The following is a 123158-nucleotide window of genomic DNA, read 5'->3' on the forward strand; positions in this document are numbered from 1 at the left end:
TTGATAGAGACAAATATGGAGACTTATTTTATAATATTCATTACATACTTACAATGTTTAGATTATATTACATATCATAATATTATCTTACACTAGCTGTGCCACGCGGTTTTCCCCACGTTTCTCCGCTCCTGTTGGTATTAGCGTGATGATATCTAGCCTACAGCCTTACTCGATAAATGTGCTATCTAACACCGAAATAATTTTTCAAAATTGGACCAGTAGTTCTTGAGATTATCGTGTTCAAACAAACAAACTCTTCAGCTTTATAATATTAGTATAGATTTAAGCAAGCAATATTTAAAATAACTGTAAATAGCAATAACTACTTAAATAATAATAGTATTGTACTCAACAAAACCTTTTTACTTCATAATTTGATAGTTTTCATGAAATCAATAATAAGAATAAGGCAATTTAATACATTTTCTTTAACACACAACCTTAAACTATTCCTATAATAGACAAAACCTCATCCAATTCGAAACATACATAAAACTACACAATTTATCGTGAAAACCATCGATATCACACCCCCGTCACATCACTATCGGAAAATAAGGAATCTTTAGTACCAGGGGTTGCTCTACCTAGAACGGACGTTGCTGAAAATGTATAGGACTGTACAAAAAAGACATTTTTCCATACTAATGCAATAAAAACTATGTACTTCGAGTGATTATAGTGATAATTGTGACTGTATAGTGTAATAAATGCGATATTAACAGTGTAAAGATATATGGTAAGTTATATAATTACTGTAAAATAATGCGGATTTTCAGTAACGAATTATTTGCATAATCTACTAGCAAACCGGGCGAACTCCGTTTCGCCACCAGAGACACCTTTTCTTTGCTATAAACCTCACGGAGCCCGAGACCTTTCCAACGAATGCGAAACCGTGGAAATCGGTTCGTGCATTCTGGAGTTATAGCGTCAGGAAGGAAAACCCGACTTATTTTTATAATATAGTAGAAGATATTAAGAATGATGATCTTTTTAATATTCTTACTAACTTTCCGCCCGCGGCTTCGCCCGCTTTGTCTGAAAAATAATAAATTATATACTAAAACCTTCCTCTTGAATCACTCTATCTATTAAAAAAAACAGCATCAAAATCCGTTGCGTAGTTTTAAAGATTTAAGCATACATAGGGACAGAGAAAGCGACTTTGTTTTATACTATGTAGTGATAATGCTTTGTGTAATAAAAATTGTATGTATTGTATGACATATGAATGTACCCATTTTGGATGTATGTATGTACCTATGTGTGTATGGTTAATTGAACCAAAAAGTACATTTAGCATACAAATAAATTATAATACATTTTCTATACCATAATTTTTGTAATATTGGTAGAGATTGTTTCAAAAGATGAAAATATAGTTCGTAGGACGATGTGCGTAGTCGTAGTACTATAGTTATTTTGTATGTATGTATGGGTGGAACCTCGATGGATGGATCTTTATAGAGTCAATAATACAGGACAATCTTGTAGGAATACCTACATTCAATATATTTTATAGGTTGTTTTAGAGATTGTATATAAAAAACGCGTAGTTCTAAATTGTTGTTTTTAGCAAATATTCTCTCCTGGAGCCGTATTATGACCTCTTATTCCCAGACAGTTTACGCCGTGAATTGAACTGACTGGCAAACAAACAAACTGTATGCATTCTATATTATATTATATTGTAATCTATTATACAGGGTGTCCCACTGTTAATATACTAAGCTCAAAGGAGATTATAGTTTTGCATACACTGAGTACGTAAAAACAACTTATAAAATTCCAGATGCATTTTTTTTCAAATAGATGAATTCTTAAAACTCTATGCGTATACCCATAACAAGCAACCCGCCTAACTTTGCCACCCGCACGCGAGCTATCGTTTATGATTATGTTTTCATAGACAAAATGCTCACATTAGCGAAGCAGTATATGCCGGCTGCGCGAAGCGAGAGAAGAGAACATGGATTTTCAGGAAAAATCCATGTTCTCTTTTTTTTACAGAAATACGTCGAATCACGCGTGGTAGGGATAAGAAAAAGATGGCGCGTAACGAAAAAATGTTACACTAAATTTTTTTCCAACCCCAATGAAGAAGTTTCACTTCAAAAGTTTCACTTCAAAAATCTATAGACAGAATTTTTTTCGTTTAAAAAAATCAACAATGGGCAGAAATTACAGACGATCCCAATTTCCAATACGATTTCTCCTTGGCGATTTGTTTTCAACAAAATCTTGTTTAATGTTTTAAATAAGATTTTAATTTTGATTTTTTTGATCTTTTTGATTTTCAGGAAAAATTTAGCAAACATTTTTTGACGTAATTATGTTGTTTAATTATTTTTTACGTTATCAGTGTATGCAAAACTACAAGTCCCTTCGCGCTTAGTATACCAATAGTGGGACACCCTGTATACCTACTAGAAATACGAAACATTGGTTGTTTGTTACTATTTTGCATAAAACTTAGCATATCCATAGGTACATAGATAGAGGTAGAGCTTTCGTTCGCGTTATCAAAGAAAACCCGCACGTTCACATTCCCGTGGAATTTCCGGGATTAAACCTATCCTATTTACTTTCTTAGGTCTCAAACTATCTCTGTTCCAAATATCATTCGAAGTCATGTGAAGAAGAGACAGACAGACTTACTTTTTTAAAATATTAGAAGGAATATCTATATAAGTAGATAGTATACTTTTTCCTTAACTACCACGCAATCACTGACAGCTATAATGCATTTAGGTATGTATGTTTGTAGGGGCAATCGATATTTTCGTAGACTGTGTGTTTTTGGGATGCTAGTTAGAAAGTAAACCCTGAAAGTAGACAAGTATAAACATATTTTAACACGCAGACATAATACTATGTTGATATTTTATACTTATAGTTGTTGTGTGAAAAAGAATTACGATTATTATACCTATGATACGATGCACAAGATATTTTTGGAAGTAAAAAAAATATCGATGTCATGAAAAAAATGTTACAAATCTATGAATTGACTGCTAAATATTGAAGTCAGAAATACATACAAATAGTAATCTGTATTCATCTCCGTTCTTACCTACTTTTATGTTAAAATTATACCGCAGTTCAACCGTTTAGGTGTGGAAACGAAACATCACAAATATAATAATCGATAGCTACTAACTATACTATAGTTTCTAGATATAAATAATGAATATTAAGACAAATATCTATACTAAGTAATATTATAAAGCTGACGAGTTTGTTTGAACGTGCTAATCTCGGGAACTACTGGTCCGATTTGAAAAATTCTTTCAGTGTTAGGTAGCTCATTAATTATCGAGGAAGGCTATAGGCTAGTATATAATATCATCACGCTAAGACCAATAGGAGCGGAGCAATGTGGGTAAAACCGCGGGGCGCAGCTAGTAACAAAATGCAGAGTATTTTTCAGTCTACTAGTTGAAAAATGCTCTACGTTTTCCGTTTAAAGTGATTCAAAATCGGCTCTAAAGGGGTCAGTTGCATACAAATATACAGGTGAAGCTAATATTAGCGTGTTAAGAGGTGTTAGGCGGTCAGCGAAAATTCAGCTATTCGGGCCTGAGGTAAGCGGTGAGCGGGTCCGCGTTTAGTATGGAATCAACGTGCTCGAATGAAAATATTTTGTATTTTCTAAATCTAAAACAGTCACGAAATCGAGAAGGTACCTATGTATTTGTGATTTTATACGAATTATTATCGTAAAATACGATTGTAATGAGCATTTATATGATATTTTAGAGGTAACTTCAGGATTTTTTTTATCGAGCAAAATTTTTCCAATTGTGTTTTGGAAACAGTCATCCCATCACACATACGTTCTGTAATACATATTTGAAATTTCAGTGCGAAAAAACTTCAATATATTCAATTATAGCTCATAGAAAACAGTCCATTTTGCCATTTTCACCTACTAAGGGCCCTTAAAGGAAAAGCCAGCGTAAGTAGTTAGTTTAAAAGAATGCTAACGACACAAAAGTATTTTTAATTAAAAGAGACAGCATTTCAAGGTTTATATTTAGAGAATTTTTCATTTTATTAACTCGATACTAGATGTGACTCCCGGTGTTACTTGTAGTGAATCTATACTACATTATAAAGCTGAAGAGTTTGTTTGTTTGTTTGAACGCGCTAATCTAGGTACTCTAGGAACTAAAATAACTAAATCTAGGAACTACTGGTCCGATTTGAATAATTCTTTCGGTGTTAGATAGCCTGCATGAAAACTGAAAATAGTTTTTTTTTTTAAAGCTGTGCTTTTTAAATTGAGCTATCATGTAATGAACGACTCATCAAAATCAGCCCAATCGTTTTTGACCTTGTTTTTAATTACGCTCGAATATTATGCTGCTGTATTTGACATGAGCTATCTACTGTTTAAAGACTCATCAAAATTGGTACGATTCGAGAAATCCGAACTTGTCTAGTATAGATATTTTAGTATGCCTCTCTTTTCTACATGAGCTATCTTTTAATGATAGATACATCTAAATCGGTTTACTCTTTTCCTAATTTGTTATAAATGAAGCAGCTATTTTAGCTATCTGCTCTTTTTAATAAGAGCTATCTTATCCTTAAAGTCGCATCAAAATCGGTCCATCCGTTTCAGAGCTTCAATGCCACAGACATAGCACTCCCTGTTTTTACATTATGGGACATTAATAATGAAAACAAGTTAACAAGGGTATTAAAAAGAAAATGGCGTCTGATAAATAAGTTCGCGTGAGTAGGATAAGTTAAACAAGGTGATATTTTGAATATAAATTTAGACTTGATGGGATCTAGACGTGAGACCTAGAAATAAATACTTGAGGGGTGAAATAAGCTTGTTATTTTTAAGCTTGTATGATTTTTTTAATCTTTTTTTTATATAATAAATAAATATTTAAGACAATTTACACACACGGCACGATCTGATCTCATACTAAGCTTTCGCTTGTGTTACGGAAACCAGATGGCTGATAAACATACATAATATATATTTTTAAATAAATACTAATTATATAAACTAGCTTTCCGCCCGCGGCTTCGCCCGCGTTTTCAAAGAAAAACCCGTTCCCGTAGGATTTCCGGGATAAAACCTAACCTATGTCCTTTCTCTGGTATCAAAATATATCTATACCAAATTTCATGCAAATTGGTTCAGTAGTTCAGGCGTGATTGAGTAACAGACAGACAGACAGAGTTACAACTTTCTACTTTAAATGTCACAGTATATCAACAATGAAGTTGCCCTTTTTAATATTTTAACCGATTTAGATTTTATCAAGGTAGCGCCTTTTTTTTAATCAGTACCTATGAGTTCGTTAGATAATTAAAAAAAATATATTTTTATGATCTTACTAATATTATAAATGCGAAAGTTTGTGAGGATGTGTAGGTACGTGTGTGTTTGTTACTCTTTCACGCAAATACTACTGAACCGATAACAATGAAATTTAGAACACGGGCGAAGCCGCGGGCGGAATGCTAGTATTTTAATAAATCTGAAATCAAAATAACACATGAGCTTTAAAAATACTTGATTTTGCGCGCGTTAAAAATTTTCTACTCTATGTCACCTGCCACAAATAAATAGTTTTATTTATATAATATAATATTTTTTATTATCTTTAAACAGGTGAAGCCGGGTCGAAAAGCTAGTAATAGTTAAAAACCATTATATATTCACTTATGATTCAATTCCCGAAGGAGTCATCCCTCTACCAGCCCTCCAAATAATAATTTTTACCCCAAAATTGAATTTAGGTAATGGTCCCTAGGCAGTATTTTGGTTTTGGATGGGTCACGTGGTTTCAATTATTATAAATAGATATATACTAGCTTCCCGCCCGCGGTTTCTCCCGCGTTTTCAAAGAAAAACCCGCATAGTTCCCGTCCCCGTGGGATTTCCGGGATAAAACCTATCCTACGTGTTAATCCAAGTTACCCTCTATATGTGTGCTAAATTTCATTACATAATCGGTTCAGTAGTATTTGCGTGAAAGAGCAACATACACACACATACACATCCTCACAAACTTTCGCATTAGAAGGAAATAGGCATAGATATAATATAATAATTATAACTAAGTACTTATATTTTTATAATTACTGGAAGCTTTTTCATCATGATTTGTATTTGTTTTATCAAAAGTTCATTTTAGAATGTAATCAAGAGGAAATTCTTTACTGAATTTTTTCTCTTATAATTTTCATTATTTTAAGTAACTAATGAGTATATTTTTTGGTAAAACTACATATTATTATAACATTCATGAGGTATTTTCTTTTATTTTTAATTTCACACGCACCTAACAGTAGGCTAGAAATTTAAAGTTAAAAAGGTTTTGAATTTTGACAGAATGTTTTAAAATTTAGTCACGCAAGTAAAATAAATATATTATTTTAACAACACAATTTGAAAATTATGCAATAAATAAAATAATGAAATGACATTACCATATGGTAGTATTTTAGATAAAAAATATTTTTAACATCATAATTAGTATAAAATTGTATCTACTAAATTCTAATGGCATCATGGCGGCCATTTTGAAACGTTCCCGCCAATTTAGCCGGTGCATTCACCCGTTACTATTATAGTTGCAATTCAAATCACGATCTGTGATTGATATTATTTCAAATTGCAGTTCAATTTAAAGGATTACATAATTTAAATATGTAATATTTTATTCTTTATATTATGGGAATCAATAAAATTAGTTTTCTTTTAGAATTAGAATTTATTCGCAGTAAAAATTAAACACATAAAAAATACACAAGAAAAATAACAGTTTACTTACTACGAAAAGGCTATGGACTCAGCATCTGGTGGAAACAATGACCAAAAGGCCAGTGCTTTCACCTCTGTTTTTGGACAAAACTTATGTAATAATTTAATTCTAGGAACTAAGCTTATATATTAGGAAAAACGGACTTGAAAATCAATTTCCAAAGTATTTTCTTATATATTATGTATCGCAGATAAGTTATAGATAGTAATAATTACTAATCGCAGTTATTTATTAAAATAATATATTTTATATTTCAGTATGAGTTTTTGTCTAAGGTAGAAAGAGCTGCTTATTATAGACTACAGGCCCATGTTGAAAAAATTATGGGTCATTTGAACCATCAGGTGACCTATCTAGAACGATATAAGAGGCATCTGTGTCATACTATTTCAATAGGTACTGCTTTTAATCCATTATTCCGCAACGCCGTACAAAAATCATGGAGATAAGGGGAAAAAATCTCAATCTGTACTTTCGAATTCTCATCTGCACTCAGATGGACAGCTTACAAGTGACGACATAGTGCTGAATCTTATTATTTTATGCTCTTATATCGTTCTAGATAGGTCACCTGGCGGTTCAAATGATCCATAATTTTTTCAACATGGGCCTGTAGTCTCTTATTTTTATCTAAATATCTAACAGGTTAATATGAAAAAGAAATATAATTAAAATAACATCATGAATAGGCTTTATTTTCCAATAAATATTTAGTCAAACAAATCACTACATAGTATAAAACAAAGTCGCTATTCTCTGTCCCTATGTATGCTTAAATCTTTAAAACTACGCAATGGAATTTTATGCGTTTTTTTTTAATAGATAGAGTGAATCAAGAAGAAGGTTTTTCTATAATTTATTAGGTTTTAGACGAAGCGGGCGAAGCCGTGGACGGTAGCTAGTATAATATAAGGTTTGAAACGTAAAAACATATTAAAAAATAACGTGTAATGGTGTACGTTGACAGAACAATTTCCATATTTAGTATACCTAAGTTCATGCAAGCCTGGTCTATAATTTTCTTTCAATAAACGCGACTCTGCAGGCCATAAATTATATTGTGAAGTAGACTTGCAGGGTATATTTTTATAATATTTATATTTAAAAGATTAAACCGACTTTAAAAGACGTGTAAAAAATTAAAAGGTTATGAATTAGGTATGAACGTAGGCTTCCTTTTTTTAATTATTGTACCTAGTTATATTCGGATTTTTGTTTCTCATTTATTTATAGAATCTTCAAAAACGGTTCCGTAGTTTATACATTTAAAAATTTCTTCTTTTTTTATAATATATTTTTTACGCATAAAGAATAATGAGCAAATTTGGTAGTTACCGCTTGTTAGTTTAGTTTTAAAAAGGTTCTCCTTTTTTAAATCCAATAAAACATACTAGTCCTATCCTATCCTTCCTACTATAATATTTTTAATGCGAAAGTTTGTGAGGATGGATGTATGTGTAGGTATGTTTGTATGTTTGTTACTCTTTCACGCAAGTACTACTAAGCCGATTACAATGAAAGCACACATATAGAGGATAACTTGGATTAACCCTTAATTTGGTATAGTCCGGTGTGACGGACACTTGTTTAAAATAAATCCTGCCAAGTTTTTATTTCATGTTCATCGATTTCTAATCGATTAAATGTTTATTTATACCATAAACAAATAGTAAAAAATTAAGTAATGATTGTGACAACATTGCATATGTCAGTTGGGACGTAAAATGTCTGCGAAAATGCAGCCACCTGTTTAGCTCAAGGTATTTATACCTATTTTTCTTATTTTTTGTGGAAAAATGAATTGAATTATATATTTATTTATTAGATAATAAACATTTCAATCATTATTTACAAAAACATACACACTTTATTACATTTTTATGGTGTTTATTTGTAACCAAAATGTTTTGTCCGTCACAGCGGACGTTGCTAATTGTATAGAAAAGTACCACTTTATTACTATGTCCGCTGCGGCGGACACCGCCAAAATGTAGGTGCTTCTGCTTGTTTGGTTATGGTTCTGAGTTTGGATTTTTTTTCTTTGCCAACAGCCTAACCGCGCAAGTAAAATTATTGCTTTAGTGCCGAATGAACATGCACCTTCCGATGCTAGCGAAATATCCGATTCGGAAACTGAATTGCATGATGCAAGTACTAATTCTTCCACCCCTTGTTTTCTCCTGCACCATATTCCCTTGCTAACGTAACGATAGATACATCCGACGATGAAGAATTACACTCCGAAGATTCTGATAGACCTGCTGATGACCAGAGTCTTTCGTGCGTAAATTGGCGAGTCTTTTTTTGAAAATGTTCTATCTCTATCTGCTATTCCTAGATTGCCTGCAACGCCTATAACAACATTAGCTTCTTGATTAGCACCCCGAAAAATAAGTACTAAGAAACCACCCACAGTCAAAGCCAAAAGACCAAAAAAAAAACAACTTTCAGCTGACTTACAATTATTGGAAAGTAACTCAATTCCGTCACCAAGCGACAATAGAAGAAGGTGAGGAGGATGATTACATAGACATGCCAGAAGATGATTCACCTTTGAGTTTCTTTCACCTTTTTTTCTCAAGATATTTTTACTAGTTTCGTAGAGCAGACAAACTTATATTCAGTTCAAAAAACCGGCAAGTCAATTCAACTAACAGAAGAAGAATTTAGACTTATTTTTTAATTTTCATACAAAATAAACATGAATTGTTTTTTTTTTAAATTTCCATATAAAATAAACTGTACTTCGGTATCAAATAGTTCTAAAATGTTCATTTCTGTATTTTTCTTTAGTAAAAAAAATAAAATTAACTGTGGTTTTTATTTTCCGTAATTTGGCAGTGTCCGCTGTGACGGACACCAGTTTTCCCAGCAGTGGGCAATGGTAGATTTTTTTTTTCATTTTTCGAGAACTTTATGACATACTCCTGAAACCACAAAATTGTCAAATTCATATATTTTGAATATTTTTATCCGTGCCAAATTAAGGGTTAACACATAGGATAGGTTTTATCCCGGAAATCCCACGGGAACGGGAACTATGCGGGTTTTTTATTTGAAAACGCGGGCGAAGATGCAGGCGGAAAACTAGTAGGTATACGATAATTTAGTCTGATAAAAGCATTGAGTTACTATGTACTACCTACTAGAGAGGGCATCGCTACTACACTATTTGTAACACGAGTTAGAGCCAAGCGTTTCAAACATCGCATATATCTATGACTAACTAGCCGCCCCACGCGGGCCCCGCAGCGCCGCGATTGTCGCACAGATTTTGTTCGTGGTGTCCTTTCTATACGTAGTAATAATACCTCAATGGATAATAGCGATTGCATATTTAATGTGAATAGCTTTCATGTCAGAATATAATTGAACATAACAGTATAATGGGCTGAATTCACTTGTTTGCCTGTTATCTTGATCTAGAATAGTAAATGCACACAGCTAGATAATTTTACCACAGACTAATAAAATTTGGAAAATCCAAAAGTGCACGCCTCATAATTTTTTTTAATAAATATTTATTAATTATTATTTTTGTTTATTTAATAACAATTAAACCACACGGACGTCCAAGACAGAACTTTTTTAAACTGTTTTTACTAAATAACAAAAATGACATCAAAAATATCATGAACGTTAAAAATAGTGTTTTTTCTTAATATGTGTGTGTATGTATTATCTTACAAGTGCAATGTATGATACATAAAGACATTTTAAGTTTGAAAAATCAGATGTTTTGCGCGAAGTGACAGTAGTACCCACCTCAACGCTTCGCTTATGAGGCGTGCAATAACTACGAATCACAGACTAATAATAACTACGTATACAAATTTTACTAATAGTCGACGAGATCCTTCGCGGGTTGTAAGGTGGGAACGGCATAGAGCATATTGCGCGCTCCCTCGCACTTACGGGCCTTATGGGCAAGAGTGATATAGTTAGTAGAGCATTAATTTATTATTTTTATTATTAAAGTCGATTGATCGATTTGTGATTGACAAAGGTAAAAAGGGTTCTTTTTATTGTATAATAATAGCTGTAGCTGTAGCGAACATTTTTAAGGATGCCAGCACCCCTAGACAAGTGGCTTTCTATTAGCGTAAACTTCAATAGAATAGATTATGAATGTATGAGATTGACGTAATCAATCGTCGTCGTCGTCGTAATCAAACGTCAATCTCATACATTCATAATCTATTCTATTGAACTTTACGCTAATAGAAAGCCACTTGTCTAGGGGGGGCTGTTTGTAACTTTCACGCGAAAACAGTTGAACGGATTTTTATGATACTTTGCAGTGATGTAGGTAGCTTATGTACCAGTTAACCTTATTATAAACTAGTAGCTTTTTTTAGCCCTATATGTGTGCTGAATTTCATTGTAATCGGTTCAGTAGTATTTGCGTGAAGGAGTAACAAACATACAAACATATATACACATACATCCCACAAACGCACGCATTTATAATATTAGTTAGAATAGGAAGGATAGGATAGAAATACTTATTGCACGCCTCATAAGCGAAGCGTTGAGGTGGGTACTACTGTCACTTCGCGCAAAACATCTGATTTTTCAAACTTAAAATGTCTTTATGTATCATACATTGCACTTGTAAGATAATACATACACACACATATTAAGAAAAAACACTATTTTTAACGTTCATGATATTTTTGATGTCATTTTTGTTATTTAAACTAGTTAAAAAACAGTTTAAAAAAGTTCTGTCTTGGACGTCCGTGTGTCTGTATGTGCGGATCCTTTTTCTTGTTAACACGATAGCGACCGAAATACTTTACTAATCGAGTCTTTTTTTTCTCTTACGCTTGAGTATGCTCAGGAATAGAACCCTTTCATTTTTCAGGGTCTGATTCGATGTGGTTTAATTGTTATTAAATAAACAAAAATAATAATTAATAAATATTTATTAAAAAAAAATTAACTATGAGGCGTGCACTTTTGGATTTTCCAAATTATTTTTGTCTGCAGTTTATTTATAAAACTTTCACCTCGTGTGTTTCGATCCTAAACGTTTGCAAAATTGCATGTAACCTACCTAAATATAGGTTTATAGTTAAGTATTAACAAGCCTTGATTAAATGCACTTTGCTTTCGAAATAATAAAATTACCATAATCAATTTGTTTTTAATCAGGCTAATAATATTATTACCCTTTATAACATGTTGTTAGGAAATAAAAACTTATTATGCCTGGTTTTATTATGTTACTAGCTTTCCGCCCGCGGCTTCGCCCGCTTTGTCTAAAACCTAATAAATTATATACTAAAACCTTCTTTTTGAACTCTATCTATTAAAAAAAACTAATCACTAATCATCAAAATCGGATGCATAGTTTTAAAGATTTAAGCATACATAGGGAGAGAAAGCGACTTGTTTTAAATACTATGTAGTGATTAGGCTATATTTTAATCTATTTATATGAATATTATAAAATATTCTAAAGCTGAAGAGTTTGTTTGTTTGAACGCGCTGATCTCAGGAACTACAGATCCGATTTGAAAAATTCTTTCGGTGTTAGATAGCCCATTTATCGAGGAAGGTTATAGGCTATATATCATCACGCTACGACCAACAGGAGTGGAGCCACGGGGGTGAAACCGCGGGGTACAGCTAGTATAAAATACATAGCTTAACCATTGAGCTTAACATGTAAAAAAGGGAAAAATAAAACAACCACTACAATAATTAATGACTATATTGACATTCACAACCACTTTGCATACATCCACAATTACAATAATTAGGCCATAGAACATAATAAGGACTTCTGAGGGACCCAGGATTGTAAATAACACCATACGGCTTATAGGACGAGAACGTTCCTTTTACAACAATTGGGTCACCATAAAATCTTCTAATAACATCCTTAGCCACATTCTGTATTTCTTCTCTGCCTAGATCTAACGGTTGCTTTATGATTGGCATAAAATTAACAGCAGATACATCTTTGACATTGAAAACTAATTTCGCATTTAGCATTTTGACCTTTGACCTCCAAGCTACCAAGTCAATATTAGGGTTGTCAGTTTTTAATAATATTTTGTCTTTAGGTTCATATTTTGCGACTGCAACGTCGCCTAAGTCGATCGACTTCAAATCACGTTTATTTATGTCAGGATCGTTGAAATTATCATCGTAATATTTATTAGGTAGTATCTTAGGTACTAAGTAATCGATTCGATCCTTGAATAACTCCTTAATATAAATTGATGGGTTATTTAATTCATATTCTGGTGATTGTCCGATTTCTGGTTTAATTGAATTTATGTTGGGGTTTGATGCGGGTTCAAAATGTTGATCGATTTCAGTTGAATACGTTCTGTAATATGATGGAATTGGTAACCATGGATACGGTGATTCTTGGCTTGGTGTTTTTGGTTTAAAAATTGATTCTGGACTTAATAGAGCTCCAGAATTAGGTTTATATGTAGCTGGCATTGTTTTTACATCATACGTTAGGGGAATATTATGAGAATATACTTTATTAGGTACAGGAGTAATACTTAATTTAGGAATATAAGAATTTATTAAGTCGTTGTAGGATTTTGATGGGGAATATCCCTGGTTTGGTTTTATTTGATTTATGTAGGATTTATAATATGAAGGTGTTGGTTTGGATTGCAAAGAAGGTATATTATATTGATTTAATGGTAATTTTGGTATTGAAAGGTCAGGATTCTGTTTGTTTGTAAAAGGCTTGCTGTTAGTTAATGGAGGATTTTGTAAATTGTTTGTTGGTGAAGGGATAGCGTTTATTGTAGAAAAATAAGGGTTTTTCGAGTTAATATAGGGTCTTGAAGAGATTTCCTTATTTGGATATATTTGATTTAAATAAGGTCTGTAATATGAAGTTGGTTTAGATTCTAAATTGAAAGACATGTAATCATTTGATGGTATTTTGGGAGTTGACATATTTTCTGGGGATAGTTGGTTTTCCTTATATGGTTGGTATGTTGGTTTGGTGGGTTTTGTATTAAGGTCACCAGTTACAGGAATATTTTGTTTTTCACTATTAGGTGTAGAAATAATAATCGGTTGTGTATTAACTGAACCTATTTTTGGAAGTTGAGAATAAGTTAATTCTGGTTTGAAGTATGTCGAATCTTCTGTTGGTTTTGTATCAATATCAGCTTTTATTACAAAATTGTTAATTAATGGTGTGTTTATATTGTTTACTGATTGAAATGGTCTAGATATTATTTTATATTCTGGGCTGTAATTCTTTATATCACTGGCTATATTCATATTATTAAAGGAAGGATTTGGATGGTCTTTTACTTCGTTCGTGTATGGTTTTAAATTGAAATATATAGGTCGATCTTTGTATTCTGGTTCTTTACCATTAGGTAATATTATATTGAGTTCCTTTTGAGGACTTTGTGGTTGATTGGGCGAAGACCAAATGAATGGTAATTTAGGTATTTTTCCTTCTGTTGTAGTGAATTTTGAATCAGGAGTATAGAAAGTGGAACTAGGTGTTTTTATTGTAGGTACAGGGGATACTGTTATTAACGGTGAAAGTAAACTATTTTGAGGTGTGTTTAAAGATGGTTGAATAAACATATCTGGTTGATATGACGTCGATTTAGATGGACCCATTTCTATATCTAATGTAGATTTATCTAATGATTGAGAATGCGGTGTTTGTGATGGTGAAACAAAAGCTGATTGATAAGGATTTGTTTCTGAACCTGGTCTTGTATCTATATTTGGAATGATAACATTTTCAATCGGTCTTGGGAATTGCTGTGTAATTATTTCTGGTTTATACAATGTTGATTGCGAATTTGGTTTCATTTCTACGCCTGAAACAGGTATTCTTTCAAACGGTTGCCACCAGGGAGTACCTGAAGGCATGATAAATTGTTTAGGTTGATTTAATGTTGTTTCTTGGTTTGGATTCACTTCTATAATTGGAACATTTTCAACAGGTATTGAATAAGATTTGTGTGTTGGTTGTAGCAATACTGCTGGTCGGTACATTTTTGAATCTTGATTTGGATTAACTTCTACATTCAATACAGGTATATTTGACGGTTTGTTCCAAGGTGTTTGCAATGATTGGCTTATAGGTTGAGACCACGTATATTTAGAGTTTGGTTTAGGATCTGATAAAGGTATATTTTCAATTGGTTTTGAAGGTATTTGTGAAGGTGATAGTTCAGGATTATACACTGATGATTCGGAAGTTGGACTTACATATACTATCGGTATATTATTATATGGCTTATAGGAAGGACCTTGAGAAGGCTGCAAGGATATTTGAGGTCTATAAGACGATCCAGTACTTGGCAAAACTTGTACATTCGAAGTGTATCTATTGTCTACTAGATTTGACGAAGGAGGTTGTGACGGTAAAATCAATTGTTTAGGTGGATATTGACTTGATTCATGATTTGGGTTTATTTCTGTATCTAAAATAGGTATATTTCCGATTGATTGTAACCGCGGAGCTTGTGATAGTTGAACATTAGGTGTGTACATTGTTGCTTGCGGATTTTTACTGACTTCCACATTTATATTTGGTGAAAGCTCATTGTCAAATGTTTTTGTCGGCATTTGCGATGGTTTGACAACCATTTCTGGGCGATATATTGTTCCTTCTGCATTGGGATTAACTTCTACATTTAATGAAGGGATTTTAGTAATCGGTTTGGACCAAAAATCTTGTGGCTGCGGTTTATAAGTTGTTTCAGTACTTGTATTTATCTTCATATTCATTATAGGTATTTTTCCAAACGATTTATGCCAAGGCGATTGAACATATATGTCCGGTTGATATAATACTGACTGACTATTTTGGTTAGGTTCTACGTCGTATGTAGGCGATATTTCAAATGGATTTGTATGAGGCAATTGAGATGGTTGTATAAACACTTTATGTGGATAAACTGTAGATGCTGAAGAAGGTCTTATTGCCATATTTGATATTGGCGAATTTTCAACTGGTTTTGACCAAGAAGTTTGTTGCGGTTCAATCAGAGGTTGGTAAAGTACTATTTTGGGATTTTGCATAGCTTCTATATTCGATACAGGAAGATATTTATTTTCATTGTCTTTCGACAAAGGTACTTGTACTGGTTGATAGGGTTTTGATTGAAGACTTGAGCTTACATGTATTAAAGGTATTTGTCCAATCGACTTTGGCCAATGATCTTGCGAGGGTAGCATAATTGTTTCTGGCTGATATAATGTTGATTCTGCATTGGGTTGAATTTCAACATGAAATATAGGTTTGTTAGAAATTGTTTCTTTTATTTGCGATGGTTTAAGTAACAATTCTTGTTGATACGATTCGTAATTAACTGTCTTTGTTACAAATGTAGGTATTTTTCTAAGCGGTCTTGACCAAGGAGTTTGTGATGTCTGAAGAACCAATTCTGGTCGATATAACGCTGATCCTGCGTTTGGTTTAACATTTATATTATAAGTAGGTATATTCTGAATTTGTTTTGGCCAAGGACTTATAGATGGTTGAACTGTAGGTAAATATAATGATCCTTCTGGATATGAGTCTATTTCTTTATTTGATACAGGTTTATATTCATATTGTTTTGCACGAGAATTTTGAGACGGCTGCATGAAAATATCTGGCTTTGTTGATTCTGCGTTTGGTTTCACTTCTAAATTCAGTAAATGTATATTGTTAAACGGTTTAGACCAAGGATTTGGCAATTGTTTATTAAACACTTCAGGTTGAGTTGAATCTAAAGTTGGTCTTTCTTCTATATTTGGTAAAGGTAGATTTCTATGCGGATTTGTCCAATAATTTTGTGATGGTTGAGTTATAATGTTAGGTTTGTGCATTTCTGTTTCACTATTTGGACTAACTTCTTCATTCAATATTGGTATATTTCTATACGGTTTAGTCCATATATTTTGCATTGGGTCGATTAATACGTTCGGTTTGTATATTTCTTTTTCTGTATTTGGACTAACTTCTATATCAATTACTGGAATATTATTATTCGGCTTTGTCAAATAACTTTGTGCTGGCTGTACGTATATTGTAGGTTGGTACATCGTAGATTCAGAATTTGGACTTATTTCTACGTTTGTTAATGGTATTTTTTGTGTTAGTTTTGGCCATACTGTTTGCGATTGATAAACCTTTGGATCATATACTGGTAAATGTAAATTAGGTTTGAAATCTACATTGGGTGGTATATTTTCAGTTGTTTTTGGGTAGGGAGTTTGCCATGGATGTACATATGCTTGCGGTTGATATGATATAGATTCTGACGTAGGATTTACATATGTATTTGATGCAGGAAAATCAGCAGCAGGCTTTGAATATGTAGTTTGTATAGGTTGCTCAAATTCGTTAGTTTGGTATACATCTGAATCTATATTTGGACCTTCTGGACTTGATATTGGTTCGTTTTCATAAGGTTTTGTACCAGGCGTTTGTCGTTGAACTACAGGTTGGTAGTTGGATTCAGATTTAGGTCCTAATACTATAATAGGCATTTTAGGTTTTGCCAAATAAGGCTGTGATGGATAAAGAAGTATTGTTGGTTGATAAGTTGTTGATGTAGGTCGTCCAAGCGGAGTTTCTATATTTGATAAGGGTATCTTTTGAACAGGGTATGATGATGACGTTGGTGATTTTTCAATTTCTGGTATATAAGATTGTGATTCTGAATTTGGTTGTAGCACCAATGAAGGTATTTGTCCAAATGATTTTGAATAAGGGATTTTCGACGGTTGAACAACAATATCTGGTTGGGAGGATGTTATTCCCGAATTGGGATTCATTTCAATGTTTAGTTTGGGTTTATTTCTCATGGGAATTGACCGAACCGTTTGGGGTAAATACGCGTTAATGTAATATGGATTTGCGACATTTTCCTTCGGTTTTTCTATTATAAATGTTACAGGTTTTGGTTTATATTCACCTTGTACATTAGAAGGTAAGATGTATGCATTGTTTTTGCTTTCTGGTGATCCATATACGTTACTGTCATAAATTGGCTTTTCTACTTCTATTGAATCATGTTCTGGATGTATTGATCCATCTGGCATGTAAACATATTGAGGTACAGCCTTATTTCTTTCATTATTAGTGTTCGAGCTGATTATATTATTTGGATAGACCTTGTTCATATCATTAGGTGTTGATACATAAATTTCGGGACTATTAGGTTGATTTGTATGAGTTTTAAGAGGCGATGTGTGAATGGAATAAGGATATAGATTTGTTACACCGGGTTTTATTATGTATGGAATATGCGTTATAGGAAGATTTTGATTAGAATAGTTAGGTTTATAACGAATCTTATTGAGAAGTGAATTTAACCAAGGTTGATTTGTTAGCTGTGGCAATAAAATTTCTTTTGGTGTCACAGGGTGCTGATGGATATTTCTCGAACTTTCGCGATTTGATCCGCAAGGGATTTGATAGTTATTAACAGGTAATTCTTGAATAGATGAACAAGGAACTTGATTATTATTTTCAAAAAGTAATGTTTGTGGAGTTTTATAGGTATTATCAAAAGGCAATTTTCGAGAAGACGTGCATGGAGTTTGATAGTCACTTTGAACAGGTAGGTTTTGTTCAGGCGTGCATGGTATTTTATATGGATTTTTATGAGGGAAATTTTGTATAGGAATCTGATAATTATCCTGAGAATTCTGAATAGGTTCATTAGGGATTTCATACGGATATTCGATAGGTTGCTTAGATGCGTACCAGATTTTATTTCGAGGGAAATTTTCTGAACAAGGTGAAATATTCGAACTGGTCCCTAAGGAATTATCGGGAGTGCTTACAAAGTTTTGTGTAACAAATTTATTTTGCGGTGCTATATAACTTTTAGGTAAATAATTCTGTTGTGTAGAAACTTGTATAAATGGTGAACCTATATTTCGCGGGTTATATTGTAATTTTCCGTTATTATTGATATAATATGGTTGGTACGGAGAATATATACCAGTATCATATATGGTACTTGTTGTTCTTGGATTTTTATATACAGGCTCATTGTTTATATTGAAAACGTCTTCGGGATATATTTTTGACGGAATATCGATAAGTTCCTTTGTATCTTTGTAATTTTCGGGTTCGAGAAGGATTTTTGTATATTCTTTTGCTTTGTTTTTGTAAGCACAAGGTCGTGTATCAAGTTCAATTTGATTATTTTCTTTTGAACCCGTATTTTGTGATTCTACGATGTACGGGTTTTGAGTTTTATACATATTGTTTGTATGAATTGTAGAACCTTTTGTATATATGGAATTGGCTGGTTGTAATCGAATAGTAGGATTTATAATTTGATTGTAAGACTTTAATTCATAGTTAGGTGTTTGATATGGAATTTCTGGGCAAATATTGTCAGTAGAGATGTATTTTATTGGAGGATACGAAAATAAGTGTTGCGAAATCTTTGATGGGAGTTTTTCTTGTGGGTATGTCGTTGGAGATTCACTTGCAAGATTATTTAAAGGATGAACATGAATTGGTTTAAAATTTAAATAGTTTGGTTGTTTAATTTCATGACTACTTACATATGGTTCATATGATGTTGAATATTTTTCTTGTATTAGATTATTGTTAATAGTTATTGGTTGTATGTTACTCGGATTATCGTATTTTTGATTTGGATAGTTTAAATTATCTCGTATAAGATGCGTCTGAGGAATATCGGTAGATTCAGTATGTGGACTTTGTGAAGGTTTATACATATTTATGAACAATGGTTTTTCTTGTACATAATTAGTTTTATCGATTGTAATATCCGGTTGGGTAGTAATTGGAGTGCTATAAACATAAGGATTTTGTGAAAATGATGCAGGATTGCTATATTGTTTAGGTTCTGACTTAAAAACTCCAGGAATTTCACGTACTGGGCCAACAAATGGTTGTTGTTTCGGACCTATAATTAAAATGTTATCTCTCATTGATACATAAGATTGATACGGTATAAAGGGATTAATTTTCGTAGAATAGTAAGCGGAATAAGGATATCTATTATTAAAAGATGTTTCAATATCTTTAGATCTATAGTTAGAGTACATATGTGGAATCCAAAACGTTTTATGATCAAGATATGGTGGGCGATAGTTAACTCTATCTCCTTGACAATAACAAGGTTTTTCGTATGTTGCCTCATTGTTGTTATATTCTTCATCGTTATCGCTTTCCATTTTAAGAATTTCTGATGCACTATAACAGGGTATTACATCAATGTTTTGTTTCTTATTTTCAACTACACATGGGTCAGGTATTTGACTATTTGTTGTTAGTACTGGTTTATTGCCAAGGACATTTTGATCTTGATTTGCCACATTTATCAGAAGATCATTTGCAATAATTTTGTATTGTTTCAGAGGAGCAGTTTCTTGTAATTTTAATTGATATGGTATATAAGATCCAGGTTTCTGTTGAATGTTTAGTAGTACTTGCTTTTCTTTTGGCTTAAACAGGTTCTCTTTTAGATTAGCGTAAATATTTGATCCAGCGTAATTTATTCCTGGGTAATTGAATTCGTTATTAGCATTTTCTGTAAGAGGTATAACAATATTACCATTTCCAACAGTCTGAGGTAAGTTTAGAATGCTGTCAATTTTTTGTGGATTATTTGTACAACAACAAGGAACATCTGTTGAATCATAATTTGTATTAGCTGAAGCGATGTTTATATCATTTTCACAATTTTTTGGAGCTGTTGATACCGTATTATCATAGGCTGTATCTAAGTTTCTACATGGAATATTAATATTACTTCCCGCATAATTGATTGAGTGACTATTTATGTTGGTTGGATTATAACATCTGTAATCATATGGACTGTTGATTCTATACGGGTTTAAAGTATATATTGAATCATGCGGTTTTCTTACCGATCTACATAAAATAGTATTGTCATCATTTTGTTGGCAAAGCTCTATGTTTTGCTTGGGAGGACATTTATTTTCCTTCTGTAATTGTCTATTTAATAAATCAATTGTAATATCTTTAGCTTTGTAAGATCTTCCATCGGGCATGAAAAACTGGTAATATTTTGGTTTGGCATAAGGCACTTGATTTGAAATATCTCGATAAACTTTATGTATGTAATTAAAATTTAATGGACCTTCATTGTTTTCTATATCTTCATTTGCCCCATTGAAATCATCATTACTTTGAAGACAATTAGGTATTCTATCTGGACATGCAAACTCTTCAGTTTGTCCGTTATCAACACCATAATTTTTAACAGAAGTAGCATCTGAAGCTGTTACATAAGCAAATTTTATTTCATTATTTTTATCTTGACTTACACACGTGTTCCCTCTTTTCAAAATTTGTTTTAAGTCTTCATACCTTTGCAAAATATCTATATTAATATCTCTTCCTTTGTAATTACTGTCACCAGGTATAATGAATTGATAACATGTGTTTTGATTAGCATTTACATTACCTCCTGTAATTTTATAGTCATTTAAATTATTAAGTTCAATGTCATTTGCTTCATCATCGACATCAACAAAATTAGATACACCTTGACCAGTAAAAACATCCCGATTTCGCCTTCTTGGTACCATAACTAGATTATTCACATACCATCGTACATTTGAAGGTTCATTTGTATTGTGATTGATATAAAAATAATGTGAATATTTAGTCAGAACGTAATTTAGAATCTCAAAATTTGTGTTCAAGCTCGTTATGTATGTAAACCTTCTTTTTCTGTAGAAGTAGAAGTATATTACTAAATCGTTGTCTTTATTTTTAGATGTGTGGTATATTTCGCTCATTATTTTATATAGATTATCATCTGAGCCAGCTAAAAATACTTTATGTTTACATTCTTCATCTTTGTCTTGTATCGTGACTTGTATGTTTCCATTATTTCTTTCGAAGTCACTATTTACTGTTACATCACAGTTATTTGTTATATAATCGTTATTATTATTATTCGTCTGTAAGAGGTTATGAACATTTAAATTTATTTTATTGATATTAGTGGTTAAAACGTGATTAGTATAATATTAAAGGTTAAATTTGGAACTGCTTGAGCGTTAAAATTATGATAATTTTATCGCAGTAAATACAATCTATCAGTATGTTCAACGTTATCAAAATTGTTTCAGCTCTATAGAATTGGCAATGAAACATTATATTGTATTTACTGGTAGAAAATAATATTAAAAGGTTAATTTAATAATAAAAAATTACCTGAAAATATTGAGAAATTTGATCTTCGGTACAGCCTCCTTGAGAAAACGCATTCTGACAAATTAATAAAACTGAAACAGAAAAACAAATATTACTCCCTCTCTCTAATCAGTTGGTTAACCTACGTATGCAAAAATATATGTGTATACAGGGTGTAATCGTTAAGTGTGCACAGGCGATTATTCCGTAACTATAACAGATATCAAATAACTTTAAACTGATATCAAAAGTACTTAACCCAATGAGTAAAATGGCCATAATACATTTTTAAAAATAAAAAAATATTCTGGTAGCATGTTTTTCAATAACGTAGATAGTTTCAACTATAAAAACACTAAAAGCCATCTAAGTACAATTTGCACGTACAACTAAATAAAATTATAAAATCCATTACCACTCCAAACAGTTTGAAATTAAATAAAAACTACTCTATTTATTAAAATATTCACAGGCATGCAAATACAAATCGATTGTCGCCATTTTACATTCGTAAAGAGCGGGAAACGAAAACAAAATGGCCGTTCAAAGGCAGAATGACGTTTGCAATTGTAATGCGACGCTTTTGAGAAGTTTTAATCTCCCCTTTTAAATGTGGAATTATTGAGTGACCCGTATCTGGGTTTTAAATTCATTATTTTATTATTTTACGGTGCATTTTTATCAAACGAGCGAATGCTCATTCTAACCCCACTATGTCTTTTAGTGTAAAAAGACTTAGAGCATTATTTCGTTGTTCTTATTGCGTTCTAAAAGATTCTATGCAATGTTCTAATACTGAACAACACTGAATACGAGATTTCGTTTACACTTTTTAGTGTAAACGAAACTTTTAGTCTTTTGATCACGAAAGAATGCTCTTGCTCTAGCTCTATGTTCGTTAATCGTTTGATGTAAATGTACCTTAACAATTTAACATCGAATATCAGTCGTAACAGTTGTTCTATATTTGTCACATTTTTTTAATTCATTATTAGTAAAGATTTGTGATGTTACTATAGTCCTTTTCATTTAGGATGATTCCTGTGACACTTCATCGTGTTCCGAATTACGTATTTTATGTTTAAAAAGTCAAAATAATTTTAGTGCATAATATTTTTATTTTATGGCGGCATTATTACCAAAAATATAAAAATGAAACATCTTAAGCTTATAAATCAAAAACAGTAGGTATTGTTTAGTTTAATATAATGAAAAATAAAATAAAATAACACAAAAATATAATACCTACGCAATTCGTGTACATGAAATGGATCGTTGAAAAATCATAGAGTTGGAAAATCATATAATCGGCGCCCATCTTGTGATCGTTTGTCAATCGAGTCAATCGTCTGTACGAGTACGTCAGCCTTGTATACAAGTTGCATTTTTATATTGATACTTTACGTGGTATTCTGTTATTTTTACTAATTGTTATTGTTGACTTTTTGTTGCTGTTGTTTGCTAAGCTTCCTTAGTTAATTGTTGGCGAAATGCCGAAAAAACTAATTTTGGTACTTTATTCAAATCGATTTCATTTCCATATAGAATTTTATCGATTATCGGAAACAATTGATACGATTTCAGTAACCGACATCTCTACACGTGTCAAAAATCGATGTGTATAAATATACCTTAAAATTAGCCTTATTCAATTCTGCTAAGAGATTCCGTAATTACAAGGAAGTGGCTTGTTTCCCTTCACCGCTCATTTCGTCACGTTAATATTTAATTTACCTAATTATGTTGTCTAAATATTATACAACAATGATTAATATTATATTCAATAGGAAAGGAATATTTAACTAGCTCTGCCCCACGTATTATGTATTTTTTTGCAAACAATATTATTTATAAAATCAATTGAGTATTTGACGTATCTACCATTTTTAATATCTACATATTTTTAAGTATACAGGGTGTCCCACTATTGGTATACTAAGCGCGAAGGAACTTTTAGTCTTGTAAAAAATTGAAAAAACAACAAAATTACGTCAAAAAATTTTTGGCTAAATTTTTCTTTAAAATCCATGTTATCTTCTCTAACTTCGGCATATACCGCTTGTGAGCATTTTGTCTATGAAAACATAATTTAAAATAAAAGTTCACTTGCGGGTGGCAAAGTTAGGCGTGTTGCTTGTTAGGGGTGTACACATAGAGTTTTAAGATTTCATCTATTTGAAAAAAAAATGCGTCTGGAATTTTTTAAGTATTTTTTACGTAGTTACTCAGCGTATGCAAAACTATAACCTCCTTTGAGCTTAGTATACCAAGTACCAACGGTGAGACACCCTGTATAATAGTTAGGTATAGAATAATTTTAAATTATAAAGATAGGTACATAATAGGAAAGATTAATTGATATTTTTGTTATCGTTCGTCTCAAAAACTGCTCTACCATTTTTGAAAATTCGATCACCTTTAGGAATATTTATTTCACCTTATACTTACATATATTATATACTTACCAAATAATACAGTTAGTCTGTGGTTCTGTTTTTTCATAGCGGGCTGAGCATAGAGGCACCATTGAGGATTTCAGTCTATTCTGAAAACAAATAATTTACTCTACATAAATATGTATTATACTAGCTTTCCACCCGCGGCTTCGCCCGCGTTTTCAAAGAAAAACCCGCATAGTTCCCGTTCCTGTGGGATTTCCAGGATAAAACCTATCCTATGTGTTAATCCAAGTTACCGTCTATATGTTTGCTAAATTTCATTGTAATCTATTCAGTAGTATTTGCGTGAAAGAGTAACAAACACACACACATCCTCACAAACTTTCGCATTTATAATATTAGTAGGACTAGCGGTCCTCCCCGGTTTCGCCCATGGTACATGTTTAGGTTTTCTCTCCATCAGAACCATCCTCGTACTTCAAGGAATATTATAAAAATTTGACGAAATCGGTTCAGCCATTCTCGAGTTATGCCCAAACGAAATACAAACGAAACAGCAAACGAATTTTAGATTTACAACCGACTTTACTACGGATAACCGCGGGCGGGTCGCTAGTATAATAATATAATTGACTAGCTGTGCCCCGCGATTTAACCCGCAGTGCTTCGCTCCTGTTAGTCTTAGCGTGATGATATAGCCTATATATAGCCTACTAGCTTTCCGCCCGCGGCTTCGCCCGCGTTTTCAGAGAAAAACCCGTTCCCGTAGGATTTCCAGGATAAAACCTATCCTATGTCCTTTCACGGGTATAAAAATATATCTATACCAAATGTCATGCAAATTGGTTCAGTAGTTCAGGCGTGATTGAGTAACAGACAGACAGACAGAGTTACTTTCGCATTTATAATATTAGTATGGATAGCCTTCCTCGATAAATGGGCTATCTAACACCGAAATAATTTTTCAAATCGGACCAGTAGTTCCTGAGATAAGCGCGTTCAAACAATCTCTTTACCTTATAATATAGATGATGATGATGAAATAAATGATGAAATACTTACATGAATGCATTACCTTCTTCGAGCACAAAATGAAGACATTAAAACAATGTAAAATAATGGTTGAATATTATTTTTACACGGTTTTACAGATTCGACACGAGGGGAACAATTAAAAAATAATTCTTGTAATCGATTCGCCATGTTTTAATTTGTAGAATTAATAATTACAAGCGAAACTGTATACAGTTGTATAAAAAACGTATTATTGTATTTTATAGGGCCATTTTCTTTTATAGGGATCTTTGGTAAATTATGTTATTTTTTCAGAAAAATACGTGATGATTTTGAAAAAATATACTCATACCAAAACCATTCAACTGACAGACATCACCGGTCAACTGTTTACTATATAATACTAGCTTTCCGCCCGCGGCTTCGCCCCCGTTTTCAGAGAAAAACCCGTTCCCGAAGGATTTCCGGGATAAAACCTATCTTATTTCCTTTCTCGGGTATCAAAATATATCTATACCAAATTTCATGCAAATTGGTTCAGTAGTTCAGGCGTGATTGAGTAACAGACAGACAGACAGAGTTACTTTCGCATTTATAATATTATTAGTATATTAGTATTAGTATGGATTTGAATGGCATAAAACCAAAAATATCAAATTCAACCTGATAAATTGTATATTAAAACCTTCCTCTTGAACACTATCTATTTAAAAAAACCGCATCAAAAACCACTGCGTAGTTTTAAATATACATAGGGACATAGGGACAGAAAAGCGACTTTGTTTTATACTATGTAGTGATACTTTTACTAATATTATCAATGCGAAAGTGTTTGTTTGCATGTCTTTATTTTACGTCGCAACGCAGCGATTTTATGGTATGTTTTTACACAGGAGGCTAGAAAGTGGCATAGGCTACTTATTACCATGTTGTAACATCTCTTTCCCATGGGATTTTCATCTGACCACGCAGGCGAAGCCGCGGGTAAAGCGTTCAAAATTATCTGGCATTTCCCTCAAGGTTCCCTGCAAACAAATAAAGTCTTCAAGTTCATTGTTTGCAACGAACCTATCGGAAAATACCCGATAATTTTGAAGCTCTTGTGGTATTATAAGTGATTAACACATAGGATAGGTTTTAACTATGCGGGTTTTTCTTTGAAACGCGGACGAAGACGCGGGCGGAAAGCTAGTCTAGAAAAAAATATTCGTAGTGAACCGAAAGAATTCATACAATTTCTTGCCATGGCAACTACAATAATTCTTAGAAATGTCAATTTAATTTTCATATCTTTATTACTCAACATCAAACCAACATAGAGCTAGAGCAAGAGCATTCTTTCGTGATCTTTCAGTGTAAACGAAAACTCGTATTCAGTGTTTGATCAGTATTAGAACATTGCATATTATAATATAATTTTTTCGAACGCACTAAGAACAACGAAAGAATGCTCTACGCCTGTTTACACTAAAATTATTTGACATAGTGGGGTTACAATGATTATTTTTCCGACCCAAATATCGACCAATAGAATTGCACCATTCGACGTCACGTGGTACAACCTACATGGTATTATACTGATAATTTTTTGAAAATTTTCTCTGGTCGTTGACGTCAAACTGACAGGTTCAATTCAATTGTGAAATTATTGGCCGACATTTGGGACGGAAAAATAATCTCCCGAATACCACACGAGCTTCAAAATGATCTGGCATTTCCCTCAAGGTTCCCTGCAAACAAATAAAGTCGTCAAGTTTTTCAGGAAAAATCTCTCGCGCTTCGCGCTCGTGGTTTTTTAACCTTGACTAAAAACTTGACTCCTTCATTTGTTTGCAACGAACCTATCGGAAAATACCCGATAATTTTGAAGCTCTTGTGGTATTAGTGAGCATTCGCTCGTTTGATGTAAATGCAACGATAGATACAGCGGTAATTATTATCCTTGCAAGTAAATGAATATCATTTTAAAATCACGCTTTAATAAAATACAGAACCTTTATTTTCACCAATCCTATCTTTTTTTTTTACCAATCCTATCCTATCCTACTTACTAATATTATAAATGCGAAAGTTTGCGAAAATGGATGTATGGTATGTGTATGTATGTTTGTTACTCTTTCACACAAATACTACTGAACCGATTACAATGAAATTTAGCACACATATAGAGGGGTAACTTGGATTAACAATGATACATTTCGGTTTTTGACTATATTTTTGTATCAAATGTGAATACGGGCAAAACCCAGACATCTAGTTTTCTTCGTAAGGTAAATAAATAAAACAATAAGTCAATTTATTAATTTTTTATTTAATATCACTCCGAAGTATCGCCAAGAACAGTGTCTGCTACTGCTTCTGGAAGACTGAGTAGACTCTTCAGTAGACCGTTGGATACTTTCTTCTTTGTTGATGTCAGCACAGACTCTATAGTGTTTCCAGCTGTAAAAATAACAAATTTTTATATAATCTATTTTATATATCACAGACTAATAATAATATACTACGTATAAAACTAATATTATAAAGCTGAAGAGTTTGTTTATTTGAACGTGCTAATCTCAGGAACTACTGGTCCGATTTGAAAAATTATTTCGGTATTAGATAGCCCATTTATCGAGGAAGGCTATACACAGGAGCGGAGCCACGCGAGTGAAACCGCGAAGCGCAGCTAGTAGGTAAATTAGATATTAAAACCTTCCTCTTGAATCACTCTATCTATTAAAAACACCACAGCAAAACCGAGCGTGTGATCCGTTAAAATCTTTAATTTCTAAATGTATAATAGTCGCGAAAACAAACAATAGAAAATAATACATTTTACATCATAATTTCACCATTTTCAATATCAATCCATTTGACTCCTAACCAACTAAAATTATTAATTGTTCAATCTTACCTCTGGGAACATCTTCTGCCTTCGGGCTGGTTTTATCCTGGTCCAACTTGATCACAATATTGGGGTATGGGGTATTCATTCTGTATGGACATTGTGTGTAGTATAGCTGGTTGACCCCTGTGGGGCAAGGGGCTATGTTCGGATGGGACAAGGCAAGCAGTAGCTCTGTAAGAAAAATATTTAGACGTCATATTTTGCGTTAAAATTATTATTTCTTTAATAATATTATAAAGTTGAAAAGTTTTTAAGCTATTGCATAGCTTCTATCGCGGGCCTTGAGCGGGGCGACCGAATGTAAAAATTCCCTAACGAAAAAACCCCCCCCACTCAAACCAGCACAGCGATGCTATGCAATAGCTTTACCACGGCAGTCCTCGAGTGCCACACGTATTTTTTTATTTACCAAGTAACTTAGTAGGTAGGTAATAGATAAGCTTTTTTTAATCTACTAATTTAGAAAGCCAAAAACAAAAACCCGCATAGTTCCCGTTCCCGTGGGATTTCCGGGATAAAACCTATCCTATGTCCAAGTTACCCTCTAATTGTGTGCTAAATTTCATTGTAATCGGTTCACATAGGATAAGTTTTATCCCGGAAATCCCACGGGAACGGGAACTATGCTAGTTTTTCTTTGAAAACGCGGGCGAAGCCGCGGGCGGAAATCTAGTTATGTATTACTAAATAGTTACTATGCATTCTGGGAAAAGCGACCTCTAGTGAATAAAATAAAAAAACTTACGTGTCAAAAGAACACCCAAGTGAAGATACATTTTTGATTCAGCTACTCTACAGAAATGAATCAAATGCGTAATTTTTTATTGAAGTAAGATTCCATGGACCCTTACGAATTAATTGGATTTGCTGTTGTAAATCAAAAAATTGTTTTTTAAACAATTCAGTGTTAATTTCTACTCATTACTCATATGAATACGTAAAAGTTTATTTTGATGACTTAATACAGGACAGACTTGACAATCTATACAAATATATTTTAAGGATGCTATTTACTTAGGACTTCTTCTAATTTTTACTTATTTTTAAAAGATTGAACAGGAAATAGTACCTATATCTTAACTCAAAAATTGGTTATCTGTAAAGTCGGTTTACTGACGATAGTTGAACGTGACAACGTCCGATTGTGCTTCAAGCCTTACATGGAACGCCTCAGAGCGAGGTAACGCCGCATGAGTCATGTTTTTTCGTGCGAGCAGCGGGCTCTATCGAATTAGACGTTGTCACGTCAAAAGTGAAGTCCCGTGTCCCCTAGTGGGGTAAGGGGTAGATGCATCACTACATAGTATAAAACAAAGTCGCTTTCTCTGTCCCTATTTCCCTATGTCCCTTTGTATGCTTAAGGGCTGATTTTTCAATGCTTGGATAAAACTTATCCGTCCAATAAAGTATTACACGATAATTTTAAAATGTCACGTAAACTGTCAAATACGGGCAATTAGAATACGTTTTTAAAATGGTAGTTTTATACATTATTCGACGAATAAGTTTTATCCAAGCATTGAAAAATCGGCCCTTATATTATATTTTAAACTAAATAAATTATCAAACATATATTTGTAATACTCATGAATATACTTAAAACTAGCTTTCCTTTTGTTTAATTGCTAAGAGTTTGTTTGTTTGAACGCCCTAATCTCAGGAACTACAGGTCCGATTTGAAAAATTCTTTCGGTGTTAGATAGCCCATTTATCGAGGAAGGCTATAGGCTATATAATAATTTTATCATCACGCTAAGACCAACTGCAACAGGAGCAGAGCAATGCGGGTAAAACCGCGGGCACAGCTAGTGAATAGTGATACATAAGTAGTCCATATAGGTGTAATATTTTAACAAGATTATGAATGACATTGTAAAGATTTATTGGCTTACTTACCTATTTATACGCTAATATTATAAAAATACAATAAAAACTAGCGGTCCGCCCCGGCTTCGCCCGTGGTACATATGAAAAATAGATGTTGGCCGATTCTCAGACTTACCCGATATGCACAGAAAATTTCATGAGAATCGGTCCACCCGTTTCGGAGGAGTATGCAGACTAACATTGTGACACGAGAATTTTATATAGGTATAAGAAGATGAATCGCAAAATGTGTTGATAAGCGCATAACTCGTGAACGGCTGATCCGATTTCGATAATTCTTTTTTTATTATATTCCTTGAAGTACGAGGATGGTTCTTATGTAGAGAAAACGTAAATATTATGTACCACGGGCGAAGCCGGGGCGGACCGCTAGTATTTTATAATAACGATTCTTTTTTATTACAGGTAAGAAAACTACCACATGTGCAGATGGTATGCTTTGTAGTTTATGATGTATTATGATGGTATACGAATAAGGCAACTATGGAGTTTCTTGCCGGTTCTTCTCCATAGATACTGCTTTCCGAATCGGTGGTAAATGTTAAAAGTAGGTATGTAATGACGATTCAAAAGTGCTTCTAGAAGATGTCTAATTGAATAAATAAATGTTTGAATTTGAGTTTTGATTTATACTATGTGCTGAATAAGTACTATAGAAATTAGAATATAGATTAGTAGAGGTCCGCCCCGGCTTCGCCCGTGGTACATATTTCGCAATAAAAGGTAGCCTATGTCCTTTCTCGGGTACCTATCAAAATATCTCCATACCAAATTTCATGCAAATTGGTTCAGTAGTTTAGGCGTGATTGAGTAACAGACAGACAGACAGAGTTACTTTCGCATTTATAATATTAGCACAGACTAATAATAATATACTACGTATACAAATATTAGTATGGATTATATTATGTACCACGTGAGAGAAGCCACGGCATCAACATAGCAATTTAACCAACCTGCCTAATAATCAAGATATGAACTAATTAAAGACCAGGATGTTTTCAAAAAACATTTTCTAATTAAATTCCATTTGCGTAATGCTATGAACCATAAAATGGGTATATAATGTGGTATGAGTGGTGCAATACCACATAGAAGTGGGACAATGGCGAAGCAAATATTGGTATTCATCGGTAAGTATATTTTCTTATTATTTAGATCTGTATAATATTGTAGTTTGACCTCCTTGGTTCAGTGGTTGACGCGTGAGCGTAGAACCATGGGATCCTGGGTTCGATTCCCGGTGGGGATGAAGAAAAAAAAATCTCGGTCTGGCAGGACACAGAAGGCTGGTCACCTACTTGTCCCTAAAGATAATCAATCAGTGAAACATCTGCCCCTTACCCCACTAGGGGACATGGGTCTTCAATTTTAATATTGTAGAGATTTTGCTTTGTTTGTTACTATTTTACTTTAAAACTACTTGACCGATATCAATAGTATGCTATGTTATTTATGAGTATATAGCCTATATTTTAATATTATTTTATATATTTATTATGATTTAACACAAAAACTACGAGACAGACATTTTTAACTTGTACAAAGCTACGTCATTTCTAAGTGATGAAGTTTAAATAATGCTTTTATAAATATAATAATTGATGTTTTATTATTGATCTATTACGAGTTTAATAATATTAAAAACTAGCGGTCCGCCCCGGCTTCGCCCGTGGTACATGTTTACGTTTTCTCTACATATGAACAATCCTCGTACTTCAAGGAATATAATAAAAAAAGAATTATCGAAATCGGTTCAGCCGTTCTCGAGTTATGCGCTTACCAACACATTTTGCGATTCATTTTTATATATAAGATCAGACATGTAGTCTGAAACAACAAAAGGAAGAGGTTCTAAATTCGCCCGGTTTATTTTATTATTATACGATTAATATACGCTCTTTAATATTTAAGTAAGAATATTTCCAGTGTATACGTATTTAATATAATTCTACATTAAAAGTCTACATTAAAAATATCACATTACAGCTTGCCTCAGCCTAGCAGCCAGCAACCCGCTGGGACAAACGATATGCGAGCATACCATGCTGCCCAGTATTCTACCAAAAACTCCCATCTACGACCAGGGAATTATATCGCTTCTATCCTATTTGGCATCTCTGAGCATCCCTGCACAATTACCGTATGGAAACGTCGGAATTTCCACTACAGTGTACGATCCTACAGCTAATTTGGGGAATTTAGGCGCTCTGGGCACTTTAGGTAACCCTCTAGGCGCTTTAGGAAACCCTCTAGGGGCTTTAGGTAACCCTCTAGGCGCTTTAGGAAACTTAGGTAGTTTGGGCACTTTAGGAAACTTGGGTAGTTTGGGCACTTTAGGTAATTTAGGTTCGAATTTAGGTGCCGGATATCCTGGTATATCTTACCTACCATATAATAATATATTATCACAACTACAGTTACAAGCCAGTCAGCAACCTACAACAACAATATGTGAAACTACTACGAGTAATTTAGGCATGCCAGGCAATATATTTGAAACTTCACCCATCATGCCATGCCCTGGCATCTCTAATATGCCCATGCCATGCCCTATACACGCTACTATAAGCGAAAGCATGCCAACCACAACTGTATGCGAAACATCACCAATAGTATCTATTCCTAATTGGCTTATAAACTATCTCTTGCAAATGCAAGTACCTCAACCCACCCCTGTACAAACTACAGTGTGTGAAACAGCTATGCCTTCAAACATACCCATAAACATTCCTATGTCAAACCTACCTGTAACTGGAATGCCCATGGCAACTTTGCCCATGACAATGCCAAACTTACCTATGTCAAATATGCAAATACCTATGCCATTACAGGGACTGCCAGTGACAATTCAAATAGTTTAAAAAAAGTAAAGAATAGATTACAGAATGTTGCATAAAATAAAAAAAAAGAAGAAAGAAGTTTGGTCTTTAATTAACAAAAAATATGCTTGTGTCTATGGTTTAAATTTTCGTTCGTAAATTCTTTCCAACATGGCGGATATTTTACGGATAGATTTATCAAAATTAAGTATTGTTTTATGCAACATTACCGAGCTTAATGGCAGAAAAACCGCGAGAATTATGGATTCCGTATTCTACTTAATAATGCGCTCATAATTTTAAAACGAGGCGGCCATTTTTGCTAATTGTCTGTTTATTTTTGCAATTGCAAGTGACTTATAATCAATTTTTCAGCTGATGTTTTATTTTGTTTCTAAAAGTTTTAGTATCTGTGTTATTATCTTAAAAATATATTGCAATGTAAACTGTTACAGATTATTGTGGAATTAATACTGTTTGCATTTTTTTAAAAGAATAGAAAAAAACCCATCACGACGATTAGATATCTAAAAGCATTTTTAATGTCTTTAAACTTAAAATAAAGATGAAATATGTTTTTGGTATTAATAACTACTCAATAAATTATGTTATTTTAACAAAATTAATTGAATCGGTAATAAATAGGTCGCCTCACCAAAAATATAAATTAAATATTTTATCTACTTGCTTGTATTTTATATGTATAATCTCAAATAAATGTATGTATCGATTTTTTGGTTTTTATAAATAAAAAAGGGTGAAATAAATTTCACCCTGTTTGACATCCATTGCAGAGAACTTTTTTTACCTTTATAAACAATCCACTTTCGTTATATGTATTTTAAGATTTTATAAATAATACTTTATGCATGCTAATTTTACAACGGATTATTTTATTTTTATTTTTCGGACCTGCTTAGCCGACTTTATTTTAGTACTATTAAGCTAAATTATTCGTAGCGTATACATTTTTGAACCTATTGAACATCAAATTTACACCACATTCGAGTTTTCCAGTTTAATTTAATTTGCTCTATAAAAATGACAATTTAACTTAACAGGGTCAAAAATAAAACAACAATATGCTTGAGAAAATACCCGTTATATATTTCAAATCACAACACGTTTACAAACATAGCTTCACATATACATATTACATTATATTATTTACCCCTTACATACAAGGGGGAATTACCCCTGGCATAGACAAGGGGGCAGTGGGGGGCAGGGGGGTGGACAGGGAGGGGGTGGACAGGGGCAGGGGTTGTATATACTAATACGGGCACAACCGCACGCGCGGATGGGGGTTGTCGGGTTCGGTCGGAAGCAGATTACTGGGGGTTGGGGGATGATCAGTTTCGGGGGTTGCACGACTAAGGCCGCTGGTGGGGGTGGGAACACCTTTTGGGGTTGTACCTGTAAAGAAGTTTTGAATTTTTAGTTATGTGGTATACAATGCTTTGTAATTAAATTGTGTAGTTGATGAATGCTTTATAAATATAATTAATAATATTGTTTGCAAGTAAATAATTAACATATCTTTATTAAGTTCACAAATTCAAATTATTAATTAAACTTAAATATTAATTATTATTTGTAATTATAATATTATATGTAACCCACGCAACTATGTCTGAAATATGTATTTTTCATATTTTTTAAATGTTATCATTACGTTCCGATTGGCTGTATTATAGATACGGTACATAATTATATAATATTTCAGCTTATGGTTTCGACTGGGATTGCAATTTTTTTAAATAAATAAGTACTTAATACTACTATACGATTATAAAACTAAATTTCTCAACGGCAAAGCTGAATTTACATCACCCAAACATCGTTGATTTTATAACATTATTTTTAAGCTCATTGAATATCTTACCCTGATTGGTGGAATCTTAGGCGGCACAACAGGCGCTGGTCGCACAACTATCGGCCGTGGTTGAGGAGGGTACACCAGTGCTGGTTGGACCTGTATCGGAGCAGGGGTCGGGGGTTGTACGGGCGGGGGTTTCACGTATATAGGTGCAGGGGTCGGGGGTTGGACGGGCCCGGGTTTGACGTAGATCACTGGGGGGCTGGGAGGGGTTACCGTGCCCGGACGGACCACGATGGGCGCGGGGCGTGGGAAGCGGATTTGTCCTGGTTTTACGAGGACGGATCCTGGAAATAAATAAATATGAAATACAGTACAGATTAAAAAACAAATATCTTATTTGATTCGTGTTTATCATACTAATTTCCTTCTTTTTAAAAATAACAATTGAAATAACAAGCTGAGTTATACATATAGAAAACTCTGTTCACACGATTTAAATATAAATAAACACAAATAATAATACTATTACAAATTCAACTTATTGGCGTTAGCTACTATTAAGTATTCTGTGCGCTAACATAATAATTTTTCATAAAACGTTATAATCACAAAGAAATATGACCCTTATTAATTAGAATATCTAAACGAGTTACAAATATTCTAAGATTCTTTGAGTTTTTTATAAAACTTATAACCAAATACTAAAAACTCTTACCATAAGGCGCTTGCCCATAGATATAATTGACATCCGGTTCATTAGGATTGCAAGGTCGTATTTCCACCACGTCATGGCCACAGGGGTCCGGTATCGGTTCCGGGCATGGTTCTGGGCAAGGGTTCGGTTCTGGGCATGGTTCTGGGCAGGGGTTCGGTGGTGGACATGGTTCTGGGCAGGGGTCGCACGGATATTGGGGGTCCGGTACTGGCTGTGCGAACGCCGCGCCCAGAAGGAGAACTGTGGTAGTTTAAAATACATTTTATAGTGATACAATATGATTTATATTCACAGTTTTTTGGTCATGGAATAACTGCATATAATCAAAACAAATATTATAATTAAAAATAAGGTACTGTTAAAACTAAATATGTATTTAGTTTCATTCCCTTGTTATATTACCACAATAACTATATTATTATCATCATCATCACTACATAGTATAAAACAAAGTCGATTTCCCTGTCCCTATGTCCTTATGTCCCTTTGTACGCTTAAATCTTTGAAACTACGCAACGGATTTTGATGCGGTTTTTTTTAATAGATAGAATGATTCAAGAGGAAGGTTTATATGTATAATAACATCCATTAAATAGTGGAGAAGTACTGTTATTTTTGAGGTTTCTAAAGTGATGTCGTAAAAAATTACATTTTTTCCGCTTACATTGCAAACGCAGGCTGAACCCTACGAGTTTTATCAAAATAATGTACTAAGTATTATACACATTGAAAAGGTCTATAGAAAAGTCCGCGATGGTATATGTCTATCTCTTATGGATAACCCACAATAACATTTTTTTGTCATTTACTTTTTACGAAAAATAATGGCTAATTTTCGATGCGATTTTAACCAATACAGCATTAATCCTTAACCAATTAAATACCTTGAATACATTGTTCGTTTAATATAGATCTATATGGCCCTTTACACCGTATGATTTAAGTGAATATTTTCGAAGATATTACAGATTTAAAAATTGCGGGACGTAGCGTTTGCGGCGGTACCGGCCGGCCGCCAGGCTATCTATACGAAGTCGGAGCGGGCCGCTATGTTTTTATATACAACGTTCACAGTTTTTCTGTAGTGTATTTAGTATCAGCATTGCACCCGTGCGAAGCCGGGGCGGGTCGCTAGTTAGGTATATAAAGTAATTAGTGTGTGTTTTCAGGCGGTTTTAAATATAAAATATATTTTACTAGCGGTCCGCCCCGGCTTCGCCCGTGGTACATATTTCGCAATAAAAGGTAGCCTATGTTCTTTCTTAGGGTCAAAAGATTGTCTGTGACAAATTTCATAAAAATCGGTCGAGAGGTTTATGCGTGAAACCATACATACATACATAATTACTAACTTTTCCTCTTTATAATATTAGTATAGACTTACGAACAAACTTATAACCCACAAACTCATAAAAGCATAACAGCTTAGACACTCGTGGCACATACGATTATTTGGAATTATTCCAAGCAATAGAAACAATATTTTTGGCAAGACACAATCATAGGACTTTGTTGTTGTTTAATTTACAATTTTGTGTGAATAAAGTTTATTGTTCTATACATATTTAAAAGTTGCTGGGCCTTTAGACAAGTGGCAGAGACGCCAAGGAATAGAAACTTCTATCGCTAATAGAGCAGGCATCCAAGGAGATGTTCGTTTGCAAAAATAGCGGACCTAAATCTGACTTCTGATATATATTGTATAAATCCCAGACATCCTGTAGTTAGATGTCGCCAACCAGTTTTGTGGTCCCCCTGCCCGCACGCGGGTATATAAATATGGCATACAAAGAAAAAAAATAAAAATTTCCAAAACATGCCGCGTGGGGTATCAAATGAAAGAGCTTATTGAGTAGATCACGAATATATAGCATACTATATACATTTCTTACACTTTCTCTAAGATTTTTTAGAAAATTTACGAAAATGCTCCATTTTTGAGTTAACTTTAAACCACTATAGATTGAAAACTCATGAATATATTTTTTAAATTATTATTTTAAATAATTAAAAATAGTCCATTGTTAACGATTAATTTCCAATCCATTGTTTAATTTTTAAATCGGACCAGTAGTTCCTGAGATTAGCGCGTTCAAACAAACAAACAAACTCTTCAGCTTTATAATATTAGTATAGATTTTTTACGATATTATTATACTTGGCATTAAGTCATTGACAGTTTTCAACTGTGCCTTCAACGAGCATCGAACCTGCAACCCATTATATGTTAAGCTAGTAAGTGTGCTGTCCATTTGGAAGCTTGCCAACTTGAATTTGGCACTAAACAGTCATAGCGTTTGAAAGTATAGCTTAAGTGATGGAATTTAGGTTAATAGATAGGTTAGATTATAATATTATCACTACCTACATTTCCCTACATAGTATAAACTAAGGTCTACTTTAAAACTATACACAACGAATTTTGATGCAGTTTTTTTAATAGGTAGTTAACTAGATGATTAGAGTGATTCAAGAGGAAGGTTTTAATATATAATTTAATAGGTTTAAGACAAAGGAGACAAAGCCGCGGGCGGACAACTAGTTAATAGTATAAATATTGTACATACCTACTATGTTTTTGAAGAAATAACGTAAAAGACTGAATATTACTCGTACAATCGGATAAAAAAGTTAATTTAACCCATTGACCACCGTAAGCCCCGATCGGGGCGCGACACAATAGATTTTCTATTGTGTCTGTGATTCCGAGGACTGATGGATTAAACAAAATGTATCTAATAATACGCCAGCCAAAATTGTAATTAAACATTTTTTGTCAATAAAAAAATCACCAATCGTGCAATAAAAAAATATTGTCAAAAAATGAGTCAAGTACTTAGTTAACTTACATAACCAAAAAATTGACCGCCAATGTAAGTAATTTCTACAAAAATTTGGATTTTTTTTTTGCAAAAAAGCAAAAAAAAATGTTGTGTGGTTTTATGAAACCACGGTAAAAGTGAAACTGTTCGAACGTTTCCGAACACTGCTTTGTGTAGCGCATGTCGCGTGTCGGTCGGCTGCCGAGTAGGTATACCTACTCGGCAGCCGCGATACACGCGACATGCGCTACACAGACCAAAAAGTTTGAGACGATGTAATAAAAGTTTCACTTTAAATAATAAAATAATTTCTCTTACCAGATAACCACTTCAACGCACCCCTAGCCATGATCGTCTGATGAAAATGTCAAATATCACACATTTTTATATATTTAATTAAATAAATATTATTAAAATAAAATCAACCAGTGTGACCGCACAATTTTATATGCTTTAAATTCGTAAACTATTTCATTTAGTTACGGTCATGGAAGGATGGACTTTTTTATAATATTTTGAATTTTTTATTACGTAATTTTAAGCTATTGTATAGCTTTTATCTCCATCTTTGAGCGCGGCGACCGAATGTAAATTCCGTAACGAAAAAACCTAACGCCCCCCACTCCAACCGGCACAGCGATGCGATGCTATGCAATAGCTTTACCGCGGCAGTCCTCGAGTGACACACGTATTTTTTTATGTAGTAGTGGTTTTGTATAAGTGTAGGGGGTTCAATTGATAAATAAAAAAAAATCCTACTAATCCTATTTTAGTTCATCAATTAATTAATATTATAAATGCGAAAGTTTGTGAGGATGGATGTATGTGTATGTATACGTATGTTTGTTACGCAAATATTACTGAACCGATTCTGCACACATATAGAGGATAACTTGGATTAACACATAGAATAGGTTTTATCCCGGAAATTCCACGGGAACGGGAAATATGCGGGTTTTTCTTTGAAAACGCAAGCAAAGCCGCGGGTAGAAAGCTAGTACCTACCTATAAAATATAAACGATGGTTAACAATCGGTTAGTAGCTACTGACAAAATATTAAAGTAATGATTGTATTTTTCTTGCAATAATATGTCTGTAGCATGCAAGTAGGTATGTTTCATGCAAAATTTTTGTCTAAGTGTATAATATGTTGCCGTCAGACTGTAAAAACTGATAAATTACAAACTAGCTGGCAGATTGAAAACATTCCAAAATTGGGATCTGTCACATTCGGTTGCAATTCAAAAAAAATGTGATTTTTCGATGCGAAAATATCGCACTAATTATGTATCACTAGCTGTGTCCGCAAATTATAGATTTCTATACACTAGCAACACTGAAGTGTTGTAGCTTTTTACTTCTATTCAGTTAACGATTATAATTAATCTCTAATGAGGAATATTGTATTTGTACGAAGGAGAAATGTGGAAATTCAGAGAAATAAAATTAACTATAGTCCTTTCCACCTGATGATTTCTGTGACACATCGATTTTTGACACGTCTAGAGATGTCCTTTACTGAAATCGTATCAATTGTTTCCGATAATCGATTTTATTTTTCATTATATTAAACTAAACAATACTGTTTTTGATTTATAAGCTTAAGATGTTTCATTTTTATATTTTTGGTAATAATGCCGCCATAAAATAAAAATATTATGCACTAAAATTATTTTGGCGTTTTAAACATAAATACGTAATTCGGAACACGATGAAGTGTCACAGGAATCATCATATGCGAAAAGTGAAAAGCACTATAAATATTACAGTATGTAATTAAATATCAGAAAGGCAATTATACAGGGTGTCCCACTGTTGGTATACTAAGCTCAAAGGAGGTTATAGTTTTGCATACGCTGAGTACGTAAAAAATACTTATAAAATTCCATACGCAGTTTTTTTTCAAATAGATGAATTCCTAAAACTCTATGTATACACCCATAACAAGCAACCCGCCCAGCTTTGCACGTGAGCAATCGTTTAAAATTATGTTTTCATAGACAAAATGCGCCCAATAGCGACGCGGTATATGCCGGCAGCCGGCTGCGCGAAGCTAGAGAAGAAAACATGGATTTTCAGGCAATTTTTTTGATGTAATTTTGTTGTTTAAGTATTTTTTACGTGATCAGTGTATGCAAAACAACAAGTCCCTTCGTTCTTAGTATACCATTAGTGGGACACCCTGTATAATTTAAATTGTTTTTTTGTTGCAGTCACTAAATTTACAAGTATGTAATCACAACGTTTTATTTCTTTAATAATTTCGCAGCTAATTTGCATGGCATTATTTATAACTAATATCAAAATCGTTAATAAAGTCTATTTTTCAATAATCATTTAGTTTTTGAAGTCAAACTATGTACTTTAGACGCGTTGCGAGTAAAATTTCAACGTTGCGTCATGGCAATACCATCACGTCATGGAGTTAGGCGACGATTTTGATATCTTTGAATCTTGCCAAAGAAGTTTACTTTTCCTTTTCTCACAAAAGCCTCACAAAGGTAACTTTGTGAGTGCTCATGGGCGGTGGTGATCACCTCACTAGGTGACCCACCTGCCCCCCTAGTCAAGTGGCTTTCTGTTAGCGTAGCGTTCAATAGAATAGACTACGAATGTATGAGATTGACGTAGGCTGTAGATAAACGTATCTACAGGTTACGTCAATCTCATACATTCGTAGTCTATTCTATTGAACGCTACGCTAACAGAAAGCCACTTGACTAGGGAGGCTGCTCCGTTACCCGCTCTATTATAAAAAAAGAAGTTTCAGTTCTGATACGTGTGCTCGGCACACATGCTCTATGGTAAAAACCCTGTATATTATTTGCATTCTTAACTTTCATGTCACGTTGTACATAGTTCGTTAGTTTGTTTGCTTTTCTGTTTGACATAGTTACCGCTAAAATCAAGAGAAAAGGAAAAAAATATTACAGAGACAATACAAATATTGAGTGCACATATTTCTTTTATTTAATACTAGCTACGCTCCGCGGTTTCACCCGCTTCTGTAAGTCAGCGTGATGATATATAGCCTATAGCCTTCCTCGATGAATGGGTTATCTAACGCTGAAAGAATTTTTCAAATCGGACGAGTAGTTCCTGAGATTAGCGCGTTCAAACAAACAGACAAACTCTTCAGCTTTATAATATTAGTATGTATAGATTTTTAATTATCGAAAGTTATTTCACTAATATTTAATAATTATGTCCTATTATTATCTATTCTTATAATAAATCTGTAGAGAGGCCAATTCTGTACATGAAATATATTTTAAAAAAAACTATGAAAAGGTGATAAGGGATCGCTACTGATGCCAAAAATGCAATCATTAAAATTTTTGTCTGTCTGTCTGTCTGTCTGTCTGTATATTCGTTAAAGAAACAAAAACTACTCGACGCATTTTAACGAAATTTGATTTCTTGGTGCACAATAAAGAATTTTTGTTCGTTTGTTTGTTTTTTAAAGACTTTTGCTTTTCAATAGTTCCATCATAGTTCCACACACAGGTTCCACAGCTTAAAAATCTTTATAAATTGGACAAAGAAGGTTAATAAAAACAAGGTTTTATTCTGCACAGTTTATTGTATACACATATAAATAAAGTAAAGCTATATTTGCAAACATTCACACAATCGAAACAAATAACGGGCATTTAAATTAGTATAATTCAATAATCCATTTACTTCGCCATGTTTTTTTTTTGAGATCTGTCACCGCGTTTGACTTTGACAGATAAAAAGGCGGGAAATATTTTTCTGTAAACTTCTACTACTACATATTTATAACTATACTATACTATAATTTAGTAATTTGTAAAATAGATGTTTATTAGGTTGTTAAAATATATTTTACGTAGTTAGTCTGAAGTATACCGAGGTTCCTCAGATTATAAAATTTTATCTGTCAAGTTTTGGCGGCATTTAACATTCGCATGGACACGGGCACGGGCATGGGCAAGGAGGAGGACATGGTGGGGGGCATGGAGGGGGACAGGGAGGGGGGCATGGGTCGTAACAAGGATCATAGCATGGGGGTGGACACGGATTGCAGGGGTCGCATGGATTGTATAGATTGTACCCATTACCTCCGTTGTAGTTGTAGCTGGAGCTTGAAGCTGAACTACTGGACGCACTGGATCCAGCACTGGAGCCAGAACTGGAGCCAGTGTGTCCTGAACTACCGCCTCCAATCAAGGATGTTCTAAAGATAATTGTAGGAGGTTGGATTGTAGAAGGTGCTGGCGGGCGCACTACAATCGGTGATGGCGTGATTGGTGGTAAAGCAGGTTGGCGAATGGTGATTGGCGGTGGCTGTATTGGCCCAGGACGTGGCGGTCTAACAACTATAGTTGGCGGTTGAATTGGCGCTAATGGTGGAGGTCTGACGCAAATAGATGGCGGCTTGATTGGCGCTAGACATGGTGGCCTGACAACTATGGGAGGTGGCGTGATTGGGGCCAATTGCTGTGGTTGGACGGTAATCGCGGGTGGGGTTATGGGTTTCAAAGGCTGTGGTCGCACGAGGATCGGTGGTGGTGTCACCACGAGATCTGGGGATGAACGCACGTAGAACGTACCACCGGGAACGGGGACTACTTGGAAGCCTAAACTACGCAGCCGTTCGGATATACCGTTCGGTTTGACTTCTACCCTTACTGGGCCGTCACCGCAGGGCGCTGAAAGAAAATGACAAATGTTTATTTAAATTAAGATAACATTACATAACGTGGCTTAATCGGCTGATCCAGAACATAACAATATTGAAGTATTCTACGTTGAAACTGCTTAAAAGTGTAGTAACTGTCTTATTACTATTGATATTAAAGAAAGAAAGAAACTTTTAGTCTATCAAATCGAATGCACACACAAACATACAATGATAACATTATAAATTAATAAATTATAAAAAGAAATAAAACACAATGAATGGTTGGTTGCTTACGCCAAAAATAATAGTAACTAATTAGTAAATGAAATAAGTTATCACATCAATCCTACATATTATGTAATAACTATACGATTCAAGAAATTTGAAAGAAGTATAATTGAATAAAAAGTGCAAACGATCTTTATCAGCATCCTTCATGATTTTTTATTCTTCGTTGTTATAATAAATTTAAAACTTACTTGGCTGCACACATGGTGGGATAGGCTCGGGACATGGCTCCGGCTGTGGGCAGGGTGGGATTGGTTCAGGGCATGGTGGGATCGGTTCCGGACATGGGCAAGGTGGAATCGGTTCAGGGCAGGGGCAGGGTGGGATGGGTTCAGGGCATGGTGGAGGGAGGAAGCATGGTGGTAGGTTCAGACACAGCTGTGGTGCTGGCGCGGCTAGGGTTGATGCGATTAAGCCTGGAATGATAGATTTTTTAATATTATTTTTTTTAAAACATATAGATTATCATTAGTTATGTTAAAAGGTGAATATAAGGTTGTAGAAGGAGCTATTAACTGATAAAATTAGTAGGTTTAACAAAATTATCATCAAAATAAAAATAAGATTGTATATTTGGATGGAAAAACATATTGTTACTAAATTAACGATGTTAGAGATGAGAACAATTTTTTAAGGAAGTCCGTAACAAACAAAAAATTAAATCTATGTATTTTCTTTGTGAAAATACTTTTCCTGTGTCTCGTGTAAAAATCTGATAAAATCACAAAGATCAAAGCAAAATCTATTCTTTTTGAATTTATATAAATCTGATATCAATTTCTTTAGGATTTTCGAATTAATTTTGATTCGGTTTTTTTATAGATAAAGTGGTCAAGGTTTTAGTATATTCAATTTGATAAGCCATAGACACAGAATAGATATACATATTATGATTAGTTTAATATTAAGTTTTATTATGTATTTTTTTATTATATTATGTTAATACTTACCTAATATTCCTAAAGCCGTTAGACGCCCCATTTCCAAAGACCTACTGTTAAAACTAAAAAGTCTGAATATATATACTAAAAAATTGTTATTATTATATTATATGCTAATCATTGCCACAAAAACTTACATGAACCGTTTTTATACATTTAAATTGGCGTAGCAAATATCCATTAGTATTGATTTTCGACTTAAAAAAAGTTGAGGGTTCAAAACCAGACGAAAAAAAAATCAACTTCAAACTCGAACATTTATTTATTCTATTAGACTTATTCAAAAAGCATAAATCGTCATAATACAATTTTACCAATGACCACCAGTTCGGAAAGCACTTTTTATGGAAACGAGTCAGCCAAAAACAAAAGAAAAAAAATGTTGTGTGGTTTTATGAAACCACGGTAAAAGTGAAACTGTTCGAACGGTTCCGAACACTGCTTTGTGTAGCGCATGTCGCGTGTCGGTCGGCTGCCGAGTAGGTATACCTACTCGGCAGCCGCGATATACGCGACATGCGCTACACAGACCAAAAAGTTTGAGACGATATAATAAAAGTTTCACTTTAAAATGTTTTTCTAGCGTAATCAAACGGGCAAGCACGAAAACTATTATACAGGGTGTCCCGCTATTGGTATACTAAGCGCGAAGTAACTTGTAGTTTTGCATACACTGATCACGTAAAAAATACATAAACAACAAAATTACGTTAAAATTTTTTTGATAATTTTTTCCTGAAAATCCATGTTTTCTTCTCTAGCTTCGCGCAGCCGTCATATACCGCTTCTCTAATGTGAGCATTTTGTCTATGAAAACATAATCTTAAACGATAGCTCACGTGCTAGTGGCAAAAATGGGCGGGTTGCTTGTTATGGGTGTACACATAGAGTTTTAAGAATTCATCTATTTGAAAAAAAAATGCGTCTGGATTTTTTTAAGTATTTTTTACGTACTCAGCGTATGCAAAACTATAACCTCCTTTGAGCTTCGTATACCAACAGTGGGACACCCTGTATACTAAGTATATTATTATTAGTCTGTGCTATTATCAAAATATTCAGTATCGTCATATACCGGTGTAACATGATGATTTATTTCTATTGGAATTTGAAAGCGCCCCTGCCGTGCGTAAAGGGAACTAATCCATACTATGTATAAATGCGAAAGTAACTCTGTCTGTCTGTCTGTTACTCAATCACGCCTAAACTACTGAACCAATTTGCATGAAATTTGGTACGGAGATATTTTGATACCCGAGAAAGGACATAGGCTACTTTTTATTGCGAAATATGTACCACGGGCAAAGCCGGGGCGGACCTCTAGTTTTTTTATATGTAATAAATAATAATGTATACGTAGTACATTTAGTACATAATATATTATTACTAGCGGTCCGCCCCGGCTTCGCCCGTGGTACATATGAAAAATAGATGTTGCCCGATTCTCAGACTTACCCGATATGCACAGAAAATTTCATGAGAATCGGTCCACCCGTTTCGGAGGAGTATGCAGACTAACATTGAGACACGAGAATTTTATATATAAGATTAGTCTGGGGTAATAATGACATGCTTTGAGGATAGTTTTCGTGGTCGCCCGGGATTTCAACTGGCAGAGAGATTATTTTATATTTGTCTATTTTCTAACGAACATGTTGGAAAAGAGATTGTACACATATCTACACTAATCTATACTAATATTATAAAGCTGAAGAGTTTGTTTGTTTGAACGCGCTTATCTCTAACTGACTAACTACTGGTCCGATTTGAAAAATTCTTTCGGTGTTAGATAGCCCATTTATGGAGGAAGGTTATAGGCTATATATCATCACGCTACGACCAACAGGGGTGGAGCCACGGGGGTGAAACCGCGCGGAGCAGCTAGTTAATACTAAGATGAAATATTTATTTTTTGTAAGTTTGTAAAGGAAATACTCGAAAACTTTTGAACTTCTTTCGAAAATTCTTTCACGTAAATTTTCAGGTAAAACACATATTCGTGAGTGACATTATTTGTTTTGAATTTTTCACCTAGGTAACTAATAAATAATAATATAATTATTTTTTCTAACTTAACTCAAACTTGTTTAAACTACGCTTAAGTTACTATATACTTGATGAAGCGTGTAATAAACTATATTCATTTCGGTTTTGTATATAAGAGTGAATTTTTTTCAATAATTTATTCGTCGACATGGGCATTTACGGACTGGTGTTCTTGGGTAAGTAAAATAACTAGGAAATAATAACTTCACTACATAGTATAAAACAAAGTCGCTGTCTCTGTCCCTATGTATGCTTAAATATTAAAAAATAGTTTTAGATGCGGTTTTTTTTAATAGATAGAATGATTTAAGAGGTATTAGTTCTCTTGCAAGCAGAATAATAAATTCAAAAATCAATAAGTGGGGTTTGGGGCAGATACTATATCATGCATCTGCCTCCATACCCCACTAGAATGAAAAGCACCAAACTATATATTTATTAGATGATATAAAGTATAACAATTGAACTTAATAATAAAAATAATTAATCCCATACCAGTGATATTAAAAATAAAAAGTTGTAGATAGGATATTATAGCGCTCCGGGAGAGGCATATTTAAATGTGGCTAATTAGCTACATTTTACATCGGTTGTCTCTTTCGCACACGATAGTCAAATCATGCCATCTCACTTTGACATCTAATCGTGTACGCACACACGATGTGCCGTTTGAAGATCGAATGTTGTGATTGTAAACTACATATCTACACCTTTTTACTTATAATATTACTATAGCTTTCCGCCCGCGGCTTCGCCCGCTTTTTCTAAAACCTAATAAATTATATACTAAAACCTTCCTCTTGAATTCTATCTATTAAAAATAACCGCATCAAAATCCGTTGCGTAGGTTTCAAGATTTAAGCATACACAGGGACATAGGGCCAGAGAAAGCGACTTTGTTTTATACTATGTAGTGATAGTGATTGTCCCATCCCTATTTGGGACATCTTAGTCCCCATAGTGTCCATGCTAAGCGTAACTTAGAACTCAATGTATTTAACGGATAACTTGAGACCGCAACTTAAACTTGGTTTAACTAAACTCTGTTTATTGGTTAACTTTGTAAACCTCAGTTATTTCTGACTTCGCAAATGTTATGGGAACATTGAATGTGTATTTTGGTCGATGTGATGAACTGATGAAAAGATTTTGATAAAATTAAATTAGACTAGAGTAGATAATTTTTGAAACAAAAAAAAATCGCAGTCGGATGAAACCCATTAGAAAAGGAGGGGAATATGATGAAAATTAAAGGAAAAATAAATTACGGTCAATCCGAGTTCGGGAAAAGGGAGGGGGGAGCTTTTAAGAGAAAAAAAAGGTTTCTCTTGATTTCCGACAAAACTACAAGTCCTACGGAAAAAAGTTCAATGGCAAAGTTGTAGATAATAAAAAGATCTACAACTTTTGTATTGACAATTTTTTCACATAACCTCAAAATTTAGGTGAAAAATTCGAAAAACCAAGTTTTTGGTTTTTTATTTTTATCTACTTCAAAATTTATGTTTTTTCTACGAAATTTGGTGGAAACTTGCTTTATTATGTCCCAAATACACTGTAATTTATTTGACTGAAAATATTTATTTTTTCGCCTTATTTTGAATTAATACCAAAAAAACAACCTAATTTTCAATCGAAAAGTCACCCGTCAAAATATCAGCTTTTTTCAAAAACTTGGGGAGCCTTTTATTCATTGAAATCTCTACTTTCATATGGTGTAAAAAAAAATAAACATCACCATAGTAAATGTTCTCAGAAAATGCATACAAACAGTGTGAAAATGAGCTTTTACTAAATCAGGCACACTTCTCAAACTACCTGAAATGTTTTTATCGACATCATTTTGCTTTTGAATATGCTGTAAAATATTATACTTAGAACAGATAATTTTTTTTCTTTTGAAATATTACCGAAAAGCCGATACAAGAGAAGATATAGAGTTCGAGAAGTGTGCCTGATTTAGTAAAAGCTAATTATGACACTGTTTGTAAGCTTTTCCTGAGAACATTTACTATGGTAAGGTTTGTTTTTTTTACACCATATGAAAGTAGAGATTTTGATGAATAAAAGGCTCCCAAAGTTTTTGAAAAAAGCTGATATTTTGACGGGTGACTTTTCGATTGAAAATTAGGTTGTTTTTTTGGTATTAATTCAAAATAAGGCGAAAAAATAAATATTTTCAGTCAAATAAATTACAGTGTATTTGGGACATAATAAAGCAAGTTTCCACCAAATTTCGTAGAAAAAACATAAATTTTGAAGTAGATAAAAATAAAAAACCAAAAACTTGGTTTTTTGAATTTTTCACCTAAATTTTGAGGTTATGTGAAAAAATTGTCAATACAAAAGTTGTAGATCTTTTTATTATCTACAACTTTGCCATTGAACTTTTTTCCGTAGGACTTGTAGTTTTGTCGGAAATCAAGAGAAACCATTTTTTTCTCTTAAAAGCTCCCCCCTCCCTTTTCCCGAACTCGGATTGACCGTAATTTATTTTTCCTTTAATTTTCATCATATTCCCCTCCTTTTCTAATGGGTTTCATCCGACTGCGATTTTTTTTAACTTTTTATTATTTTTAAAGGGATCTACCCCAGTGTATAAATAATAGGAACAGAATAAACCTTGTTACAATTTATTTATTTATCTTGTTTATATTGATCCTGTCATATAAATAAGGCATTTTTGATGTAAGAAGATATTCATGCTATTATTGAACTCGTGTTTGAGATGAATCTAAAAAGGTTTACAAAAAATATACTCATAATTTGACTAATATTTTTAAGATTATTAAGAAGAGAGAAGGGACAATAGGAAATAAATAATTTGATTATTTTTATTATATTAGATGATATATTTTAAAACCGAAATAATAATAGATTCGAATTCGACGACTTCATTACATTTTTTTTTACATTTTTTTTAAATTTCAAATGTGTCTATTTTGCCCTTTATATCCCCAGCACTCATCGCTACAACAACCGCTGCCCCGTGGCGTTGCTACCGGACCAACGATGGGGGCACCGTCTGCTTGGGGGATCTGGGGCAGCCCTGTATTGCCCCACCCTCCATCAATATAGGCAGAACTTGCCCGCCATGCACCGGCCCGGCGACTATATACACACCCCCCGCTTGTCCACCCCCCTGTCCTCCCCCCTGTCCACCCCCCTGTCCACCACCGTGTCCATGTTATTAATTTCGACGCAACAAAACCTTGACTGTTTCGATTCAACTTTTGGCTAATTTCGATTAAGCGCATTTTGAATTGTCGTTTCGGGCATTTTTGCAAATTTTTGTTTGCGCATGTTTTGGCAATTTTAAATTCATGTTCGGTTTGTGTAATAAAGATACTGGGTAACGAATTTGTTTTTTATTTTTAAAGTGAAACTTTTATTACATCGTCTCAAACTTTTTGGTCTGTGTAGCGCATGTCGCGTGTATCGCGGCTGCCGAGTAGGTATACCTACCTACTCGGCAGCCGACCGTCTCACGCGACATGCGCTACACAAAGCAGTGTTCGAAACCGTTCGAACAGTTTCACTTTTACCGTGGTTTCATAAAACCACACAACATTTTTTTTATTACTTGTTTATACTTTCTTTAACATTTTAATAGCTTAATACCTCTACTATGTTCCAAAGCCTAACTACAGTATACTTTTTTTCATTATTTTCATAATCTACTAGCGGTCCGCCCCGGCTTCGCCCGTGGTACATGTTTACGTTTTCTCTACATAAGAACCATCCTCGTACTTCAAGGAATATAATAAAAAAATAATTATCGAAATCGGTTCAGCCGTTCTCGAATTATGCGCTTACCAACACATTTTGCGATTCATTTTTATATATAAGATTACCATAGAAACATAACTATACTAATATCACACTAATATTATAAACCTGAAGAGTTTGTTTGTTTGTTTGAAAGCGCTTATCTCGGGAACTACTGGTCCGATTTGAAAAATTATTTCGGTGTTAGATAGCTCATTTATCGAGGAAGGCTATGGGCTATATACCATCACGCTACGACCAACAGGAGAGGAGCCACGGGGGTGAAACCGCGCGGAGCGGCTAGTACATATACATATTATGTATTCAAAAAAATTAAGGAAAATTGATTAACTAACTACTTCTATCCTAACTATGCGTTTTGTAACAAACGTGTTGTTTGTTTATTCTTTTTTTGTAACTGTGAATCTGTGTATCTTAATTTGGTAGGTAACTACAGAACTCTGGATTAGCTCTTATGCTACTTTTTAACCTACTTCTTAGGTTAAAACTTATCCGTCCAATAAAATATTACACGATAATATTAAAATGTAACGTAAACTGTCAAATACGGGCAATTAGAATACGTTTTTAAAATGGTAGTTTTATATATTATTCGACGAATAAGTTTTAACCAAAAATTCAGCTCATAAGCTATAAGGTACCACATAGGCTAGTAGAGCCAGTAATAGAACTTTTAGTAACACAGAAATTCAACATTTAAACACTGAAACTTGCTACGGCTTAGTTGAAGTCTATACCTATATCTAAATTGGATCTAACTTGTTCTTTGGCAGTTCCTAGATATCTTAGACTTGCTTGTGTCTAGGCTAAAGTTAGATTCGATTGCACTTACTAGAAGTTTTATTTTATAATATGTTGGAGGCTTGGATTGCCTTGGATTTGCGCGGGTTTTAATTATTTTTGAAGTGAAATTAAGTGATAAGTTTTAGTGTAAAATATAAAAAACAAAAATAACGTCACCAACCTGAGGTTTGTTAAGCTTTTTGGGAAACATGTAGAGGGAAGCTGCGAGATCCAGCTAGTTTAATTATTATGTAATAACTATGTAGATAAAACATTTAGGGCTGATTTTTCAATCCTTGGTTAAAACTTATTCATCGAATAACGTATTAAACTACCATTTCAAAAATGTATTCTAATTGTCCGTATTTGACAGTTTACAGGTGACATTTTAAAATGTTCGTGTAATACTTTATTGGACGGATAAATTTTAACCAAAGATTGAAAAATTGGCCCTAAGGACCAAAAGGTCCAATAAAGTATTACACGAACATTTTAAAATGTCACCTGTAAACTGTCAAATACGGACAATTAGAATACATTTTTGAAATGGTAGTTTAATACGTTATTCGATGAATAAGTTTTAACCAAGGATTGAAAAATCAGCCCTAAACGTTTTATCTACATAGTTATTACATATCTAATAATTAACTGTAACAACGTACTTTTCCTATTTAGAACCATTGTCAACTAGTTTTTACTATAACGTACAAAGAAAAAATGTGTTTTATATAGGTATTATGTATACTGTAAGGCTGCCTGTCCACCGGAGCGGAGCGAGGCAGCGGAGCGGAGAAACGGAGAAATATTAACCAATAGGACTGCACAAAATCTCCGCACCTCAGAGGTGCGGAGATTTTGTGCAGTCCTATTGGTTAATATTTCTCCGTTTCTCCGCTCCGCTGCCTCGCTCCGCTCCGGTGGACAGGCAGCCTTACACATATGTTTGGACACACACATAGTCCTCTTTTTCACCATTAGTAAAAAAAATGTGTGCGTGTACTAGTGTACACACGTAAGAAGTGAAACTTCTATATGACCTTATTTTTCAAAAAATAATTTACTGTATGCAACTTTACACGTCGAATCACGCGTGGTAGGGATAAGACAAAGATGGCGCGTAACGAAAAAATGTTACACTAAATTTTTTTCCAACCTCGATAAAGAAGTTTCACTTCAAAAACTAACATTTTATTAAATTATCCTATTCTATCACTAAATATTAAATTTAAATTTCAACAGTTCTAACTCGTCGTGCAAATCCGGATTTTCCTAAATTCACACTAGACCAGTGTTTGCTCAAATCTTTTGACTAATTTAAATTATATTTGCTTGAAATAATTTCGTATCTGTCTGTAATCTGTATGCACAAGGAATTTTATTATTTACTAGCTGTGCCTTGCGGTTTCACCCGCATTGCTCCGCTCCTGTTGGTCTTAGTGTGGTGATATATATAGCCTATAGCCTTCCTCGATAAATGGGCTATCTAACACCGAAAGAATTTTTCAAATCGGACCAGTATTTCCTGAGATTAGCGCGTTCAAACAAACAAACTTTTCAACTCTTATAATATTATATGAGCATACTTTAAATCATAACCAACAAACAAGCAACGTTGGTTATGTTTTTAAAAGCAACTTAAATTCTTATGTATAACCACCGCTACCCCCTAAACGGCTAAACTTTAAATGGGAAGTTACGGAGTTACTTATTAGCAATTTAAAAGACTTTTCGATTCACATTTTGTTCATACATAAAGAATGAGTAATTTTTAATCTGTTTCGAAAAGTTTAAAAGATACAACGCTTTTTAATAGACACTGTATAGTGTATAAGCTTGCAAATTTAAAGAGATTTTTCATTTTATGAGTGCACTAGCTGCTCCGCGCGGTTTCACCCGCGTGGCTCCACTCCTGTCGGTCGTAGCGTGATGATTATAGCCTTCCTCGATAAATGAGCTATCTAACACCGAAATAATTTCGCAAATCGGACCAGTAGTTCCCGAGATTAGAGCGTTCAAACAAACAAACTCTTCAGCTTTATAATATTAGTATAGATAACTAAGACTTTTATATTATGTAGTTATTAATTTTTTTTTAAGTTTAAACTTTAAATGAATCTCCGAAAATCTAAAAGGCTGCAAAATTTTGAACGGGTAAGTCTGAGAATCGGCCAACATCTATTTTTCATATGTACCACGGGCGAAGCCGGGGCGGGCCGCTAGTAATTTTATAAAATTATATTTTTATTGTTTCAGATAATACAAGAAAGTTTATGAAAACTATCAGCTGATGAAAAGAGGTATAATTTAATATTTACATTTTACTCAACCTTTCCACAAAGTGGGATCTAACACACACATACATCACTACATAGTATAAAACAAAGTCGCTTTCTCTGTCCCTATGTCCCTTTGTATGCTTAAATCTTTAAAACTACGCAACGGATATGGATGCGGTTTTATAATAGATATATAGTGATTCAAGAGGAAGGTTTTAACTTTTAATATATTATTTATTATGTGTTAGAAAAAGCGAGCGAAACCGCGGGCGGTAACCTAGTTTTTTTATATAATACTAGCTTTCTGCCTGCGGCTTCGCCCGCGTTTTCAAAGAAAAACCCGCATAGTTCCCGTTCCCGTGGGATTTCCGGGATAAAACCTAGCCTATATGTTACTCGTGGATAATGTAGCTTTCGAATGGTGAAAGAATTTTTAAAATCGGTTCAGTAGTTTATGAGCCTATTCATTACAATCAAACAAACAAACAAACAAACAAAGTTTTCCTCTTTATAATATTAGTGTAGATGACCTAACTATATCGTTTACGCATGTGACGTCACATACCCTTCAAACTCCATCGATAGTTGATAAGTTGACAGTGATATATGGATCTACCCTTAAATAAATCATTGATAACAATTTATATATAACTAGCCTTCCGCCCGCGGCTTCGCTTGCGTTATAATAGGTACTTAAGCATATAAAACATAACAAATAAGGTATATACATATACTAAAACCTTCCTCTTGAACCACTCTATGTATTAAAAAGAGCGTGTGTGCCGAGCACACGTGTCTGAAGTGAAACTTCTTTGGCAAAATTCAAAGATAATAAAATCGTTGCCTTGCTCCATGACGCGACCTTGAAATTTTACTCTCAACGCGCCAGTTTCTCTTCAAAAGAACGCTTCAAAATCCGTTGCGTAGTTTTAAAGATTTAAACAAACACAGGTACGGACAGACAGTGACTAGCAAAATCAAGTACATTACATATATTTAAAATGCATATATTAGTATTATAGATAGTATGTAATCTCTAGTCTCCATTCTACTAACATTATAAATGGGAAAGTTTGTTTGCTCATTACTCTTTTTACGCAAAAACTGCTGAACCGATTTTCAGAGGGTAACTTGGATTAACACATAGGATAGTTTTTATGCCGAAAATCCCAAGGGAGCAAGAACTATGCGGGTTTTTCTTTACCTACGCGGGCGAAGATGCGGACGAAAAGATAGTAATTACCTAAGTACCTATAATTATATTTTACTAGCGGTCCGCCCCGGCTTTGCCCGTGGTAAATATTTACGTTTTCTCTACATAAGAACCATCCTCGTACTTCAAAGAATATAATAAAAAAAGAATTATCGAAATCGGTTTAGCCGTTCTCAAGTTATGCGCTTACCAACACATTTTGCGATTCATTTTTATATATAAGAAGAAGACTAGCGGTCCGCCTCGGCTTCGCCCGTGGTAAATATTTACGTTTTCTCTACATAAGAACCATCCTCGTACTTCAAGGAATATAATAAAAAAATAATTATCGAAATCGGTTCAGCCGTTCTCGAGTTATGCGCTTACCAACACATTTTGCGATTCATTTTTATATATAACTAGCGACCCGCCCCGGCTTCGCACGGATGCAATGCTGATACTAAAATATACACTACAGAAAAACTGTGAACGTTGTAGGTATATAAAAACATAGCGGCCCCGCGGCCGGCCGGTACCGCCGCAAACGCTACGTCCCGCAATTTTTAAATCTGTAATATCTTCGAAAATATTCACTTAAATCATACGGTGTAAAGGGCCATATAGATCTATATTAAATGAACAATGTATTCAAGGTATTTAATTGGTTAAGGATTAATGCTGTATTGGTGAAAATCGCTTCGAAAATTAGCTATTATTTGTCGTAAAAAGTAAATGACAAAAAAATGTTATTGTGGGTTATCCATAAGAGATAGACATATACCATCGCGGACTTTTCTGTAGACCTTTTCAATGTGTGTAATACTTAGTACATTATTTTGTTAAAACTCGTAGGGCTCAGCCTGCGTTTGCAATATAAGTGCAGGTCCACACTGCGAGCCTAGCGCGGTTGCGACGGCGGGCGCGAAATATCAAACGTATGAAACGCGCCTTTGCGTCCACATTGAAATGACTATGGCGGAAGCCTAGTGCGACGGTAATGAGCGAGCCAGCGCGCGTAGTTTTCAAACTCTCCTATCCGCGCGTTCTGGCCACACTACGGGCCTAGTCAGCAAGCGACCCAATGCGCGGACGGCGGGGGTATCAAACCAGTTCGGTCTTGTCGCTCGACTTCTTATATTATATCCTTTATTGTTTTTCGTAAAATAGCGGTAAATACTTAATTGTTGAAGTGAAACTTCTTTATTTATAAGTGCGATTCAATCTAAAACACTTATATACACCACAGTAATTTTGTAGGGTATAATCTCAATTCTTCATATAAGATTCACCCGTTATTCCTCTGTTTTATTTATTTCGTGTACAACTTCTATAATGATCTCATCTCAAAATCGGACTGTCCAGTAAAAATAGCAAATCGTCCAAAGTTTGCAACACCCGAAAAACGTCGAACCGCTACTTGAGCTCGCGCGTCGGTGTGGCCACCGCGAGCGCCCGCTCGTCGCGCCCGCCTTAGGCCTCCGCCACCGCGCATTCAGTGTGGACGCACACTAAGCGGAAACAATGTAATTTTTTACGACATCACATTAGAAACCTCAAAAATAACAGTACTTCTCCACTATTTAATGGATGTTATTATACATATAAACCTTCCTCTTGAATCACTCTATCTATTAAAAAAAACCGCATCAAAATACGTTGCGTAGTTTCAAAGATTTAAGCGTACAAAGGGACATAGGGACATAGGGACAGGGAAAGCGACTTTGTTTTATACTATGTAGTGAAGAAGAAGATATGTATATGTTATAGTCAAAGTCCGATACACAGTCTCTTCGCGGAAGGACTGGTTTATCCTAGGTTTGGCCAAAGCCATCAGGCAATCCCCGAAATACATTTCAATTTCGCCCTCTGCCTGAAGTATTTTTAGTCAAACCCAGGAGCTCCTAACTTTTCAGTCAAACGTCGAAAGTAAATTATTCTGTTTCGGTTTTGGCCTAGTCAATCCTAGAAGCGACTGCAATTCTCGGTCAAACGTTGATCTGAACATGTTTAAATTATGCAAATGTAAAAGGTCTAATGTATTGTGCAATTCTAAATGTCATAATGCCTCACCATGCCAGAATAAAGATTAATTTTTCATTTTAATTACCTAAGAAATTATTAAAACAATTAACATTAATGCCTCACCATGTCAGAAAAATGATTAATTTGTCACTTTAATTACCTAAGAAATTATTAAAACAATTAACATTAAAGTTAATGCCTCACCATGTCAGAAAAATGATTAATTTTTCATTTTAATTAGGTACTTAAGAAATTATTAAAACAATAAACATCAAAATTTTAAAAATGTTATTTTTTTATACTTAATCTTATACAAACTAACCTCCGTATATTCCAAAGCATTTATTTATTTATTTTATACTTTATTGCACATCGTACAAAAGGCGGGCCTAATGCCACACGGCATTCTCTCAAAGCATCTCAAATATAAAAGTGAAAATCACGTAAGCTGACCAATCAGGTGTCAGAACTGGCAGAGTTAAGCGGTTCTTAAGACTTGAAAGCTGCTTAAATGATAAAATGCTTCCAAATATACGAAGATAAGACACTTCATACTTATATCGGAGTTTGACTCGTCAAACCCCGATTTAATAAAATTGTGTTTTGACGTTTGCCTCACCAAATTAGTCTCTCCCAGGTTTGACGAAAATTGTTTAGTCAAAGGCCGAAAATTTACATTTGTTTGGGCTTTGACTAAGTCATTCAGTCTGACCTGAGGATTGACCAGTCCAACCTAGGAGCGCCGGAGCTTCGGAGTTTGCCTATAACATATATAGATATCAATAGTTTAACAAAGAATTTTCCATTTGAAACTTCAAATGTAAAATCAATAACAACTTGAAGCTAAAAGGCAATTTGCAGGTCAATATCCACCCTTATTTGCTTAGCCATTCGTGACAACCCCTATAATTTGAGGAATATACACGGAAGTTTTATATTCAGTATTGTAGAATACAAATTTTAGACTATGCTATAAATATTATTATACCTATGTATATTTTGTTTTGTTGTTGATTTTAACGTGGTACGAATAAAAATTGTTTTTTGAAGTAAAACTTCTTTAGGCGCGACTAGGGAGTAACTCAGATTTATTTTCTGACGGAAGTAACGCTTACTATAGTCTGCGTAGTTTCCGCCATTTAAAAATAATAATTCTGATTGGTTGTAAGTATATGTCATATACTACACGCTTCTTGACTTATACGCCAGCTAGTGGCAAATATCATAATCAATTAGGATTATTTATTTTCAAATTTTCAAACGGATCAATTGTGAATAGCAAAGTGAATGAGAAATTCAACAGTTTTAAAAACATTATTTTAAATTGCAAAATTTTTTGAAAATCTCTTAATATACTTGTTTATTTATTACTTTTAAAATAAGTAAATTAAAAATAAAAATAAACATGTTGCGGATTATAATCAATCTATTTTAAATATTGCTGAAGACAAAGTAGTATCCATAGCAACAGATATGTATATAGGTTGTCATTCAGTTGAACAAGAAGCATATGTACGCCAACAATTTCATAAAATGTCAGTTATTGATACAGGAGGATCGCCTTATGAAATCATATTAGTTCTTAACAAATTTTACATTATTACAACCAATATTGATGTATCTGATGGCTTAGCCAACGGTTGTGTTGGAAAGTTAGTGTATATTGAACGTGATGACAGTGATAACATCATACGCTTATGGCTTGAGTTTCCTGGTAAGATAGGAGAGAAAATTAGGAAAAAAGCTGCCCATCATATTCAAACTCTAAACATTAGTAGAACAGCAGTCCCAATTTTACGAAGATCGTCATCTGTACCAATGAATAGAAATAAGACAATATTTGCAAAGAGAAATCACTTTCCATTAGTATCTGCTTGTGCGCTTACAATACATAAGTCTCAAGGTGGTACTTTTGATCAAATCGTTTATGAATACAATAAAAGTCACAGTCAGCAGCTGTTATATGTAGCATTATCACGAGTAACTGATATAAATGGATTGTTCATTGTCTCAAACACCGATGACAACAAATTTTATCATGGAAGAAAGCGTCCAGGGGGAATAGTTGATTTACAGTGTGAATTTGAAAGACTTTCAAATTCTCGCCTAATAACACAACAGGAAGAATTATATAACCTTGTAAATGAGAGTAACATTACACTATTTTCCTTCAACTGCCAAAGTTTACGTGCTCATGTTTCTGATCTGAATGATAAAGTATTAAAAAGGTCCACATTGCTGTTATTTTCCGAAACTTGGATGAAAAATGACGAACAAATTCTTATTGAAAATTTTTATTGCGTTACCCAATACTATACAATAATAACTAAACAATAATATAAAAACAGCTGAATCGATTTATACATTTAAAAAGCGCCTAGCTGATCACATACTTAATGACCTATCACTTCTGGAATAAAACACCTACCTTTGGAATAGCTGTGCCCGGACGACTGTTAGATTATTTATTTACTTTGTTATGTTATTCTCATGTAATTAGCTTTAAGTCTTTAAATGAGAATAAATGATTCTTTAAACCTAATACAAACGACCCAACTCAACTGCTGGTGGAGTAGCTGTATATCATTCATCTACAGATACACTGAACAATGTAACACCAATTCAAAATATTTCACCAACTATATTATCACAAATTTCCGATGAGGTTTCACAAATTGGTGACATCGCCTTGGTTCGATGTGTTAATACGAATGACCAACCTGTGATTATCGTTGTTATTTATATTTCTACAAATACTAGCCTGACAAATATCATAAAATTTATTCATCAGCAATTACTTCACTTCACAATTGAAGGTTCTCGACTTTTAAATAGTAATTATCATGAATTACCGATGATTCTAACTGGAGATTTTAATGTTAATTTTCGCTCTCAGGAATCTCAGCCGTTAATTGATTTTTTAGAAGAAAAATTTGATTTATCTATGAATACTTCTCGACTTCATTCAACAACGCGTTTCGGTACAACGATAGATGCTGTATTTTCAAGAAAAGTAGCAAATTTAGAGAGTAAAATTTATGTTTCACATTATAGTTATAGTTACCTATAATTTCGTACGTAAGAAATTATTATGACATTCAATTACCTGTTTCGAATGAATAATATTAATATAACATTTAAATAATCTTTGTAAAGCACATGAATAATAAATATAATTAAATTATAATATAATATTTATTTATTTAAGTTAATATTTAATCATTTCAGTGATATATGTCGTCAACGCCAAAGAAGTTTTACTTCAATCGCGCGTAAAGGTTACACGCACACACTTTTTTTTTTGTTTTTAAGTTCTATTGGCTATAGGCTAGGGATGTAACGATACCGATACAGATACCGATATATCGGCCGATATATCGGCAAGCCGATATATCGGTATCGCCGATAATAAATCAACCGATACCGATATTTTTTTATTAAATTATTTCTTTTCTTTTATGTTTTTGCATTGTATTTATTCATATTGTTTTATTTCTGTTTCTGTAATAGTGTTAAGGAAGAGCGGAACCTCCTGACACAAGCATTTTATTTGCTTACTAGGAGTGTTCCAATCACAAATTTGTTTATGTAAAGGAAAGAAATAAATAATTTTGAATTTTTTTAATTTTTAACGTGATAACGTTTTTAAAATCGTTTTAGTCGGGTGACATGTTCATAAACTTGTGTCACACCAAAACCTCACGAGCGCGATCGCAGGTATAACGAGAGAGAGACGGACCGATCTCCCGTTTCATCTCGAGCGCTGCCACTGCATTATGTTATCACGTAAACACCTCGATCGTAAACCTACTTTACAAACAACCAATTTTTTTGATATCAAATAATTCAAAAATCCGCGCCCAATGAACGATGCGGGAGGCCGCCCGCGCGTGCGCACTTTGTTTTCTGAAAAAACTCTACCAATTATAGCATTGAGATAAAATTAATATGGAGACGACACCGCCTACATCACTTATGTTCCACTCAACATACGCCAAGTGGCGTATGTTGAGCGGTTTTTTTTAATGGTTTTAAAGTGAAACGCATCAAATATGCCTTCGTGTGTGTTACGATATTGCACAAATAATACAAATAATACGGAAAAGTGCAAAGGAATAACTTTCATCGGTAAGTACCTAACTAGATAATAATTTTTAAAACTTAGTTAGAGCAAAAAAATGGCGCACAGATTTTGTTCGTGGTGTCTCCTCCATACGTAGTAATATTATCTCAATGCAGAATAGTAAACTTTTATTAGGTACTGATTGTATGTGTATTACTTAAAGTTTAACTGACTTCGTAAAATAATAATACTAAAATAAATGGTTTTGTTGTTTTTTGATTTGGCATTTTTATTTAAAAGAATACGATTAACAGTTGTCTCTGTTAAATGTTGGTAACTTTTTATGCATAATTCACTATTTATTTTTCTACCAAGCCATCGATATCGGTATCGGTATCGGTATCGGTATCGCCGATACATTACTACAAATATCGGTATCGGTATCGTATCGGCAAAATCATGTATCGTTACATCCCTACTATAGGCTATATTATATCATCACGCTAAGACCAAGGAGAGGAGCCACGCGGGTGAAACCACGAAGCGCAGCTAGTAAACAAATAAATAAAGGATCAATCGTATATCAAACCACGAATTTCACATAAAAAAAAGTTATCCCAAAAATTCCCACAGCATAGTCACCCCGTCCCCAGGGGCCATGATTTATGGTGCCACCATGCCACGTGGCCGGAAGGTGTACCAACTACCAGGGGTATATCTTGCACAATTAGTTTTGGCCCGTTTGGGGTCAATATGAGAATAGTCGATTGTTTATTTATTTATTTAAATCCTACTAATATTATAAATGCGAAAGTTTGGGAGGATGGATGTTTGATACTCTTTCACGCAAATACTACTGAACCGATTATTATAAAATTTGGTATGTAGGTAGCTGAAGATCCAGAATAATACATAGGCTACTTTTTATCCCGTAAAGTCCACAGGAACGGGAACTATGCAGCTTTTTAGTTTATTATAAAGCGGACGAAGCCGCGGACGGAAAGCTAGTATCGCTATATTTTTTCACACTGATTCAACACGGACGAAGCCGGAAAAGCAGCTACATACTACATAATATGTTAATAGATAGGTACATATTTTTTCAGGTCTTATTACTATTACACCTAATTCGAAAAAAAAAACACGGAGTTTCCTGCCGGCTCTCTTATAAAAACAGTCTACTTGAAAATAAAAAAGTGTGTGCGTGTAACCTTTACGCGCGATTGAAGTAAAACTTCTTTGGCGTTGACGACATATATCACTGAAATGATTAAATATTAACTTAAATAAATAAATATTATATTATAATTTAATTATATTTATTATTCATGTGCTTTACAAAGATTATTTAAATGTTATATTAATATTATTCATTCGAAACAGGTAATTGAATGTCATAATAATTTCTTACGTACGAAATTATAGGTAACTATAACTATAATGTGAAACATAAATTTTACTCTCTAAATTTGCTACTTTTCTTGAAAATACAGCATCTATCGTTGTACCGAAACGCGTTGTTGAATGAAGTCGAGAAGTATTCATAGATAAATCAAATTTTTCTTCTAAAAAATCAATTAACGGCTGAGATTCCTGAGAGCGAAAATTAACATTAAAATCTCCAGTTAGAATCATCGGTAATTCATGATAATTACTATTTAAAAGTCGAGAACCTTCAATTGTGAAGTGAAGTAATTGCTGATGAATAAATTTTATGATATTTGTCAGGCTAGTATTTGTAGAAATATAAATAACAACGATAATCACAGGTTGGTCATTCGTATTAACACATCGAACCAAGGCGATGTCACCAATTTGTGAAACCTCATCGGAAATTTGTGATAATATAGTTGGTGAAATATTTTGAATTGGTGTTACATTGTTCAGTGTATCTGTAGATGAATGATATACAGCTACTCCACCAGCAGTTGAGTTGGGTCGTTTGTATTAGGTTTAAAGAATCATTTATTCTCATTTAAAGACTTAAAGCTAATTACATGAGAATAACATAACAAAGTAAATAAATAATCTAACAGTCGTCCGGGCACAGCTATTCCAAAGGTAGGTGTTTTATTCCAGAAGTGATAGGTCATTAAGTATGTGATCAGCTAGGCGCTTTTTAAATGTATAAATCGATTCAGCTGTTTTTATATTATTGTTTAGTTATTATTGTATAGTATTGGGTAACGCAATAAAAATTTTCAATAAGAATTTGTTCGTCATTTTTCATCCAAGTTTCGGAAAATAACAGCAATGTGGACCTTTTTAATACTTTATCATTCAGATCAGAAACATGAGCACGTAAACTTTGGCAGTTGAAGGAAAATAGTGTAATGTTACTCTCATTTACAAGGTTATATAATTCTTCCTGTTGTGTTATTAGGCGAGAATTTGAAAGTCTTTCAAATTCACACTGTAAATCAACTATTCCCCCTGGACGCTTTCTTCCATGATAAAATTTGTTGTCATCGGTGTTTGAGACAATGAACAATCCATTTATATCAGTTACTCGTGATAATGCTACATATAACAGCTGCTGACTGTGACTTTTATTGTATTCATAAACGATTTGATCAAAAGTACCACCTTGAGACTTATGTATTGTAAGCGCACAAGCAGATACTAATGGAAAGTGATTTCTCTTTGCAAATATTGTCTTATTTCTATTCATTGGTACAGATGACAATCTTCGTAAAATTGGGACTGCTGTTCTACTAATGTTTAGAGTTTGAATATGATGGGCAGCTTTTTTCCTAATTTTCTCTCCTATCTTACCAGGAAACTCAAGCCATAAGCGTATGATGTTATCACTGTCATCACGTTCAATATACACTAACTTTCCAACACAACCGTTGGCTAAGCCATCAGATACATCAATATTGGTTGTAATAATGTAAAATTTGTTAAGAACTAATATGATTTCATAAGGCGATCCTCCTGTATCAATAACTGACATTTTATGAAATTGTTGGCGTACATATGCTTCTTGTTCAACTGAATGACAACCTATATACATATCTGTTGCTATGGATACTACTTTGTCTTCAGCAATATTTAAAATAGATTGATTATAATCCGCAACATGTTTATTTTTATTTTTAATTTACTTATTTTAAAAGTAATAAATAAACAAGTATATTAAGAGATTTTCAAAAAATTTTGCAATTTAAAATAATGTTTTTAAAACTGTTGAATTTCTCATTCACTTTGCTATTCACAATTGATCCGTTTGAAAATTTGAAAATAAATAATCCTAATTGATTATGATATTTGCCACTAGCTGGCGTATAAGTCAAGAAGCGTGTAGTATATGACATATACTTACAACCAATCAGAATTATTATTTTTAAATGGCGGAAACTACGCAGACTATAGTAAGCGTTACTTCCGTCAGAAAATAAATCTGAGTTACTCCCTAGTCGCGCCTAAAGAAGTTTTACTTCAAAAGCTTGATTTCAATTTTATATATAAAATTCTCGTTTCACAATGTTAGTCTGAATACTCCTCCGAAACGGGTGGACCGATTCTCATGAAATTTTCTGTGCATATCGGGTAAGTCTGAGAATCGGCCAACATCATATTTTTCATATGTACCACGGGCGAAGCCGGGGCGGACCACTAGTTTTATTATAAACGTTTAACATAACATATAGACAAATACATATATTTTTTCCATATATTATCCTGCATTCCATATTTAAAATATTAGAGAAACTGCGTCCTATACTAGGTTAAGACAACCCAAAAAACTTCCAAAGAATTCCAATATACATGAAAGTCATTTCATTAACTTTGATATTTTAACGTTCATAAATCACCCTCAAGCATTGGTGATAATTCTTAAGTAACAACCCTTCAGTAAAGTATTTTGTGAACTTTGATGAGTTTCTGCACGGTCTAACGGGCTACACGTTTAGAAATTATGTGTTTTTGATTTGAGAATTTTTTCGGGAAAAAAGTAATTTTGTATTCACTTTGTATTAGTGAACATATTACCTTTATAATCAAAGCATATTACCTAAGTTATTGGTATAAATGTTAAGTTAAAAAAGTATGTACTTAAGTAGGTTTCTTTCATTCGTTTCAAATAAACATTTTGGATTTTTATCAAATTATGTCTTAGAATTTATCCAACTGATTACGGCAAAAATTATCTATTTTAAATCATTTTAGATCTACGTTATAGAAATTACGATTTAAAAATAAATAGGCATGCACACTACAGACAAAACCTTCTAAATGATAAATTTAAACATATACATACCTAGCTCATTTAAATTACGCGCCATGTAATATTTCAGTTCATATATTATTATCCACAACTTCACTTTCGAATATTGTTTTATTCTTATTATTAATTACCTACACATTAATTAAAACAGAACACATTAAAAATAACATTGACTTTTAAATTCGAAATAAATTTAAATATCGAAACTGTAACATTATTTTTGAGAAATTAAACTTTTTTTTCTGATCACGTTCACAAACTGTTTAATAATACTTAAAAAAATTTGTTAAACACTTCTAGCTAAATTAAAATATAAACCGTATTTTTATATAATCGTTTTTACACTTTTAATAAAAAGCAATTATTACTAATTTTTAAATATGTACAAGAAAAAATATAAGATTCGAATTTTGATTACAGCGCCATCTAGTTTTACTTTCAGTAAACACGTATCGTTAAAAAATATGGTAAATGTTATTATAGCTATATAACACAACCACACAGTTCAAGGGTCGAAATGATACTATGGGGCTTGAACGGTGAAGTGTGAACCCCAATTCATAGGGGTCCCTAATGAATCTTTTATGAGAAATGTTTTGTATCTGTGCGAGGAAAATATCTTGCGTCTTTCCCGCGCTTTTTTTGACGGCTGATAAAAAAATATAATTGTTTGACATTTGTATGTTTTTTTTTGTGATGATTAAAAATGTTGTGTTATTCTTTTATGAAATAACTTATGTATCTGTTTTTATGTATTCGGAAGAAGTGCGAACTTAGATTTTAACGATTTATTGTATTGATGTTGATTTATTAAAATAAGTGTTTTGTTTCTTGAAAGAAGAAGAATATGACGTAAGTAATTAATTTTATGTTTGTATTTTACGTTGTTGCTTGTTGTTAGAACTGCCATTTTAAAATAAAGATTATAATAGATGAGTGTCAATGTATAGTTCTTACTTTCTTTAACTTAGAAAATAATTCCACAAATGTGATAAAAAAAAAGTGTGTGCGTGTAACCTTTACGCGCGATTGAAGTAAAACTTCTTTGGCGTTGACGACATATATCACTGAAATGATTAAATATTAACTTAAATAAATAAATATTATATTATAATTTAATTATATTTATTATTCATGTGCTTTACAAAGATTATTTAAATGTTATATTAATATTATTCATTCGAAACAGGTAATTGAATGTCATAATAATTTCTTACGTACGAAATTATAGGTAACTATAACTATAATGTGAAACATAAATTTTACTCTCTAAATTTGCTACTTTTCTTGAAAATACAGCATCTATCGTTGTACCGAAACGCGTTGTTGAATGAAGTCGAGAAGTATTCATAGATAAATCAAATTTTTCTTCTAAAAAATCAATTAACGGCTGAGATTCCTGAGAGCGAAAATTAACATTAAAATCTCCAGTTAGAATCATCGGTAATTCATGATAATTACTATTTAAAAGTCGAGAACCTTCAATTGTGAAGTGAAGTAATTGCTGATGAATAAATTTTATGATATTTGTCAGGCTAGTATTTGTAGAAATATAAATAACAACGATAATCACAGGTTGGTCATTCGTATTAACACATCGAACCAAGGCGATGTCACCAATTTGTGAAACCTCATCGGAAATTTGTGATAATATAGTTGGTGAAATATTTTGAATTGGTGTTACATTGTTCAGTGTATCTGTAGATGAATGATATACAGCTACTCCACCAGCAGTTGAGTTGGGTCGTTTGTATTAGGTTTAAAGAATCATTTATTCTCATTTAAAGACTTAAAGCTAATTACATGAGAATAACATAACAAAGTAAATAAATAATCTAACAGTCGTCCGGGCACAGCTATTCCAAAGGTAGGTGTTTTATTCCAGAAGTGATAGGTCATTAAGTATGTGATCAGCTAGGCGCTTTTTAAATGTATAAATCGATTCAGCTGTTTTTATATTATTGTTTAGTTATTATTGTATAGTATTGGGTAACGCAATAAAAATTTTCAATAAGAATTTGTTCGTCATTTTTCATCCAAGTTTCGGAAAATAACAGCAATGTGGACCTTTTTAATACTTTATCATTCAGATCAGAAACATGAGCACGTAAACTTTGGCAGTTGAAGGAAAATAGTGTAATGTTACTCTCATTTACAAGGTTATATAATTCTTCCTGTTGTGTTATTAGGCGAGAATTTGAAAGTCTTTCAAATTCACACTGTAAATCAACTATTCCCCCTGGACGCTTTCTTCCATGATAAAATTTGTTGTCATCGGTGTTTGAGACAATGAACAATCCATTTATATCAGTTACTCGTGATAATGCTACATATAACAGCTGCTGACTGTGACTTTTATTGTATTCATAAACGATTTGATCAAAAGTACCACCTTGAGACTTATGTATTGTAAGCGCACAAGCAGATACTAATGGAAAGTGATTTCTCTTTGCAAATATTGTCTTATTTCTATTCATTGGTACAGATGACAATCTTCGTAAAATTGGGACTGCTGTTCTACTAATGTTTAGAGTTTGAATATGATGGGCAGCTTTTTTCCTAATTTTCTCTCCTATCTTACCAGGAAACTCAAGCCATAAGCGTATGATGTTATCACTGTCATCACGTTCAATATACACTAACTTTCCAACACAACCGTTGGCTAAGCCATCAGATACATCAATATTGGTTGTAATAATGTAAAATTTGTTAAGAACTAATATGATTTCATAAGGCGATCCTCCTGTATCAATAACTGACATTTTATGAAATTGTTGGCGTACATATGCTTCTTGTTCAACTGAATGACAACCTATATACATATCTGTTGCTATGGATACTACTTTGTCTTCAGCAATATTTAAAATAGATTGATTATAATCCGCAACATGTTTATTTTTATTTTTAATTTACTTATTTTAAAAGTAATAAATAAACAAGTATATTAAGAGATTTTCAAAAAATTTTGCAATTTAAAATAATGTTTTTAAAACTGTTGAATTTCTCATTCACTTTGCTATTCACAATTGATCCGTTTGAAAATTTGAAAATAAATAATCCTAATTGATTATGATATTTGCCACTAGCTGGCGTATAAGTCAAGAAGCGTGTAGTATATGACATATACTTACAACCAATCAGAATTATTATTTTTAAATGGCGGAAACTACGCAGACTATAGTAAGCGTTACTTCCGTCAGAAAATAAATCTGAGTTACTCCCTAGTCGCGCCTAAAGAAGTTTTACTTCAATTAAAAAAGCAATGAGTAAATTGTAATGTTCAAACCTTTTAACAAGCTATTAAATTAATCCACAAATCAAATAAACCCACTACACCCTACATACTTAACGTTTGATAGATGCACACGCGTGTGTGACGTCATGGCACGTGACGTCACGCGACGTCACGAGACGGCCAATTATTTATATCTATAGGGGTGTTTGGAATTTGTAGATTTGATTCTGTATTGTGTAAAAAGGGTAGTTTTATAAAGGCTATGTACTTTTAAAAGCTAAAAAGATGTTATGTAATTATGTCAGTAGGTACATATTTTTGAAGTGAAACCTCTTTAGTCGCGTTGATAGTAAAATTTCAAGGTCATGTCACGGCTATACCGTCACGTCATGGAGTAAGGCGACGATTTTTTTTTATCTTGCCAAAGAAGTTTCACTTCTGACACAATATGTGCTCATTACATACGCTCTTTTTTCGCATTAATCTAATTATTTATTAAAAATCATAAACTTGTCCATAATATCATCACTGAAACTCAACAAACAGTTATTGAACTCGAAAAATATGAAAAACAAACATTTTAATTCAATAACACTGTAAATTGATTGCTGACATGTTACGTAAAACATACGCACAGAAACTATGTTAGAAAACGCAGTAACGCATGCGTGCGTTGCGTTTTTATTTGTTGTATATTTTAACCAACTAGCGGTCCGGTCATATATGGCCAATTTATAGCACTTAGAAATCGCGTACTACGTACTTATTCAAGGGTGAAATTAATTATGAAATGTTTTCGAGTATTGTAGTTGTAGTTCGAGTGATTAGCGCGTTATAAATTAATATAAGTAAACTCAAAGCTTTATATGTATTATTACTAGCTGTGCCCTGCGGCTTTACCTGCATTGCTCTGCTCCTGTTGGTCTTAACGTGATGATATTATATAGCCTACTAGTGGTCCGCCCCGGCTTCGCCCGTGGTACATATTTCGCAATAAAAAGTAGCTACTAATATTATAAATGTGAAAGTAACTCTGTCTGTCTGTTACTGAATCACGCCTAAACTACTGAACCAATTTGCATGAAATTTGGTATGGAGATATTTTGATACCTGAGAAAGGACATAGGATTGGTTTTATCCCGGAAATCCCACGGGAACGGGTTTTTCTTTGAAAACGCGGGCGAAGCCGCGGGCGGAAAGCTAGTAATATTATAAAGTATTTTTATTAATACGTAATATTTTTATACATACAGTTTGATTATTATTTTTTCTGCCACTATATTAAGCCTTAGAAACGGGCGTGGTTTTTTTCTTACATGCCATATTTATGTAGATAACTAGATTTTATTATTAGGGTTAGAATAATAAATAAAATATACATAATAAATATTATAGGACATTATTACACAAATCGACCTAGTCCCACAGTAAGCTCAATTAAGGCTTGTGTTGTGGGTACTAGGCGACGATAAATATAATATTTAATTTAATAAATACATATATAGATAATAACACCCAGAGCCAAAAACAAATAATTGAGTTCATCACACAAATATTTGCCCTGACCGGGGATCGAACCCGGGACCGTCGGCTCAGTAGGCAGTTACTTGACCACTGCGCCAACCGCGTCGTCAATTAGAAAATTGCGAAATAGAAAACGCGAGGCAAAGGCAAAGTAAATTACAGTACATTTGATCATTACAAACTCAAACTTATTCAATTCAATTAGACTTCTTCTAGAAGCACTTTTGAAACGTCATTACATATTTTTAACATTTACCACCGATTCGGAAAGCAGTATCACTGAAGAAGAACCGGCAAGAAACTCCATAGTTGCCCTTTTAAATTAATCAAGCATTATTGTAAACACAGTAGTCAAATTATAAATATTTATCACAAAACAATACAGGTTAATTGTGTTACATGGTCGCTCGTTCGTTGCTATTGAATTATTGGAAAAACACGGGTGAATATTGTGTCTGCGTAACGCAGGGAAAATTTAATTAAATATAAAATAGACTCGTGATGGCAGCGTTGCTTCTGAATTCTGGTGAAGTTTTTGTTGCAAAATAAATGTATTATATGAACACACGGACGGATATAGTGTACTAGCTGTGCTCCGCGGTTTTACCCACAGTGCTTCGCTCCTGTTGGTCTTAGCGTAATGATATATAGCCTACAGCCTTCCTCTATAAATGGGCTATCTAACACCGAAATAATTTTTCAAATCGGACCAGTAGTTCCTGAGATTAGCGCTTTCAAACAAACAAACTCTTCACCTTTATAATATTAGTATAGATGAATTATGAAAACAAACTGTAAAAATTGTATGTGCGTAATGCAAGGGAAATTATTATAATTAAATAAAAACTTATAAAATAAACAACCTATGGCCTAGAACGTTGAATTGATTATTGATTATTGGAAAAAACAGAGACATTGTGTTACAGAGAAAATTGAATTAAACATAAAATAGATTACTAATGGCACGCGGCGTTACTTTGGTGAAGTTTTTAGTTGACAAGCGATCATTGAAAAAATAAATGAATTATTGGAAACACACGGGTGGGTATTGTGTCCGGGCAATGCATTGATGCAATTTTTAAATAGATTTGTTATGGCTGGTTGTGAATATATTTTAAACAGAACTTGTGTTGTAAAGGGCTTTATGAATAAACTAGCGGTCCGCCCCGGCTTCGCCCGTGGTACATATTAAGCCTATGTTCTTTCTCAGGGTCTAAAGATTATCTGTGCCAAATTTCATGAAAATCGTTCCAGTAGTTTATGCGTGAAAACCATACATACATACATACAAACCTTTCCTCTTTATAATATTAGTATAGAAGTAAAGATTAAGTAGGTACGTAATGCAGGGTTCATTAGTGAAATAGACAAACAAAAAATTTTCTCTTTTATATGCACACGCTGGAAATTAGTGTCTTATTAATTTAAGGGCTGATTTTTCAATGCTTAGATAAAACTTATTCGTCGAAACTCGAATAATGTATAAAACTACCATTTTAAAAACGTATTCTAATTGCCCGTATTTGACAGTTTACGTGTCATTTTGATATTATCGTGTAATACTTTATTGGACGGATAAGTTTTATCCAAGCATTGAAAAATCGGCCCTAAATAAAGTAGCCTATATTTTTATCAAAACGCATCTTAATCGATACAGCTGTTAGCGCGTGATAACGTTACAAAAAATATTCTAATTGAATGTTCAAAATCCTTCCAGTCAGAGGATATTTGCGACATTATTTATCACATTACAAAATTACATCAAAATCTCAAAAGCCGTTTAGCAGCATTTCAAGCATACTAAACGTCACAATAAACGTTTTTAAAGTCGGTTAAATGCAATATTCACCCCTTATATAAATATCATCCCCTATCAAACAACCTTGTTCTCATATTAGCGATCTTGTTTGTCATTATACAATAGTTTAACCCGGCTTCGCTCGTTGATCGGGATAAAAAATCAATTTCCCAAAAAAGTAATTATTGTATGGCAAAAGAATTTTGTGAATCGGCCGAGTATTTTTCTATTTTTAACATTATGAAGGAGCTTAAAATATAATAACTGTATTCAGAACATTAAATTCAAATATACTAAATTCGTCGTCTTACTCTATGACGTGACGGTATTGCCATGACGCGACCTTGAAATTTTACTCTCAACGCGCATATAGAAGTTTCACGTTAAAAACCGCTTCAAAATCCGTTGCGTAGTTTTAAATATTTAAGCATACAGACACACAGACAGCGGAAAGCGACTTTGTTGATATGGAAAACAATTTTCACCAAAATAATTAGTTTTTGAAGTGATACTTCTTTAGGCGTGTTGAGAGAGAAAATTTCAAGCTCGCGTCATGGCAATACCGTCACGTGACACGTCATAGAATTTAGTATCTTTGATTCTTTGCAAAGAAGTTTCACTTCTGACACGTGTGCTCGGCACGCTATTTTTTATAAATTAATCGCATATCTTTGAATAATTTAATCCACTTTGAATTCTTTTAAAACATATATCAACCAAAAACATAATATACAAAGGAATTTATATCTACTGACACATAAAATCGTATTATTATCGGTTCAATCGTTTCGTGCGTTGAATATTCTTTTAAATAAAATTATAGGCCCGTAAATAATTTATAACATATTGAAAATGTATTTCCTTCCTTCTTCCTACTAATATCAATACTCAAATCTTTACCAATATACAAGGTATGTAATGTTTGTTTGAACGCGCTAATCTCAAGAACCACTAGTCCGATTTGAAAAATTATTTCGGTGTTAGATAGCCCATTTATCAAGGAAGGCTATACGTATATCATCACGCTAAGACCAACAGGAGCGGAGCAATGCGGGAGAAACCGCGGGGCACAACTAGTTTCCTTTTAAATTATATTTAATATATCCTTAAATCCTGATTTTTATGTTCCAAAGCTACGAAATGACTAAACCAATTTCGATAATAATACCATTAATAGATAAATGATAATACCAGTGGACTCCCATATACTCTCACGGAGATTAAATTTAATTCCAACTACAAATAGGGGTCAAAATGCATTTAAATTTTATTGGGGCGTTTCTGGGACCATAGGGGCAAGGGTCAAATAATAAATTATTCGAATGGATAAGATTTACAAATTAAAATTCACTTTTTAGGGTTCCGTAGCCAAAATGGCAAAAACGGAACCCTTATAGTTTCGTCATGTCCGTCTGTCCGTCTGTCCGTCTGTCCGTCTGTCACAGCCGATTTACTCGGAAACTATAAGTACTACAGTGATGAAATTTGATGGGAATATGTGTTGTATGAACCGCTACAAAAATATGACACTAAATAGTAAAAAAAAGAATTGGGGGTGGGGCCCCCCATACATGTAACTGAGGGATGAAATTTTTTTTTTCGATGTACATACCCGTGTGGGGTATCAATGGAAAGGTCTTTTAAAATGATATAAAGTTTTCTAAAAAACATTTTTCTTAAAGTGAACGGTTTTTGAGATATCAGCTCTCAAAGTCGTAAAAAGTATGTCCCCCCCCCTCTATTTTTATAACTACGGGGTATAAAATTCTAAAAAAAATAGAGGTGATGCATGCTAATTAACTCTTTCAACGATTTTTGGTTTGATCAAAGTATCTCTTATAGTTTTTGAGATAGGTTGATTTAACTGTAATTTATTATATTTGCTGCTACGGAACCCTTTGTGCGCGAGCCCGACTCGCACTTGGCCGGTTTTTTATATTTTGTTATACGTAATACCTTTTTTTATCTCACAAAAATTAATCTTTTGATTGTTTGTTTGTTACGATTTAATTAAAAAACTATGTCGATTTAAATCAGTTTCTTTTTTTCGGCGTAGAAAAAAGGCTAAAAAATATTAAATACGTGAATAACCAACGGGCGGAAACATAGATGATATCAAATCTTTATTAATAATACGAAATATCAATACGAACTTCTAATGCTTTTTAAATATCAATAATGCAATGTTTGCAATCTAAATTACCTAGGTATATTCTTCATAGAGATATTTCTATAAAAAACGTACAAAGCCACGGGCTAAAACTAGTTTAGATTTCGTTCAAAAACTTCCACTAATGACAGCAAATTGACTTTTAATTACACTTTTTAGTTCGGAAACTTGAAAGAACATTAGAGAAAAAAACTTCAAAGAAACACTTGTTTGAAGATAATTTGTTTTTTATCTTATTAGCTACATAAATGCTAATTAAAATATGGTCTACTAGCTTTTAGCCGCGGTTTTGTCTGAGTGGTCAACGGAAATTATAACTATTGGAATTTATAAAATTTGTAATGATTTAAATACGCATTATTTTCACATAGTTATAGTTCATACCTATAGAGGAAAATTTTAAGGCTTTCCGCCCGCGGCTACACCCGCGTTTTCTAAGAAAAACCCGCATAGTTCCCGTTCCCGTGGGATTTCCGGCATAAAACCTATCCTATGTGTTAATCCAAGTTACCCTCTATATGTGTGCTTAATTTCATTGTAATCGGTTCAGTAGTTTTTGCGTGAAAGAGTAACAAACACACATACACATCCTCACAAACTTTCACATTTATAATATTAGTAGGATAGGATGAATATTTATGAAATTAGTATTGGTACAAAGTTTGAATTTAATTAATATGTCAATTTAAAATAATAATAAAAATGGAGTCTAAAGAAGTTGGTTACATACAAACATACAGGTGAATCTAATAAAAGCGTGTTAAACATTAAATCTATAAAAATACACACACTACCATACATTTGACACACACACGTACACACTCTTTTGAAGTACAAAACTTCTAAGGCGCGTTGAAAGTAAAATTTCAAGGTCGCGTCATGGCAATACCGTCATGTCGTAAGGCGACGATTGGTATCTTTGAATCTTGCCAAAGAAGTTTCACTTCTAACACGTGTGCTCGGGACACACGCTATTTTTATGGTTATAGTCTGACCACCTACAAATAAAACACAACCCTCTTTCACGCAGTCGGTTAGCAAGTTATAACATGCTATGAAGCAACTATTAAGGCACCCTAAGGAATGCTATTGCAAGGGAAGACCACCCCTATAGGAATCAATCAAACTTGAATTATAGTGAAAATGTTAGGTGATATTAAATTTTTCATTTATTTTGTGGTATTAGTTTAAGGGTTGCCAATTTTAGTTGTTATGCATAAAAGTTTAACCTTTAAATTTTATACAGGTTACATTATTTGTAACTACTACGAAATTATTATAAATATTATTTAATAGTTGACTTTTTATTTTAATTAAATTCATTCGATTAAGATTTTTTATTTTCATTTTGTAACTGCTTATCTCCTAGTGATCGTAACTCGTAGTATAATTTTATAGTTATAGCCTTCCACTATTTCTGAACTATCTAGACAAAAAACAATAATTTGAACCGTCATTTCCGAGATTGTTTCGTACACAAACTCTTCGGGTAGTAGTTATATAACACAGTTATATAACACAGTTATATCGCACAGAATACATAATAGTAGCTAAACGCTACAGAACGGACACTCTCCGCCTCCCGCCAAAATGAAACATTTACCTCCCCCGCACGATCAGTCTAAAAATGGTCCATATTTTTCTACAGGGACGAGACGCAACGAAGATTGACAATATTAATTAAATTGACTTAAAGTAATTTTATTATTTTGGATTTGTGATTATCGTTTTTCGTAGAAAATGGTTAGATATTGTGCTGTTTATGTGTATTTCACCAGAAAAACGCGATTTTTTTTTACGCTAGTCAAAAATGTGCCAACCATAAAGCGTTAACACACACATTTGCAGTCTCTACAGTGTGACTGTCAAAACGATAATTTTGTATGGAGTGTCCGGGGTGCGGTATATAAGTAACCGAAATCGTGAGCGTTTTCATTAGAGCCAGAACTCAAGTTTCGCGTTGTGGTTCTTTTTCTGTGACTATATACTCAAACTCAAACATTTATTTATTCAATTAGACTTCATAGAAGAGCACTTTTAAATCGTCATTACATATTTTTAACATTTACGTCCGATTCGGAAAGCAGTATCTATGGAGAAGAACCATTAAGAAACTCCATAGTTGCTCTTTTAAAATTACTAATATGTATTTCAAAGCTAAAGAGTTTGTTTGATTGCTTGCTTGAACATGCTAAACTCAGATACGGATTAGTAAAATTATTTCACGGTTAGATAGTGTAATTTGATTCACGGATTTGTATCGAGGAAAAATAATCGCTCGAACTCATAACCATCACGCCACGCCTGTTAAAACCAGATTTGTCAGATTTTTTGCAGTCAATAGCGGTGTTTACCAGCTATACGTTTTGACTATAACATACTGTAAACACTTAGATACCTACAATTTAATAGTTGAAAAGACTCACTATATTCATCTCTTTTTATCGTTCCAGATGAGGCAGTGTGCGACAAAGACGAGTAGATGCTGAGACATGGCGTCGTGGCTACTACTGGCAGCCATCTTTGGGGCTGCCCATGCGCAGAGTAATAGAAGTAAGTTGATGTAATAATTATTATAATTAGGTATGATATTAAAAAACTGCGAATTTTTCTAAATTGACGATGCCATGCATTTGCCTGCGACATTTATAAATTATGCTTACCTATAGCTTTTCCGCGGCTTCGCCCGCTTTGTCTGAAACTTAATAAATTATAGGTATACTAAAACCTTCCTCTTGAATCACTCTATCTATTAAAAAACGCATCAAAATCAGTTGCGTAGTTTTAAAGATTTAAGCATACAAAGGGACATAGGGACAGAGAAAGCGACTTTGTTTTATACTATGTAAACCTATTTGATTTTTCGACAAAAACATCATTTGGTTTCAAAATCGAATATTTAAACTGTTAAAATATATCAATAGGTACCTCCAATGAGCGTGGTCATAGGCGGAAAAAAAAATTTGTAAAATACCTCCATTTATTTCTACGTCATATCGATTATCGATTCACGATCAATAGAAAATGTTCGAAACGGAATATAAAAAAAAATATAAAATATATACAAGTGTAAAATATTTATTACTAAATTACTCTACGCGTATTAAAGTTAAACCACTGAAAGTTAAAGAACGAAAAAAATATCATAACTTAAGACGTTAGTATACCATTTACAAAAGCGTCTTGGAAAATTTTTCCAACTTTAAATATATCGAAAAACTACGGGTATTAATTCGTTGCAACTGACAGACGGCACCATTATTTATATAGGAGTTTCGAAGTTTTTAAACACTCGAACGGAAAACAAAAGATTTCGCTATATATCATTTTTGTTTGAGAAATAAATCTTAACGTTTTTGAAGTTAGCAGGGTTATATCACAGTTGACAGATATATACTACGTACATACAGTTAGGAAACTAAGCCCCCCCCCATGAAATTATGACGTATAGCTATAGGGCTGTTACTTTTTGATATTTAACCGACTTGAAAAATAAAGGAGAAGGTTATCAATTCGGCCTGTATATTTCTGTTTGCTTTTTTTCACAGTTGATTTTGTGGTAATTTGGAGATTAAAACCCGTTAAAATACAAAAATGGTGTAGCCTAAATATGAATTTACAAGAAGAAACAATCCGAATTAATACAGCTTGTAAACGTAAATACGTTTTTATCAGTGCTATATTTCGAAATCTAGTTTTGTTATGGACGCCGAAGGCTATTTAATGTACCTAAATTATTTATAATGCTTGATATTTGTATTATACATATATTCAATAATTATTTTAAACCAGAATTTACAATACTTGTATGTAGGTATACCTACTAAATTATTTTTAAAACGATAAATTAAATTAAATTAAAAAACACAAAATATGCAAAAATAAATTAAAATTATTACTATACGAGCATAGAACCTCTACCTTTTTGTTTTAGGAAGAAAAAGAAAATAGTTTGACAGGCTTAGTGCTTGACAAAGTGGAGACGCCACGTATCGATAAAAATACAATAATTATAATATCTATCTTTTTCTTCCCTAATATTTACGTAATTATGCACATAAATTTAAACAAGATTTTTTTAAGGTTTCCATTTTTTTAGATTTTTGTGCTCTTCTAGATTGCGTAAAAATAGATGCGATCTTTAAACAGAATGGACTCCTAATAGGTACTATTTGTAGCTATCATTTTGATAGAAAATATGTCAACATAATATAAAACTCATACTGCCATATCTATAGAAATTAAAAGCCAATTCGCCTCATAAGCGAAGCGTTGAGGTGGGTACTACTGTCACTTCGCGCAAAACATCTGATTTTTCAAACTTAAAATGTCTTTATGTATCATACATTGCACTTGTAAGATAATACATACACACACATATTAAGAAAAAACACTATTTTTAACATTCATGATATTTTTGATGTCATTTTTGTTATTTAAACTAGTTAAAAAACAGTTTAAAAAAGTTCTGTCTTGGACGTCCGTGTGTCTGTATGTGCGGAGGATTTTCTTGTTAACACGATAGCGACCGAAATACTTTACTAATCGAGTCTTTTTTTAGGGTTCCGTAGCCAAAATGGCAAAAACGGAACCCTTATAGTTTCGTCATGTCCGTCTGTCCGTCTGTCCGTCTGTCCGTCTGTCACAGCCGATTTACTCGGAAACTATAAGTACTACAGTGATGAAATTTGATGGGAATATGTGTTGTATGAACCGCTACAAAAATATGACACTAAATAGTAAAAAAAAGAATTGGGGGTGGGGCCCCCCATACATGTAACTGAGGGATGAAATTTTTTTTTTCGATGTACATACCCGTGTGGGGTATCAATGGAAAGGTCTTTTAAAATGATATAAAGTTTTCTAAAAAACATTTTTCTTAAAGTGAACGGTTTTTGAGATATCAGCTCTCAAAGTCGTAAAAAGTATGTCCCCCCCCCTCTATTTTTATAACTACGGGGTATAAAATTCTAAAAAAAATAGAGGTGATGCATGCTAATTAACTCTTTCAACGATTTTTGGTTTGATCAAAGTATCTCTTATAGTTTTTGAGATAGGTTGATTTAACTGTAATTTATTATATTTGCTGCTACGGAACCCTTTGTGCGCGAGCCCGACTCGCACTTGGCCGGTTTTTTTCTCTTACGCTTGAGTATGCTCAGGAATAGAACCCTTTCATTTTTCAGGGTCTGATTCGATGTGGTTTAATTGTTATTAAATAAACAAAAATAATAATTAATAAATAATTATTAAAAAAAAATTATGAGGCGTGCATTTTTGGATTTTCCAAATTATTTATTTTTATTACAATGTATTACTTAAAAATGTAAAATGCATATGAAAGAATAACAAACACACACACACACACACATCCTTACAAACTTTCGCATTTACAATATTAGTAGAATGGATAGGATAGGATGTGTGTTTACATGTAGTTGTCATTCTTTATTCGAACCGCTAGGGACTGCAGGAACATGGCTTCCTGAATCTGTGTTCCCCGATGAGTACAATATGGGGGTCTTCAAGAGGAGAGTGAACAGGTAAAGCGCGCTCCATCTTAGGCCACATCTCAGCTTACCATCGCGCGAGATAGTGGCCAAGCGCTCTCCTATTGCAGCATAAATAATAATAGTTGAAAAAAACTAAAAAAACACGCTTTTAGTTGGGTTTTCTATAAAACGCGAGTTTTTTATATTTTTTTTTAACTATTATTTATTTTATCAAATTAGTGTATTTTCATCGGTCCTAAATAAATCTACAAAGTTTGAACGAAATCTGGCCGTTTAAAGTGGGTCAAAATCGCGCCCAAAGAAGTCGGTTACAAATATATACAAACATACAGGTGAAGCTAATATAAAGCGTGTAAAAAAGACAATATTTTAAATTTTCTTATTTATTTGAATGCGGATGAGGTCATGGACATAGTTTATTTACGACTATATAATATGATTTAGTTATTATCAATATGTTTTTATAGCCCAAGTCTCATTGGTGGCATTAAAATAAATATTGTTAAGACAAGAGAGGCCATAGATCAAAGTAACAAATACCTGATTATGTTTTTGTTTATTTTTGCCAGTAGATCTCCAGTTGTACTTAATTATAGTTTTAAGTAGGTATACTATACTTAATATTATAAAGCTGAAGAGTTTGTTTGTTTGAACACGCTAATCTCGGGAACTACTGGTCCGATTTGAAAAATTCTTTCTGTGTTAGATAGCTATTTATCGAAGAAGGCTATATAATATCATCTCGCTAAGACCAACAGGAGCGGTGCAATGCGGGTAAAACCGCGGAGCACTACTAGTAATAGAATAAAGATAATCTGAGTTTATCTGTTTCTTATTAACACAATTTTAATAGATTTACCTGTATTTTTGTACATAACCAAATTTAGATACGATTTTGACTTTAAAATGGACAGATTTAATTCTTTGTACACTTATAAATGATCGGTGACAATATAATATGTTCATGAGTTGAAGCATTCATTAGTTACTCATAGTTAGTATTATTGTTTATTATTAATTATACACTAGCTTTCCGCCCGCGGCTTCGCCCATGTTTTCAAAGAAAAACCCGCATAGTTCCCGTTCCCGTGCGATTTCCGGGATAAAACCTATCCTATGTGTTAATCCAAGTTACCCTCTACATGTGTGCTAAACATTGTAATCTGTTCAATAGTACATAATATTTGCGTGTGAGTAACAACTAACAAACATACCTTCACCTACACATACCTACATCCATCCTCACAAACTTTCGCATTTATTATATTAGTAGGATAGAATAAACTCAAAACTCAAACTCAAACATTTATTTATTCAAATAGACTTCTTATAAAAGCACTTTTGAATCGTCATAACATTTTTCAACGTTCATCATAAAGGTATATGTATAGATAGGATAGGACATTTTGATATTTGATAATAATTATCCTAAGCAAGTTTGTCTGGCCAAAATAAAATATAATCTATATCAGTATTCTTTCTTTCTTTCTCACGTCTCCACCAAAATTAACCACTTTTCCTCATAAATAAAGAAACCCCAATAACAGCGCTTCCGACGGCCATCGTAAACTTAACGCAAAATGGCGGGCGGATGTTTGTGGAAATGTGACGTCATTTCCTGTCTCGTTTAGTGCCTGCGTTTTATTGGATTACGGTGTTTTGGCAATATTTTGGCGGGAAATAATAAATGGTTGTGCATTGTGCAATTATATATTTATATTTTAGACTATTCTATCTATACTATAACTATCTTTACTTAATATTATAAAGCTGAGGAGTTTGTTTGTTTGTTTGAACGCGCTAATCTCAGGAACTATGTTTTTTCGTGCGTACAGCCGGCGCTATCGAATTATAAGACGTTGTCACATCAAAAACCTCAAACATATTTTATTCACTTGGCTTTTTTCTAGAGGCTTTTTTTGTATCTGTCTGTCTGTCCCTATGTATGCGTAGATCTTAAAAACTATGCAACGGATTCATACAACGGATAACATGGCATCAGCCGTGTTTTTTAATCAACTTTTTATAGTAGATTATAGATATACAATAGCAAATTTTGTTAGGTTTTAACAAGCTAGTTATTAGTAGATTAAAAATTATAAATTGCCATAGTAAGCAGTTAGTCATAATATGATTACATATTCTTAGGGCGTATTCAGAAAGAAAGCTTGAAACTTATAAGCGCTTATAAGCGCTTATCGGCGCTTATAAGCGCTGGTAACCCGCGCAGGAAAATATATGAACATGCGCTTATAAACGCTGATAGGCGCCGACAAGTTTCAACAAGTTTCAACAAACTTGTCGGCGCCGATCAGCGCTTATAAGCGCATGTTCATATATTTTCCTGCGCGGGTTACCAGCGCTTATAAGCGCCGATAAGCGCTTATAAGCGCTTATAAGTTTCAAGCTTTCTTTCTGAATACGCCCTTAGAAAATACATAATATATGGAAGATGAAAATCCATGGAGGATTGTCGCGAAAGAACCACAGGACAGTTCTTTGGCATATTATGATTTATGTAGTTACATATTATTATGTGAAAGTTAATTCTAATATTGACATGATTTTAAAAGAGCAACTAACTATTGAGTTACATGCCGGTTCTTCTCCATAGATGCTTTCCGAATCGGTGGTATAAATAAATGTTTGAGTTTGAGTTTGAACCCAGCTCAAACCTAGCCTAGATCTAAAAAGCGAAACAATCAGCCATGTTTAAAAGCAATCCCCGACCGGAAGTGCGATAACGGACCCACCAACTTCCGGTACACTGTTGTATATGACTTCCTTCTATTTTGATTATTTATAAATTAACTTGTTAAGCTCATTTGATACTGGCCTTTACTTATAAATAAGTAGCTTTCCGCCCGCAGCTTTTCTCTCGTAGTCAAAGAAAATTGTAATTTAAAAATTAAATGATTTTAAACGCGTTTTATTGAAGACATCTTTAGGCGCGTTGAGAGTAAAATTTCAAGGTCGCGTCATGGCAATACCATCACGTCATTGAGTAAGGCGACGATTTTGGTATCTTTGAATCTTGCCAAAGAAGTTTCACTTATGACACGTGTGCTCGCTCGGCACACACGTTATTTTTTCATTATAATATTATTTAAGACGACGCGGACGTTTCAAACACGGGTATTTAAAATTTCTAAAAAGATAATACATACATATTACCTATGTATGCACTAGCTATCCTCCGCGGTTTTACCCGCAGTGCTCCGCTCCTGTTGGTCTTAGCGAGATGATATATTTATAGCCTATAGCCTTCCTCGATAAATGGGCTATCTAACACCGAAAGAATTTTTCAAATCGGACCAGCAGTTTCCGAGATTAGCTCGTTCAAACAAACAAACTCTTCAGCTTTATAATATTAGTATAGATAGATATAGTAGATTTTGAATAAATTTTCAATTTTTTTATTTTTCAGATGATGGTCCAAGGTTCGTATCCCGGGGCCATTCTTTCAGGACAGTGGTGGGAGACACGTTACTGTTGCCATGCCAAGTGCAGAACTTAGGTAAGTTATAGTAAAGTTATGATAAAGTCATGTAAAAGTTACAGTTATTCAAATTCTTTGCTTTCATTTTATTTGTACACATCAAAAATAGCACAACTCTACTGTACTTACAAGATTGAATGTACAGTTCCAAGTGCACATCATAGTCAATAACAACATTCATCTTTATCGAAATTTTACTAAAGGTCATAGTAATTATAATAATAAGGACTAAGGGAAATGTGTCTGTGATATTTTATGTGAAGATTTTGTTCAGTTGAACTACCATAATATATGTATAAAAACTATTTAAAAAAAACAATTTTCAGATCCTTAAAAAAATTGATAAAAATTATTAAAATGAGTACAATTTTTTTTAAGAATAGAGAAACTGTCCCGCCTCATGATCGATTTTTTTCATTGAGTTATTATGTACTACGTACTAGAGAGGGCATCGCTACTACACTATTTGTAATACGAGTTAGAGCCAAGCGTTTCAAACATCGCTTATATCTATGACTAACTAGCCGCCCCACGCGCGCCCCGCAGCGCCGCGATTGTCGCACAGATTTTGTTCGTGGTGTGAGGTGTCCTCTCTATACGTAGTAATAATACCTCAATGATTTTTTTCAGTAATCCCTTTCCCTGAGGTGATACAGATATAATATTATTACGTCTTCATGTAATGTTATACCTACGTTTTTTTAAGTTATAAGTGTTATCTGAATTTTAATGTACTGTATCATCTTTTTGGGAATCAATGTATTTCTATTATTTTCTGTTCATTCTATTCTTTCAATTTTTTCTATACAAAGTTTTCACATATTAAAACAAACTATTAGTTAGTTTATTTTAGAAGTTTTCACATACATATGATTTCTCTATCCCATTATTCCAGGATCTCTAGTATTGCTATGGCGACGAGGTCCAGCCGTTCTTACCGCAGCCAGTCTCATGGTGACCAGAGATGAAAGATTTCGATTGGTCGATGGATATAACCTGCAGATAACTGATGTTGGACCGCAGGTGAATATTGTGTAGTTAAATAAATAAATATAATTAATATTTCAGGACATTTTTCACGGCACGATCTGATCACGACTTTCGCTTGTGTTATGGAAACCAGATGGCTGATAAACATATATATGTATATGTCGGCGCAACGACGTAATACGACTACCCTCAAACTACTAAATTATTATAACTAGCTAAAATTTACTTTGATCTTTTTAAATAAGTGGTTGATTAATGTAATGAAATAATTAAAATCACAAAATAATTAATGTTTGTTAAAAATGATAAAAATTCATTGTAAAAATTCGAGTGGCAACACTCAAACTAATTCTTGTGAGTCATGGTTTGCTTTAAATGCGAGCGTCCGACGGCACAGAGCACATTCACTCTCCGTGCGATTAGAGCTTTTTGTGAAAATTAAGCTCTCCATGCGATTAGAGCTTTTTTGTGAAAATTAAGCTTTCCGTGCGAAAAGAGCTTTTTTGTGAAAATTAAGCTCTCCGTGCGATTAGAGCTTTTTGTGAAAATTTAGCATTCCGTGCGATTAGAGATTTTTGTGAAAATTAAGCTCTCCATGCGATTAGAGCTTTTTGTGAAAGTTAAGCTCTCCGTGCGATTAGAGCTTTTTGTGAAAATTAAGCTTTCCGTGCGATTAAAGCTTTTTGTGAAAATTAAGCCTCCGTGCGATTAGAGCTTTTTGTGAAAATTAAGCTCTCCATGCGATTAGAGCTTTTTTGTGAAAATTAAGCTTTCCGTGCGAATAGAGCTTTTTGTGAATATAAAGCTTTCCGTGCGATTAGAGCTTTTTATGAAAATTAAGCTCTCCATGCGATTAGAGCTTTTTTGTGAAAATTAAGCTCTCCGTGCGATTAGAGCTTTTGTGAAAATTAAACTCTCCGTGCGATTAGAGCTTTTTGTGAAAATTTAGCATTCCGTGCGATTAGAGATTTTTGTGAAAATTAAGCTCTCCATGCGATTAGAGCTTTTTGTGAAAGTTAAGCTCTCCGTGCGATTAGAGCTTTTTGTGAAAATTAAGCTCTCCATGCGATTAGAGCTTTTTTGTGAAAATTAAGCTTTCCGTGCGAATAGAGCTTTTTGTGAATATAAAGCTTTCCGTGCGATTAGAGCTTTTTATGAAAATTAAGCTCTCCATGCGATTAGAGCTTTTTTGTGAAAATTAAGCTCTCCGTGCGATTAGAGCTTTTTGTGAAAATTAAGCTTTCCGTGCGATGAGAGCTTTTTGCGAAAATTAAGTTCTCCGTGCGATTAGAGCTTTTTGTGAAAATTAAGCTTTCCGTGCGATTAAAGCTTTTTGTGAAAATTAAGCTCTCCGTGCGATGAGAGTTTTTTGTGAAAATTAAGCTCTCCATGCGATTAGAGCTGTTTTGTGAAAATTAATCTTTCCGTGCGAATAGAGCTTTTTATGAAAATTAAGCTCTCCATGCGATTAGAGCTTTTTTTGTGAAAATTAAGCTCTCCGTGCGATTAGAGCTTTTTGTGAAAATTAAGCTTTCCGTGCGATGAGAGCTTTTTGCGAAAATTAAGTTCTCCGTGCGATTAGAGCTTTTTGTGAAAATTAAGCTCTCCATGCGATTAGAGCTTTTTGTGAAAATTAAGCTCTCCGTGCGATTAGAGCTTTTGTGAAAATTAAACTCTCCGTGCGATTAGAGCTTTTTGTGAAAATTTAGCATTCCGTGCGATTAGAGATTTTTGTGAAAATTAAGCTCTCCATGCGATTAGAGCTTTTTGTGAAAGTTAAGCTCTCCGTGCGATTAGAGCTTTTTGTGAAAATTAAGCTTTCCGTGCGATTAAAGCTTTTTGTGAAAATTAAACTCTCCGTGCGATGAGAGTTTTTTGTGAAAATTAAGCTCTCCATGCGATTAGAGCTTTTTTGTGAAAATTAAGCTTTCCGTGCGAAAAGAGCTTTTTTGTGAAAATTAAGCTCTCCGTGTGATTAGAGCTTTTTGTGAAAATTAAGCTCTCCGTGGATTATAGCTTTTTTGAAAATTAAGCCTCCGTGCGATTAGAGCTTTTTGTGAAAATTAAGCTCTCCATGCGATTAGAGCTTTTTGTGAAAATTAAGCTCTCCGTGCGATTAGAGCTTTTGTGAAAATTAAACTCTCCGTGCGATTAGAGCTTTTTGTGAAAATTTAGCATTCCGTGCGATTAGAGATTTTTGTGAAAATTAAGCTCTCCATGCGATTAGAGCTTTTTGTGAAAGTTAAGCTCTCCGTGCGATTAGAGCTTTTTGTGAAAATTAAGCTCTCCATGCGATTAGAGCTTTTTTGTGAAAATTAAGCTTTCCGTGCGAATAGAGCTTTTTGTGAATATAAAGCTTTCCGTGCGATTAGAGCTTTTTATGAAAATTAAGCTCTCCATGCGATTAGAGCTTTTTTGTGAAAATTAAGCTCTCCGTGCGATTAGAGCTTTTGTGAAAATTAAACTCTCCGTGCGATTAGAGCTTTTTGTGAAAATTTAGCATTCCGTGCGATTAGAGATTTTTGTGAAAATTAAGCTCTCCATGCGATTAGAGCTTTTTGTGAAAGTTAAGCTCTCCGTGCGATTAGAGCTTTTTGTGAAAATTAAGCTCTCCATGCGATTAGAGCTTTTTTGTGAAAATTAAGCTTTCCGTGCGAATAGAGCTTTTTGTGAATATAAAGCTTTCCGTGCGATTAGAGCTTTTTATGAAAATTAAGCTCTCCATGCGATTAGAGCTTTTTTGTGAAAATTAAGCTCTCCGTGCGATTAGAGCTTTTTGTGAAAATTAAGCTTTCCGTGCGATGAGAGCTTTTTGCGAAAATTAAGTTCTCCGTGCGATTAGAGCTTTTTGTGAAAATTAAGCTTTCCGTGCGATTAAAGCTTTTTGTGAAAATTAAGCTCTCCGTGCGATGAGAGTTTTTTGTGAAAATTAAGCTCTCCATGCGATTAGAGCTGTTTTGTGAAAATTAAGCTTTCCGTGCGAATAGAGCTTTTTATGAAAATTAAGCTCTCCATGCGATTAGAGCTTTTTTTGTGAAAATTAAGCTCTCCGTGCGATTAGAGCTTTTTGTGAAAATTAAGCTTTCCGTGCGATGAGAGCTTTTTGCGAAAATTAAGTTCTCCGTGCGATTAGAGCTTTTGTGAAAATTAAGCTTTCCGTGCGATTAAAGCTTTTTGTGAAAATTAAGCTCTCCGTGCGATGAGAGTTTTTTGTGAAAATTAAGCTCTTCATGCGATTAGAGCTTTTTGTGAAAATTAAGCTTTCCGTGTGAATAGAGCTTTTTATGAAAATTAAGCTCTCCATGCGATTAGAGCTTTTTTTGTGAAAATTAAGCTCTCCGTGCGATTAGAGCTTTTTGTGAAAATTAAGCTTTCCGTGCGATTAGAGCTTTTTGCGAAAATTAAGCTCTCCGTGCGATTAGAGCTTTTTGTGAAAATTAAGCTTTCCGTGCGATTAAAGCTTTTTGTGAAAATTAAGCTCTCCGTGCGATGAGAGTTTTTTGTGAAAATTAAGCTCTCCGTGCGATTAGAGCTTTTTTGTGAAAATTTAGCTTTCCGTGCGATTAGAGCCTTTAATGAAAATTAAGCTCTCCATGCGATTTTATGCGGTTATCAATTCGGCCGGTATATTTTTTTTTTATGTATGTACACCGTACACCGTATGTTTTTTCGGATAGGCCCAGTAGTTTTTATTTTATGAGCATTTTTGTCTGTACTCGATGACTAAGTTGATATGTAGCAAGTAACTTTGATTCATATATATTATATGGATTAGATAAATAGAAAAAAATTAGCTTTAATTTGATATGTGATTCATAAATGTGCGTTATGAACGTAAAAATGAATCGAAATCATACCTGTTTGCACCAGGCTGCCAAGATGTTGCGGCCAGGTGAAAAGCGGCAACCGTGATTTTTTAGAATTTTTATATCATTTGACGTGATGTAGATTGTAGACTACGTTTTATTCAAAAAACAAGTGAACGAATTTTTTTCCCACAAATCGATTAGAAAAATTTTAATTAAACATGTTACATGCTTGCGGCCAAATTTTGACTGGCAACCTAGTCGATATATATTCTCCTAATTATAAATATACATAAAAATTCGGTTTTCAGCAAAAAACCGATGAACGCACTGATCCTGCAGCCGGATCTCGTGCTATTATATGTATACTAACGGTCTTACTAATAAAATGTTACCCATTCGCTATGCAATGGATTAGTTATTGCAATAACCTGTCATGTTTTTATGATTGACGTTTCATGTGAGAAAGAGCAGGACACAGCTATGGTAGAAAATGGTAGAAATTTATCCATTGTTTAACTTTTTATTAGTAAGGCACTAATATTATTAAGCTAAAAAGTTTGTTTGAACGCGCTAATATCAGAAACTACTGGTCCGATTTGAAAAATTCTTTCGGTGTTAGATAGCCCATTCATCGAGGAAGGCTAGAGGCTATAATCATCACCCTACGACCAACAGGAGCGGAGCAATGCGGGAGAAACTGCGGACACAGCTAGTATTATAATTTGCACATAGGCTTTATCCAAGTAAATCCACAGAACTACATATTACATTTTCTTCAAGTCCCTCTGAATACCATTATCCTCCCTTTTATTCCATAAAAAACACCATCCAATTTTCTCTAACACATAACGTGAGTTGCCACACACAAAATTGTTCCAGAATATGATAATTGCCATATAAAACAACATTATGGGGCTTCGTTATTTTTTATTGTGGCAACACGAATCGCGATGTCATTTTTAATGTTGGTAACAATGCTTAATTTTTCCCACATTTTTTCCCTTTTTAGAGCGCTTTAAGAATGTCGTTTAACATTTTATGTACCAAGATATGTAAATAAGTTTATGACGCAAATATTACATGCTAGCTGTGCCCCGCGGTTTCAGCCACTTTTCAAATTTTGAGTCAATTGTTTGAAAATATTACAAAATTCATCAAAATCGGTTCAGTCATATCGGTTTGAAAACAGGCTAAGTATTTAGTTTAAAAACTTGCACGTGCATTTCTCCAGTCTACATATAGTTATGTGTCACAATCAGAGGCGGCTCGTGACAAAATTTTATGGGTGTTCACTTGAAATAAAACACTGAAAATACATGGTGTAAAGCAGTACAATTTATCAAAAAAATTACTTAACTATAAAGAAAATGCATACGTGATCGACGACGAACGAGTCTTTCTTTTTGGTGTGCAAAAATATCTATAACCTAAAGCGACAAGACCGATAGACGCCAATTGCAGTTCATTCAACAAAATATGGTACCGAGATTGTGAATGTTTTTTCATCTTGATTGAAAGATGAGCTAAGTCGTCAACGCCCGTTTCAGTCCAAGCACTCTCACCTCCGCCGGCCGCGCCCGCTTTAAATAAAAGACACGGAAAACAAAATAGTTTGTTGCTTTCATCACAACCACACAACCACGGTGTTTTCACATATTGTTCAGATTTAAACACACGCGTATATGTTTTCGTTTTTGTCGTACATTTTTGCGTAAGATCAAGTTCAGGCCGTGGCGGTCCATTAGCTTTACATTCAAGCCGAATTTGTAACGTTTTATCACACTTTTTAATGAACGCCACATTATAATTATTGTTCATTTTAACACTCACAAGTAATACTGATAACTACAGGCTATTTCAACACGTATTTTATAATTTTAATTAGAAAATTGCATGAATCGCGCGCGTGCATTGAAGTTGACTCGAGTGTTTGTTTATATTAATAGAAGTGGTAACTGGCAACGTCGCGCCGCGCCGCGCGCGCTATCGCTGTCCTGCCGGGCGGTAAAAACGAACCGGCAACGTTTGCGGGTGCGCCGCTCCGAATTTTGCTACTTTTCCATAGAAAATCTTTTGTTTCACGCGCAGGGCTTTGGCAAAACCCTCTCTTTCACTCCTATTGGATTTCGTATTAGGAAATGTACTAAATCTTTTTTCATTGGATCGCAATCGTGAGCGCACCGCTTCGCGCGTTACATTAATACAGTAGGTATTATACAGGTGTATGGGATGATGGAATGATGGATATATTCATTGGTATTAACAGTAGTTTTAAAGATTACGATTGATTTTAAATAGTAATAATTAATGGTAATAATTAAATTAAGGACTATGATTTTATTATAATTATTTATGGGAGTTCACTGCACCAGCGCTCCTTAGGGCGAGCCGCCTCTGGTCACAATTCATCAAAATCGGTTCAGCCATATTGCTCTGAAAACTGACAAAACCATATAAAACTATCTGACAGTTTAAAAACTTCAATTAAAACTACATTACACTACTTTTTTTACCTACTTTGTAAAAATTCTAACTTTCATTCACCAAATTACGACTCCTTAATTCTTAATCAAGTCATTTAAAAACGAATAATTTCAAATCAACAGGACATTAACAAATCAATATTAGACAAAGTAGCTTATAACTTGAAAGCTTTCAAGTTATCACTTAATGAAATCTAAGTAAATTGAACGTCGATCGGTCCGTCCGTACATTACTTAGTTATGACTTATTATTCAATTTTATCAAATAGATATTCGCATTTGGACTAATGAAAAATAATAGGTTTTCTGCTTTAAATAGAAGTACTCTTTAGGTATAGTAATTGGAGTTGACAAGACTTACAATTAAGAAATAAAATTTAGCAATCGTTTGAAATAGAGCAATAGTTGCTGAATACATACATACATTGTTGCGCATAGTTCCCGTACCTGTGGGATTGCCAAGATAAAAATTATTTATGCGTTAATCCAAGTTACCCTCTATATGTGTCCCAAATTCCATGAAAATCGGTTCAGCAGTTTTTGCGTGAAAGAGTAACAAACATACATACACATACATCCATTCTCACAAACTTTCACATTTATAATATTAGTAGGATAGTAGAGGATAGGATAGGAAGTAGGATTAGTCATTTTATTTCTCATGTGATTATTTAAGGCGTTTTACTGAATGACAGTAATAGTAGAAAATGTTAAAAATATCATAAGACGATTCAAATGTGCTTCTAGAAGAAGTCTAATTGAATAAAAAATTGGTTATTTGTAAAGTAGGTTTACGATCGAGATGTTTACGTGATAACGTCTTATTGGCAGCGCTCGAGATGAGACGGGAGATCGGTCCGTCTCTCTCTCGTTATACCTGCGATCGCGCTCGTGAGGTTTTGGTGTGACACAAGTTTCTGAACATGTCACCCGACTAAAACGACGTTAACGTTATCACGTTAATAAATATTTGTTTGACATATAACTCCAAAATTGCAGGACGCAGGCGACTACGTCTGTCAGATATCAGACCGAGTCGCTCGTGACCAAGTCCACACTGTGGAGGTACTCGTCCCTCCCAGTGTGCGCGCCTCGCCCGAGTCGCGGCACGCGGCCGCGCGGCGAGGCGGTGCTGCTGTGCTCGAGTGTCGAGCTTCCGGGAATCCTGTGCCCAGTGTGACGTGGCATAAGTTGGTAAGTGTGATAAATAGGGTAAGTATGGTAGGATTTGGCAGAAAATTGGTAGCATTTTTAAAAAAATGGTAGGTTACTAGGAAGTAGTTGGTTTTGGTACAAAATGGTACATTCATGACAGCAAAATAAATCAAGTGACAACTTATTCATTCTACAGTGCCACAAACTTAACTGACCCGGTGGCAAAAACTGAGACTACGTTCCGCCATTTTGAAATGTCACATTTTCACAGACTTTTCATACGAAATATTTTGTTTAAATATAAAGAAATCGACATCAGTGACACCGTCACCGGGTCAGATAAGTTTGTGGCACTATACTATTCGTATTGTCTAAAATTAGTTGCGTCTACAAATAGCCAAAACAAACTGTCCAACTACCATTTTATTGCATATCAACACAACTGTATTATAGAGCATGAAATCAAAATTAAAATAGCTTAATCCATTTCAGAACGAAACCAGCACGCGTCTCGGTGAAGGTCCCCAGTTACAATTATCAAGGTTAGAGAGACAGCACAGTGGGAAGTACGCGTGTACTGTTGACAATGGTGTTGGACCTCCAATAGTTACTGAGTTTCAACTGCAAGTCCTGTGTGAGTATACATTATACTCACGGCTCGCAATCACGTACAAATGCATAAACAAACAGACTCACACACACAAATTTATAAATAACTAGCGGTCCGCCCCGGCTTCGCCCGTGGTACATATTTACGTTTTCTCTACATAAAAACCATCCTCGTACTTCAAGGAATATAATAAAAAAAGAATTATCGAAATCGGTTCAGCCGTTCTCGAGTTATGCGCTTACCAACACATTTTGCGATTCATTTTTATATATAAGAGAAGATAAGAAGATTAATTTGACAATCACACAAAAATGCAACGTATTTTACATATATTACCAACTAGACTTTACAATAACACACAAATGCATAAACAACACTCACAATCATGTTCATACAATGATGTACAATTAGACTGACAGTCAATACTATTTAAATTTCAGTTCCACCAGAAATAACAGTGGAACGGTCGTGGGTTCACACGGGGGAAGGGTTTCGCGCTGAACTGCTGTGCACAGTATTAGCTGACCCGCCGGCTGAGGTATGTACTCAAACTCACACTCACACTTAAGCTAATACACAAACTCATACTAAAACTTAAGCTACAACACAAACTGATACTAATATTTAAACTCGATCACATAAGACTTGAAATTAAAATTATTCGTTCTTTCCTCATTCAAAAATTGAGACATTACATACTGTAATTAATAATTATGGTCGTGACATATAATGCTATATATTTTAGCAGTCAGGTTTTTGAAGTGAAACTTCTTTAAAGTAAAATTGCAAGGTCGCTGCATGGCATTACCATCACGTCATGGAGTAAGGTGACATTTTAACTATCTTTGAAACTTGCCAAAGAAGTTTCACTTCTGACACGTGTGCTCGGCATACACGCTCTTTTTTATGTTGATAATATGATTATTATTATTTCAGGTACTATGGTACCAAAACTCGTTTCCTATAAGTGCAACGGACAGAGTGACTATGTCGGTACGGGGGAACAACCACACATTACTTATTGCTAATGTGCAGCCGGAGGACTTCGGGAATTACACGTAAGTTACTGTAATAATAATAGTTTAAAAAAAACTAAAAAACATGCTTTTTATAGAAAACCGAACTAAAAAATAGAAAATTTTATCAAATTAGTGTATTGTCATCGGTCCTCAATAAATCTACAAAGTTTGAACGAAATCTGGCCGTTTAAAGTGGGTCAAAATCGCGCCCAAAGAAGTCGGTTACAAACATACATACAGGTGAAGCTAATATAAAGCGTGTAATAAGGAATTATTTGGTATTAAGAAATTGTAATAAATGTATTTCGCTCACGATAGTAAAATTTAATTAATCCTGTGTTGGTAAACTATAGACTACACTTTTCATCTGATTTCAAATGAGGTCTTTCTGGTTTTATAAAACTGTATTTAGTTTGTAATAAACAGTTTTTCATTCAATCATAGAAGATCGAATGTTGTATTGGTTACCAATCTACATCTTTTTACTAATATAAGTAATTGTGTCTTATAATATTTGTAATAATAACAGCTATATCTGTACTAAATTTTTGCAAATAAATATACTTCTAATAATTTGAAAATTGAATTTTGAATTTTAATTTCAATTTTGCATTTAAATTTTGAATTTTTCAATTTCGCATTTGATTTTTTTTTAACTTGAATTCTTCGTTCGAATTCTTCATTCGAATTCTACATTTGAATTTTGAATTTGAATTGTGCATTTGAATTTGTCCACAGTTGCGTAGCAGACAACAGTCTAGGCCGCGCACGACAACACGTCGAAGTCTCCGGTCGTCCCGGACCTGCTCGATTCACTTCCCCCCCTCTAGCGAGAACCGCACATTCATATACATTGTCTTTTGCTGTGGACAGTTACCCACCATTGGATGAACTGAGATTGCTGTACCGGCAGTTGGCTGTAAGTTTATTATACACATATGAACACTCACACTTATACTTACACCGACGAAAATACTCAGATTTACAATATAACTAAAACTCACAATCACACTTACAGCCACATTCATATTTAAACTCATACTTACACTAAATTATACTGCCACTAACACATACTCACACTCGCAATAACACACACTCATACTTACACTAACACTTACACTTTAACATGTTCATGTACAAATACTCATAAATCATTTTTATCTTCATCTTAATCACTTATCTTATTAAGCTATTGTATAGCTTCTATCGCGAGCCTTGAGCGCGGGGACCGAATCCAGAAATTGAATTGTTATTTCAACTTTAATGTAGACTGATTGAATTTGATTTGACAAAGTTCGACATTTTAAAGGATTCAATATGATTATTGTGCACAAATGACACATAATATGTAGTATTATTTATTTATTTATTTATTTATACTTTATTGCTCTTAGAATCATTACAATAATACTTAATCTAAGGATACATTACAACAATTGGCGGTCTTATCGCTATTCAGCGATTTCTTCCAGACAACCGGACGTACGGAGAGAAATTAAATTAGAGGAAAGGTGAAGGTGATTATTATAATATAATCAGAAATTTTTGGTTTGGATAAGGGGGTGGGTTAGGTTAGGTCCGTATTTTTTAAAACTACACAGAAAATTAATATTAGCCCCACGAGGTGGGGCTCCGTCGACTCGCGACCGTCTTTTTGTAGAATTTTGGAAAAAAACGAATTTCTGTATATTGTATAATATTATCTATAATAAATAATTATTTTCCCTCTCTTCCAGATAAACGAATCATTCCAACAGCCCGGGCGGTGGCATGACGTAGTGATCCCCGCCCCCGAGCCGACCGGCTCGCTCACCCACCGCGTCACGCACGAGCTGCGCGCGCTCGAGCCCGCCGCCGTGTATGAGGCCATCGTGCAGGCGAAGAACAGATACGGGTGGAACGAGGTGGGTATGGGGAGAGGGGGAGGGGGGCTAGTGTCTCAAGGGGAGGGGGGCTAGTGTCTTAAGGGGAGGGGGGCTAGTGTCTTGGGGAGGGGGGCTAGTGTCTTAAGGGGAGGGGGGCTAGTGTCTTAAGGGGAGGGGGGCTAGTGTCTTAAGGGGAGGGGGGGCTAGTGTCTTAAGGGGAGGGGGCTAGTGTCTCAAGGGGAGGGGGGAAAGTGTCTTAAGGGGAGGGGGGCTAGTGTCTTAAGGGGAGGGGGGCTAGTGTCTTAAGGGGAGGGGGGCTAGTGTCTTGGGGAGGGGGGGCTAGTGTCTTAAGGGGAGGGGGGCTAGTGTCTTAAGGGGAGGGGGGGCTAGTGTCTCAAGGGGAGGGGGGCTAGTGTCTCAAGGGGAGGGGGGCTAGTGTCTCAAGGGGAGGGGGGCTAAAGTCTCAAGGGGAGGGGGGCTAGTGTCTCAAGGGGAGGGGGGCTAGTGTCTCAAGGGGAGGGGGGCTAGTGTCTCAAGGGGAGGGGGGCTAGTGTCTCAAGGCGAGGGGGGCTAGTGTCTCAAGGGGAGGGGGGCTAGTGTCTCAAGGGGAGGGGGGCTAGTGTCTCAAGGGGAGGGGGGCTAGTGTTCAAGGGGAGGGGGGCTAGTGTCTCAAGGGGAGGGGGAGCTAGTGTCTTAAGGGGAGGGGGGCTAGTGTCTTAAGGGGAGGGGGGCTAGTGTCTTAAGGGGAGGGGGGCTAGTGTCTCAAGGGGAGGGGGGCTAGTGTCTTAATTGGGGGGGGGGGGATTTAGATCTATAAAAAGTAGGTAAGTATAATTGGGGGGTATTTTTGGCAAAAAAAATTAAAAAAAAATAGTGGAAAAAAATGTTAGTAAAATTATTAGGGGGGGGGGGATTTTGATCTATAAAAATGTGGGTATAATTGGGGGGGGGGGGGTATTTGTGACAAAAAAAAATTGTCCATAAATTTTTTGTTACAAAAAAGGTGCGTAAAATAAATGGGGGGGAGGATTCGTGTGTCATAATTTGTTGGTAATGGTAACTTTTATAGGTTATTGACGAAAGTATTTGCTAAAATGACTCGAGTCAGTAAGTATGTGGTTGTTATGATGTGATCCCCGCCCCCGAGCCGACCGGCTCGCTGACCCACCGCGTCACGCACGAGCTGCGCGCGCTCGAGCCCGCCGCCGTGTATGAGGCGATCGTACAGGCGAAGAACAGATACGGGTGGAACGAGGTGGGTATGGGGGGAGGGGGGGGGAAAGTGTCGTAAGGGGGGGGGCTAGCAATTAAGAAATTGGGGGGGGAGATTTGTGGAAAAAAATGTTAGTAAAATTATTAGGGGGGGGGGGGTTTTGATCTATAAAAATGTGGGGGGGGGGGGAATTGTCCATAAAATTTTTTGTTATAAAAAATAGTGCGTAAAATAAATGGGGGGGAGGACTCGTGTGTCATAATTTGTTGGTAACCTTGTTATTGACGAAAGTACTTGCTAAAATGACTCGACTTGTCTTAAGGGGGGGGGGGGCTAGTGTCTTAATTGGGGGGGGGATTGTGGAAAAAAATGTTAGTAAAATTATTGGGAGGGGGATTTTGATCTATAAAAATGTAGGTATAATTGGAGGGGGGGTATTTGTGGCAAAAAAAATTGTCCATAAAATTGGGGGGGGGGGGTATGTTATAAAAAATGTGGGTAAACTTGTTAGTGACGAAATTAGTCGCAAAAATGACTCGGGGGTACAGAAGTAAGTGTAAGTGCAGATACGGGTGGAACGAGGTGGGGGGTTCTGGAAAATATTGTATGTTGTGAGTAAAGAAATTGTAGGTGCGACAACAGGGCAACAAATCAAAAATAAAACGCATAAATCTGTCTGAAATATTCTTTATTTTTAAATGAATACACATCTCATAATCTAACTAATCTTGACTGTTTGAAGTGCAAGTGATACAAGTGAATAAAATAAACTATTATAATTTCGGTATGTAAACGCGAATAGTTTATTTTTATCCAAAAAAATATTTATTTTCAGGTCAGCGACATATTCCAATTCCACACGCTCGGTGGAACACACACAGCTCACGCGGATGAACTAACACCAATGTTCTCGTCAACGTCTAAACAACGACTGACGCAATACTTACTATTTACCGCCATTTTCTTTCTCTTTGGATGACTATAGACAATGCGTTCCAAATTTGACAGTTTTTTTTTCGTTAACGGTGCATTATCAAACGAACATAGAGCTAGAGCAAGGGCATTCTTTCGTGATCTTTTAGTGAAAACGAATACTCGTATTCAGTGTTGTTCAGTATTAGAACATTGCATATACAGGGTGTCCCGCTATTGGTATACTAAGCGCGAAGGAACTTGTAGTTTTGCATACACTGATCACGTAAAAAATACTTTTAAAAAAAATTACGTCCAAAATTTTTTGCTAAATTTTTCCTGAAAATCCATGTTTTCTTCTCTAGCTTCGCGCAGCCGGCATATACCGCTTCTCTAATATGAGCATTTTATCTATGAAAACATAATCTTAAACGATAGCTCACGTGCTGGTGGCAAAGTTGGGCGGCTCGCTTGTTATGGGTGTACACATAGAGTTTTAAGAATTCATCTATTTGAAAAAAAAATGCGTCTGGAATTTTTTAATTATTTTTTACGTACTCAGCGTATGCAAAACTATAACCTCCTTTGAGCTTAGTATACCAACAGTGGGACACCCTGTATAATCTTTTCGAACGCACTAAGAACACATGAATGCTCTACGCCTGTTTACACTAAAACAATTTGACATAGTGGGATTAGAATACGCATTCGCTCGTTTGATGTAAATGCACCGTAACTTTTATACATGAATTTCGATGGTTTTGTAATTTCGCGGTAATTGTACATTTTGTTTGTAAGAATATTCTAGTGATAACTTCGGTTAGATGGATATAGTAAAACGTCATTAAATAAAAAAATGTGAGCGTGTACTAGTGTACACACGTAAGAAGTGAAACTTCTTTATGACCTTATTTTTCAAAAAATAATTTACTATATGCAGCTTTACAGGAATACGTTGAATCACGCGTGGTAGGGATAAGAAAAATATGGCGCGTAACAGAAAAATGTCACGCGTAATGAAAAAATGTTACACTCATTTTTTTCCAACCCCGATAAAGAAGTTTCACTTCAATAAACTTCTAGGTATGAACAATTACTTGAATAATTGAATTTTTAATGATATTTTTCATTTTCTTCCTTGAAATCTACAATTTATAAGCCATACATTAACCATAAATAAATAACTAAATACCTACATATATATTATAATATTTAGTCTAATTTTGTATATTTTTAGCACTAACTATAATTTAAACATAATGTGGCCTATGTTTTATCACTGACATCAAAATAATGTCATTTCACACGTTACAAAAGCTACAGTATCAAAATTCATGTGTGAAAATGCTCTAAGACCACTATATCCATTTAACATAAACTAGAATTATATCGTTAAACGATAATTACTATAACACCAAAAAATATTTAGGTAGGTTTTTCTATGTGTGTCATGTTTATTTTTTTATATAAAAACACAAACGTATGATTTTTATTATAAAGAACAAGCTTCTCGTACGAGAAAAATAAATAAAACATGACATACATCAATTATTATTTTTCTAAGTGTTGTGACTTGGATTCAGTTTTTTACTAGAACAAAGCGTGTACGTACGTATTTATCTGTTATTTATATTTAATTAGCTATAAAATTGCGATTTAAACATAATTTAGTATCGCTAATATACTTTATTTTAGTATAAGTTGATAGCGTCAACGTTATATAAAAGGAATAGCAACGGTCCCAGAATAGATCCTAGAACGACCCCCTAAGAATTTTCATATGTTTGTACCTAATTTGTAGCATTTAAAACTTCTAAAGCTAAGTAATAATAAGAATCCTTTTTTCTAATGACGTCGCATCCATATAAATGAATTTATAATATCTAGATATAATTAATATAAGCAATAAACAGTGTTAGTGATAATGCTATTTAGATTTTAATCTTTTGCAACATCTTTTTGTAAATATTATGAATCTTTCGAATTTTTCAACGGATAGAATGCACGAGCGAAATACAACTATAATTTTGATGTTTTACATGAAAATGAAATTTTAAAATATCGGTCATGTAAACGATTTTAAAATGTTTAAAAAGAACTCTAAGCAAACAAGATTTAAATTACTAAAGAAATAACATGAAAAAAATTTGTGCGTGTACTAGTGTACACACGTAAGAAGTGAAACTTCTTTATGACCTTATTTTTCAAAAAATAATTTACTACATAATATATGCAACTTAACAGAAATACGTAGAATCACGCGTGGTAGGGATAAGAAAAAGATGGCGCGTAACGAAAAAATGTTACACTAAATTTTTTTCCAACCCCGATAAAGAAGTTTCACTTCAAAAATTAAGTATTAACATATTATGTATTACATTTTCAGCTTAACATAAAGACAATTTTACGTCTTCTCGCTGAAAAATAAACACAACAAAATAAACTCAAGTTGACTGATTTAATATATAAAATATAAATTTGTAACAAAAAGAATATTGACATTTATTTTGGAATAATTTTTCATTTTCTCTATTTTAACTATTACTAGCGGTCCGCCCCGGCTTCGCCCGTGGTACATATTTACGTTTTCTCTACATAAAAACCATCCTCGTACTTCAAGGAATATAATAAAAAAAGAATTATCGAAATCGGTTCAGCCGTTCTCGAGTTATGCGCTTACCAACACATTTTGCGATTCATTTTTATATATAAGATTATATTCGCTCGTGTAAACTAATCATAACAATATGTCTACACGTTAGGTTATAATATTATTATTTTTATTGCAACATTTGAGTGAAAATCATGTAAGAGTGAGATAACAGTACCTCACAGCTTAAAAATTAAAATAAGTGCAATATTATTTTAAGTCCAACAAATAAAAGCAATATTCGGACACATCATTTATTTATAAGGTAATAAATAATAATAATAAAACATTGTTTTTTTACGGAAAAATTGCGTATGAGTTGGCTGTTCTTATGTCATCGTTAGTTTTGGCGGGATAATTTAGCGCCAAATTTAAACTTTTTTTTTTTAATAGCAAAAATAAAACAATTAAATTGTACTTGGTACATATTCAATTTTGAACGATTATTTGTCGTTGTATATTTGGAATTTTAAATTATAAAGTTAGGGAAAACGAGCAGAAATATCAATATGATACAGTACTTTATAAAGGGCAAAAATACCTAAAGTTAGGCTAAATTGAATTTAATACATTGATATTATTCAACTCCAATTCGAACCGAAAACTATATTATTCATACAAACTTTTTACAAGTAATTAAGTATGAATTTACATTTTTTTTGATCATTTTGCAAAATTAAAAAAAAAATGTATGCGTGTACTAGAGTACACACGTAAGAAGTGAAACTTCTTTATGACCTTAAAAATGTCACGAGTATTGCGTAACGCAAAAATGCCACGCGTACGGCGTAACGCAAAAATGTCACGCGTACGGTGTAACGCAAAAATGTCACGCGTACGGCGTAACGCAAAAATGTCACGCGTACGGCGTAACGCAAAAATGTTACACTAAATTTTTGTCCAACCCCGATAAAGAAGTTTCACTTCAAAAAAAACGATGACATAAGAATTTTCCCGCCATTTTTTGACACTGCCATGTAAGCTTGACATGAGCCGTAATTCGTAGACGTAAATTTAGAATTGTGTAAGATTGTAAAAATTGATAGTTGGCAGAATTGTACATTTTTGTTTCATTTACCACCGACCTGTAGGTAATAAACGTGTAACTTTATTAAAACTGTGTTTTATTTTATTCGCCCTAAGTATTTACCCGCCTTTTTAAGAACTAATGAAGGGTGAAGATTCGCCTAACGGTAAGGCAAATGACGCAGGTTCGAATCCCGCCAACTGATCTTACAATTGCCAATATTTTACATCCTATAAATCTTTTTATTTAAATTGAATCAGCTTCATGTTATCGCCCAAAGAACATACTATACAAAAATTATTTATTAGCATCCCCTGCAACGCTTTGAAGTTTAGATTTTTGAGACGGAAAGTCTATGTGATTTCGCAGCACAAACTATATATACCACATTTCATTTCATTCGCTTCACTAATTTGGGCGTTACAAATAGACTGATTCTTTCGCATTTATAATAGTATCCGTAGCTGTTATTCTACGATACAATAGTTGGGAGGAAAAGAGAACTCTTTATTAAGGAAACAGCTGATAAAAATTTAGTAAATAATAGTCCCAAATCTCTCCAAATTGGCGCTAGCGTCGCAAAGCAAAAACAGCAACTGCAGAATTTCTTACCAACTTTTCTCTATAGTAACTGCTTTCTAGGCCCGTGGTGAATAAACTAAATAGTCCCTAGGCTAAATGTATCGAATTGTCTTGCTGAATGAGAATCGAAAAATATCAAATCATACATTTCGCGTCCCGCCTGAGTATAGTGTTTAAACTTAATTAAAACGCTCTAAGTCTTTGCATGACAGCAACCGATCTAGACGATCATGCATTCATCTAATTTGCAGAACTAGAAACTAGAAAGGTTCATCAAACAGCTGCCAACACGTAGTTTACATGTCGTTCGTTTCAAACATCGATCTAAATTCTAAACGATCATTCGTTTCATCACATTTCATGGTGCATCTAGGGACGTCATACAGAAGTAAAGTTTAGGGAGAGATTCATTACATTTTATTCATTGTTATGAATTATCAATTTAGGTTATGTAATCATTTTAATGACCGACCAGTCGTTTTTGAGTACCTACTTAATGCAAACAAAATATACAGGATGTCCCACTGTTGGTATACTAAGCTCAAAGGAGGTTATAGTTTTGCATACGCTGAGTACCTACGTAAAAAATACTTTTAAAATTCCAGACGCAGTTTTTTTCAAATAAATGAATAACCTCTTATCCTATCGTTTATGACCTATCGTTTATGATTATGTTATGTTTTCATAAACAAAATGCTCACAATTAAATAGCGAAGCAGTCTATGCCGGCTGCGCGAAGCTATAGAAGAGAACATGGATTTTCAGGAAAAATTTAGCAAAAAATTTTTGATGTAATTTTGTTGTTTAAGTATTTTATTTTTTACGTGATCAGTGCATGCAAAACTACAAGTCCCTTAGTATACCAACAGTGGGACTGCTACTGCTACTGCCTTCCGAATCGGTGGTAAATGTTAAAAATATTTAATGACGATTCAAAAGTGCTTCTAGAAGTAGTCTAATTGAATAAATATAAATGTATGAGTTTGAATGTTGTAGCTTATTTATATTAACTTAGGAGATATTATTGAAATACTTGCTTTTGCCCTCGGAATCGTCCGCGAACTGTGTAAGATTGGTACCAACCTCCAAAACAGCTGTATCGATTTTGATAAAAATTGTACTACCAGACTGTTTTCATGATAGATAAACTAGTAACTTAAGCAACTTATTTCGAAAAACAGTCTGTTTTCATAAATAACTTAGGTAATAATAAATAAAACATCCAATCCATTCTGTTCATTTATTTATCTATATTATACACTTATACAGTTATATTACACATTGTGATTTTAAAAACTAACAACAGCTTTTTCAAATATTTTTTCGATTTGACTTTTCATTTTTTTCCACATTTAACCGGGTTTAAATCCCGTTTTAAAGCCTCAGGACACATAGTCCATACAAAACATTTTCATCAACACAGGAACAAATTTTGAAGTGAAACTTCTTTATCGGGGTTGGACAAAAATTTAGTGTAACATTTTTGCGTTACGCCTTACGCGTGACATTTTTGCGTTACGCCATACTCGTGACATTTTTAAGGTCATAAAGAAGTTTCACTTCTTACGTGTGTACTCTAGTACACGCATACATTTTTTTTGTTATACCAACTCCGTTTATCGTCTATTAAAATACATAAGGCTTTTAAAATGTAAAATTTTATTTTTACTAATTAACAAATATATTAAAAAGATGTGACAAAAATGATGTATTTTCACTAGATGATAGATCATATATCATCATATAATTATTATCGGGTAAGGCAAATTTGGTAAACATAAGATTTGATGGAATTCCAAAAAAACCAAAGAGTTGAAGGAACTGTTATTATGTATTATAATACCAGTAATAATTAATTTAACTTTTAAACTAATTTGAGATACTTAAATCGGCTCACTCAAAATACAAAATAAATTCATCATATTTATAAAAAATTAACTTTGACCATTACCATTTTTACCAATACTTTGACCAAATTCTGTATTTTACCACTCATCAAATCATCATTATAAAATACTTTCACTATAGATTTGACCATACTATCAACTTTAGTCAATACATTAGTTATTGCACGCCTCATAAGCGAAGCGTTGAGGTGGGTACTACTGTCACTTCGCGCAAAACATCTGATTTTTCAAACTTAAAATGTCTTTATGTATCATACATTGCACTTGTAAGATAATACATACACACACATATTAAGAAAAAACACTATTTTTAACGTTCATGATATTTTTGATGTCATTTTTGTTATTTAAACTAGTTAAAAAACAGTTTAAAAAAGTTCTGTCTTGGACGTCCGTGTGTCTGTATGTGCGGATCCTTTTTCTTGTTAACACGATAGCGACCGAAATACTTTACTAATCGAGTCTTTTTTTTTCTCTTACGCTTGAGTATGCTCAGGAATAGAACCCTTTCATTTTTCAGGGTCTGATTCGATGTGGTTTAATTGTTATTAAATAAACAAAAATAATAATTAATAAATATTTATTAAAAAAAATTATGAGGCGTGCACTTTTGGATTTTCCAAATTATTTTTAAATATTATGGTCAAAATAACAATGTTCCAATATACCAAGCCGTTGATATTAATATAATAAGCATTATTACCAAAAGTTTGACCAATTCAGCATATTCGATAAAAACATGAGCCTGATACAAGTATACAACGGTCAAATTAACAATATACTGACAGTTTGACCAAATCATTGAAACTTTACTTTGACCAAAGTAATAATATAATTATAATTTTATTTTCAATTATACCAATACTTAAACCAAAGAATTAATGCTTATACAAACACTTTGACCAAAGAATAAGCGCTTATACAAACACTTTGACCAAAGAATAAGCACTTATACTACCACTTTGACCAAAGTATTGATACTTTACCAACACTTTAACCAAACCATTGGTATTTTACCAAAACATTAACCAAACCATCAATACTTTGACCAAACTAACATCACTTTGACCGCCCCACTTTATCCCTTTTACTTTAGGTCACTTTTATCACTACACACTACACTTTAAACACTACACTTGCTCGATTTCATACACTTCCTCGTACAAAACCTCTGGTTCTTCGACTTCCTGTTCATACATTAGTATTTCATCGCCTTCCACTTTCACTTGCTCGTAGAATTCACCAGCCGATAGAATGGGTACCTGAAAGTTTTTTATTACATGAATAACTTGGAAAATAAGTAATAATTAAAATATAGTAATGCGGCAAACATGGTTCGAAGAACTTTCAACACTTAGTAATGAATAGTTTCATATTTGAGTGTTTCATGGCATTCAAATGATTTATAAATGTAAATTTTAGAAATACATCGCGATCGAATTTTTCGTAATGTACACAATTTTTTATCTATACTAATATTATAAAGCTGAAGAGTTTGTAAGTAGGTTTGTTTGAACGCGCTAATCTCGGGAACTACTGGTCCGATTTGAAAAATTCTGTCTGTTAGATAGCCCATTTATCGAGGAAGGCTATTTGCTATATAGCATCACCCTACGACCAACAGGAGCGGAGCAATGCGGGTAAAACTAGCTAAGAGCTAGGTAATAATAATAATAATAAGCTTTATTTATTCCACCTGACAATAAATACATATACATATGACTTTTTTTGAAGTGAAAACTTCTTTAGTGGCGTTGAGCACTTTTTCTGTAATGGCACACCCCGGACACTCCATACAAAATTATCGTTTTGACAGTCACACTGTAGAGACTGCAAATGTGTGTGTTAACGCTTTATGGTTGGCACATTTTTGACTAGCGTAAAAAAAAATCGCGTTTTTCTGATGAAATACATCCGTAAACAGCACAATATCTAACCATTTCCTACGAAAAACGATAATCACAAATCCAAAATAATAAAATTACTTTAAGTCAATTTGATTAATGTTGTCAATCTTCGTTGCGTACATCATCCTTGCAGAAAAATGTGGACCATCTATAGCGTGATCACAGAATACATAATAGTAGCTAAACGCTACAGAACGGACACTCTCCGCCTCCCGCCAAAATTAAACTTACCTCACCCCCGCGCGATCAGACATAAAATGGGCCATATTTTTCTGCAAGGACGATACGCAACGAAGTTTGACAACATTAATCAAATTGACTCAAAGTAATTTTATTATTTTGGATTTGTGATTATCGTTTTTCGTAGAAAATGGTTAGATATTGTGCTGTTTACGGATGTATTTCATCAGAAAAACGCGAATTTTTTTTTACGCTAGTCACAAATGTGCCAACCATAAAGCGTTAACACACACATTTGCAGTCTCTACAGTGTGACTGTCAAAACGATCATTTTGTATGGAGTGTCCGGGGTGTGGCGTGATCGTGCGGGGTGAGGTAAGTGTTTAATTTTGGCGGGAGGCGGAGAGTGTCCGTTCTGTAGCGTTTAGCTACTATTATGTATTCTGTGGTAATGGGTATAAAATCTTAAACTCGCGTCAGGACACGTGACGGATACCATTCCAAAATATCAAACATGCTCAATTTTAATAATCAAGTTTTCACTTCTGCTGGCACTCCCCCAGTGCAACCCGTCTTTTTTTTTGTGTGCTAGGTGTAGCACACAAAAAAAAGCCCGGAAAAGCTATTTTTAATTTATGATTAACAAAATATTTACTTGAAAGTGCACATCTGAGTTTGAGTTGGAACTCAAACATACCTCCTCGTATATCTCTTCGACGCCTGTTTCGTATATCGTGCCGTCTTCATAAACTTCAAGTTCCGTCTTGATCGGCGGTTGGTACATTGCCGATTCGATTTTAACTTCGACGTTCATACCTGTATTGAAATAAATATAATTTTAAAGTGTGGAAATTGTAAATTTATCTTTGCAAGGGCTAATTTTTCAATTCTTGAATAAATTTTACTTGTTGAATATACATCTGTACTAATTTTATAAAGTTTGTTTGAACGCGCTAATCTCAGGAACTACTGGTCCGATTTGAAAAATTATTTCGGTGTTAGATAGCCCATTTATCGAGGAAGGCTATAGGCTATATATTTTCATCACGCTAAGACCAACAGGAGCGAAGTAATGCGTGTGAAACCGCCAAGCGATGTGCCGAGCACACGTGTCAGAAATGAAACTTCTTTGACAAGATTTAACGATACAAAAATAGTCGCTTCTCGCTAAAGAAGCTTCACTTCAATAATGTTTACCATACTTTAAATGCAATTAAACATAATATTTATAAGATTGCGCCTGGTTACTCTTTCACGAAAAAAACTCCCACAGGACCGGGACCTATATGAAATTTTCTTTGAAAACGCGGGCAAAGCCGCGGGCGGAAAGCTAGTTAATATATATAAAACTCACCTCTACGCATAGCCTCCTTATTCTTCCTATTCTTACTCTTGTAAGGTGCTGGCATTTTCAAATGCACAGTTTTAACATGAAGTTTCATTGAATTCGACTGTGTGAATGTTTTGCCACACTGCGGACATTGGTACGGTTTTATACCGGTGTGTACCTGTAATCCATACTAATATTATAAATGCGAAAGTAACTCTGTCTGTCTGTCTGTTACTCAATCACGCCTAAACTACTGAACCAATTTGCATGAAATTTGGTATGGAGATATTTTGATACCCGAGAAAGGACATAGGGTACTTTTTACCCGTAAAAATGACGTAATTCCGGAAATACTATAAATACATATACTAATATAAATATACAAACACAGCGGGAAACATCAACGACACTAAGGCTGGTACAGCGTATTCAATAAATGTTAATAACAAACATGCCTAGTTTATCACTACATAGTATAAAACAAAGTCGCTTTCTCTGTCCCTATGTCCCTTTGTATGCTTAAATCTTTAAAACTACGCAACGGATTTTGATGCGGTTTTTTTTAATAGATAGAGTGATTCAATAGGAAGGTTTTAGTATATAATTTATTTTGGTTTTAGACAAAGCGGCCGAAGCCGCGGGCGGTAAGCTAGTTATCTATATATCATAAACAATTTAAAAATTATTTTTTTTAATTTTTATGAATTTAAAGTTGTATTTGAAATCAAATTTGAATTTGAACTCACCCGATCATGTCTCAACAGAGCAGCCTTATTGCTAAAGGCCTTCGGGCAGTGCGGACACTGGTAGGGCCTCTCGCCTGTGTGCGTTCTCATGTGGATCTGTTATATATTAGATAATTAATTAGCCAATAATCACTAGTTATTATAAATATATATACAATATGTACACACGTAAGAAGTGAAACTTCTTTAGGACCTTATTTTTCAAAAAATAATCCATACTAATATTATAAATGCGAAAGTAACTCTGTCCGTCTGTCTGTTACTCAATCACACCTAAACTACTGAACCAATTTGCATGAAATTTGGTATGGAGATATTTTGATACCCGAGAAAGGACATAGGCTACCTTTTATTGCGAAATATGTACCACGGGCGAAGCCGGGGCGGACCACTAGTTTACTATATGCAACTTTACAGAAATACGTCGAATCACGCGTGGTAGGGATGAGAAAAAGATGGCGCGTAGCGGAAAAATGACACGCGTAACGAAAATGTTACACTAAAATTATTTCCAACCCCAATAAAGAAGTTTCACTTAAAAAAATTCTAAAAATTAAGAATGTATACTTAAAAAAAAACATCAAATCTTTACCAAAATCAATTTATAATGACTCTACTAAGTATTAACTTAAATCAACAATGATCAAAATGACGGCCAATAATAATAATATTAAATTTAATATATAGAAACTTAGATTTACCTGTAAAAACAGTGGCATAGTGAAGTTCTTAGGGCAGAGCGAACACTGGTAGGGCCTCTCGCCCGTGTGCACCCTTTGATGGTAGCGTAGTGCTGCGTTCGACTGAAATTTATTAAGAATTCTATACATATTTGTGACGTGACAACGTCTTATAATTCGATAGAGCCGGCTGCACGCACGAAAAAACATGAGTCATGCGGCGTTACCTCGCTCTGAGGCGTTCCATGTAAGGCTTGAAGTGCAAGCGAGAGCGCGGAACGAGCGACAAAGAAGCACAATCGGACGTTGTCACGTTCAACTATCGTCAGTAAACCGACTTTACAGACAACCAATTTTTTTTAATTAAACTTACAATATAATGTGGCAAGGCATGTTAATTATGATGAACTAAAAACTATAGTATGAAAGTTTCTAGTAATTAATCTATACTAATATTATAAAACTGAAGAGTTTGTTTGTTTCTTTGAACGCGCTAATCTCGGGAACTACTGGTCCGATTTGAGAAATTCTTTCCGTGTTAGATAGCCCATTTATCGAGGAAGGCTATATATCATCACGCTAAGACCAACAGGAGCGGAGGCACGCGGGTGAAACCACAGGGCACAGCTAGTTAAAAATATTTCTAAATATTGAGTAAATAAATGTTTTAGTTTGAATTACTATCTTATTTAAAAAATTCCCGTGCCACAATGTTAGTTACTATACTCCTCCAAAACGGCTGGACCGATTCTCATGAAATTTTCTGTGCATATCGGGTAAGTCTGAGAATCGGCCACCATCTATTTTTCATATGTACCACGGGCGAAGTTGGGGCGGACTGCTAGTTATATTATATTATTTATTAATGTTGATTGTGCCAATAAGGTTAGAGACAGAAGAACTAGCATCTTATAAGACCAATCATAATAAAAAATACACTAATTCAAGTAGCTCGCATAACAGTACACTAGTATAACCAAGTAATATTTTTAAATGCTTAAACACTCTCTATAATACTAAATTACCGCTCCAGTGTATATTATTATTGTTTGATTTTATGTTTTGTGTGTGCAAATAAAGTGTTTTTTGTTTATTATTTATTAAATTACTCATACTCACAGCATATCTCTTCCCGCACACCTCGCACACAATATTCTTCATGTTATAATACTTCTTCCGATCTCGTATCTCTTGTATCGTGCGTACACGTTTAACGCGAGGCGCGACATGCACTCTCTGGTGCAGGACGCACGCTTTCTCAGTTGAAAACACTTTGTCGCACTGAAAAATAAACAATCTTATATATAAAATTCTCGTGTCACAATGTTAGTCTGCATACTCTTCCGAAACGGGTGGACCGATTCTCATGAAATTTTCTGTGCATATCGGGTAAGTCTGAGAATCGGCCAACATCTATTTTTCATATGTACCACGGGCGAAGCCGGGGCGGACCGCTAGTAAATATATAATTTTCTTTCTATTGTGTACTGTAGTGTAACTTAAACATTGTAAACAAAGTTTAAGTTTAACACAAAATTGTTGAATTTGCCTGTATTTGATATTAATTAAAAGGAACTAATTTATTGCACGCCTCATAAGCGAAGCGTTGAGGTGGGTACTACTGTCACTTCGCGCAAAACATCTGATTTTTCAAACTTACACACATATTAAGAAAAAACACTATTTTTAACATTCATGATATTTTTGATGTCATTTTTGTTATTTAAACTAGTTAAAAAACAGTTTAAAAAAGTTCTGTCTTGGACGTCCGTGTGTCTGTATGTGCGGATCCTTTTTCTTGTTAACACGATATCGACCGAAATACTTTACTAATCGAGTCTTTTTTTTTTTCTTACGCTTGAGTATGCTCAGGAATAGAACCCTTTCATTTTTCAGGGTCTGATTCGATGTGGTTTAATTGTTATTAAATAAACAAAAATAATAATTAATAAATAATTATGAAAAAAAAATTATGAGGCGTGCACTTTTGGATTTTCCAAACTATTTTATGTTATTGTGACAGATTTAGCAAAATGCAAATGAGATAAAAATTAAAAATAATAAAACATGTAAAAGCCGAAATAGCTAAGTAAATTTTTGACAAAATTTGAATGATCAAAATTTGACCCTTACTGACCTATAATAATTGTAGTTTACAAAATAAAAAAATATTATGTATTAGTTAGTTCTTTAAAGAAACGAATCTTCAATGGCGGCGCTTATCATTCCCTCTCGCTCACACACGGCCGTACGGTATGCAAAAAAAAATGGAAAAATAAAATCACTAAAATGTATTTGATTTTCCCTATAATAGTTTTTATCATAAATTTACAATGACAATTATGCATTTGCGAAAGTAAATAATGTTTTATTGGAATTTGACAAAATATGTTCTTTGGGAAAAGTTGTTCAGTTTTATGGGCTTATTACAAGTATTATGGGGATTTTATTACATTCTGTATACGTAAATATGATAATTCATATAAATACACAAATACAATAACAAAAAAGTTTGTCAACAAACAATTTGAAATAATTAATAAAATAATTATCAATTTACGTTATTTTTATTTTCTTTTTTGATGATCCTACCATCTGTCAAAGTCAGCTTTGGCCGCCATTGAAGATTCGTTTCTTTATTGAACTGACTAATACCTACTTGTTTTAAACAACTTTATTAAGACTTATTAGTAAGAATCGTTAGTTAAACACTTAAAATTTCATGAAAATAAGCTCATTAACGTCACTAATTACCGTTATGAGTTATCACGCTCAACATTTTGGATAAAATAAATAGAAGCAATTTTTAGGTTATCCCGCCAAATTGACAATAAATTTTATCTAACCTACCTACCAAGCGATAATACAATTATAGACCTTGGCAAGATAAAAATAGTTAAAAACTGCACTTTGCAATTAAAATATGTAAACTTGATAAAAAATACGCATTACTAAAATTTGGCAGTTGGCGGTAACGACACAAAATAGCAATTTCTTTTCCAAATTACACTCATAGCTTACCGTATCGCATTTGTATTCATTTCTTTCGATTTTTGTGTGATCTTTTTCCAAATGTTCCTTCAATGCGTCTTCCGTGGGAAATGTATCTCCGCATTCACAGATAATATAATGTATGCTAACAAATGAACAATAAAATGTGTTATTACTCATTGCGAACACCACAGATTACTTGACTTTGATTATCAGCAGAATGATTTTATTTTTCTATGCTACATCGACGCCATGACAGTATCTGTGGGACGACGCGTTGTCGGTTGTTCTCTGTGTATGTTACCAGTATCTGTATACGAATCGATTTTGAATCGATTGTTGAAATGTCATTTTTATATTATTTAAAACAAATTATTTTACCTTTGATACATAATTAAAATAAAAATAATATAATGGTTATTAACCTATTGATTTAAGGGTTTGAACCTGCATATTAGATAATTATCTAATAATCGTAAACATTAATGTACAATAATTTTGTTATTTTAAAATCGATTATTCGTGTAATTGTGTCAATATAAGCTTAATAATTATAACTTTTAATCGTCATAAATCCTTAACTTTTGTTTTGATTCTTCAAAAACATGTTTCTACATGTTTTTCTAATTTTATTGTTATATATATAAATATTTCACTGTGTAAAGAGGTATAAGAAAATATAATATCAAAAAATGGTCTTAATTTACTTCTGATGCTAAATTTTGATAGTACTTTCAAAAATATTACGTCATTACAATTATAGCAAATCGATTTTAAAATCGATATTCTGAGTTTTTATCGACTAAATGCAATGACGACACGGACCAAAAAGGCTCACCGGAAATCAGATATGTCAGTATTATTGCCATACTTAAAAAATACATTATTCGTAAATGTGTTCGTACGGTTCGGTTCGTATCGTAATAAAAAAAAATAACCAATGTGCATAGTTTGTAATAAAATATCATTTAATTAAATAACAGTCATTAATATCACTCAACATTATATTTAAATCGAAGTATTGTACTGATTTTAGTAATAATTATTAGTTATTTTTACACATATTTTTAACATCAAACTGAAATAAATCAATTATAATTGTTCAATGTACAATGTATAATCAAATACATACACAAAAAAATCCCTTTTTTAATTAATTGTAAAAGCATTACCTATATCCCAATAATAGCAAATGCAAAATTCGTAACTTTGTAGACATCGTAAACATAATATATTATGTTTTTATAAAAATTTTAAGCGTTAAATTGTTTATTGCATATCGTAGAGTAGAGAATCATTTAAATAATGTAACTCAAGCGCCAATAATACATAATATATGTAATATATTTATTAGTTATAAGAACAAGATAGCACGACACAAATATTTTTACAGGTCGCAGGTTTAACAATATTGTTTAGTTAGAAGTAAACTTTAGTTTGCAATTTTATTCATCTTCATTGGTGATCACAGGCTAAGACGTAAATTGGGGGCGGCGAAAGTAAATATACAGGCGTATCTGAAACAGAATAAATGTATTATTTTTACGTTAATTTTTAAAATGGAACTTCTTTGGGCGCGTTCAGAGTAAAATTTCAAGGAAATACCGTCACGTCATGGATAGACTACAAGCCCGCATAGGACAAAAATATGGGTCAAATGAACCACCAGGGGACATATCTAGAACGATAGCAGAGCAAAAAATAATAAGATTCATCACTATGCCGTCACTTGTAAGCTGTCCAACTGAGTGCAGATGAGAATTGAAAAGTACAGGTAGACTCGGTAAATTTTGGTCATATATTTTTGTACGGCATTCTTAACCATCGATAGATCCATTAAAAATAATAAGAAACCGCTCAGTGCCGTACAAAAATGGTGGTCCACCAAGTCGGAATTTTTATTTAATTTCCGAGAGTTACCGGGGGTAAATTTGGTCATTTGACCATGTACGGCATCTGTGTCATACTATTGCTATACTGCTTTTAATCCATTATTCCGCAACGCCGTACAAAAATCATGGGGACAAGGGGAAAAAATCGAGAGTTGCAATCCCCTCTCTTTCCCCACTCCAGGGGGTCATTTGACTAAGTACGGCTTCGGTTCCAAAACATTATCTAGCACTCAAAAGTACTATTAAAAGCAATGCCGTCAAAAAATAATTGTTCTTTTAAATGTATACCAATAATCATCTTAATTTCATCGAATTCTTGATATAAAGAGCTGTAAGGTCATTTGACCCTGTACGGGAACTTTTTTTTTAACATGATATTGTAAAATTCAATTGTTGTATAGTATTGCCGTTCAAAAGAAACCGTTCTAAAAAAAGTTATAGAGAAATGCAAAACCAGAAATTTTGTTAAAGTTTAAACATCGTAGATTAATGAAAATTAATAGTTTTCTACACTTTATCCGTTGTTTTAAATAGTATTAACATAGATAAATTAGGAAAAAACGATGCCGTACATTTTTGTGCAGACCACATCTTTTAGGCTGATGAAAGCGACGAAAGCTACAATTTTAAGGGTGCTTTATGGCCATTTGATACAGTACGGCATTAACATATTTTTACCCAACTACGGCAAAGCAAAAGGAGGGTTATGGTTGTTTACAGGTCATGTATGTATGTTCATCTATTCCCTCGTAACTTCTAAACTACTTATCAGAATTCGACAAATGACATATTATCATTAGAAGCGTCTGAATTGTTCACTGGATAACCAGCGACCAGCTAGCTAAAGGCTATATGGGGTTTTACAAAATCTAATGTGGCGCCTTCTAGCGGACAAAACAAACAGAGTAAAAAAATAAAGTTAAGATAAATATGCAGTGTTTGGTATCATTTGAAAGCGCTTTACTTGTACATTTTGAATATGTATATATTACTAGCATTTGCTTGTGACTTTACCTGTATTCATGGACTGATTGCATATAATTCACATCTTTTCGTTCATAGCTTTTTTATTAGTTCATCAATTTAACGGAGTCCATTCCACCTGACTCCGACTTTCCAAGGTGATAATTAACCACCTCGAGCTTCTTAATATTAATGTATATTTATATTTTATTATAAAAATATAAAGCAAACATTTCGATGTATGGATTTTTTTCTTTTTCAGATTTTTCCCCTTTGAACCAACGAAAATGTACGGCACATGAAAAAATATTATCTATGCATAAAATACTTTAAAAATAAATTTATTTCGTGTTGCGTCAAATGACCCCCTGGAGTGGGGAAAGAGAGGGGATTACTACTCTCGATTTTTTCCCCTTGTCCCCATGATTTTTGTACGGCGTTGCGGAATAATGGATTAAAAGCAGTATAGCAATAGTATGACACAGATGCCGTACATGGTCAAATGACCAAATTTACCCCCGGTAACTCTCGGAAATTAAATAAAAATTCCGACTTGGTGGACCACCATTTTTGTACGGCACTGAGTGGTTTCTTATTATTTTTAATGGATCTATCGATGGTTAAGAATGCCGTACAAAAATATATGACCAAAATTTACCGAGTCTACCTGTACTTTTCAATTCTCATCTGCACTCAGTTGGACAGCTTACAAGTGACGGCATAGTGATGAATCTTATTATTTTTTGCTCTGCTATCGTTCTAGATATGTCCCCTGGTGGTTCATTTGACCCATATTTTTGTCCTATGCGGGCTTGTAGTCTAGGAGTAAAACGACGATTTTGGTGTCTTTGAATCTTGCCAAAGAAGTTTCACTTCTGACACGTGTGCTCGGCACACACGCTGTTTTTTCCTTTAAGTTTGTATGCCCTTTTACACGGATTTTATGAGTGAGGAATAGATATTGAATGTCTTCAACTGATACAATTTCAATTTAAAGGAACCTTATTTTATGATTTTATCCATACTAATATGTTATGTATTATAAATGCGAAAGTAACTCTGTCTGTCTGTTACTCAATCACGCCTAAACTACTGAACCAATTTGCATGAAATTTGGTATGGAGATATTTTGATACCCGAGAAAGGACATAGGCTACCTTTTATTGCGAAATATGTACCACGGGCGAAGCCGGGGCGGACCTCTAGTATTTTATAACTCTCTCTAGCGTGTAGTCGCTAGAGAGAGTTATAAATGATAGGTTATTAGCGCTCCGGGAGTAGCACGTCGAAATGGTGGCTAAGTAGCCACAATTTACTTCAATTGTATATTATTATATCTTTTTCACTCACGATAGTTGAATCATGCCATCTCACTTATATAGAAGTCTAATCGTGTGTGCGTTAGTGTGCCGTATGAATATCGAATGTAATTGTGTTGGTAACCTATCTACACCCATATTTACTTTGTTTTAATTTGTTGTATTTTAAATACTTACCACAAGAATTATTTGTCTTTAAATTATCCATTGAGGTACTTTGTTGTCCGTTGCAGTCACTATAACAAAAATATATTGTAGAATTAATAAATAGTTGTATTAATAGGTATATGTAATTATTTATTTTTTTAATATTATAATAGTGAATAGAAAAACAACCAACCTTTGTTCATTGGAATTAATATTACTTAAAGATTTAGATAAATGGCAACTCTGAATAGCGAAGTTTTGTAAATCCGCCAGAGAACACGCTTGCCGCAATCTAGCAACTAATTTGTGCTGAATTGAAACATTATTACAAGAAACATTCCCATTGCAACAATCTGTTTCGTCTGTGTTTATTCTTGGAACATTTTCATCACATTTACAATTATTCGCATCGTTGCAATTAATTTCCCGCCTTTTTTGAGAACTGACATTTTCAACACTGCCGCTTTCTTTTTGACATTGACAGCTACAGTTGCCAGTATTAGAACTTTCTACCGAATTTTGTTTTGTATTGGCTTTATGGCAGTCTATGAGTAAGGAACGTCGTATATTTGGATCTGACGAATATTTTTCGCTAGATTGGAATCTATTTCTGTTCATCATGGATAGTTGATATTGGCCTTTACGTCTAGGTGATGGAGATACGTTAGGTGATCTGTTTGGAGTGTTATAAGCTGATAATGTTTTTTGAGTTTTCTTTGCTGGGTCTTTTATTTCGTATTCAGTTGCTATTGCTTCAAACACCTGTGAAAAAAATTAGTTCGTATTTCAATCAGATGCAATGCAGAGATTTGACACGTTGAAAACTTTTTAAACATAAAAAAATATAGGTATTTATTATTGCCATGTTTTAAACTTTGCATTTATTTAATTTTACCTGTTCCGCAACTAGATTCTTGGCGTATGGCGACTCTTTTGGCGGCAAAGGTTCCCGACATAATGCACACCGCTCTAAACGTGTCCAACAACCTGAAATAAAGAATAAGCATTAATTGAGATTATCATGCTTATATTAGTTGCACCACTACGTTGGTATGTAATCGACTGCTTTTAGCCAATTTCGACCCGCTTAAAATGGACATATTTATTTAAATTTTTGTACACTTATCAAGGATCGGTGTCAACACAATAACGCAATAAGTTCATCTCATTAAAGCGGGTTTTTGATTTCCTTTTTTAATGAAACTTGTGACACGTATGCTCGGCACACACTCTCTTTTTTTCTTTTAGTATGACGTACCTTCACAATACAAATGCGATCTGGCACAATTAAGCGCATTGACCGCTGTAGCCGCACACACACAACAGGATAACGCTTTAACGACACCAGCGAGCGCACGGCGGGATTTCTCTCCACGGGAACCGCCGCCTGCACTCCATAGTAACTGTGAATGATTTATTTATTTTTATTTATTAAACTTATCCGTCCAATAACATAAGAAATATTTAGTAGTAATATAAGAAATACGCACAATTGGCGGTGATATTACTATTATTATGTACATAGTTATCTCTGCCAAAGCAACGCTTTGTCTTAATACATACTACATTGTATACTAAAACATTACTCTGAATCACTCTATCTATTAACCCATTGAGCCCCAAGCGGCCCGATCGGTCCCAGACACAATAGATTTTCTATTGTGTCTGTGGTTCCGGGGCTTGAGTTATTAAAAAAACTGCATGGCACAGAGAAGGGACAGAGAAAGCAACTATTTTTTATACTATTTGTGATTTTAACAGATACTGTTTTTTGAAAATATTTAAATTACATAAATTTTACCTCAGGATCATCTTTAGGATCAACACCACAGTTCCAAACCAGTAGAGACACACCATGACTCGCTCCATTGCCTCGAATCAAGCCTGCTACTTGTCCAACCTGAAATTATTAAGAAAACAGTTGTGTTCGAATCTTCGTATACATATTATATCGATAGGAATCGATGAGACGTAGCTTTTACGCGTGAATTTAATTTATAATTATTGATACTCCTATTTACCGTAGTTTGATGTAGCTTAGTCGATTTATGATTTTTTTTCTAACCAGCAGTTCACGATATACAATTGCTCAAACAATAGCAACATATTTTTATAACAGAGATTGTTTGCGATAACTTACAAATTACAAATTTTAACATATCTATATTATGAATTTACCGTGATAACGAGAACGTACATAATATAATATGCAAATTAATACACAAGCAATCCTATATTGAATAAATAATCGAATGTGCACAAAATCTTAATTGCTCAAAATATAGGGAATTTATAAAATACTTACTGGCAACCCCAACAGATCCTTCCCATCGGCTTGCAAGAGACAATCTCCGGTTGTCAAACCGGCGGAATCGGCTCGAGAACCGGATGTGACGTCATGGACCTAAAAAGTTAATAATATTTTGAATGTGAAAGTTTTTGATCTTTATTACCCACCCTATCCTATAGGTACATAATATACTTCGATGAGGAAGAGAATTGGAAGAAATATCCTTGACTCCCATTTTTAAATCATTATTTTAATATTTCCCGCCATTTTGCTCATAGTGCAATTATTATAGATGAAGAGAAAGAATATCATTGGAACGTTTAACAGACAATGGTATAGTTATATTTTAAATGGTATAGTAATTTTGAGTCTGAGGGAAACAAAATTAATTTATCATGCTATGTCTAATAAAATAAAATCCCACCAAAAACATTTTCATGTAAAATGTTGCCAAGACGAGCCCATATGACTCGCACTGTCAAAAAGTTATCAGATCTCATGTAGAGCCAAGCTTCTAACACTACACGCCCTAACTCTACAAGGCCTAACTTCACAAACTCTACACGTTAGTCAAAATATGTGGCTTGGCCATTTCGCTACATTCACATCGGCGTAAGGTGAAAAATTAATTCACTGTTCATTACTTTTGTGTTATACAATAGTTCTTGTAGTAACGAACGGCCAAGCCACATATTTTGACTAAGGTGTAGAGTTTGTGAAGTTAGGCCTTGTAGAGTTAGGGCGTGTAGTGTTAGAAGCTTGGCTCTACATGAGATCTGATAACTTTTTGACAGTGCGAGTCATATGGGCTCGTCTTGGCAACATTTTACATGAAAATGTTTTTGGTGGGATTTCATTTCTTTTTGTAGGTTGTTTGTAACAATTTTTTTTTAACAAGGAGTACCTATACATATATATATCTAGGGGAACCAAGTTTTAGATTATTAGATTAGACCTCTAGCGTCATCAAAATTTAATTTAAAATTACAGGTCTCATACAAACTCCCATCCCCTAGTTTAAGGGGTTGGGGGATGAAAGTTACAAGTTTTATAATTTTTTTGTTGTTTGTGTGCTAATACTAGCTTACATACAAAATTTCAGCTTTCTAGGACATTAGGAAATACCTTAAGAATTTTGATGATCATCAGTGAGTCAGTGACGAAATTAGCGTTTTTTAGATATAAATAAAATCTGAAGTATAAAAGCTAATGTAATTAAAACTTAATATGTTCAATAAGTCCGCTATTGACAATATATCCCGAAAATTTTGTTGATCTAGCATAATCCAAACCCAAGTTATGAGGGTTCAAAAAAACATCGAAGCGCTTCGAGAAAAGGTAGGTAGTGCCCGTGCGCCTCGCTTGGCTTGTCTTGGCGGGGGCACTGCCGTGCCCCCAGATATTTAGTTATACTTATACATAATAATATTATATAAATATATTTTATTTTGTAATAATATGTATTATTATATCCCTAAAAAAATACAACGGAAACTATATAAAGAAATATGGCGGATTTTGGCGCCAAATAATAAATTTAATTAGTTTACTAATTATTTATTTTTTTGTATTTTCTTACCCAAGGATAAGGATCCCATAGTGTTCTTGTCAAACGAAAGCCTAGGCCTTCGCCCTCATCTTCTGGAAGGTTTAACTGAAAAAATAAATTACGTGTTTATTTAAAAAATAAATTAGTTAGTTACGTGTTTATTTCTAAAGTGGATATATTATGTAGTTTGTTTATTTATTGATTTTATTTCATTTATTACTAGCTGTGCCGCGCGGTATCGTCCGCACTCCGCATTGCTCTGCTCCTGTTGGTCTAGGGTGATGATAATTATAGCCTATAACCTTCGTCGATAAATGGGCTATCTAACACCGAACGAATTTTTTCAAATAGCACCAGTAGTTCCTGAGATTAGTGCGTTCAAACAAACTCTTCAGCTATATAATATTAGTAAAGATACTTACAACAATTAGTCGCACCCCGGCTCTGAGATCAACATCAAAAGAATCCATTCTGAAATAAAAATAAATAATTATTGTTAAAAAAACACGCACTATCCCTACTAATATTATTATATTATCCCTACTATATTATAATATTATAAATGCGAAAGTAACTTTGTCTGTCTGTCTGTATGTTAGCCTTTCCCGCTTAAACCTCTCAACCGATTTTGATGAAATTTGGTACAGACAATCTTTAAACCCTGAGAAAGAACATAGGCTACCTTTTATCAAAACACCACGCGGGCGAAGCCGCGGGCGGAAGCTAGTAATAAGATAAACTCTTGATTCATGAAATTATTGTATTGTCACCGATCCTTGATAAGTGTTTAGTACAAAGCTTGAAGTCTGACCGTTTAAAGTGGGCCAAGGCTATATTACTATATAATATCATCTAGCTTACAAAACATCATCTTAAAGAAGTCGCTTGTAATAATATAACTAATAAGGGCGTAGGGATGTGACGACCCCATCGCCCACGGTTGGAATATCTATGGTCTACGTGACAATAGATATTCCACCCGTGCAATCAGTCAACCCGCAGGACACCTTGTGGCGGGGTGTCGGGGAGTAGCGACCCCGCGGGAACCGAGCGCTCCCGGGGGAGGCCCCTGTCTTCATCTCCGGCTCGCCTTCACCGGCCGGTTGGAGTGAAGCCTGACGAGGACAGGACCCCCCACCTCTGGCTTGCCTTAACCGGCCGGCCAGAGTGGAGTCGCGAGAGCTTTTAGCTCGAAGGGTGGATGCGAATCGTAAGTGGCGAGTGGGCACGTGATGCTGGACCCTCAGGGAGCGCGTGATCGTAGTTAAAAGTCCAGGGACGCCTCTCCACCCTTAGCTGCTCACAATATGTTGCCCCCTTGTCGCACTTTTGCAGCGACCTATTTCGGGGGCCCATACAGTGAGAGGGCGAGTCACCACCTGCCAACATATTTTTACTTTCTTTTAGTAGAAAGGCAGGTGCCATAGTTTCCCATAGTCCCCAAAACCAGTCCATTTAGCATCCCAATCCATAGCCCAATTATTAAATTTCCATACCCTGCAATAGTCCTACATCGGCCGCGGACTGCCTAGGGCTGTATCTCTATAGTGCAGCCATGGGCAGGCTGCGGCTGGTGTCCCACAACACATTAAAATTCTCGAAAGGGCCTCTGCGTGTTGGACCCGTGTCCCCACGTAAGCCTTCCAAAGATCCGGGTACTGTCCTTCTGGTGGTACCCGAGTATTATGGAAATGAGTAACTAATAATAATTATTTCTTTGAACTATTCAATATTCACAGGCAAAATTTATACATAGTTACGTAATATTATTTAGCCTAGTAATATTATATTCGTGAAAGTTTTGGTTCAAGCGAAATCAAGAACGGATTTTTATTATACCTAGCGGTTATGAAGCCTATGTACCTAGAATAACATATTAAGTATCACCACAGTAGTTATTACAATATATTTATTGTAATACTGTGGTATCACTACATAGTATAAAACAAAGTCGCTTTCTCTGTCCCTATGTAAGTATGCTTAAATCTTTAAAACTACGCAACGGATTTTGATGCAGTTTTTTTAATAGATAGAGTGATTCAAGAAGAAGGTTGATGTCATTGTTGTAGTATATAATTTATTAGGTTTTAGACAAAGCCGACGGCGGAAAGCTAGTAAGCTATAAAAATACTAGCAGTTGACCTACTACATATTTATATATATTTATTTAAATATTTACTTATTTATCGTGATGGAATAACACTAATATTAACATCATGATCTTTTTGTAAATATCTTAAAATATATAAATCTCGTGACACAATGTTTGTTCTCAATGGACTCCTTAACCGCTCAACCGATTATAATAAAATTCGCACACCATGTGCAGTTCGATACAATTTGAGAGATAGGATAGGTTTTATTCCGGAAATCCCACGGGAAAGGGAACTATGCGGGGTTTTCTCTGAAAATGCGGGCGAAGCCGCGGGCGGAAAGCTAGTATAAGTATATGTATTTACGACTTCCAACCATATTCCAATCAGACAATATATTTTAAATACATATTGTGGTTTTTACTAGGTCAACCAATTTTGATGAACTTTTCTCTTTTGAAAGGCAATTTTACATCTTTACTACTCAAATTTATGAGAAGCCTCAACCCGCGGCTTCGTTCAAGTAAGCTATACACTAAACCAGACTTTAATCTATCTTTGTATGAAATTTTATCGAAATCTGTTCAGCCATTTTTGTGTGAATGGTTTACAAACATTCTCACACACTTTCGCGTTTATAATATTAAAAAAAAACTCACCTTTTTTATTAATACAACACTATTACAGGCACTCGATATAAAAGCATTGATTAAACTGCAATATGTGATAGTTTATCGACATATGCGTAGTTTAGTGATGTGCGTTGAGTAATATCGATATCGATGTTTTCTGCACTACTTATACCTATTCTTAAAACATATTTGTCAAAAAAAATGTGTGCGTGTACTAGTGTACATGTCTTGGCCATATCGTAGATTTGCTCATTTCATGAAATAGCCAACATAGTTTGATCAGATCGTTAAATCGTCAACGTTTCACGATTTGGTCATCGACATTTGGCCAGAAAAAAATTGAAAATCTCTCGACAATACAATTTAATTATACTTTCCTTTATCACAGATACACATCTCATTTCTTAATTACATCATTATTGTCAACTATATCGATAAACTATCGACACCACACATCACTACACATACCAGTTTGCCTCAGAACTGAGAACATGGCCACGGCCTCAGTTGCAACATTTTGGTGCCCTTGTCACTTCGCGTAGTAATATTTTGATTTTAAATCGAAGGTTACATATTTTTAGTTTTAAATAAACTATAGATTTAAAGAGTAGTTGAACTGGGATAAAACAATTAACTAAGCTGTGTTCAGGAATAATTTAGTTATAGGTAATTTTTCAAGTTGAATCAGTAATGTAAAAGATTTTTTTTCAAATGAAATCAGTATCTCGTGAAAGTTTATTTTTGAAATATTGAAATTGTAAAAGTCCTTTCTTTTTACTGTTACATACGTAAAAGCATAAAAACAAATATATTTTTTTAATGTTTTGTCATGCATTTTATGAATATTCTTATTATTATAGAAGTCATGTGTAATTTAATTTCATAATAATATTCTAGCTTTTCTCGCGGCTTCGCCCGCTTTCTAGATAACAAATAAATTATCTAGTATTCAATAAAAACCTCTTAATTATTCCTAAAATTTTATTACATACATGTACCTATAATGATGACGTAATTCATATTCATCTTTCGACTGTGGTTAGGGTTAGACAAAGTTTTTGGCGCCAAATTGCTATATTGTTGGACAGTGACAGATGACCTTGTGAATAACGTAGGGCGTATTCAGAAAGAAAGCTTGAAACTTATAAGCGCTGATAAGCGCTTATCGGCGCTTATAAGCGCTGGTAACCCGCGCAGGAAAATATATGAACATGCGCTTATAAGCGCTGATCGGCGCCGACAAGTTTGTTGAAACTTGTTGAAATTTGTCGGCGCCTATCAGCGCTTATAAGCGCATGTTCATATATTTTCCTGCTCGGGTTACCAGCGCTTATAAGCGCCGATAAGCGCTTATAAGTTTCAAGCTTTCTTTCTGAATACGCCCGTACTCTGCAGTCTATTGAGGTACTATGTACTACGTACTAGAGAGGACATCGCTACTACACTATTAATAATTGTAACACGAGCTAGACTCAATCGTCTCAAACCATTTTTTTTGTTACATTGATTGGTTTTAATTTATAAGTAACTAGCTTTCCGCCTGCGGCTTCGCCCGCGTTTTCAAAAAAAACCCGCATAGTTCCCGTTCCCGTGGGATTTCCGGGATAAAACCTAGCCTATGTCACTCAGAAATGATGTAGCTTTCCAACAGTGAAAGAATTTTTCAAATCGGCCAAGTAGTTTCGGAGCCTATTCAATTCATACAAACAAACAAACAAACAAAAAATCAAACCTTTCCTCTTTATAATATTTGTATAGATGTATAGATAAGAGGCAGAATATCTACAAAGTGTATGACTCACAAGCCGGCCCGCGCCGCCGCGCTTGTTACACAGATTTTGTTCGTGGTGTCCTCTCTATA

General features: G+C 34.0%; 5 protein-coding genes across 6 annotated transcripts; 1 reads left to right on the top strand and 4 right to left on the bottom strand.

The window, feature by feature from the left end:
* The first annotated feature begins 586 nt into the window (after positions 1-586).
* Positions 587-97870, top strand: LOC149895606 (limbic system-associated membrane protein-like). Its single transcript, XM_090118708.1, has 12 exons — positions 587-742; positions 53087-53130; positions 75798-75897; positions 82285-82374; positions 83252-83379; positions 90638-90832; positions 91286-91427; positions 91844-91941; positions 92340-92461; positions 93161-93341; positions 94159-94326; positions 96336-97870. The coding sequence occupies exons 3-12, from the start codon at positions 75837-75839 to the stop codon at positions 96477-96479; spliced, it is 1329 nt and encodes a 442-aa protein (XP_089974834.1). The 5' UTR covers positions 587-742; positions 53087-53130; positions 75798-75836; the 3' UTR covers positions 96480-97870.
* LOC149895607 (uncharacterized) lies at positions 34076-38697 on the bottom strand. The gene is made up of 4 exons (XM_090119133.1): positions 38656-38697; positions 35516-35755; positions 34864-35144; positions 34076-34394 (listed from the first exon to the last, which is right to left on the bottom strand). Exons 1-4 carry the CDS (start codon positions 38684-38686, stop codon positions 34170-34172), a joined length of 777 nt encoding a protein of 258 aa, XP_089975259.1. The 5' UTR covers positions 38687-38697; the 3' UTR covers positions 34076-34169.
* LOC149895608 (uncharacterized) lies at positions 42260-44255 on the bottom strand. The gene is made up of 3 exons (XM_090118795.1): positions 44225-44255; positions 43466-43690; positions 42260-43014 (listed from the first exon to the last, which is right to left on the bottom strand). The coding sequence occupies exons 1-3, from the start codon at positions 44253-44255 to the stop codon at positions 42260-42262; spliced, it is 1011 nt and encodes a 336-aa protein (XP_089974921.1).
* Positions 97871-103208: 5338 nt separating the features above from the next.
* On the bottom strand, positions 103209-110792 carry LOC149895609 (uncharacterized). Of its 2 annotated transcripts, none has more exons than XM_090119037.1 (7): positions 110443-110792; positions 108541-108702; positions 107443-107544; positions 106742-106837; positions 106020-106173; positions 105363-105481; positions 103209-103840 (listed from the first exon to the last, which is right to left on the bottom strand). In XM_090119037.1, exons 1-7 carry the CDS (start codon positions 110590-110592, stop codon positions 103709-103711), a joined length of 915 nt encoding a protein of 304 aa, XP_089975163.1. In that variant the 5' UTR covers positions 110593-110792; the 3' UTR covers positions 103209-103708. The 2 variants fall into 2 exon arrangements, with proteins under 2 accessions (XP_089975163.1, XP_089975162.1); XM_090119036.1 differs by having other exon boundaries at positions 105321-105481; positions 110443-110791.
* Positions 110793-111731: 939 nt separating this feature from the next.
* Positions 111732-119059, bottom strand: LOC149895610 (uncharacterized). Its single transcript, XM_090119038.1, has 9 exons — positions 118995-119059; positions 118603-118677; positions 117039-117137; positions 116535-116633; positions 115992-116136; positions 115629-115720; positions 114927-115495; positions 114764-114822; positions 111732-111929 (listed from the first exon to the last, which is right to left on the bottom strand). Exons 1-9 carry the CDS (start codon positions 119040-119042, stop codon positions 111868-111870), a joined length of 1248 nt encoding a protein of 415 aa, XP_089975164.1. The 5' UTR covers positions 119043-119059; the 3' UTR covers positions 111732-111867.
* Positions 119060-123158: the final 4099 nt, after the last annotated feature.

This window comes from Colias eurytheme, chromosome 31, assembly GCF_061535395.1.
Source record: "Colias eurytheme isolate Ceu_HAF_F1 chromosome 31, ilColEury1 Martin Lab GWU primary, whole genome shotgun sequence".
In the NCBI taxonomy this organism is placed as follows: domain Eukaryota; kingdom Metazoa; phylum Arthropoda; class Insecta; order Lepidoptera; family Pieridae; genus Colias; species Colias eurytheme.

Excerpts from the sequence above, each read along its gene's own strand:
- LOC149895607 (XM_090119133.1), bottom strand. The coding sequence starts at position 38,686 with ATGGCTAGGGGTGCGTTGAAGTGGTTATCTG. Across the intron at positions 35,756-38,655 it reads TGCGTTGAAGTGGTTATCTG|TTCTCCTTCTGGGCGCGGCG; the intron begins GTAAGAGAAATT and ends AAACTACCACAG. Across the intron at positions 34,395-34,863 it reads CTAAGATTCCACCAATCAGG|GTACAACCCCAAAAGGTGTT; the intron begins GTAAGATATTCA and ends ACTTCTTTACAG.
- LOC149895608 (XM_090118795.1), bottom strand. The coding sequence starts at position 44,255 with ATGGGGCGTCTAACGGCTTTAGGAATATTAG. Across the intron at positions 43,691-44,224 it reads AACGGCTTTAGGAATATTAG|GCTTAATCGCATCAACCCTA; the intron begins GTAAGTATTAAC and ends CTATCATTCCAG. Across the intron at positions 43,015-43,465 it reads CCCACCATGTGTGCAGCCAA|CGCCCTGCGGTGACGGCCCA; the intron begins GTAAGTTTTAAA and ends ATTTTCTTTCAG.
- LOC149895606 (XM_090118708.1), top strand. The coding sequence starts at position 75,837 with ATGGCGTCGTGGCTACTACTGGCAGCCATCTTTGGGGCTGCCCATGCG. Across the intron at positions 83,380-90,637 it reads TAACTGATGTTGGACCGCAG|GACGCAGGCGACTACGTCTG; the intron begins GTGAATATTGTG and ends CCAAAATTGCAG. Across the intron at positions 91,942-92,339 it reads TAGCTGACCCGCCGGCTGAG|GTACTATGGTACCAAAACTC; the intron begins GTATGTACTCAA and ends TTATTATTTCAG.
- LOC149895609 (XM_090119036.1), bottom strand. The coding sequence starts at position 110,592 with ATGAGTAATAACACATTTTATTGTTCATTTGTTAGCATACATTATATT. Across the intron at positions 106,838-107,442 it reads CTATGCCACTGTTTTTACAG|ATCCACATGAGAACGCACAC; the intron begins GTAAATCTAAGT and ends AATATATAACAG. Across the intron at positions 106,174-106,741 it reads CTCTGTTGAGACATGATCGG|GTACACACCGGTATAAAACC; the intron begins GTGAGTTCAAAT and ends TATGGATTACAG.
- LOC149895610 (XM_090119038.1), bottom strand. The coding sequence starts at position 119,042 with ATGGATTCTTTTGATGTTGATCTCAGAGCCGGGGTGCGACTAATTGTT. Across the intron at positions 115,496-115,628 it reads AGAATCTAGTTGCGGAACAG|GTGTTTGAAGCAATAGCAAC; the intron begins GTAAAATTAAAT and ends TTTTTTTCACAG. Across the intron at positions 114,823-114,926 it reads ATTAATTCCAATGAACAAAG|TGACTGCAACGGACAACAAA; the intron begins GTTGGTTGTTTT and ends TTTTTGTTATAG.